The 144,179-nt window shown below is 37.9% G+C and overlaps 1 protein-coding gene across 8 annotated transcripts; it reads right to left on the bottom strand.

The window, feature by feature from the left end:
- Positions 1 to 33,451: 33,451 nt before the first annotated feature.
- On the bottom strand, positions 33,452 to 139,929 carry NAA16 (N-alpha-acetyltransferase 16, NatA auxiliary subunit). 8 transcript variants are annotated; one of them, XM_064270067.1, is made up of 22 exons: positions 139,647 to 139,928; positions 130,996 to 131,746; positions 127,572 to 127,656; positions 125,523 to 125,627; positions 124,126 to 124,283; positions 121,960 to 122,094; positions 104,615 to 104,768; positions 91,656 to 91,775; positions 90,575 to 90,601; positions 89,187 to 89,282; positions 84,043 to 84,149; positions 58,012 to 58,084; positions 53,163 to 53,332; positions 52,673 to 52,825; positions 47,491 to 47,619; positions 41,612 to 41,825; positions 40,559 to 40,752; positions 39,150 to 39,258; positions 38,629 to 38,727; positions 38,241 to 38,384; positions 35,381 to 35,478; positions 33,452 to 34,836 (listed from the first exon to the last, which is right to left on the bottom strand). In XM_064270067.1, exons 2-22 carry the CDS (start codon positions 131,101 to 131,103, stop codon positions 34,636 to 34,638), a joined length of 2,679 nt encoding a protein of 892 aa, XP_064126137.1. In that variant the 5' UTR covers positions 131,104 to 131,746; positions 139,647 to 139,928; the 3' UTR covers positions 33,452 to 34,635. The 8 variants fall into 8 exon arrangements, with proteins under 8 accessions (XP_064126137.1, XP_010590884.1, XP_023407015.1 ...); XM_010592582.3 differs by lacking the exon at positions 130,996 to 131,746; XM_023551247.2 differs by lacking the exon at positions 139,647 to 139,928 and having other exon boundaries at positions 131,090 to 139,587.
- Between the last annotated feature and the right edge of the window lie 4,250 nt (positions 139,930 to 144,179).

The following is a 144,179-nucleotide window of genomic DNA, read 5'->3' as shown; positions in this document are numbered from 1 at the left end:
ACTTCTAGATGAAAACGTCACACTAACTACAGTGAAATGCAGGTAAGGCAATGATATGTTTTGATAACAAAAAACAGATCAGCTACAGGGATTCCCAGGGCTGTGGAAGCAACAGCCCTCATTGCCCTGCCTCATTCTGCTCCAAGTTGGAGAGACAAACTCACTGTAACGCTACTCCCATCTCTCCCTCAACGGTGCTTTCATCCTCTTGAAATACTTGCCAAAACGATGACCTTTTAAGAAGAAAGTTTAGTCTAACTTAATAACTATTTTTTACCAGTAAATTTTCTTATGTGCTAAATATATAGATAACAAAATATTTGCCATTTCTACAATCTCCACATGTACAGGTCAGTGACATTAACACGTACAGTTCAGTGACACGTTCATTAAAGTTGTTCAACCACCACCCTTAACTGTTCCCAAATTTTCACATCATCCTTAACAGAAGCTTGGTGTCCCCTAAGCTTTGTGCCTTCCTTTCCCTCTCCCTCCACCCACTCCTGGTAACCAATCACAAACTTTAGTCTCTATACACTTGCCTGTTCTAGACATTTCATATAAGTGGGGTCATACAGTATTTGTCCTTTTGTGATTCAATTATTCCATTTGGTATGTTGTTTTCAAGGTTCATCCACGTTGTAGCACGTATCAGGATTTGATTTCCTTAATAAAGTTTTTAACATTAAGAATTTGGGTGACTTTGTATGAAAAAGAAACAAGGAGATTAAGCTCATATTGTCAGCATAGTAGAAAAGTTTATCGGTCAATAAAAGCTCATATTGTAAGTAAAGTAGGAAGAGTAATATAATATGTTACATGGAAAACAAATCAGTGTGAACACAGAAGCTTTAAGCTCTCTTATTAAACGTGGTCCAGCATTAGCAGCTGTTGTTTGGATCATCTCCAATACCTAGGAGTTTCACTAGCACTAGGATTTTGTTCTCTAATTTCACTGAATGGAAGAAGGACTCCTTGGAGGATATTGGATTGAATGTCTTAGAGAAGGGAAAAAAAATCATCTTCGAGTCTGGACTGCCCTGTTCTTCCCCAAAATCAAAGATGCTTTAAAAGATGTCTGGAGTAAAGTCCAACTCAGAATGGGCTCCCAAAGGCCTTGTAATGAAAATTTAAGTTCCACCATCGCAGTTACTGTTTAAATCAGTGGTGCCCAAACTTTAGTGAGCATCAGAGTAACCTGGAGGACTTGTTAAAACGCAGATCACTGGATCCCAACCCCAGGGCTTCTGATTCATTAGGTCTGGGCGACGGCTTGAAAGTCCACATTTCTAATGGGTTCCCAGGTGAGGCTGCTGCTGCCAGTCCAGAACCACACTCAGAGAACCATTGATATAAATCACTCTCTTAATTGGAACTCATTAAACCAAACCTCTGAGTCCATGGGTTCATTAATATACTCAAAAAAAGTCAATATAAAATGTACAAAAATGTAGTTGTAAAAATCATCATTACATTTATTAGTATGGATGAGCTTTTGTATCTCCTTTTAAGTACATGATGGTTTATAAAGCAGAGTTCTTTTAAAATCTGTTTGAACAGTAAAGAGTATACACACAAAAATATCACAGGTTAAAGAAAAAACTCCAGGAAAAGTAGGAACTGTACCAAAAGCAGGAAAAACTAACACCAGCTGTACACTTAACAACAAGGTAGAAAGGGGTCCAATTGTCAATCAGCACCAATGATGCATAATAAACAATCCAATCCATTGTGTTCCAAAATAATAAACTAGCCAAATGACCCAAAGAAGAGATTTAACTCAGTCCCTCATCTCCTAGAGGAGAAAACTTCTAAATGTTTCATTGTAATGAGATTCTCATCAGACAGAGATATGTTTTCAATTAAAATAGCAAACAAGGGCAATATATTATAATGGCAAGACAATGAGTTTGGCAGTATCAGCCACATGAAACCTAAGCCTACATAATTTTAAGGAAGACCCCAAGTTTCAACAAACTAAAATTCATGAGAAAATCAGAGACTTAAAATCTCCATTGATAAAACAAGGTGCAACTTTAGTATAAAAAGAGCTCAGCTCACAACTCCGGTTTGCATTACCTTGAACTATAAAGACAAACTGAGGTTTCAACCAAGAAGCAATCAGCTGATAACACAGATCTCGAAACCATGGGAGGTCTAAGTTTTTTATTTTTTTAATTAACCTTTAGAATCTAGTAAGACTAATGCAACTTAGAAAAAAGCAGAAATAGAAGAGGTCAAATTACTGTAACTAGATAGATTACTCTAAGAAGGTGAACAAATAAGAGTAAGAATGAGAACAGAATAACAATAAGAGCATGGATCCATACAAAGGCTAGTGTGTGAATGTTTATAGCAGTTTTATCCATAATAACTAAAAACTGGGAACTTACTAAATACTCATCAACAAGGAAATACACAAATTGTGGTCCATCCATCCTATGGAATACTCAGCAATACAAAGAAATGAAGTGTTGCTGCATAGATGAATCTCAAACATACTATGTTAAGTGAAAGAAGTCAGACATAAAAGAATACCCACTGAATGATCTTTGTGCTATTTGGTATGTGCTGAGCAGTTCTTCAGGTGCTTGAAACATTTATGAGCAGCTGGTCTATTAAGCTGGTGACATTAATCTAATGTTTAGAAAAATTTGATAAGGTTGTTTTTACTCAATGTTGAAATGCATGGGGGAATTTAATTTGTCAAAATTTTAAATGTTTTATTTAGTAGTTGTGTGAATCATCTGTAAATATTTAAAGGAATGTAAATTTTAGTGATTGAAGGGATGCTAACGGTTCAAAAGAACAATACATTGTTACACTAAATAAAGCATGATATAAGGGGGTGTTCCTCGCTCGCACAAAGCCTCTAGGCACTTAATAACGCATCAACATATATCATCATGCATGAGTACAAGCTCACCTGCAGTTTTCCTCAGCATAAGCACACGCATATGGCAGAGCTGTAGTCAGTGTGTGTAGACCATCTTCTGTTCTACATTTTCCACTTAACAATATTTCACATATACAACTTGACCTGTAGAAATAGCCCACACTGATAAGGTATTTATAACGTACCATAGTTTGGTGGGCTCTTCCTTCATTGTTGGGGCTTGTTATAGATTGAATTGTGTCCCCCCAAAATTTATGTAATTGAGAGTGTGAACTTGTTTGGAAGTAAGGTATTTGAAGATGTTATCAGTTAACATGAGATCATACTGGAGTAGAGTAGGGAGGGTCCTAATCCCATCTGAGTGGTGTCCTTTTTAAAAAAGGAGAAGGGGCATGGAGATGGAGGAAAACTCTGACGTGTCCATGAAATCATTCTGCATCTAAAAGCCAAGGAACACCTGGGCTACCAGAAGCTGGGAAAGAAAGGATTTCCCGAGGGCCTTTGGAAAAAACATGGCCCCACAGACACCCTGAATTCAGACCACTAGCTCCAGAAGTGTGTGACAATAAATCTCTGTTGTTCTACTGAGAAAAACAAGGTTATGGAAGCTCCATAGACACATCAAACTCCCTGAGGAACCAAATTACTGGGCTGAAGGCTGTGGGGACCATGGTCTCTGAGAACATCTACCTCAACTGGCATAACATAATTTATAAAGAAAATGTTCTACATTCTACTTTGGTGAGTGGCATGTGGGGTCTTAAAAACTTGTAACCAGCCATCTTAGATACCCCACTGGTGTCACCCCGTCTGAAGCAAGGGAGGATGAAGAAAACCAAAAACACAAGGGAAAGATTAGGCCAAAAGACTAATGGACCAGAACTACCACAGCCTCCACCAGACTGAGTCCAGCACATCTAGATGGTGCCAGGTTACCACCACTGACTGCCCTGACAGCGATCCCAATAGAGGGTCCCAGACAGAGCTGGAGAAAAATGTAGAACAAAATTCTAACTAAAAAAAAAAAAAGACCAGACTTACTTGTCTACCAGAGACTAGAGAAACATTGAGAGAATGGCCCCAGGACATCCTTTTAGCTCAGTAATAAAGTCACTCCTGAGGTTCACACTTCAGCCAAAGATTAGACAGGCCCATAAAACAAAAGACTAAATGCACACAATAGCCCAGGGGCAATGACAAGAAGGCAAGAGGGGGCAGGAAAGCTGCTAATGGGGAACCCAAGGTCGAGAAGGGGAGATTATTGACATGTCACGGTGTTGGCAACCAATGTAACAAAATAATATGTGTATTAATTGTTTAATGAGAAGCTAGGTTGCTCTGTGAACCTTTATCTAAAATACAATAAAAAAAATCTTGGGAAGTAAAAAAAAAAAAAAAAGGCTGTTATTTAAAGCCACCCACTTTGTGTCTCTTTGTCACAGAAGTCCTAAGAAACTAATATGGAGCTTAAATTAATAATCACTGGAGATTATTGTTGGAGTCCTGGTGGTGCAGTGGTTAAGCGCCTGGCTCCTAACCAAAAGGTCGCCAGTTCAAATCCACAAGCCACTCCTTGGAAATTGTATGAGGCAGTTCTACTCTGTCCTATAGGGCCACTATGAGATGGAATTGACTTGACGGCAATGGGTTTTTTTTTTTTTTGGTGGAGACCAGCGTTACCAACCATTTCTTTCTTACCATGTCAGTGAACATGGTATACTAGCAACACCCAGACTCAGAGAAGAATCCCAGCTCCACGCTCTGGTAGCCATGTGATCTTGAGCAAACCAACTTTTCTGTGTTTTGGATTCCTCACTTGACCCAGGGTTATAAATAAACAAAAAAACCCTTTGCCAGCAAGTCAATTCTGACTCATAGCGATCCTATAGGACAGAGTAGAACTGCCCCCACAGGGTTTCCAAAGCTATAAATCTTTACAGGAGCAGGCTGGTGGGTTCCAACAACTGACCATTTGGTTTGCAGCCAAGTGCTTAACCACTGCACCACTAGGTCTCCTCAGGGTTTTAAAAAAAAACAAACCAAATGCCCCATAGTCGACCCAATTCCAACTCAAAGGAGATGATTAAAATAAGATACACCTGCGGTGCCTGGCACATAGTTCCAGTTGCCATCAAGTCATTTCTGACTCATGGTGGTCTCATGTGTTACACAAAGTACAGCTGTGCTCCATATGGTTTTCATGGCAGAAAACGTGGCAGGTTTTTAAGGCAGTTTGCCAGGTGTCTCTTCAGAGGCACCCTAGATGTAATACATATTTTTCTGATGTCATTCACTCTCACTGATTATGTTATTTAGGGCATCTAAGCCTTTCAAGCTTTCGGTGTAATGTCAACAGATTTACCTTTTTTGGACCTGATAACTTTTTTCATATTGTAGATGTAATCACCACTAATTTTCTTCTTTGAGAGTTGACTCAAGCTTACATTCTTCACCCTTCCCAAACAGTATTTTCCCCAATTTTGTTACTCCTAGGCTTCATGTCTCTGCTGCTATCAAGGGTCTTCCTGCGGCCTTCTGATCATTTGTGCTGCCTTTTCTCTCCTCCAATTTGATATATGTCTTTACAATCTTTCGGCTTTGGCATACACTGGCGTATATATTTTAAATGGGCAGTCAAGAAATCAAATGACACATTGCATTGGGCAAATCTGCTGCAAAAAAAAAAAAGACCTCTTTAAAGAATTAAAAAGCAAAGATGTTATTTTGGGGACTAAGGTGCACCCAACCCAAGCCATGGTATTTTCAGTTGCCTCGTATGCACGCGAAAGCTGGACAATGAATAAGGAAGACTGAAGAAGAACTGACGCCTTTGGATTATGATGCTGATGAAGAATTTTGAATATACCGTGGACTGCCAGAAGAAGGAGCAAGTCTGTCTTAGAAGACATACAGCCAGAGTGCTCCTTGGAAGCGAAGATGGTGAGACTTTGTCTCACGTACTTTCGAAATGTTATTAGGAGGTACCAGTCCCTGGAGAAGGACATCATGCTTGCTGTCTTAGATATCTAGTGCTGCTGAAACAGAAATACCACAAGTAAATGGCTTCAACGAACAGAATTTGTTCTCTCACAGTCTAGGAGGCTAGAAGTCTGAGCCCAGAGCACTAGCTCCAAGGAAAGGCTCTCTCTCTCCATTGGCTCTGGAGGAAGGTCCCTGTCATCAATCTTCCTTTGGTCTAGGAGCTTCTCAACACAGGGACCCCAGGTCCAAAGCACGCATTCTGCTCCTGGTGCTACTTTCTTGGAGGTCCCCCATCCCTCTGCTCGCTTCCCTTTTTTATATCTCAAAAGAGATTGACTTAAGACAAAACCTAATCTTGTAGATTGAGTCCTGCATCATTATCATAACTGCTGCTAATCCCACCTCTTTAACATCACAGAGGTAGGACTTACAATACACAGGAAAATCACATCAGATGACAAAATGGTGGACAATCACATAATGCTGGGAATTATGGCCTAGCCAAGTTGACACATATTTTGGGAGACACAATTCAATCCATGACTTGGTAAGTAGAGGGTTAGTGAAAAAGGGGAAAAGATGTATTGACACAGTGGCTGCAACAATGGGCTCAAACATACCAATGACTGTGAGAATGGCGTAGGACCAGGCAAGTGTTTCATTCTGTTGTACATGGGGTCACTATGAGCTGAAGCCAACTGAACTCAAGGACACCTGACAGTAACAACATACCTTATAAACTGCTTGTTACCTGTAACTAAGGTCCCCAGGTGACCCGAACAATTTGCACTTGACTGATAACCTAAAGGAGGGCAGTTTGAGCCCCTTCCCAATCACACTGTGAAAGAAAAGCCCTGGCAACGTGCTCCCTTTAAGATCACAGACAAGAAAACCCTGTGGAGACAGTTCTACTCTGTAATACATGGGGCTGCGATAAGTCGAAATCGACTTGATGGCGACTAACAACAGTAGCAATAACTGTCACTATATAAAGTTTCCATGACTTTAAATATTCCTTCTTATCATTTTAATGAATGTATGGGTCAATGGCAATTTAATCAGTTTCCCATTTTTGAACTTTTAGATTGTCTTCATTTTTTCACTACTATAAACAATACTTTGAAGAATATTCTAAAAGCCGTATCTTTAGCCGTACCCATAATTGTTTCCTCAGAATAAATCCATAGATGTTAAATCACTGGGCCAGAGAAAACAAAAAATTCTAAGTCTTTTAATACGTAGTTTCAACATTACCTGCACACAGACTGTACCAAACTAAGACATAGCTTTCTGCAGAAACATAGGCAATATTATCACGTCAGTCAATTTTGTTTCGACGCTGTTCTATCAGCCCAAACTTCAGAAATATTAATATTGTAAACTGTTTTCCTAAATTGAAAAATTATAAATAAAAAGATACGAGCTCACGTTTTAGCAATCTGGTGCAGAAGAAGTAACCATTCTCTGGAATGTTACCTTCGTTAAACCAGGGCCCTCCCAGGGCAGCTTACAATGTGGTGCCTGTTTCCTAAGAGCACATTTGTTTGATTTTGAGATCAGAATGCACAGAGAGAGCTCCATGTGCCTAGGGGCATTCCCATCCTCTCCTGCGCTCTGATTTGCCATAGTAAGGCCGACAAAGCACTTTGTTTTCAGCTGCGAGGGTCTGGGCTCTGCATAGCTATACCATGCCTTTTAGATTAAATCTGATTTCTTCCTTCAAATAGGTGCTTTATTCTTATAGCCAACAGTGCACAGAGTTCAAAGAAAGAAGATCAGGTATTATAATGTTTATTAATGTTTTAAAAGTACGTGCCCATCTGTTCTGAGTCTGAAAGAAATCCAAGTAGGCTTCCAGAATGTCAGGCACAGTGAGTCAATCAATTAATTAACCATTGTTGAGTGCCAACAGTGAGTAAGGCAGTAGAAATAATCAAAATCAGGCAGGAATCAAAAATACCTTTGCAATTATTCTACTGCCCTGTAGTTTTGGCTGCTTTTCCTGGGATATTGGATGAATGTTTAAGCTTGCGTTTTATTTCCTAGAGGCTCATTTTCTTTTAACATGGAATAAGAAGACCACTATAGCTATTTTTTATAGCTATGTTTTTAAAGTATCCTGTTTTTCCTCAAAAGATGTGTTTTAAAACTGAGGAAATTGAGCATCTTACCATATGAGTATTGGCCTTATGCGTTTCCTCTTTTGTGAAATGTTGCTTTATACCTTTGCCTCATTTTCTGTATGGTTGTTGTCCTTTCCTTATTGGTTTGCAGAATTTCTTCAGGTATTCTCAATGCAGCGTTTTTGTTTGTTATCTGATCTATCTTCTTTCAGTATGTAGGCTACCTTTTCTCCTTCTGTAACATGTCTTTCCATGAACAGAAATTTTTAATCACACTTCTTTTTTGCAGAGGGCTTTTTTTTATGTTAAATGTTTAAGAAACATTCCCTACCCTCAATATCAGAAGAAATTCAACCAAATTATCTTCTGAAAGTTTTCAAGTTTTGCTTTCTACCTTTGAGACTTTAGTCCTTCTGGAGTTGATTTGCATGCCTGATGAGAGATAAGAAGCTGATTTACATTACATATGGATAATCCTTTTTTTCCAGCTCCATTTATTGAAGTCCTCATAAATAACCCAGGAAACGCAGATCAGGACCACAATGAGATATCAATTTACAGCCATTCAATTGGCAAAAATGAAGAAGTCTGGCAATACCAAGTGCTAGAGAGGACAGATCAATAAGCTGGCTTCTACATTGCTGGTGAGAGTATAAATTGCTACAACTGCTTTGAAAACAGTCTGACGTTGTCTTGCAAAGTCGAATATTCACACACCCTGTAAAGGACACAATAGCCCTGGTCGTGAAATGGTTAAGCACTTGGCTGCTAACCGAAAGGCGGGCAGTTCAAACCCACCAGCTGCTCCAAGGGAGAAAGATGTGGCACTCTGCTCCCGTACAGCCTTGGAAACCCTATGGAGCAGTTCTACTCTGTCCTATAGGTGCTTATGAGTTGGAATCAACTTGACAGCAATAGGTTTGGTAGTTTCCTTTTTTTTTTTTTTTACAAAGGACCCAGTAATTCCATTCCTAGGCCTATACTGAGGAAGATCCTGGCACATGCCCACCAAGGTGGAAAGCCATGTGTGACATGTCCATCATAGCACTCTTCAGTACAGCAAGAAATATAAAACCCTAAACACCAGCGTGCAGAAGGCCAGATCAAGAAATTAGGGTGTTAAAAAAAAAGAAATTATGTAGACATAGAATGGAATACTATACAGCGGTGAAAATGAATGAATCACAGCCACTGACAACAGTATGAATATCTCTCAGTAATAAAAAAAAAACTAAGTGGGGGAAAAATGTCCCAGGATGCTATATCCAGCATGATATCCTTTCTACGAAAGTCTTAAAAATTTAAAATTAAGCATTATATTGCTTACATGCATGATTTGTTGATGTTGTGTGCTGTCAAGTTGATTCTCACTCATTGCGACCCCCTGTGTTACAGAATAGAATTGCACCATAGGGTTTCTAGATTGTAATCTTTACGGGAGCAGATCATCAGGGCTTTCTCCTGTGGAGCTGCTGGGTGTATTCAAACGGCCACCTTTCGGCTAGCAGCCCAGCAGTTAACTGCTGTACCACCGGGGCTCCTTTACATGCATATATGTGTGTGTTAAAGCTATATTTGAAATCAACAAGGAGTAAAAACACAAAATTCTGGCAGGAGGATCAGGTGGAAGTAGGGTAGGGTAGGAACAATAGGTGTAAGTTACTTCTACTGTGTTAGTTTTCCAGTTGGTAGTGGGTTCACAGGTGCTCATTATATTGTTAATAAATAAGCACCTAAGTAGGTAAAATAAGAGAGCCAAGCATGGACCAATGACAAGAGTGGGACATGAACCGAGGATGAGGAAGACCACAACTCAGTGCATCTGAGGTCCACTGAAAATCAAGTTGGGGGAGAAAATCGGCACAGGTCCTTTGAGAACTGAGCTGTCCTAAGTGGGAGGAGGGAGCCCTGGTGGTGCAATAGTTAAGCACTCAGTTGCTAACCAAAAGGTTGGTGGGTCAAAATCACCAGCTGCTCCGTGGGAGGAAATGTGGCAATCTGCTCCCGTAAAGACTACTGCCTTGGAAACCCTAAGGGGTAGTTCTACTCTGTCTTTAGGGTTGCTATAAGCCGGAATTGACTCGATGGCAACAGGTTTGGTTTTGTTTTTGGAAGATCTGTCTGAGGTGATGATGCTTAAAAAACGAAGAGCAAAAAAGCTATTTGGCATAAGTCACAGGTATTAATAAATCAAAGCTCCCAACCTTAAAAATTTTTCACCAGATTCTGATTAGAAAGTGTAGTCAAGAAATATGCAGCCTACCTAAATTCTGGGTTCTTTCACGTCTGTTTGGATCATAGAAAAATAAAAAAATAAATTCTCTCGGGAGGGGCTGGATAGAAAGAGAAGGAAGCTGCTTAAGAACATCCTAAAGCCCGTTAGGGAGCATGGTAGTTCACTGGTAGAATTCTCGCCTTCCACGCAGGAGACCCAGAATTGATTACCAACCAATGCACCTCTTGCGTGGCCACCACCCATCTGTCACTGGAGGCTTGTGTGTTGCTATGATGCTGAACAGGTTTCAGTGAAGCTTCCAGACTAAGACAGAGTAAGAATAAAGGCCTGGCAAGCTACCTCTGAAAATCAACCAATGAAAACCCCATGGATCACAATGGTCCAATTCACAACTGATCATGGGGGTGGCACAGGACTGGGCAGCATTTCCTTCGGTTGTGCATGAGACCTCCATGAGTCAGGTGCCAACTCGACGGAAGCTAACAACAACATGGGATCTTTCATTACCATGAGGTCCCAGAGAAGCTCTGGGGAGCAGGGAGAAGGGATGCTAGTGAAGAATCAACAAAGAACTAGCAGACAGCCTCAAAATGCCAGCGTTTTTCCTAGTGGAGCTGGACTGGAGAACACAGTGGGGCCTCCTACTCTCACCCTACTCAGTTGAAAGCAAAGGCCCGTGGCAGCACTGAGAAGCTAGAGATGGTGTGCCTTTCCCCCAGGAGTCCCTTCCCTGGGGACCTATGACAAGAAGATTGGAAGCACAAGACCCATTACTCCAACACAGGCAGGTCCTACAGGAGACAGTTGAGTCATGCCATGGATGGCACGTGTGACTTTTGACACATCAACCCAGTGTTCTTCACCATCTCCCAGAGCTCCCCACTGGGACTGAGTCCCAGTTGTCCTCAGTGGTAACTTGCTCACTCATTAAGGCACTCTGAATTGCTTCCGTCCCTCCCATATTACTTCCCACTACCCTCCTGGTGCTTCACTTGCACTGAAATCTTTTTTTTTCTAACTGTGATTTAGGTGAAAATTTACATAGCAAATTAGTTTCTCATGAAACAGTTAATACACAAATTGCTTTGTGACACTGGTTGCCTACCCCACAATATGTCAACACTCTCCCCTTCTCCACCCCAAGTTTCCTGTTTCCATTTGTACAGTTTTCCTGTCTATTCCTGCCTTCTCGTCTTTGCTCTTGGGCTGGTGTGCCCATTGGTCTCATATACATGATTGAACCATGAACCACATCCCTCGTGTGTGTCATTGCTCTGCAGGCCTGTCTGATCTCTGGCTAAAGGGTGAACCTGAGTTAAAAGGGTGCCGGTGGCCATACTCTTGGGGGTTTCTCTAGTTTCTGTCTGACCAGCAAACCTGGCCTTGTGTGTATGTGTGTGAATTTGGATTTTGTTCTACATTTTTCTCCTGCTCTGTCTGAGACTCTCTACTGTGATCCCTGCCAGAGTAGTTGGTGGTGGTAACCAGGCACCATCCAGTACATGCAATCAAGTCTTGATCTTTGGCTCTGCTTCTCGGATAACCCAGCTATAGTAGGTCAAATTGTGGCCCCCCAAAAGTTATGTTCACATCCTGACCCGCAGAACTTGTGAATGTGGCTTATTTGGAAAAGGGGTCTTTACAGATGTAATTAAGGATCTGAAGATGAGATCATGCTGGATTATGAGGCAGGATGTTATATGATTCCATTTATATGAAATGTCCAGAATAGGCAAATCCATAGAGACCATTGAGTGTGCTCGACGTACTGCCAGCTCCAACCGCCTCTGCAGAATGTCATACGTAAAATGAGAAGAACATCAGGCTCTTTGTTCATAGATGGAAGCATTCAGAACATGAAATGTCATATAAACCTCCCTTATAACTTAAATCCCCTCCCTTCTTCCAGGCAGTGATCCAATGTGTATTCTCAATTCCTTCTTTAGCATTTGCCAGCGTCTCAACGTCTTATTGCATAAAAAAAAAAAAAAAAAGCCAATCTAAATTTTGCTCTTATATTTTTATTCAGGTTGAGTAATGCAGCTACCAGTATAGGCCAAAATTGGATTGACTATGAATAACACAGTAGAGAATAAAAAGCAAACATGTGCAGAAGGTTTGTCTCTGGAGAGAGAGGTACATGAGAACGTCAGGGTCTAATGCTGTGTTTCCCAGGGTTTCAGACATTTATGTACTCTCTTTATGAACTTTGTTGTATCCACTTACTATTTGTACTTTTTTAAAAAACAGCTTGAGGTATAACTTACCATACAGTTCACTCATTTAAGGTGTACAATTCAATGATTTTTAGTAGATTCATAGTTTTGCAGCTATCCCCGTAATCTAATTTTAGAAAAACTTTGTCCCTTCTCACAAAGAAACCCTTTACCTACTAGCAATTACTCCCTATTTCTCCCCAATCTGTCTTCTCTGAAACCCTAGGCAACCACTAATCTACTTTCTGTCCCTATGAATTTTCCTATTCCAGACATTTCTTATAAATGGAATACACAATATGTGGTCTTTTGTGACGGGCTCCTTACCATGTTTTCAAGGTTCATCTTTTTGTTGTAGCATGTATCAGTATGCCATTCTTTTTTTTGTTTTGTTTTTATATATTTTTTTATTTTATTTTTGTTGTTTTTGAAAATATAAGCAGCAAAAATATACACCAATTCAACAGTTTCTACATGTACCATTCAGTGACAGTGATGACATTCTTCAAGTTGTCCGGCCATTCTCACCTTCCTTTTCTGAGTTGTTCCTCTCACATTAACATAAATTCACTGCCCCCTAAGGTTCCTATTTAATCTTTCAAGTTGCTATTGTAAATTTGATCCCATATAGATGGTTCTTTAAAAAGCACAGCTCAAGGCAGACAGACGTTCTTTACTAATTAAGCTAAACTATTGCAAACATTTTTTTGATTTAGAGAAGGCTTCAGGGGATATTGTTGGTTTAAGGTTTAAAATGTTCTTTTTTATTGCTAAGTAATATTCCGTTGTATGAATATACTACTTGGTTTATATATGCTAAATCATTTTGCTTATCTCTTCATCAGCTGGACATTTGGGTTGTTTCCACTTTTTGATTCTTATGAATAATGCTGCTATGAAAATTTGTGTGCCAGTTTTTATGTGTGGTATGAGGAAGGAGTTCCGCTTCATTCTTTTGCATGATATTATCCAACTGTTCAGGCACCATTTACTGAACCTGTACTTTTATTTACCTAATTTTTGCCTATAATCAACTAACCTTTTCCTGTAAACAAATATTTTAAAAGAAAATTTTATGGTATTACCATAAACATAAAACCAGTATAATTTGCCATAAAAAGAGAACATAAATACAAGTACAAAGAAAACAAGACGACACTATCAGATTTCAGCTAGAGATACAGATGGCTGCTCAAGGCCTCTCTTCTTTGTTAAAGGGGGTGATTAGCAAGTACTAGGGAATTTCTGGAGCCCTGGTGGCACAGTGGTTAACAGCTCATCTGCTAACCAAAATGTCAACAGTTTGAATCCACCAGCCACTCCTTGGAAACCCTATGAGGCAGTTCTATCCTGTCCAAGAGCGTTGCTACGAGTCAGAACCTTCTCGAAGGCAACAAGTTCAGTGGGTTTAGGAAAGTCTTAGGGACATCCTGGCACCAAACTGAGATGCCATAATTGAAAAGATTAAAAGAGGGAACTAAAAAGGAAACACTCATCTGACTAAGCAATTTGATGTGATGATTTAGGGCTAGGTCCCTGTGTCACCTAAGCATGGATTCTGTACTTTGGGAAATCCTTCTCTGTATCATTAGCAACAACAGTAATGGAAAGAATCTGGGCTTGGGAGGGAAACCAACAAGAATTTGAATCGGGGTTCATCACTTACTGGCTGAATCCGGGCAAGCTACTCAGCCTCCCCGTAGGTATCAGAGTAGAACTGTGCTTGGTAGGGTTTTCAATGGCTGATTTTTCAGATGTAGATAGCCAGGCCTTTCTTCCAAAGAGCCTCTGTATGGACTTGAACCTCCAACCTTTCCTGTGTTGACCATTTGCACCACCCAGGGACAAAATTCTATACGGAGCTTAAAAAAATACCAACACCAGGCCCCACCCCAGACCAACTGAATCAGAGTATCTGAAAGGCGGCTCTGGGGATGGTATTTTTAAAAATCTCCTCTAGTCATTTTAATACACAGGCAGGGAGGAGAGTCCCTGTCCCAGAGCCAAACACAGGATTTCTCCACCAGAGTGACACATTACAAGCATCTAGGTGATATTTTTAAAAGAAATACCATTGTCCAGACGCCATCCGAGAATAAGTAAATACAAATTTCTGAGTATAATCTTTTAGTCTACGTTCCTCTGCAGTCTAATATAGGGTATTGATAGAATTGCTACATTTTGTAAACTTGTTTTCATTGACTTGTGGCGTATGTTCAGGCCATTCTTATGCAATGATAATTAAGAATAGAAGACTCTTGCTGTATGGATTTCTGAAGCTCCCCTGATAATGGCTCTGGGCCACTGGCTGGGAAGCCACCAATCACACGACTCAGCTGCCTCAGGGTAATGGAGCACTCAGGTCTCAGAAGCCCCAGGAGATGTTTTGGCACAAAGTTCCTTCTATTAAAAAAAAAAAAAATTAACAAAGGCACGCCGGAAAGCCATCTTGCTCTGTAGAACCCATCGAGAAGCCCAAATCCTGATAGAAAACTGGGGTCCTGTCTAGGTGTTGTGGGAGATACAAAAATAATAATAACAACAACAAACACTGATGGGGCACTGTAGGTAGCCACTATTCTAAGTGCATTGCGTATTGTGACAGTTAACTTCATGTGTCAACTTGGTGAGGATATATGATGTAATCATTTTAGATAATGTAATCTAATGTAATGCAATCAACTAGTCAGATGAAATAGTTCCTTAGGGTGTGTTTTGCCTTCGAACTATAAATATTTTGGTAAAACTCTCTCTTCTTCACTCTGCACTCATTCCATTACCTGACCTATGGATCCTGGGACACAGGCCTGCAGGAGTCTGCAGTCTGCCACCTGACCTACAGATTTTAGACTTGCCAGCCCCCACAGTCACATGAGCCAATTTTTCAGAGTAAATCTCTCCTCTCTCTTTCTCTCTCTCTCTCTCTCTATACACACACACGTATGTACTATACACGCACAAACATATATAACCCAAAAAAAAACCAAGCCCACTGCCATCAAGTTGATTCACATACCATATATGTATAATATTTGTGTATATGTATATATATACACAAATACATACATTTATACATACCATACCTGTATTTTATTGCCTATACAAAGGCATTTGACTGTGTGGATCATAACAAATTATGGATAACATTGCAAAGAATGGGAATTCCATAACACTTAATTGTCCTCACTCAGAATCTGTACATAGACCAAGAGGCAGTTGTTCGAAGAGAACAAGGAGATACGGCATGGTATAAAATCTGAAAAGGTGTGTTTCAGGGCTGTATCCTTTCACCATACTTATTCATTCTGTATGCTGAGCAAATAATCTAAGAAGCAGGACTATATGAAGAAGAATGGGGCATCAGGATTGGAGGAAGACTCATTAACAACCTGAGATATGCAAGTGACAGAACCTTGGTTACTGAAAGTGAAGACGACTTGAAGCACTTACGGATGAAGATCAAAGACTACACCCTTAGTGTGGATTACACTTCAACATAAAAGAAACAAAAATCCTCACGACTGGACCAATAAACAACATCATGATAAGTGGAGAAATACTGAAGTTGTCAAGGATTTCATTTTACTTGGATCCACAATCAATGCACGTAGAAGCATCAGTAAAGAAATTAAACAACGTGTTGCATTGGGCAAGTCTACTGCAAAAGACCTCTTTAAAGTGTTAAAAAGCAAAAAGTCACTTTGAGTACTATATGCACCTCACCCAACCCATGATATTTTCAATTATCTCATATGTATGTGAAAGCTGGAAAATTAATAAGGAAGACCAAAGAAGAATTGATACCTTTGAATTTTGATTTTGGTGAAGAATATTGAATATATCATAGGCTGCCAGAAGAACAAACAAATCTGTCTTGGAAGAAGTACAGCCAGAATGCTCCTTGGAAGTGAGGATGGCGAGACTTCATCTCATTTACGTTGGATATGTTATCAGGAGGGACCAGTCCCTGAAGAACGACATCATGCTTTTAAAGTAGAGGGTCAGCAAAAAAGAGGAAAACCTTCAATGAGATGGACTGATACAGTGGCTACAATGATGGGGTCAAACATAGCAACGATTGTGAGGGTGGCACAGGACTGGGCAGTGTTTCATTCTGTTGTGTTTAGGGTTGCTATGAGTCAGAACTGACTCAACGACATCTAACAACACAACTGTATATCTTTATCTATCTATCAATCCACATACACATACATACACACACATATTATGTATACACATATATCCATATACATTCTATATGTATGTAGGTGTACAGACATATACATATGTATGGCACATATATAGATATGCACCCACTCCTCACTTATCAACATGGTTAGGTTCCAAAGACCAGGTCATTACGTGAAAATCAGCATTATGCAAAAATGGAAGATGATCACATCAGATCACAAAATGGAGAATAACTACATCATTACATAACTGCCAAACCACTGAGAATCATGCCCCAGCCGAGCTGATACGTAACCTGAACCATCACAGCCAGCATCATTCTTGCCTCACACCTCAGCATATATGTCACCAATGTGCAAAACAGTCAGTAGATTTTTTACTATTGTCATAAATATGAAATGTCGGATAACAAGATAGTTGATAATTGAGAAGTAGGTGTATATGTGTACACCTCATTGGTTCTCTTTCTCTAAGATGCATATTAACTCATTTAACCCTTTTGTAGTGCTATAGGGTCGCTGTGAGTCAGAATCGACTCAACGGCACTGGGTTTGGTTTTTTGGTTTGGTAGTGCTATGAAGGTACTACTGTTTCATCTTATAGATGAAGAAATTGAGGCATAGAGAGATTAAAATACTTGTCAAAAATCAAATTGTTGGTAAATGGCAGAGTAGGCATTTAAGCCCAGGCACCAAGACTCATCTGTAGTCTCAAGGAGCTTACTATCTAGTAGTGGTGATGACACATGAACCCAAATAAGGCTCCAGCAACGTAGAATGTGAGGAGTGTGGTGTGATAAGTGCTGTAAAGAGGTTCGGTGTATATTTGGAGCTGATTAGCTTCATCAGAGAGGTACAGAGAACCCTTGAATTTGCAGCCAGCAGGTCAGAAGTGAGGGTGTCATACGGAATTGCTGATCTGAGGGCTGTGGGGACCATGGTCTCAGGGAACATCTAGCTCAATTGGCTTAACATGGTTTATAAAGAAAACGTTTTACGTTCTACTTTGGTGAGTAGCGTCTGGGGTCTTAAAAGCCTGTGAGCGGCCATCTAAGGTACTCTGCTGGTCTCATCTCGTCAGGAACAAGGGAGAATGAAGAAAACCAAAGACACAAGGGAAAGATTAGTCCACGGGACTAAGGGACCACAACTACCATGGCCTACACCAGACTGAGTCCACCACAACTAGATGGTGCCCGGCTACCACCACTAACTGTTCTGACAGGGATCACAATAGAAGGTCCTGGACAGAGCTGGTGAAAAATGTAGAACAAAATTCTAACTCACAAAAAAAGACCACACTTGCTGGCCTGACAGAGACTGGAGAAACCCCAAGAGTATGGCCCCTGAATACCCTCTTAGCTCAGTAATGAAGTCACTCCTAAGGTTCACCGTTCAGTCAAAGATTGGACAGGCCCACAAAATAAAACAAGACTAAAGGGGCACACCAGCCCACGGGCAAGGACTAGAAGGCAGGAGGGAACAGGAAAGCTGGTCAAGGTCAAGAAAGGAGAGTGCTGACATGTCGTTGGATTGTTAACCAATGTCATAAAACAATATGTATACTGTTTAATGAGAAACTAGAAAGCACAACCAAAAAAAAAAAAAAAAGAAGAGAGGGTGTCATGGGGACTCCCAAGCTTTGGGCTGGCATCTGAGGTCTTGGGCAGATGTGGCAGTCTGGAGGACTGTACCCTTTAATGTGTGAGCTCTGACCTGGCTCAGGGTCTTCATGGTCAGAGGAAGAAGTCCTACAGGCGCAGCTGGTGTCAGAACAGAAGTCAGACAGCAGGGAACAGAATTGATAATAAACTGATTTGGATTAGAGTCCCTGGATGGTATACACGGTTAAGCACTTAGCTGCTGTTATGGATTGAACTGTGTCCCCCCAAAATATGTGTTGTGAATCTTAACCCCTATACTGGTAGTTATAATCCCAATTGGGATTGGGTTTTCTTCATTAAAGACAATATTAGTGTAGGGTGTATCTTAAGTCAATCTCTTTTGTTCATTTTCAGATTTTCCAGTTACCCTAAACAGAATCTCAGTGTCCCCTAAGCTAAGCACTGAGTTCCCCTTTTGCCCTCTCTTCCTCTCACCCCTGGTAACCACTAATAAACTTTGGTCTCTATACGTTTGCCTATCCTAGATATTTCATATAAGTGGGATCACAGTGTTTTTCCCTTTGTGGCTTATTACATTCAGCATAATGTTTTCAAGATCCATCCATATCGTAGCATGAATCAGGACTTCATTTCTTTTTATGGCTGATTAATATTCCATGATATGTACGTGCCACATTTTATTTCTCCACTCATCCATTGACGAACGTTTAGGCTGTTTCCACCTTTTGGTGCATTTGAGATTTTTAATCTCTATTGTTGTTAGGTGCCGTCCAGTTGGTTCCAACTCATAGTGACCCCATGTACAACAGAATAAAACACTGCCCAGTCCTGTGCCATCCTCACAATCGTTGTTATGTTTGAGCCCATCGTTGAAGCCACTGTGTCAATTCTTAACATGTCCAAGTAAGTGAGAAGAATTCTTACCATCCTCCCTTCTAAGGAGCATTCTGGCTGTACTTCTTCCAAGACAGATTTGTTCGTTCTCCTGGCAGTGCATGGTGTATTCAATATTCTTCACCAACATCATAATTCAAAGGCATCAACTTTTCTTTGGTCTTCCTTATTCATTGTCCAGCTTTTGCATGCGTATGAGACGACTGAAAAAACCATATATCAGGACGTATTGAATCAGAAATTTCTATATGATACAAAGAGGAAATGAATACAGTTCCAACACATGGAAACAACCTAATTTTCCCAAAACAGTTAAAACACAGGAAACAACTCAGGCCAGCTTGTAATTTTTCTTCTAATTCTTAAGAAATCATAAAAATAAATAAATTTGAGTTGGAAAGCTTGCCCTCTAGTGGGGAAACAAGGAATTCGCCACACACTTCAAAGTTTCAGAAAAGCAGTTACTGCCCTGAACCACGTGCGCGTTGTCCAGAAACTAATGTGAGTGCCTGCTATGGGCTTAGCCTGGACACTGCCCTCAGGGCACTGACTCCACCAGCCCAGTGCAACAGAGTGAGATAGTACATGCTTGCAAGCAGGATGACAGAGAGGAAGGAGCACACAATTCAAAGTCGGAAGCAGCAGGTTTGAATCCTGCACTGCCACTGAGAAGCTGAGCAATGCTGGGGAAAACTTATATCCCATGAGCTTAAACCAAACCCATTGCTACTAAGTCGATTTCAACTCAGGGCAACTCCCTGTGTTACAGGGTAGAACTGCTGTGTAGGGTTTTCTTGGACTTTCTTCTGCAATGCTGCCAGGTGGGTTCAAACCACCAACATTTCAGGTGCGCCATCCAGGCGACCACCCATTAGCTTCGTGCCATATAAAATGGGGATGATAATGATGCCTCTCCCACAGGGCAAGAAAATAAAAAATAAACAAAAAACCCCATTGCCGTTGAGTCGATTCTGACTCATAGTAACCCTATAGGACGGAATAGAACTGCCCATAGGGTTTCCAAGGAGCAGCTGCTGGATTCAAACTGCTGACCTTTTGGTTAGTAGCCAAGCTCTTGACCCCTGTGCCACCAGGGTTCCCCATAGGGCAACTGTTAGGTCACATGAGAGTTTAGTGAAAATACTTAGTAACTGCGAGCATTTATCATTCAACAAATATTTAGAATACTTACTTTGTACAGAGCTCTGTGCTTGGTGTCAAAACAGACCAGGTCGGTGACCTTAGGGAGCTTAAAATCAAGCGAAATAAATGTATGTCATCAAGTGCCCGGAATAGCTCAGCTGCTAACAAAACGGTCGGCAGTTCACAATGTAGTGTATTAAGTCACCTCAGCTTTCTTACTTTCATCTTGTGTGTAGAATACGTAGATGTATATCTATATACATCCAGTAAACCAGTTGCTGTCAAGTTGGTCCAGCCTCACGGTGACTCCATGTGTGTCAGAGTGGAGCTGTGCTCCATAGGGTTTCAATGGCTGATTTTTCAGAAGTAGATTGCCAGGCCTTTCTTCTGGGGTACCTCAGGTAGACTAGAACCACCAACCTTTCAGTTAGCATATATATATATACATATGCAGTTCAGGCCCACCTGGAGGCGCCCCAGAGGAAAGGCCTGGTGATCTGCTTCCAAATGGTCATAGCCATGGGGACCCTGTGGAGTGCAGTTCTACCGTGCAACGTTGCCAGGAGTTGGAGTTGTCTTGGTGGTAACTAGAATACGTCTCATTTCATAGACGAACAGGCAGAGTGTGCGTGTGTGTATAAATACATACTATATGTGTGTGTCTATTATATACACTGTATATATATACACTCATACTGTCAGTAAAAGGATTGACTCTCCCACATTAGATAGATGTACAGTGTGTGTGTATAATGTATGTGTGTGTATATATATAGTCACTAAAGTGGGTTGAATCTCCCAGATTACCTTGACATGGTTTATCAAAACCTTAGAACCCTGCACGTACGGTGAGGATATTGTTATTCTTTTCTTCCTATGAGCTTAAAATTCTTGATCTAAGCCTCTTCTAAAGGATAAGCACCAGCAGCTTCAGAAATTTGTATTTTCTTAACAAAGTATCCCTTTATTGAAGACTTAGGATCAAAAGAAAAAAAATAACTTAAAGGATATAGGAAATTATACTCCATTTCAAAGAAAGAAATGTGAAAACACTACGGAGGCAATTTTGAGAAATCTGTTACCACCTTCTCTGTATTGTAACTGGTAATCTACATAAATTTAAGGTTAGAATTCAAGTTTTGTCTTTATATTACAGGTAATTCCCGACTTATGATGTATTTGAGTTATGATGAACCACACTGCCTTAATCATCAATTGCTGCTACAACAGAAATAACACAAATGGATGGCTTTAATGAAGTGAAATTTATTCTTTCACTGCCTAATAGGCTACAAGCTCAAATTCAAGGCATGAGCTACAGGGGATGGCTTTCCCTGTCTGCCAGCTCTGGAGGAAGGTCTTTCTCAGCAATCTTCCCCTGAACTAGGAGCTTCTCTGCCTAGGAACCCCAGGTCCAAAGGACACACTCTGCTCCCGATGTTGCTTTCTTGGTGGTATGAGGTCCCCAAATCTCTGCTTGCTTCCTTTTCCTTTCATTTCTTGAGAGATAATGGGTGGTACAGGCCACACCCCAGGGAAACTCCTTTACATTGGATGTGACCTGTTAAGGGTGTTACAATCCCACCCCAATCCTCTTTAACATAAAATTACAATCACAAAATGGAGGACAACCACAGAATACTGAGAATCATGGCCTAACCAAGTTGATACACACATTTTTAGGGGGAACACATTTCAATCTATGACACACACAACAGCCATCCATTTGTTGTTGCTGCAGTTTTTGTACATCTTATCGTTAGGAATATGTATGTATTAAAATATATCTGTAAGGTTATATGTAATGTGTAATGTTTTCAACCCCCAAAGACCAATAAAGATCAGATTTATAAGGATACTGATAATAAAAGGCAATAGTAAAGAAAACAAAAAAATAAATAAAAAATGAGGTACTCCACTCACATCAGAACTGACTTACAACAGAGTCGTGGGGCTGGGATCCTGTCATAATTCGGTGACTATCAGTAACTGATTTCAAGATCTATTTCCAACTGATCCTGCCACTGCAGCTCTCATCTGAGAAACAGCAAGCGGAAACTTGGGTCTCCATGCCTTTCCAGAATGTTTTCTGATCTTCTGCTGTTACAGGCGATGAAAGTCACCTAGCACATCATTGCTTTTTCAGTAGGAGCTAAAATCTACCGAATAAGGGGAAGTGTGACTAAAACAAGATTTTGTTAGGTTAGGAAATGGTAGCTGCTGAGAATAGTTACATTTTGAAGGAACTAAACTCTTGTACAAGACTGTACTTCCAATCTATTTGGAATACAAAATAGTAAGCCTTTCAAATAAACCATTATGCATATTTTACCATTACCTACTGTGATGGTTAGAAAGCAAAGATGTCACCTTGAAGACTAAGGTACGCCTGACCCAAGCCGTGGTGTTTTCTATCACCTCATATGCATGTGAAAGCTGAACAATGAATAAAGAAGATCGAAGAATAATTGATGCCTTTGAATTATGGTATTGGTGAAGAATAATAAATATACCATGGACTGCCAAAAGAACCAACAAATCTGTCTTAGAAGTACAGCCAGAATGCTCCTTAGAAGCAAAGGTGATGAGACTTAGTCTCACATACTTTGGACATGTTATCAGGAGGGACCAGTCCCTGGAGAAGGACATTATGCTTGGTAAAGTACTGGTTCAGCAAAAAAAGAGGAAGACCCTCAACAAGATGGATTGACACAGTCGTTGCGACAAGGGGCTCAAGCATAACAATTGTGAGGATGGCACAGGACTGGGCAGTATTTTGTTCTGTTGTATATGGGGTCGCTATGAGTCAGAAATGACTCGACAGCATCTAACAACAATCATTGTGATGGTTAATGTTGTGTGTCAACTTGGCTAGGCTATGATTCTCAGTGGTTTGGCAGACAGTATGTATCACCTCCCATTTTGTGACCTGACATAACCAGCTAATCAGTTGGAAGGGAGTTTCCTTGAGGTGTGGCCTGCATTCATGGTATAAACGAATGGTCTGGCAAAGCTTGCTCTCTCTCGATCCTGCATTCATCTCATCATCCTCTGACCTCTGATTCTTGGGACATATGAAGCCTTTAGCCTGCCGCCTGACCTGCCACCATGTGAGTCAGGAGAAGCCTCCAGCCTGCCACCTGACCCACAGATATGGGACTTGCCAGCCTCCACAATTGCGTGAGCCATTTTTTTGAAATAATTCTCTTTATACATATTTATACATAGGCTTCACTGGTTTTGCTCCTCTAGAGAACCAGCCTAAAACACCTACATAATCTATAACCTGAACTTTACAATTTACATGGAAGTAAAAATACTGTATCTGTTCTTTATATTATGTGTTATTAAGTATGAGTCAAAAAAAAAAGTAAAACCTCTCATCTAAAAAAAAAAAAAAGGTCAACGGTTCAAATCTACCAGCTGCTCCTTGGAAATCCTATGGGGCAGTTCTACTCTGTCCTACAAGGTCGCTAATGACTCAGAATCGACTTGATGGCAACAGGTTCGGTTTGGTTTTGGCTAACACACATAGCTCCTTTGCAAAACTTGAACAAGGCATCTCTCTGGGTGGACAAATTGCCAAAAGATGCCCCTACTGAGCAGAACTGAGACAGATTTCACTGTCTAACATGGCAGCCACTTGCCACCTGTGCCTATTTAAATTAATTAAAAATTTAATGAAATTTAAAATCCAGCTCCTAAGTCACACTAGCCACATTTCAAATGTTCAATATTCACACGTGGCTAGGGCTACCATATTAGATACTGCAGATTAAATAGACACATAGATAATATATAAATTGATAGATAGATACATAAATGCATAGAGAAAACTCTGAAGATATATTCACCAAATTGTTTTTTCTGGAAATAGAGGGAGGTAAAGGACAAGGGGATAATTTTTATTCTTTTGATATCTGTACTGACTGAGCTTTTTAAAGGAGGAATAGATGAAAGTACAATTAATAACATTTTAAAGATAATGAAGAGAAGAGTCAACACTGTCAAGTGTTGCCGAGAAAACAAAACAGGCAAGGACAGAAAACTTTCCTTTATACCTGGCAATATAGAGGCCATGGGTGACCTTTTCAAGAGTCGTTTCAGTCAGGGTGAACTAATGAGCAAGCCAACTTCTCTCTCAAGAAAAGGAGAGTATGGTGGTGGGTGAGGTGGAGTGGAGGGAGGATTCTGCTTGGTTCTAGTGGTAAAGTGGAAGTGATCTGGGCCATACATGCTGAAGGAAAGACTGGTTGGTAATGGGGTAAGGAGATGACAGACGAAGCCCAGTTTCCCAAGAAGGAGGAAGTTCTATCACTGAAAAAAAAAAAAAATATATATATATATTTTTTTTTTTCCAGTGGGACAAAGACAAATGGATAGGAGGTGGAGATGGAAGTTGAAGGAGCTCTTGATTAATGGTTTCTACTTTTAAGGGAGAATCAAGGTCCCATGCTCAGAGCAAAAACACTACTTTCTCCTCAGCTTTTCTCCTGACACTGTATGAAAAAAATAAATCTCTCAGGAGTTTTGTTCCACTCCTACTTTTTTTTTCACAAGCTGTGGCTGATTACAGAACTCATTGTTAGTTGTTTCAAATGGCTGGTTAAAAAACCAAACCCTTTGTCGCCAATTTCAACTCATGGCAACCCCATGTGTGCAGAGTAGAGCTGCTTCATAGGTTTTTCAAGTCTGTGACCTTTCAGAAGCAGATCACCAGGCCTGTCTTCCAGGTCACATCTACATGGGTTCAAATCAACTTTTCAGTTAGTAGTTGAGCACTTAGCTGTTTGCACCACCCAGGGACTCATACAATCGTGGATATCTCTCCTCCAAAGAATGCATTTCGTATACAGAAACTTCAAAGGGTTCTAAAGTATAAAACAATTATTATTATTATTTTATTATGATTATAAAAGTAATGGAAAGTAGGGAAAATGGCATAGTAGGGCACAGGTACCCATCACCTGGCTTGGACAATTATCAATACCTGGCCTATTTTGTTCAATCTACACTGGATTTTTTTTAAGGCAAATGCCACATGGCATATCATTTTTCCATTATACTTCACCGTATCTCTATTAAAGACTTCTGAAAAAGCATGACTTCAATTAACAAGTTTCTTAAAATTATCAAATACCGAATTTGAATTTCCCCCTGGTGGTGCAGGGCTTAAGAGCTAGGCTGCTAACCGGAAGGCTGGTTGTTGGAATCCACCAACTGCTTCTTGGGAACCCCCTGGGGCAGTTCTACTCTGTCCTGTAGGGTCACCATGAGTTGGAATGACTGGATGGTAATGGGTTTGGGTTTTTTTTTTTTTTGGTTTGTCCTTTTCTTGTTTGCTTGTTTTTAGTAATTGGTTTGTTCAAATCAGGATTCAAATGAAGTCCACACATTGCATTTGGTTACATCTCTTAAAGTTTTTCTTAATCTATATGTTCCCCTTCCCTTTGTTCCCTTCCTACTTTATTCATTCAGTTAACCAGGTCACTTCTCCTGTAGAATTTCCCATATTCTGGACCCTGCATATCATATCCCTATGACGTCGGTCAACATGTTTTCGCATCGCCTGTATTTCCTGTAAACTGGTAGTTAGATTTATCTAGGCTAGGGGCTTGTTCAGAGTCAGGTTTGATTTTCTTTTTTGGGGGAGGTGGCAAGATTTCATAGGAGGTCTTGTGTACATGCTGCATCCACCAGGAGGTACATAAAGTCTGGCTATCTCTCTCTTTGTGATAAGATTGATCAGTGAGCTCAGTTATTACCAGTGGGTTCAAGTGTTGGCTTTCCTTATGTGTTCCTGTATGATTTTTACCTAGTTGAGCCATTATTGTTATTGCTTAGCTCCGTTATTCTATTAAAAACCCATTGCCGTGGAATCAATTCTGACTCATAGCGACCCTGTAGGACAGAGTAGAACTGCCCCGTAGAGTTTCCAAGGAGTGCCTGGTGGATTCGAACTGCTAACCTTTTGGTTAGCAGCTGCAGCACTTAACCACTGTTTCCTTTAGGGGCTACAAATTGGTGGTGTTTTTAATTCTATCTTCCTTTTGTATTTATTAAATAGAATTCGTCTATAAAGAATCAAGTATTTGGTAACTGCGTTACAGTTCATACAGCATAAATGCTTAATTCTTTTCTTTTGTGAGTTTTCAGAATGTTTGTTCTCTAGCATAGGGGCTGCTCAAATATAGTTAAATGTCCATTAAGGAGGCGAGTAGACAAGAAAAAGTTAAGATGGTACAAGCCATGGAATCCCCAGCAAAGTAAGTACCCTAAGGAGGCCAGAGAGAATGGAATTCAGAACACAGAGAAAATGGCCCTTTTCAGGAAGAAGAAACACAGTGACAAAAGGGAAGGAAGAAATAATTTCTGTGGTTGAAAGTAAGTTTATAGATTCAGTAGAAGGAAGGTTGAGGATTCTCATCTGGTGGCTTCTATTTCCTCCGTTTAAGTGGGAAGTGCAATTACTTCTGTTGCTGCTGTAACAAACACAAATGTAGTGGCTTAAAACAACACAAAATTATTACCTTAGAGTTCTGGAGGCCAGAAGTCTGAAATGAGTCTCGTGGGACTAATATCAAGGTATTGGCAGGGCTGTTTTCTTCTAAAGGCTCCGGGGGAGAGTCTGTTTCTTGACTCTTCCAGCGCCTAGAAGCTACTGGCATCTCTGCTTCCACCCTTGTATCACCTCCTCCCCGATTGATCTGCTTACCTTCCTTTTATGAGGAACCTTTGTGATTACATTTAGGGACCATGCAGAGTAATTGTCCCATCTCAAGATCCTTAATTTTATCATGTCTACAAAGTCCCTTTTGCTATGTAAGTTAATATATCCACAGTTTTTGGGGATTGAGACATGGATATGGGGGGGGCATTATTCAGCCCTTCACACCTGCTAAAAACGAGGGAAGAAGGGTAGGCTGAAAAGTGAGTGCAGAACTTTTCAAATAGCTAACTAAGAGAAGCTTACTGGTAAACCAAGAATGGGCCCATTGAGGTTCAAGCTTATTTTACTTATCCATGCTGCTATAATAGAAATACCACAAGTGGGTGCCTTTAACAAACAGAAATTTATTTTCTCACAGTTTAGGAGGTTGTAAGTCTGAATTAAGGGTGCCAGTTCTAGGGGAAGCCTTTCTCTGTTGGCTGGGGCGGAGGATCCTTGTCGCTTCTGAGCTTCTGCTCCTGCTCCTGGGCTATCTTCATGTGGCTTGCCCCATCTCTCTGCTTCTCTCACTTGTTGGTTTAATCTTTTATATTTCAAAATGACTGATTTAAAACACACCTATACTAATCCTGTCTCATTAACAAAACAAAGACAACACATTTCCAAATGGGATTATAACCACGAATATAGGAGTTAGGATTTATAACACATATTTTTGGGGGGACACAATTCAATCCATAACAGAGTCCAATTGGGTAATGCTTGTTAGCAGCCTTAGGGTCATTAAAGAACAAATTAAACTCAATGAGAGTTGGGATTTTTTTTTCTTGGCATGTGGAATGGAATACAATGGAACAAGGAAGTTGTTGGCATTGTTACTAAATTGATGGACTATGAAACCAAAGGAGGAGACTGGGAAGAATTAAAGACTGGTGGTAAAAGCTAATTAGGGGAAAATCAATGGAAGACTGTGATGAGGTTAAACTGGTGTGGAAGGAATAACCAATGAGTAGGTTAAAAGGAAGAGTTCACAGTTACAGTGGCCCGGATGAGTTCAGTATTTCAGAAATGAAATAGTTCCCACTGATAGGTGAGGTGCAGCCACAGGATAGGATAGTTTGATTAGTACGGACATGAGTCACTGAAACTTGGGAGGTCAAGGAACTCTGAGAGGCCAGAGTGTTGAGTGGGTGCACCAAATAGTTGCTAAAACCACCCAGAATTTCATCATGATTGAAGAGGAAGCTGTGAGTCAGAGAGGTGTATAAATGACAGCAATAAGGGGGTTTTAGGATCATATAGGAAGTCCCCGGGTGGTGCAAACAGTTAATGTGCTCAGCTGCTAACCAAAAGATTGGCAGTTCAAGTCCACCTAGAGGTGCCTCTGAAGACAAGCCTGGTGATCTTCCAAAAAATCAGCCATTGAAAACCCTGTGGAGCATGGTTCTACTCTCACACATGATTCACCACGATTCAGAGTCACCTAGATGGCAACTGATTTTAGGACAGTACAGTACAATGGCATTAACTTCAAAGAAGCATGGAGTTTTACACTACAGTGGAAGAGCAAGTACGAAACAGTGGGCCCAGGAGTGAAGATACTATGGACCCTATCCAGAGAGATGGCGAGAGATAAACAGCCACCACTTGAAAGGGCTGCAACCTGGGTGGAGTTCTCAGTTATGGTTTTCACTTAAGGTAAAAAGGTAAAATGTTGAGGGAAGAAATTGAAGATATTAGCAATGGTAATAACTGTAATAACCACTGCATTGGGCAAAATTTGCTGCAGAAGACCTCTTTAAAGTGTTAAAAAGCAAAGATGTCACTTTAAGGACTAAGGACCACCTGACCAAACCATGGTGTTTTCAATCGCCTCATGTTGTTGCTATTAGGTGCCATCAAGTCGGCTCTGACTCATAGCGATCCTATGTACATCCTTACAATCGTTATGCTTGAGCTCATTGTTGCAGCCACTGTGTCAACCCACTTCGTTGAGGGTCTTCCTCTTTTCCGCTGACCCTGTACTCTGCCAAGCATGACGTCCTTCTCCAAGGACTCATCCCTCCTGACAACATGTCCAAAGTATGTAAGACGCAGTCTCGCCATCCTTGCTTCTAAGGAGCATTCCGGTTGTACTTCTAAGACAGATTTGTTCGTTCTTTTGGCAGTCCATGGTATATTCAATATTCTTCGCCAACACCACAATTCAAAGGCATCAATTCTTCTTGGGTCTTCCTTATTCATTGTCCAGCTTTCACATGCATATGACGCGATTGAAAATACTATGGCTTGGGTCAGGTGCACCTTAGTCTTCAAGGTGACATCTTTGCTCTTCAAAAGTTTAAAGGGGTCCTTTGCAGCAGATTTACCCAATGCAATGTGTCTTTTGATTTCTTGACTGCTGCTTCCATGGCTGTTGATTGTGGATCCCAGTAAAATGAAATCCTTGACAACTTCAATCTTTTCTCCATTTATCATGATGTTGCTCACTGGTCCAGTTGTGAGGATTTTTGTTTTCTTTATGTTGAGGTGTAGTCTATACTGAAGGCTGTGGTCTTTGATCTTCATTAGTAAGTGCTTCAAGTCCTTTTCACTTTCAGCAAGCAAGGTTGTGTCATTTGCATAATGCAGGTTGTTAATGAGTCTTCCTCCAATCCTGATGCCCCGTTCTTCTTCATATTGTCCAGCTTCTCAGATTATTTGTTCAGCATACAGATTAAATAGGTATGGTGAAAGAATACAACCCTGACGCACAACTTTCCTGACTTTAAACCAATCAGTATCCCCTTGTTCTGTCCGAACGACTGCCTCTTGGTCTATGTAAAGGTTCCTCATTAGCACAGTTAAGTGTTCTGGAATTCCCATTCTTTGCAATGTTATCCATAATTTGTTATGACCCATACAGTCAGTAAAACACAGGTAAACATCCTTCTGGTATTCTCTGCTTTCAGCCAGAATCCATCTGACATCAGCAATGATATCCCTGGTTCCGCATCCTCTTCTGAAAACCTGCCTGAATTTCTGGCAGTTCCCTGTCAATATACTGCTGCAGCCATTTTTGAATGATCTTCACCAAAATTTTGCTTGTGTGTGATATTAACGATATTGTCCTATAATTTCCACATTCGGTTGGATCACCTTTCTTGGGAATAGGCCTAAATATGGACCTCTTCCAGTTAGTTGCCCAGGAAGCTGTCTTCCACATTTCTTGGCATAGACGAGTGAGCACCTCCAGCGCTACATCTGTTTGTTGAAACATCACAATTGATATTCCATCCATTCCTGGAGCCTTGTTTTTCGCCAATACCTCCAGAGCAGCTTCATACTCATCTGAAAGCTGGACAATGAATAAGGTAGACTAAAGAAATGACATTTCTGAATTACGGTGCTGGCAAAGAATATTGAATATACCATGGACTGTTAAAAGAATGAATAAATCTATCTTGGAAGAAGTACAGCCAGAATGCTCCTTAGAAGCAAGGATGGCAAGACTTCTTCTCACATGCTTTGGACATGTTATCAGGAGGGACCAGTCCCTGGAGAAGGACATCATGTTTGGTAAAGGAGAAAAAGAGGAAGACCTTCAGTGAGATGGATTGACACAGTGGCTGCAACAATGGGCTCAAGCATAACAATGATCATGAGGACCTGGCAGTGTTTTGTTCTGTTGTCAGACCAACTCGAGGGCACCTAGCAAGCACAATAACCATGGAGTGGAATATTTCCAGAAAGTAAGTTGCCAAGAATAAAAGGAAAAGGCATAGACAGAGGCTGGGCTGAGGAAGAGAATAGAAGATAGGGCTGAGGAGATGGAAGAGGACAGCAAGGCAACAGGGCTTATGCTTTTAGTGGTGGGTGACTAAGAGATTGGCCACAGGTCTGCCAGGCGTATCAGTTCTGGAAGATCAGCACTGTGGTACTTCTAGCCCTTTCAGAATTCAGCGATGGTTCAAGTGAAATAAAAAGGCAGTCCTAGTCTCTGGTAGTTAGGAGCTCCAGCCACTCCTGAATACCCTGTGGGGTTGACAAATCAGATGGCTATGGGTTCACAGACTCCTAAGGGCTGGGATAGAGTCATATGCGACATAAAATCCAGCTCAGTTGCTATGAAGCTACATTAGCTATTTGGAGGTAAAGAATGTTGACTTATCACAACAGTTGCCCTAAAGGTACAAAGTCACAAAGTGCAGCTAAAATATTACCAGAAAGTTGTGTTCTGGAACTAACATGTACACATTCAGGGGGAAGGCGATAGGGCTAGAAGGCACGCCATTTGTGATTAAAACCATTTTCTTTAATACAGTGTTAAGAACCAAACCTATTAAGGAGACTATCTACAAGTCAGCTATTTCATAGATAAAAGCTTGTCGTATATTGTTAACCATGTTCTCAGAGGACAGTAGCCAGGAGGCACTGAAGCGCATTAAGTCTTACTCTAAGGTCTGAGTTTCTTAGATCTACACTTTCCAAATGTTTTTTTATCCTACAACATATTAAAAAACTTAGACACACTGCCACCCAGTCATCTATTAACAATTCTCAAGACCTTTGGCCTTGCTAGTTCTTCGGGAACGCTCTTCCTCCAAATATCTGATCTGCAAAGCGGGCTCCATTTAGGTGTCTGTTCGTCATCTCATCAGAAAGGCCTTCTTGGCCTATCCTATTTAAAAACAGCAAACCCTTTGCAATCACTCTATTTTATGTAGTTTTATACACACACACACTAGCCCAAGCTTACTGACTTTTCAGTAACTCTGCTTGGTTGTATTTTGTCTGCTTGACCTATCGGTTTTTGAGAGTGAGAGGAATGGGTTAAAATCTCCAACTATAATTGTTGATATTTCTATTTCTTCATTTTTGCTTGATAACGTTTTGCAGCTGTTAAGTATATATAAGTTAACCATGGATGTATCTTTTTATTTCTTTTAACCAATGTATAATAATGTCTCTGTCATTATGATGTATTTTCAATTAAATCCTATTTGGACTATCGTCCCAGCTTTATTCTGGTTTATCTTAGCCTGACATCTCTTTATTTCAATTTTTCTGTTTCCAAGTTTGTTTCCGTAGAGAACGTATTTTTAACCCAACCTAATAATCTGATTCTTCTGTTTAACTTAACCCATTTACATTTATTGTCTCCCTTCTTTTCCTGCTTCTCATTAGATAAACTGAGTTTACTTCTGATTTGAAAGTTTTATATTCTATTTGTGTCCTTATGGTGGTTTTTATGACCATACTCATGTTTGGTTACTCAGTGTTATGGACTGAACTGTGTCCCCCCAAAATGTGTGTCAACTTGGCAAGGCCACGATTCCTAGTATTGTGTGACTGTCCATCATTTTGCCATCTGACGTTTTTCCTGTGTGTTGTAAAACCTACCTTTATGATGTTAATAAGGCCGGTTTAGAGGCAGTTATGTTACTGAGGCAGGACTCCATCTACAAGATTAGGTCGTACCTTGAGTCAATGGGACTTCATACTACCAAGAAAGTAGTACCAGGAGCAGAGCATGTCCTTTGGACTCGGGGTCTTTGCACTGAGAAGCCCATAGTCCAGCAGTAGACGAGGACTTTCCTCTAGAGCCTACAGAGAGAGAAAGCCTTCTCCTGGGACTGGCACCCTGAATTCAGACTTCTATCCTAATAGACTGTGAGAGAATAAACTTCTGTTTGTTAAAGCCATCTACTTGTGGTCTTTCTGTTCTAGCAATACTAGATAACTAAGACGCTCAGTTTCTTGTACTTTTCAATATTTGCAACTTCCTCTTTTTTTCCTTAAATATATTATTGTTTTAGGTAGAAGTTTACATGGCAAATTAGGTTTCCATTTAACAATTATTATACAATATTGTACCATAATATTGGTCATAATTTTCACAATGTGTCAGCATTCTCATTATTTCTATTGTTTGTTCTGTTTCCATTGATCTAACTTCCCCTCCCTTCCTTGCCTTCTTATCTTTGCTTTTGGGTAAATGTTGACTGTTTGGTCTCCTATAATTGATTCTTCAGTGTAGGGTGTGAGCAGGAGGGAGACAAGATACAATCTCTATACACTGACTGATATAGCACCGAATTTATCTAACTTCGGTGTCACCAGGTATCCTCCATTTCGTATCTTTCACTGTATACCTTGAACCTAACTCCTCATATCTCCACTGTATCCCATAATGCTCAGAAACTCTAAATGACCCCAATGCAATACTTTTAAAAAGGCTGCTGCTGAAAGTAACACAATAAATCATATATTTACCAGGATATTTAGTGACAAAGTTGATTAAATCTAAAATCATTAAAACACTAAGAAGCAGCCAAGGCACTGTGGCACCAGAACATACTTGGCAGGCGGTTATGAGAATTACATATTTTTATAAACTTGAAAAGATTAGGATGTTTAAGCTTTTATTCCCTCAAAGAAAGAATATTTTGCAAAAGTGCTTTGATAAGCACAAAACACAAATACAAATAAGCAACTGTGTACAAAATAATTTATTACATTGTTATATAGGATGGCATTGTTTTACAGTGAGATTTCTCTTAATAATTATGAATCTAAATAGATTAGGGTGAAGGAAAATCATTTTAATTAGAATTTTTTGTCTAAATAGAATCTTTTTTGAATTTATATTTGCCATAAAGGGAAGCATTAATGTTACAGATGTATTTACATAGTTTTGAAAGAAACACAAACTGAATGATTCCATTACTTTCTTCTGTACAAGATAGAACAAAAAGGCTATCCCCCCGAAAAAAAATCATTGTTCAACAATACTATGTTTTAGTACTTAAACTAATAGTTTAAACTCTCATTTTGCTGGGGGATATAAAAATGCATTTAATACTTAATGCACAGCTATAAGAGTAAGACGTCTCATTATAAGTTATATTCTACCTATTCTGCTGCCTCGAAGCACATCCCTCAGATACAAACTACCTGCTAACACTCAAAGCAACTTAGTCAAGAAAGCATCATTCTTGCCTGCAAGTTGTTAAGACTGTTTAGAGATATGCAACAAATTTACCAGTGAAGTTCCATGATTGAGAGGTAAACCAATCCCCCCATTTTGAATCATCTACATAAAACTGGAGTACCCTTATTCAACCAGAAGGTGTCATTTTTATGGATATTACAAGGAAATGGTAAATTATGAAAAATTAAGGTAAAAAAAGGCAAATTAAATTTTAAATAAACCTCTGTATCTGTCAAGATGGGTTCCATATTCTTTTTAACATACAATTAACACCTTAAAACTAATGTACTTTAATTAAAAAGCAAGCAAGTAAACAGCAATAAAACAAACCAGTAAGACAAGGGATCAAATCATAAATCCTGAAACCAGGATCTAAAAAAAATAATATTGTGGCACTGTATATAACAGCTTAATAAGAAATTATCACATTTATAGAAGTGACAGCACCTACTGTAATGCTAATAATTTGGAAGTTTAAGAAAAACTGTACAAATATAAACAGGTAATTTTAACAGATTTTTACGTAAATTGGCAAAGTCAGATAAAGCATAAAATAAGCAAACAGAATACTCCATTTAAAAATTCTACCCAAATATTTCATTTTATATCTATAGTAGAATGCACCCTGGAATAGAAACCGACTTCAATTCAGCCTTGAGTCGAGAGGAGACAACTTTTTACGAGATTTCACATTTCATTTGCCAAAACATCGTAGTTAATAGCAGTGTGGTTTAGTGCTGCACTGTGACTGTCGACTTCGTGCACGGCAGGCAGGAAAGCAGACGTGAAAGGAAACAGTTTATGACAGGCTGTTCTGTATTCTTCATACTGGGAATTACAGTTCCCAAAGCTGCCATCAAGCAGGGCCTCAGAAACCTTTATTAAAATCTATTGAAACAAAGGGAAAATATAATTTTTTTTTAAAGGCTCAGTTAATAATCACTTCAATCAAAAGATGCAATTTGTTAATACAACCAATAGAAAGCCAACAAGGCTTCAGTCTAACTTCTTGCTGTCTACAGTAAGTAATCACCTCAGAAAAGGAACATTAAAATTCAACTTTACAAAGCCTTAAAAAAGGAGTAAAATTCTAATAGAAAACTGGCCTAAAAAAGTGAACCTCTGAAACTCTCATCAGTAAAAATGACAACGTCCTTTATTAATAACAACAGCTCACATTTCCTGAGTGCATACCCTGTGCCAGGCACTATGCGCTTCACAGTTTACTGTTTCAGTTAACTCTTACACCAACTCTCTGACTGGTGGCATTTTCATCGCCAGCTTATAAATGAGGAAAAGGAAGCTAAGAGAGGTTAACCTGCCTAAAGTCACACAGATAATAACTGGTGGAGCTAAGACTCTAATTCAGGCATAACTCTGAAGGCCCACTTATGAATTACGTTGTAAAGACGCATATTTTGTTAAATCTTACCTTTACGTTTTTATCTTTTATAGTTTCATCCAGTCTAGTGGCAATAGAAATTGCTTTCTCTTGCCTTGACTTATCCATAAAATACATCATTTTAGCACCTGAAATATCAAGATATTTAAAAATGAATAAACTCTGATGTCCTTACATTTCATCTGATTTATACTGAGGAGTGATGTAAATTATGCTTCCAAGTATTTAACCAGTGCTGGGCTGGAGCTAGCACCCACCAGCTCTCAAAGCCAACTGTGACTTCTCTTTCCAACTTCCTTTTCAGTGACATCCCACTGAAAGCTGCGGGCCACAATTAAAAAAACTAAAACAAAACTTATTGCCATTGAGTTGAATCCAACTCATAGCAACCCTACCCTATAGGACAGGGCAGAACTGTCCCACAGGGTTTCCAAGGCTGTCATCTTTATGGAAGCAGACTGCCACATCTTTACCCCGTGAAGCAGTTGCTGGGTTCAAACTGCCAACCTTTCGGTGAACAGTCGAGTGTTTTAACCACTGTCTCCAGGGCTCCCTAAGCAACAAACCCAACATGTTGTCTTTAAGTCAAGTGCTCCTTAGGGAGCCACAAGACCCCAAAAAACCAAACCCACTGCTGTTGAGTCGATTTCAACTCATAGCGACTCTAGAGGACAGAGTACAACTGCCCCATAAGGTTTCCAAGGAGCAGCTGGTAGATTCAAACTGCCAATCTTTTGGTTAGCAGCCATAGCTCTTAACCACTTTGCCAACAGGGTTTCCAGGGGGCCACAAGAGTACTTGTATCACAAAAAAACCTACAAATCAAGGCTTTTAGTATCAAAAGAGCTGACTGCTAAACATTTATCAGAAGACCGCTGATTCAGCAACCACCCTCCCCTTAGAAATGACATAACTCAAAATGTAAATATGGGCTGCTCTATGGCATCAATCAATACTCCAGTCAAAACCATAGAGAGAGAAAGATGAAGCTCTAAAATAAAACATCTAGGGAACAAATTATTGCCACATGGAGACAACAGTAAATGTTCACATATTCACAAAGCAAATAAGTAATTTTTAACTACTTTTAAATAAAATCTGGTTTATAGTTCTGTACATTACATGCCTCATATTCTATGCTCGTTTTTCTATTTTATTAATTTATAAGAGCTTGTGATGGTTAATGTTATGTGTCAACTTGGCTAGGCTATGATTCTCAGTGGTTTGGCAGACACCATGTAATCACCTTCCATTCTGTGATCTGATGTGAGGAGCCAATCAGTTAAAAGGGGAGTTTTCCTGGGGGTGTGGCCTGCCTCCAGTATATAAATAGATGTTCTGGCAAAGCTCGATTTCTTCTCAACCCTACCCCTTCTCATTGCCTGACCTCTGGGGTTCTACAGACTTAAGTCTGCAGAAGTCTCTGGCCTGCCGCCTGGCCTGCAGATTTTGGATTCCCCAACTCCAGTGGTGCTGTGAGCTAGCAGAGGCCTCCTGCTTGTCGCCTGACCTGCAAATTTTGAGTTCATCAGCTCCTGCAGCCACGTGAGCTGGGAGAAGTCTTCAGCCTGTTGCCTGACCCACAACTGTGTGAACTGTTTCCTTGAAGTAAATTTCTCTCTATATACACCTATATATGCTTCACTATGAGTTGGAATCGACTCAATGGCAATGGGTTTATGCTTCACTCACTGGTTTTGCTCCTCTAGAGAACCCAGAATAAGACAGAGCTCTATGTATTAGCTTTTTATCAAGTATATATCTGAAAATATTTTTTTTCTAGTTAGTGTTTTGACTTTATGTTGCTTTCATTTTTATATGGTGAAAATTACCTATCTTTTCCTTAGAATTTCATATAATGCTTAGGCATCTCTCACAATTATAATAAAAAAAGCTTTCTTCCATTTTTCTGTGTTTTTAAAGAGAAATTCTTATCTGCCCTCACTACCAAGAAGTTTCCCTTTAAAATAAGAAGGTTTAGGTTAAAATGTTTAAATATATGGCTTAAAGTTGGAGTGCCACTGTAATATATACTTCATTTTGTCCCCAAGTCCTTTCTACAATCTTTTGTCCAGTTTTAATTTATGTCATCTAGTCATTTTTATGAATTTGTATAAACTGCCTAAAATCTTTCCTGAACAAGGCAGGATACACATAAATCCTCAAGGTAAAAAATACATAAAGTAATAAAAATACAGAAAAAATAAGTAACTCATAACCACAACACCTAAAGGCAACCATTTAGGCTCTGGTAAATACTTCCTCCTTTCAGCCTTTTCCCCATGCATATTTTTACATAGTTGCGATTTTACTGCATATTTAATTCTGTATAAAAAATTTATCCCTGTTATTATAAGCCTTTTAAATAAACATCATTTTAAATGACTACCTGGTATTCCATCCTATGATCCTACCGCTGCTTCCCTTACTATTGCACAGACATTAAATCTGTTTCCTTTCTTTTCTTCCCATACTTACACACAGCATTTGAGTAAACATCCTTGCACTTAGTTATTTCACTGCTTTGGAGTAATTCCTTAAAATTATTTATGAAAGTGTGACTACTAAATCAAAAAACTCACGTAACGTAATGCTCTCGCTATGACCGACACACTGCTTTCCTAAGTGGCTGTGCCAATTTACACTTGAAGCAGCCAAACAGAAAAGTGCTTGTTCACCACATCCTTACAGGACTTTGGTCTCCTTTTTACAAACAACAACAACAACAACAAAAACCTCTGTTAATTTGAAAGATCAAAAATGGTATGGTTGGGATACATTTCCTTTTCTCCGATAATTAGTGAGGATGAATATCTTTTCAAACACTTGTTTCTCATCACATTTTAGCTTTTTTCCATAAGCATTTTAACCCTGGCAGCTAAATACTAACCTGAAAGTAGATGCTGAAGAGAGGTAGCATTATGTTTGAGAAAATCTTCATTAAAACTTTCCAAATCCTTGTTGAAAAATATTTTCTGCATTTCTTGAGAGAGAACTTTGCTCACGATGTCTGGAAGATTACTATGGTTAGATACTACAAAAAAGAAAACATTTGGGTTTTTTTGATCAGCCTTTTAAAAAAAAATTATTTGGAATAATACCTTTGTATTTATTATTAAGCTTCGTATACTTTACATAATAAAAACATTGCTGCACCTTCGGCATATCAATCATTCGAGTCTAAAAGCACACTAATCTCTAGCATTGCTTTACTAGCGTATTTAGCTTACAGCTATATCTTCATTTAAATGGTACAAAAATTATCTTTTTATACTCACCAGATTTAGAAAATTTAATTAAACATTCGTGTAACCATGGGTTATTACTATTTATGGCAAAAGCTCGTTTGACAGATTGCAGCATCAACAGAAACTTTCCTGGATCAGAAAAAAAGATAAAAATAATAGCATCGATATTTATGTACATGATTTTCTTCACTTTGTTAGCTTCACTTAAAATTCAGTAACAAAATGTTACCTCTTCTATAAAATTTGTAAGCAAAAGTCAAAGCTGACTTTTGTTATCAAAGGTAACTTTTACTTTCTAAAGAAAAGCTTGAAAAACCATGAGGGACTGCTTCAGGTAAATATTAATTTGTATGACTGTTCAGACTATTCTTAAAAGAGATTTAACTGTAGTAGTTCAATTTATTACCCAGCAAAGGAAAAAGGGTTTGACAGCTTTTGTGGAAGGCAACTGGACTCCAAGAAACAAAAACAAACCTAAGTAACAAAGATTACATTGAATCTCGTCACCAATATAATTAAGGATTAAAAACCAAACCCAAACTACTTATTACCTTTTCTAAAATATATTTCAAATGCTAATAGATGAGTGTCAATGTTATCAGCAACGAGGTTCTTAAGAGGTATTAGGAACTTGATTGCCTCTTCGAGTGGATTTTCTACCTGTTTTGAGACAGAAAGGAAAAAAAATTATTTTAAAAAGTTATACAATTAAAATTTCTTCTAAAATTTTATACTAACCGTCTATCTAACATAATTTAGCCAGTTTTCTTTATATAAACAAGCAGAAAAACTTATTTAAAAAATTTTTTTTTAATTTTAAAACTAATTTATAACGAAATTCAAAGTACATAGTGAACGATTTTCAAAATGGAAACAGCTTTTTTTTTCTGACTATAAAATCAATATAATTTTATAAAAACTCAAGAAAACACATAAAATTATTCCACATACTTAAGGAAACGATAGACCAAGTACTGACAGCCTCTTATACTACAAACGTCTAAAATAACAGGACAAATATAACAGTATCACACGCAAGGGAAAAAAAAGCAATGACGAATTTAAATACTCATACTTGATTAACAGTAAATTAACCAGAAAGGTAAATATTTCCCTAAATGTGACCCCTAAATAATCACTGACATGCTGAGAAAATTCTGGAGATGAGGTGCTACTGCTCTGTAGCGTAAAATGTATGTAGAGTCACCTTATAGCTCATACTATGAGTTGCAATCTACGGCACAGTACAACAACAACGGCTTACGAGCTATAAAATGCTTCTGTTTTTAACAGGCAATTCTAGTAGTTTTCTACTGCTGCTGTAACAAATCAGCGGCTTTAAGAAAACCACAAATTTAATATCTTTACAGTTCTGGAGGTTAAAAAATCTGACATGAGTCTCACTGGGTGAGACAATCAAGGTATTGGCAGGTCTTTGTTCCCTTCTGGAGGCTCTTGGGAAGACTCCGTTTCCCTGCCTTTTCCAGCTTCTCAAGGATGCCTGTACTCCCTGGCTTGTAACCCCCTCCTTCCATCTTCAGATCCAGCAGCGGCAGGTTGAGTACTTCTTACACGGCATCGTTCTGACCTCCTCTTCTGCTTCCCTCTTCCGCTTTTAATGGCCCCTGTGGTTGCACTGGGCCCATCTGGGTAAGATGGGATAATCTCCGATCACAAGGTCAGCTGAATTCCCTTCTGCCATGTAAAGCAATATATTCAAGGGTCCCAGGGTTAGAAGCTGGACATCTTCCTACTGATCACAACAAGAACTCTCCATATAAATTATATTACACAAAATCTGTATATTATCACACAAAGATAATTGATATTTATCATAATGACCCTGGAACACTGCAAATAGCTTCTGCTTTATAGATTTAAATAAATCTTATTTCTGGCCAGAAGTGAACCCAATAACATAAATTTTACCAAATAACATAAGACAGTAAATCCATCTTACCCTTTCTAATCTTTCAGGTATAAGTTCTTCCTTGAGACCACTGGCTTCCTCCTCTTCTTCCTCTCTTTTTTTCTTTTGATTTTTCTGTTGACGTTCCCTTTCTGCATGTTTTCTCTCTTCTTCTAATTTAGCCTTTTTCTGAGCTCTTCTCTGCTTGCTAAGCATTTTCTTCAATTCTTTGGCAGACAGGTTTTCTGTAAATATCCAAATGAACCAAAATTCTACTAAGGCAACATTTCCATTTTCCCCATATTCTTCTGCAATACATATGCTATTAGTACAGCTTTGTAGAGGGAGAGGAGAGGCAACTACACAAAAGCTTTCGATAAGTGTATTACCAGTGATTAGCAGAAAACCAGGCGTATAGAAGTCAATGAGTAAATGCTGCACTGGCTAAAATTAACCAATTGTAGCTCCAGCTCTGCCTGGGGCACGATACACAATTTAGGGAAATCACTCCGTCCCTCTCATCTCAAGTTCCAACCTGTCATGAGGGGCTGGTAACACCAACTACCCTATCAGAATATTTCAAGGGTAAGTGAGGTAACACATAAACACACTGTGGTCTCTAAACACTATGAAAATATCAGGGATGAAAGATGACAAATCTGCCTCCGTGCTACTGTTTCTCAAATATTCACTGACGTTAACATTTTAGTGAATTAAAGCTGTACAGATATTCTCACTGGCATTCTGATTTTCAATAAAGTAGGTACCAGAAGGTATACTTTCCCCTAAGGAGCTTGAAGCTATTTTCAGTTACAATTAAAAAAAAAAAAGAAACCCAGCCAAGTAGACATTTCTACTTTTCCTGAATTGGCCTTCCGGAATGTAAAAATAAAAGACCGCTCATCATTTCATCTGGGTGATTTAGAAGCATCAGCTACAGAACATTATCCCACGTTTTAAGTCTACCCCACTTTCTGGTTTTAGCAGATCAGTTATCTAACGTTGTCTTCACTTCCATCTGGCACTGGATTGTCTACGTTAATGATTCTGAAATCCGGTGTTTTCTTAAAAGATACATTTTTAAGCAAGTTTCTTTTCAGTTACCTGAATTTATTTCTTGTTGTTTGTTTTCGTTGGTTAAAGGATTATCATACAATTTCAAGTATATTTCAATTGCTGATCTAGCAGCCTTAAAATAGAAGGCATGTCTTCTGAGTACATCTTCTAATCTCAAAAGGTCAACGTAGGCACGAAGGGTCATTTTTCTCATGCAGTACGTATGGAAGTCAAACTGGTCATCAGTTATCTCAAAAAAATGCTTCAAAACAAAACCACAAAATTATTCCTTACATTTATGTTGATAATATCTACTTTTGAATAGAAAATCATAAATAGCCTGAAAAACAATTTAAACTGTCACAATATCACTTAGCTGCCCTCTCCGGTGCTGACACAGTAAAGGACATCAAGGTCTTCTTTGCATTCAACTTTGTTTCTCTTCCTACAATCTACGTCCATTCCCTATAAACCATGCTTTGTGATGACACTCAACTTCTACATAATAACTCAGATGATCGAGCTATTTTTAAAACCTGGAAATTAGTACATACCAACATTTTCATTTTAATGAAATTACTTTTCTTCAGTATTCCCTAAAAACTAGCATGGCAGAGTTTTTAAACAGAGCTCTGAATGAAAAGTAGATACGTCCAGGTTCACACTAAATGTTTAGCAGTCAGACGGCCCTCCCTCAACCATGAGCTCTTCAAGGACAACTCTGGCATCTCTGCCCCACTATCTGGCAAAGGACCTAACACTTGGCAGACATTCACTACGCACACTATTTGCCAAGCCAAAAGATCAGCTGTTTATGCAGCATGTGAACTTGGGCAGGTCTTTTAATTTCTTAGAGCCTCAATTATTAAATCTATATTAGGAATAAAAAAGTCTGTAAAACCACTTTCTAAGGCTGTTAAAAGATGAAAACAGAACACATGCCAGTGCACATTCTGAAGAGTAACCCGCTATACAGACGCGGACTGTTACGCTTTTCTCCAGTCAATAACCGCCCCACGCTCCATTTTAGCAGAGGTCCTTTAATCTGGAGTGATGGATAAAAACATAATAGCTTTTTTCTTCAGAGCGAGTTCAAAGTTCTCGTTTCATTTTCCAAGGGTCCATGACCCAAAAAAGATTAAGAATTTACATGGAAAAGAGAACACTGATCCCACCTCCCCCCATAAAGCAACTTTATATTTCCTCCCCTATCTCTCTCCTTTCTTCTCTCCTGCTTTAAGCATCTCCAAATACGAATGATTCAATAGACCAATACAAGTCAAGCTTCTACTACACTTCATCTTTCTTGGGTACTGGGGGCCTAACAACTCTCTATGCAGAGGACATATGAATAACTGTCCATAATCACTTGATAATTTTAGTTGCCCTGGTAAACAGAAGGAGTCCCTGGCTGATGCAAACAGTTAACGTACTCAGCAATTAGCCAAAAGATTAGAGGTGTGAGTCTACCCAAAGGCACCTGGGAAGAAATGCCTGGTGATCTACTTCCAAAATATCAGTCTTTGAAAACCCCAGAGCACAGCTGTTCTCTAACACACATGGTGTAGCCATAAGTCAAAAGTGACTCTGGCAGCTGGTACTCTGGTTATTAGAAACACACTATACTTAAAATCACATTAACTACCTGAGATTTTAAGAGAAATTCAAAGGTAAGAAGAACACAGAGTGTAGATGGAGAGAAATAGAGAATAAACATTTTAATTCGTTTATACTTATTACTTCAAAACTCATTTGAAGACTGCGTTCCTCCCCATGAATAAGTCAAATCAACTCACAAATAATATATAAACTTGGTTTTAAAAATCAAAGGATTATATATTTAATAAAGTTGTCAGTGGTTTTCCTTGATGTAAATACACTTGTATCTAGCACCATAATAATATCTTAAAATTCAATACAATTAGGAAAAATGGCAATGCTAAAAGTTATGGAACACATAATAAGATGAAAACATCTAAGAGTTTACAGGACTTTTCTAGGCTGAGAAACATTTATATGTGTAAAAAGCAGACACAAGCTTCAAGAAATACTCCCAGCAGCATTAGTACACGTAGATTTTAAGTCAAGCCTCTGATAGTCAAGATGGGAGGGAGCAGAATGGAACCACAGTTATGCCGCCTCTTTGTCAGTAACAGCCCACAGGCTGCCTCTCTCCAGTTAATGTCTTCCATAAATAGGGTGACCAACTCATCCAACTCATCCTGCTTTGCCCAAGGCTTTCCAAGTTTTACCACTGAAAGCTGTGTCCCGGGAACCCCCTCAGTCCCAGGCAAATTTGAATGGTTGATCGCCCTATAATAAGCTAAATGATGGTGAACAGAATATGGCTAGATTAATCTAGGGGGAAAAAAAGGTATGCAGTTATGGCTTATTAATACTCTTGCTTTTGGAAAAAAACGGTGTATTGTAGACCCCTACACAGAAACAACTAAATAATCTCAAGTTGATTTTTTTTTTAACATTTTATTTTGGAATAATTACAGATACAAAGGAAGTTACAAAGGTAGTACAGAGAGGTCCCATGTACCTTCCCCAGATCCCCCCAAAGGTTGCAGCCTATGTAACTATAGTATAAATCAAAACCAAGAAACTGGCACTGGCATAATGGTATGGTTCCGTGTGGTTTTACCACATGTGTAGATTCAGGTAACCAAGACTACAATCAAGATACATAACTCTTCTATCACCACAAAGATCTCCTTTGTACTATCATGGGTTGATTTTTTTTCCCAACCATATAAAATATGCTAGAGAACACATACAGAGAAAGTTAGTTTCCCTGCACTTTAGCCAAAATGAAGGGCATGAGACAGCTCACTGCAGAAAGCTGGGTACCCAAATCTTAACATACAGCCCATGTCATTAGCTCTTTTTCCGTATCTTAAACACCCATTCTGTTTTTTTTTTATGAAGGGAAGGGGGGGCGGGGGCAGTAATGCTGAGAGGAATTACTCAAGTGGTCAAAACTAGAGCTGAGTCAAAGTAAAACCAGTCTGCGAGATTTAAAAAAAGCCATCTACAGCTTAAGAGTGCCATTTTCTTTAGGAATCCTTTATTAGGCTCTCTCCTCTGACCAGATTCTCCAGGCCCACTACCTCTCAGAGTTCCTAAATGACATTACTAAAAAGAGTTCATACATAGAAACACACACACACACACACAAAATCTCTGGACTTATATAACTACATCAACCAGGGTAATATGGAACTCGATTTCCCTTATACAGAATCTGTCATCATAAAGCACGTATCAATCTGATAAAAATTAAGATGCAACCAAAAATAAACTTATGAACTTTCTATGGTTTTAATCTATCATAAATCCTAGATCTGATCAAAGAGTTTTAGAAATACATATTGGATATCCTGCATATAAATCAGAACACTAAAATGGTAAGAAACCAAACGCCTGAAGTCTGACTGTAAAAGAACATTCAATTCTTGAAAGATAAAAGCATTTAAAGATTATTCTGAACACAAGTTTATATGATATTTTGACAAAGACTCTCAATTTTTTAAATAAACTCAAGTTTCGAACATCAGATTGGACTGGACTATATAACCTTTACATATACTCCTAAAATCCTATGAGAATGGCAAGATGAGGACAGAGCAAAGTACTATGCTGAGTCATTCCAGAATTCTATTATGTCAAATTCAATTACTAAATACCCACAGCAATATGTTCCCTAGCTAAAATTGCCTTCAGTGAAAGAATTCCTGAAAGGATTCTTAGAGGCAAAAGACATAACCCTTACTTCTCTATTCACTATTTAGAAGCTAAAGTAAATAAACGTGAATCTAGTTTTATTTTTGAAAGGTATTCATTTCCTTACTAAAATATTTAAAATCCAGGCACAAAAGTAGCTAATGCAGGTACCTATTATAATAAATCTTTGAATTTTGTAATTACTCTCAAATCCTTCCAATTATTAAAATAAGGATTTCCTTTTAATTTATATTTATTTTATAAGGAATTAATTTCAGAAGCAACATTTAATGACCCTGTCTATATTAAGACTCATATATTTCTACATACAATTACCAAACGATTTAAGTCTTTTAGTATGAATTATTTCACTATAAAAAGACTAGCTTACAAGTGGTATAACAGTAAGAGCAGACTCTCTTCTTGCTTATCTGTTTCTAGTTCTTTCTATTCTTAAGCATCAACAGAAAATCTAAATATAGTTAAAGTTTCTAACAATAACTATGTAACATCAGAGGGTGATGATCTGTCATATTCTGATCTCTGATAGCCAATGATTTCCTGTAATTTTTTACTTCAAAAATGCTTTCTACTACTCATTTTAAGTCACTTTTTGAACTAGAAGTACTTTATCTGACACTACAGAACTTTACTCCATGCTACTCAACAAAAACCACAAAAAATTTAAGAGGTATAATCTAAATGAAATTTTGTAATGGGAGAGCTACTTATATACTGTAACTCTCAAAAAATATTTAAAAGGATAAAGTAATATGGTCATTACTGTCAGGAGGAATGGGATTTAAGTTCAAGAAGTTCCCAATTCTAATAATCCTATAGGGTCGCTATGAGACAGAATTGACTCAATGGTAAAGGTTTTTTTTTTTGTTTGCTTGTTTATGGACATGCAAATTTCACTTTCACAGAAAATTTGATAAATTTCCCCAGTATGGTCTTGATGGAATTACTGATTCCTAAGTGAGCAGCAGCCTCTTCATTATCAAGCAAACAATCTATTTCTCACTGAGAATGTCTTTCTTGAACAGTAAAAATGTATCTTGCCTTAATAAGGAGGATGCTATTAAAGTGATGTTCATCTAGGGCTTGTTGAAACAAGCTGGTGCTCTATGGTCTTATTACAGAAATATGAGCCTGATTTAAACTCAAGTGCTTGGATATTTCACATATCATCCACAGGCTTTTATTTTTCAAGGAGCAGATAAAGAGGGTTTTCCCTACAGATACAGCCATCAAGCCCAGGCTTAAAAAGGGAAATCAAAACAAAACAACAACTAGATTATTTCTAAAAGGGCTCAGGTAATCCTAGTTCCATTTCCCTTCAAACACCACCCCCTAAGATGCCTTTCCTTTGGGGAACCTTAGGAGTTTCACATGGGAAAAAGGCCAAAGTGACTGCCGTGGTGCAGACATCAGGCTCACCTGACTACGATGCCTGTGGTTTTATACTGCGGTCAGCATGGGAACAGTGGTGTCGACTGACCCCACAACTGAGGGCTGCTGAGGACTGCCTCAAGGGGTGCATGTGCGGCTCTTTTCCTCCTGTTGTCCATTTGGAAGGAGAGTGCTTCAGAGATGACAAAGAACAGGAAAACAAAAATTCACACAAAGGAAAAGAAAAGTCCCCTCACTAAACCTTTTTATAACATGGAACAGTAAGGCACATCGCATACATAACCCTAAAAGCAAATAATAGAATAAGCCTGCAAACTGGCTACAGATTGCTGTACAAAATACTGAATGTGAGAACAAATGTCCTGGGAAGACAAATTGGAGAGAGGCTGGCTGTAGACCAGATCCTGACGTAAAGAGGAAAGAGGCTGCTGTGAGCTTGTGTGTCCTTCTAGGCTAGTGAAGAAAATCAAATGATGGCCCAATCAGTGAAGAAAAAATTTTAATTTACATTAATACAATGGTTTAATAAATTAATCTTTTTCCTTTTTCTTTCAGACAAAAATATATAGACATATCAAAATAAAAACAAAAAACTGGAGGATCAAGAAAAGCAAACATTTGTTCACAACTTCTGAATGCCTGGAAGGCTAATAAGATCAAGAATTTTTTTCACAATGAAGCTTCCAAAGTAGTTACAAGAGGTGGATGATCTCCTGTGTAGAAATCTGCCTGCTTTTTTCGTCACCTTACAGGAAAAAACTAAAGTCAGTATTTTAACAACTTACCCTTTCTACTTCATGGCATTTTTTTAAGGCATCCCCGTATTTGCCCAAACGTTGATAAGCTGAAATACATTCTGTCTGAAACCACATACACTGCATTTCGTTTAGATTTTCCATGGCAGATGTGCCTTCCTGAAATGGAAGCAATCATAACTATAAAAAACAAACAAAACAGATCCTAAAAAGCTCATTTTCTCCTTTATAACTGTAGCTACAAGAACTATTATGCCAATAAATGGGGACTAACATATTAGAAAGTGTTTCTAAAGGCTCCTACTGGTTTCAGATTACATAATGCCTAATTTTACAGCCCTGACCAAGTATTCAACACTCTGCAATATAAAAAACTTCAAAACTTAATTTAAGCACCAATGCTTTTATTTAAATGATTTAAGCCAATAATCCTCTGGAGCATTTCATACTTAATGTCTTTTAAGCAAAAGCTACTTAACGTCTCCTTGCTGACTCAGGGTCACTACTGTATACGTCCATCACTGTCAAAGCTGTCAGTAACAGCACCCAGCCTGCTCTTCAGTTCCCCAGCCTTCTCCCTGCACGTTAGGCTATCAGTTGCCAACTTCTTTGTGCCAATGTGTCTGCTTCTAAGAGCATCTCCTGTGCCAGGCCAACTTTTGCAGTAGCTGACAAAACAAATAACCGAATTCCTTAGGAATATTTTAATACAGGCTCAATGAGAATTCTGAGAAAAGGTGACGAAGTACCTAGTTCTAGTAGTTTACTCCAGTAGTTTTGTCAAAGTTTACAAAACAGTTATTTTAAATATATTTTGTGTGTGACCCCAGGAAAGATGGCAAAGGTCCATTTGTATAAATAATTACAGTCTTCAGGTCTTTTTATCCCCTTTCATATTATCAATTCGATTTTCAGGATTCTCCTTAAAAGTCTAAAACCTGGCTCTCTCAGGATGAATGGGATTATGCATGCATTTTTTCTTTTTGAATTTATTCTTTATGCTTGCCTAAAATTTCCAATTTTCTGATGACCCATAAAAAAAAAAACATATTATTTTTAAAGTCTACATTATTTTCAGTTTCCAAAAGTTTACCAACAGACTACCCAACCTGCGCTGACGCTGTATAAAAATTTTAAACTGCAAAACGGAAGTATAAGCACTTAATTTATTCACTAGCCAGCAGACATGAAGTGATTATTATGGTCATTAGCAATTTCCCTCCTCTGGCTCACTATGCCATCCACTACACAGCACAGACGTCCCTGGCCAATGAACCAGTAGGGATACACTGAAGAAGCTCGCCCCATGCAGCACCAGGACTTGTCGAGAGCGGACAACCAGAGGCACTTAGGCTGAGCAAGCTGAGCCACAGATGTTGGTGACTACTCTCCTTAGTCAGCCAACTACTTTAATCCTTCTCATTCTATGCCTTTTTACAGCTTTTAGGCACATACCAGTTGTTTTGTTTTATGATTACTGGACTTGTTTAAGAAAGTTTCGTATAACCATTTTAAATTGTATTTCTAATCTTTACTTTGACCTTCCATGTAGTACTTTAAAAACACCACTGCTTTTATGTCTGTTCCTTATACTCCCTTCTCATCTTCAAAACTGTGATATAGTAGAAATGGCACTGGAGAGTTTGAGCCCTGGCACTACTTACAATGTGACCAAAGACGAGTCAATTAATTCTTCAGAGTCTCGATTACCTTGCAGTAAAAAATCAAAACCAGTTGCCTTTGAGTTAATTCTGATTCATGGCAACCCCATGTGCTGAAGAGAACTGTGCTCCATAGGGTTTTCATGGCTGTGACCTTTTGGAAGCAGATCACCAGGCCTTTCTTCCAAAGTGCCTCTGGGTGAGTTTGAACTACCTTTTAGTTAACAGCTGAGTACTTGACCATCTGTACCACCCAGGGATACCCCTTGTAGTAAAATGTCAAATAAATACCTACTTGATTAAGTGCTATGTGAATGTAAACAGTATCGCTATTTTCCTAATTTTATTTTTATCTCCTAAAAACTATTCCTGCTAATACTTTCCTCCAACATTACAACTGCCACTTTGCTTCTACTGTTAATTCTATAGCACCTGACTTTTCGAATCACTAGCCACTGTGGATTCTGTTTCTATCACACATTTTTAATTGGTTTAACACGAAGAACAAGGATTTGAGAGACACCGAGGCCGGACAGAATTCTGGCTGCAAATGAATAACTAGTTGGGTACCCTCTGGCCCAGTTCTTGACCTCTCTAAAAACATTTTCTTAACTGTTAATATGGGGGTAATAATATTACAGAGTTGCTAAGATTAAATGATATAATGTATATAAAACAACTAGCTCAGTGCTTAATGTGCTTTTCTATTTCCCCTTAACAAACGGTACACAAATTATTAGCATTACTCTAAATGCTGGGAAGTATAGGGTTGCTAAGAGTCAGAACCAACTCGATGGGTAATGGGAGGGGTCAGGCAGCTTCAGATGAGAAAGCCCTTTGTATGATGAAAAATAAGTAGCAAATGGTCTACAGTAGTGGCCTTTGATGAAAATTATATATATAGCACTGCTGTTGTTAGATGCCATCAAGTTGGTTCTGACTCAGAGTGGACGCCACATACAACAGAATGAAACACTTCCTGGTCCTGTGCCACTGTCACCATTTGTCAATACTCAGTAATGTCAGACTTTTAAATTTTTGCCAATTTAATGAGTACAAAATGCTATCTTATTGTTGTAATTCGCATTTCCCTGATTACTAATGAAGAAATCTTCTTTCACCATTCCATTTTCTACTTCTGTGGTCTAACTATTCGCATCCTTTGGCGACATACCTACAGGCAGTTCCCGGGTTACAAACGTCCGACTTATGTGCAATCCATAGTTATGAACCAACTCCCCACCATAAAGCCTATTATATTTAAAATTCAAGGTACATACAACGGTTCACAATAACAAACAGAAGCTACTTTGCCTTGTGCATCAGAACGTTATTATTTCTGTATTAGGGTAAAGATGTGTTAATGTACCTGGAAGTGTTTCTTTATAATGTTTTTTACGCATACCAAGGTACGCTATATACTATATACTAAGACAAACATTTTACTGACGTTAGATACGAACCATACCTAAGTGTTCTGACTTAACGTACAAATTCGAATTAAAGACACACTTAGGACTGGAACTCCTTCGTAATCCTGGGACTGCCTGTACTGTCTTCTTCTTATTGAATTTTTATTTCTGTGTTCTCATGTACCGTCCCTAGGTGGCGCAAATGGTTTGCGCTGGACTACTAACCTAAAGGTTGGCAGTATGAACCCACCCAGTGGCACCGCAGGCCTGGAGATCTACTTCAGTAAGGATTACAGGCAAGATATCCTATGAAGCAGTTCTACTCTGTAACACATGGAGTCACCATAAGTCAGAACTGACTTAAAGGCAATGGGTTTGGTTTTTTGGTTTGTGTTTACATGATTGCATCACATCATTCTTGCAAGTATTTAAATTTGCACAATAAAATTTCATGCTATTCTGTGGCTTCTGAATTATAAGTATGTTTCCACAAACATCCAGACCCAAAACAGTCTAGTTAGGATTTTAACGAAGGCAGTCTATTGGCATCACAGAGCATGGCAGTAACTTATTTTCATCTTAAATAACTTACTTGCAAACACCAGCACTAAAGCCCTTCATATATAATGTACACTTGGAGATAAAAATTTATTTGAAAGTATCCTAATTAAAACTTGGAAATCAAATTTGCAAACATGATTCCCTTATGTCTCAATGTCATTTTCAACGTGCATTATATAACCATTTCAGCGGATTCTTTGGCAATCTCTATAAATCCTTTTTTCATCCTATGAGTTGGAAATATCTTCTCTAGTTCTATGCTTATCTTTTTTATTTTTTGTTATATGTAAATAATATAGTCAAGTACATAAATTTTACTCTTTTTCAGTTTATGCTTTTGATGCCTTAAGAAATACTTTATACCAAGAGCCCTAAACATACACTCCTATATTTTCTTCTAAATTTTTGAAAGGTTTGCTTTCCATATTTAGATCTTTAATCCACTTGAAACTGATTTATGCATGGAGTTAGATAGGGATCTCATTTTTTTTCCAACACAAATAACTGACCCAGCAACAACATCTTCTCCTCTCTGATTTTTAAAGTACCTTTGGCTATACATCAAGTTCCTAAATATGTGTGAATCTGTTTTTCAGCTTTCTATTCTGTTCTATTAGTCTGTGTATATATTTAACCTTATTGTGTATTAATAATACAACAAAGTCTATGTGGAAAAGGATAGGACAGGAGGAAAAGAGAAGAAATAGATATTTTAATTCAACAACTTAAGAGAACTTGAAATTGATTCATGTGCAGTGTAAGACAGGGATCTCATTTTTTTTCCCCAACACAATTAATTGGTCCAGTAACATCTTTTCTTCTGATTCTAAAGTACCTCTGGCTGAATATCAGAGCCCTGGTGGCGCAGTGGTTAAGGGCTTGGCTGTTAACCAAAAGGTCAGCAGTTTGAATCCTTGGAAACCCTGTGGGGTGGTTCCACTCTACCCTTTAGGGTCCCTCTGAGTCGGCATCAACTCGACGGCAATGGGTTGGCTGTATATCAACTTCCTAACTTTGTGTGAATTTGTTTTTGAGCTTTCTATTCTGTTCTATTAATACCTAATACATGTATTAATTTAATAATATAGCAGAAAGTCTATGTGCAAAAGGATAGGAAAGGAAGGTAAGAAGGAAAAGAGAAGAAACATTTAGTTCACAGCTTAAAAGAAGTTAAATTCTAGAATGTCATAAAGAAACTAGTCCACAGAAGTTATTCTACACAGGAAGAACTCGGTGAGCAATTCTGAAATAAGACACTATAAAGGAAAAGCATTAAAAGCAGTCAAAAATTACTAGTGAGACAAAGAACTGATAATGCAAATAGAATTTTACACATAAGCTCTGAATTATGGCATACAGCTGGCTTTTTTGCTACTGCTACTGCTTTTTAATCAACCCCCACCAGAAATATACACACAGAATAAATTGTACTTAGGATATAAACTAAATGGGACTTTAAAAAATATAACAAACATTAATTCTTATGAACTTCAGTAGCAAGCTTCACAAATCATCACAAAACTTAAGTTTAATTTTACTAACTTAGACAACTACATGCTCACGTATGATATTTCCTACCCTTGTGAACTTGGAGCACATTTCCTCTGCTTCTTTTACCATATTTGCTCGAAGCATATATTTTGCACATTTAGAATTGATGAATCTATCAGCTGTGTCCAAAGACTGCGCTTCATCCATCCACTTTGCAGCTTCTTTTAGATTACCTATATGCTACAAGAGATGAAAGCATTAAAAGAAATCACAGTTTATGATCAAAAGAATATGCGTGCAATATAAGTGGAGGAAATTTATGAAGATGAATTAGAGATTTGGCAAGATTTCCGTTAAATTTATCTAGAAATCTCTTCATAAATTACAAATTATGTTCACCAACAGCCAAATCCAATGACCCACAATTATTACACCAATCATGTAACATAAAATTCCCTAGTATTATTAGAGTATTACGAACACATTATCTGGAAGCAATTTCTACAAAGAAAAATCTCCAAGCATTCTTCAACTGGCTGAATTCTCTATATATTTAAAAAACATTACTAAGATTTACCTTGTAAATTCTTGCTTTCATATAGAATAACTCTATTAGAGTTGGAGTACTAGCAATTGCAGCATTAATATAATCCAAAGCCAAAGAATACTGTCCAAGCTTATCAAAGTGCTGTGCCAGGAAATACCGAACCCAGAGTAGTGTTGTTGGGGGTTCCTTCTCCCCATTCTCTGTAATCAAACATAAAGTTATTATATGGAAGAAGGCAAAGTAAAGCAAATCACAGACTCCCCCCTCCATTTCATAATAAAATTAACAGCTATAATAATAATAAACAGTAAAAAAAAAAAACTAGTAAAAATAACCAATTTCAACAGAAAGGGTCTGACTTCCCGCCAAAAAGTTCAGAAAGCGGCAACCTAGCAAATAAACAAGATTCTGGTTTGACTAGGCTTCTAATCCTATCCTACTCCAAAGAAAACAGTGCTGGGGAAAGAACGTAAATCAATCTAGTTTTGTGAATTCTCAGGCTGAGACTATAACATAGCAGCCCAGCAAAAGTCAAGGAAAAAAACCTGGAGATACCTCTAACCACCACTGCGACATTTCAGCAGAGGCAAGAACTGCCAGAGCTTAGCATTTTCTAGGCCTCCACACTAAATTAAATTAACGACATTCAAAGCTGAAAGTTGAATTTTGAAATTCAAACTTCAAAGTTGACTCACAGGAAGAGGACACACCCCTGACTATGTGACAAAAATCTATGAAGAGAGAGGCCAGCCAGCCTAAGTCGTCTAACAAAAGATGTCACATACTATCAGCCGAGCTCCATCCTGCACCCCCATCCTCTACCCTCAAGCTAGAGCAGGCAAAGAAGTACCACGCCCTCGAAAAGGATTTAGAAGAGAAGACAAAGAGGTATCAGATAAGACGCAAAGGACATAAACAAGAATCTGCCCACCCTGCATTAGAACAGACAGTTTCCCCTGGACTGGCTGCTTCAACGGCACGACAACAATGCAAACACACTATAGCATAAATGAAAAAACATATAATATATAAATAAAAAGAGTTTATCCTGCTTCTCCTGTATAAACATATTTCAGGGGAACCAAATATTTGATGAGGGAAAGTTCTCTTTTTATAAGAATTCCAGCTAATAAATGCAGAAGAAATGACAACTAGAATGAAATAAAGGATCCAGGCAATGATCGCCAAGGTTGATAAAATCATTAGACGGAGAGACAAAAAAAAAACCAGTTGCTGTCAAGTCATTTCCAACTCATGGAAATCCCACGTGTGTAAGAGCAGAACTGTATTCTGTAGGGTCTTCAATGTTGATTTTTCAGAAGTAGATTGCCAGGCCTTTCTTCCAAGATGTGCCCAGATGAACTCAAACCTCCAAGCTTTCAGTTAGTAGCCACGCCTGTTAACTGCCTGCACCAACCAGGGACTTCAGAGAGGTTGATGAGTAACTTTTATAAAGGTAGGTCTGGCTGATGATGTCTGAACCCTGATCAATCTTAACATTCACAAGAAGAAAGACAACAATAACATCCTCTGCCTCTTGATGTGATGCAATAGGAAGTATAAAGAACCACCACTGGTGTTTAAATGAACCTGAATCTAATCAAGCCTACAAATCTAACTATAAGTTTACAAGATAATACGGATGTAGCGAAATATGTTAAACAATACCATGATAAAGCATTCAGTCAAATCCAGAATACGGGACATTCCACAAGACAAATGACCTTACAACAAATAAACAGCATAAAAAAAAAAAATTTTTTTTTTTTTTTTTTATAAAAGAGGGGAAGAAAGGGAGGTTACTGCTCTAGATCAAAAGGACCTAAGGCTGACAGAACAATCAAATGCAGTGTGGACCTTAACTGAATCCAGATTCAAATAAACCAATTATACAAGGACATTTTTTGAGATAACTGGGGAAATTTGCATGTAGAGTAGGCATTAGGAGATATTATGGTATTAGAGTTAATTTTGAGTAAGATTAACTTCTGAGTAAGCACTGTGACTATGTTTTCTTTTTAAGTGTTTTACACTGTTAGAGGTACATGCTAAGGAATTTACAACTGAAACAATATGTCTAGAATTTGCTTTAAAAATATTTCAGAAACAGTATGTCTAGAATTGGTTTTAAAAATATTCCAATTATCAATTGTTAATAGTATATGCTGGACGATGGGGAGGGACACAAGGGTTTGTTATAGTTCCTGCTGCGTACGTATATATATTTATATATATATTTTTCCAATCTAATTAAAATGAAAGGGCAGTGACATGTAGAAGAGACACACAGAACTCTGACTGAAGTTACCACCTGGGTGGTTGAAAACATTCTAGAGTGTTTCCTAAATCAACTTGCCTTGATTTACATATGCCCTTACAAATACATAAACAAAAGACCACACTATACAGGATTTAAAGGAAAAAAAAATAGTAGAAAAAGCAGAGGGGTTCAGAAAAAATAGTTATAGTTCTGCTAAAAATTGTATGATCTACAAACTAAAACCATAAAATTCTTACAAGAAAAAGCAGGGCGATGCTGTCAGGCCTAGCTTTCAACAATGTATTACCTAATATAATAACAAAAGCACAAACAACAAAAGACAAAACAAATAAACGGAACCTCATAAAAACTGAAAACTTTTGTTCATAAAAAGGCTTGCCAAAAATATGAAAAGGTAAGCTATCGACTGAGAGAATATCTTCGGAAACCATATATCCAACAAGAATCTAATAACCAAAATATATATAAAACTTCGACAACTTAACAACAAAAGGACAAATAAAGCAATCATAAAATGGGCAAAGGGCTTGAACAGACATTTCACCAAAGAGGACATCAAATGGCCACCAAACACACATGAAAAGACGGTCAGTGTCATTAGCTATTAGAGAGATGCAAATCAAAACCACAATGAGATACCATTTTAATAGGATGGAGCCGCAGTGGTGCAGTGGTTAAGAGCTGTGGCATGCTATGGCTGCTAACCAAAACGCTGGCAGTTTGAATTCACCAGCCACTCCTTGTAAACCCTGTGGGGCAGTTCTACTCTGTCCTATAAGATCACTGTGAGTCGGAATCAACTCAACAACAATGGGTTTGGTTTTCTTTTTCCCTTGGTTTTTAGGATGGCTAAGATAAAAAAAAAACTGAAAATAACAAATGTTGGCAAGGATGTGGGAATTTAGAACCCTTACCCATTGCTGGTGGGGATGCAAAGTGGTACAGCCATTGCGAAAAACTATGGCAGTTCCTTGAAAAACTAAAATATGACCCAACAATTTCACTCCTAGGTATATACCCAAAAAACTTGAAAACAAAAGAGACTTGCAAACCAATGTTCATTGCAACACTATTACACAATAGCCAAAAGGTGGAAACAACCTGAATGCCCATCAACAGACAAATGGATAAACAAAATGTGGTACAAACATGCAATGGACTACTACTCAGCTAGTAGGAGAAATGAAGTCTTGATACAAGTTACAATAAGGATGGAACTGAAAGATGATATGCTGAGGGAAATAAGCCAATCACAAAAGGACAAATATTGTATGACCTCACTTTTATAAAAAGACAAAAAAGGCAACTGTATAAAGAACAGAGTTTATTAGTGGTTACGAGGAGGCAAGGACAAAGGAGGGGTTAGTGGTGTGGAAATATCACATTGGGGTAGAGGTCCACAGCTGATTATTTTAACTGCTGTCAGTAAGCTGCACACCTGTCAAAAGTTGAACTGGTGAAACTAGTGTGATATACATATTTACAACAACAACAACAAAAAAAAGAGTAGCTGCTGAGGCTGCTTATGTATAACCAAAAGCCTCATGGGATTTGGTTTCTTCATTTGGAGATTTAGAGTCATGGTTTCATGGGACATCACAGTGAAGTGGCCTAATAACATGTTTAGTACCTCTGTTCTACCTCCTACTTTGATGAGTAATCCCTGGGGTCTTAAAAGCCTGTGAGTGGCCATCCAAGGCACAATAACTGGTTTCTATTCACTTGGAACAACAGAGGAAGGAGAGTCAGCACTAGGAGGAGAATACCGAGTGTGTGGCTAATTGCCTCCATGAACAATTGCCTCCTGTGCCGTGAGACCAGAAGAACTGGATGGTGCCCAGCTACCATCACTGAACATTTTGATCAAAGATTCCATAGAAGAAATCTGATCAAAGAGGGGAAAATGCAGAACAGAATTTCAAAATTTCATGGACTCCAGACTTCCTGGAGCCATAAAGGTTGGATTAACCCCTGAAACTAGTGTCCTAAGATAATCTTTAAACCTTAAGTTAAAAATATCCCCTGAAGACTTTTTAAAACCAAGTAGTTTAGCTTAACTAATAAAAAACATCTGCCTTGAGCACTGTGCTCTATATAACAACTATCTATATAGGATCAAATAGACCACAGCAACTTGGAAGATTAGATAGGAACCCTTAAGGAGCAGTTTAAGTTCATGTTCGTGGGGGCGGAACAACTCAGAAAAGGAGGGTGAGAATGCTTACAACTCACAGAATGTAATCAGTGTCACTAAATGGCACACATAGAAACTGCTGAATTGGTGTATGTTCTGCTGTGTATATTCTCAACAGTAACAACAAAATAAATAAAACTTTTAAAAACAAAAAAGTTGCATGATCTTGGGCCAAAACCTCAACCTCTCAAGTCTGTTTTCAGATGTTAAAACAGGATTAATTTTCACCCCACAAGTTATGAAAAATTTAAATTAAATAAAATTGAAAGGACTCTCATTTTACCAATTCAAACGCTGTTTAGTAAAAAGCTATCATGCATATAAAAAACAAAATATTACTGTAAGTGATTAGAAATAGATTTATATTAGAAATCAAGTTCCAATATTACCTAATTCAAACTTACCATAAGGGCTAAAAAAGTCACACATTTTAAGAGAGGTGTCATAATTAGTAACAAGTTCCTCGATTATTAAAACCTGTTTTAAAAAAAAAAGTTTATAAGTTTAAAATATTTTATTGAAGGTATTAATACTTATGGTAGGTAAAACATTTAGATTTGGAAACAGTATACAGCTTATTTCAGAACTATTAACTCAACTATTAAGGTCTCTGCTCTTTTTCCCCCCAATCTGAACATTTCCCTTTGTGGGGGAAAGTGAGATAACACACAGAAAATATACTACTATCTTTATCTAGAGTAAAACAGAACCTTACTAATTTTTTCGTTTCAATAAACAGTTTGAGATCTCTAAAAGACAAATTATCACTAATACTACAAAACTTCTTTGGCAGTAAACACATCAAAATAATTTGTCTTTTGCTTCCTGCTTTTATATTGTGAAGTCATAAGCCCTTACATAAATATTGATTTTTTCTAGGTAGACAGATAAGTACATGTATACTAAAATTTCCTAAAAAGTCACTCATTACAAAGAAGTTAAACGAAATTACCCAAATTACGTAGTAAGTGGATGAAAGATAACATGAGGTAAACTCCTAACTAGATATTTAAACTATCTTTGTTTTTAGTGGTCATTTTAATAAAACATATTTGCACTTCAATGCTGCATTCGAGTAGGACCGAAGTATTATAAACTAAAGTATAAACGTAGTATGCCCTTGAAAGTACCAAAGGAAACGTGATAAAAATTGGAAATGACAGAAGAAAAAAAAAAAAAAGTGGCTTACTTATACATAAAAAAAAATAAATTTTTTTTTTTAGATTTTATTTATTTTTTTTATCATGATTAGTTTTAAATGCCTAAGTTGGCAAATAAAAAAATCTTATTTGTGAACTTCTAAAAAATTTATTTATTGAAATGAAAAAGGTAAACAGTGAAGACAACCACTAGAACTTTCAACAGAAGTACCTGACAAATGCACATGTACCCACAGAGTAAAGTGATAATTATGAAAGCTTCTTAAGTTAAAAGAAAAAAAAAAAAAAAGGGATGCTGCTAATGCCAACAAGCAATAGGAACAAACCAAATCGATGAACAATAATGTGCTAATAACCATGGCAAATGCTTTATCTATACTACACAAATAACACACATACACACACAAAACCTACTGCCGTCAAGTTGGTTCTGACTCATTCCAACGGAGTAGAATTCCTCCACAGGGTTTCCAAGCAGCAACTGGGAGATTAGGACTGGTAGATATGAACTGCCAACCACTTGGTTAGCAGCCGAACACTTAACCATTGCGCCATCAGGGCTCCATGACAGTAATAATTATATAATAATCAAACACATATGGCACTTAACTATTCTAGGCACTGTTCTAAGTACTTTATTTGTATTAACTTATTTCAAACAACCTTATGAGGTGTGCATTAACTTCATTTTTCAGGCAATGGGAAAATAAAAATAAGTTGAAAAGTACACAGTGGGTAGCCAAAATTTAAACCCAAGCAACATGTCTCCAGAGTTCAGCTTTTAACTACTCAGCTATACGAGTCAGTGAATGGAACAATGGCACAATTATTACTAAAGTGCAACTCTTGCTCAAATCAGTTTTAGTACACAAGACACCAAGTGGTGTACAAATTAGTCCAGTCAGACCACGGAAAACATACTTTGCTGTTGTTAGCTGCCATCAAGTCAATTCTGACTCATGGTGGCTCCATGTGTGCAGAGGAAAACTGCTCCATAGGATTTTCAAAGCTGTGAACTTTCAGAAGCAGATCCCCAAGCCTATCATCTGATGTGCCTCTGGGTAGGTTTGAACCACCAACCTTTTGGCTAGTAGGCAAGTGCTTAACCATTGCCACCAACCGGGAACTCCTAGAAAATGTGCCAAGTACATCAAAATTGGGGAAGCATAACTGCCTTTAAAAAAGAACACCAAAATTGAGGTATGAGTTGGGGGAGGAAAAAAGTATGTAAGAAAGGAAAAAAAGTAAAGGCTTAGGATGGACAAAGTTTTATAACACCTTTATGAGGTATTAAAGAACATACTTACAAACACACACACATTCCCAAAGTGAATTCCCAAAGAATCTGAAGAGTTCTTGAAACTTACGGTAATTTTGTTTTGCTTTGCTTTTTGGGGGGGTGGGGGGCAGGAGTTGTATGATAAACAAGAAAAGCCAACCAATGTCTCCTCAAGAAGTCCTAAAACTATCTGTTTCAGGGCTCTTTCTGTATTATGACCTTTAATCTGTATCAAATGCTATAAACGAATTATACCATTAAATAAACTGTTACCTCCTTTTTGAATGCTTTTAGGCATTTGTTACAACACTATAAAAATAAACAAGCAAAATTAACAAAGAGGTCTTATTCAATTTATGAATCATTATGTTGCACTTCTATAAAAAATGAAAATGAAATGAAAAAAGTGTAAAATTTAAAATGACTACTTTTGCTTGTTACTGTTAACAGCCTTAGTAAATAAAAGGCAGAAAACTGGAATCTGTACTTAATACAGTTACAGGTTTCCCATGGGTTAATATAATCCATTATGTCTAATTTCTATGCTACCGATAATCAAGAACTAGCTTTTTAGGTCTCTTTTCCTAACAGCATAAATGAAATGTTTTAAAAAGAATACTACGAGACTTCATGTGCACTTATTCAAACTAAAACATGAAAATCAATATAAATTTTTAACCTCAAGACTCTAAGTAGTGTTTATATACACTTACAACAATTAAAAACAAACAAAAATCTGAATAGGACTCAACTATCCAAAATTCACTTAGCTACCAAAAAAAAAAAAAAATTTTTTTTTTTTTTTACCAACTATCAAAATTCAGGTTGAAATACTGTTTAATATTTTGTAAAATCTGGAACTTCAGGCATTTTCATTTTCAAAGTAACAATTACATTTACTTTTTTTCCCTCGGCTTCTTTACAAACAAATCTAAATTTATTATAGTTTCACTGCTTCCAAAGAGCAGGCCACGTATCACAAAGTCCTGAAGAGATTCTGGTATACATGATTATGAAAGAAAACTCCCCATTCATTCCACTTAATACAAGGTGGTAAGATTTAGCATTATTTTGAATTAAAATTAGAACCAACCCCACAAAGTTACAGGGGCTACTGTCCGGGAAGCCACTGGCAGTTATTACATCGATACTGGTCAAGGAAACAAAAACAAACAAAAAAGACCAAATTAAAACACTTCTCAGCTTACATTTCTGAAAAGATATTGCATCACTATGGCAACACTCTATAGTTACAGTAAAAAGGCAATGGAGAAAGTGGGGGAACTATACATTAACAGTGGGGAAAAATGTGTAAACAGAAAAAACAGTAGGTAAAAAAGACACAATATGACTACACTGAAACATATATCTAGGGGACAAAAACACGGTGAAATGGATTAGGGTAAAAGAAAACGGGTACATACTTTTTAGATTTAGCAATACAACAATAATGGCATACTATTTTAATAATTAACACTTAAAGGAAAGATTGTTTAATAATAGTAGTTCTGAAAATGTGATCTCCAGACAATTAACATCACCTAGGAACTTGTTAGAGATGCAAATTCTTGGGCCCTGCCCCAGACCAGCTATCTACCCCGGACCAGCAGACCAGCAGAATAAGAAACTCTGGAGCCAATCTGTTAAAAACAATCTGTTTTTAACAAGCCCTCTAGGTCACGCCGATGCACACTAAGGCTTCAGAACCGCTGATCTAAAATGTTATAGGAAGATTTTTCCTGTAAAGCAAAATTAAAGGTAATAGACTTTTTTTTTTAACTTACCATGACCAATACTACCACCACCGATCTCACTTAGAGTATTTTTTTTTAACTCACCATGACCAATACTACCACCACCGATCTCACTTAGAGTATCTGCCACTTGAACGATTTTTTCCAGGCTTGGAAATACAGTGTTTAGTTTCCTCAAAAAAAAAAAAAAAATTTTTTTTTTTTCATGAACTTAAAATGCCATCTGCTGGCAACTACAAAAAACTGCAGCTAGAGCAGTTTTTAAATAAGCCTTTATACCTCTTGGGTGAAACAGATTTTTAAAGAAATCAGTTTTATTTCCCCGAAGTTATACATAGCTCTTCAGAAAGGAGTAAAAACACTACTGGATAAAACAGATCTCTAGCTTCAGAACTTCAAAATAAGATTTGAACATCTGAAAATCAATATAGATTTTTTAACCTCAAGAGTCTAAATCAAGCTAAGATAATGGAAAGTTCAAATGAAATTTCTTAAAAAAAAAAAAACCATGAAGAACACTAGCCAGCCTTCCTGGTTCATAAGGCACACTTCCTGAATCTCAAAAACTTGTATTATAATCACCTCTAACTCAGTAAATGAGTAAATGACCTAATTCCCCAATGTTTATGAAAGTTAGTCTAAAGAGTTTTTACACAGGTAAAACAAGCACTCAAATGACTCAAGCTTATTAAATATTTACATCCCAATTAGAAAGTATATATGACTCCTTTCTTGTAAAACTTTAACATATAAGAGTTACTCTTCTTCTTAACAATATGCTACTGTTGCTTTAAAATCAAGAAAATCAATCCATTTAAGTTAGGTATCTAAGACAACTCTTAAAAATTTAAAGGCTCAAAATGGACAGCTTAAATTGTACAGCGAAAAATTTTTGCAAACTGAAAAATTTCCAACTTTAACCACTTTTTCCTGATTTACATATTTTCTTCTAACACAGTTATATTAATCGAGATTGAAGAAGCTTTATTTTCCTAACAATATCTAACCTGGTACAAATACTGTGAGTAGTACCAATCATTTCCTAAAGTACTGTCATTGGCCGGCTTTTCTTATTTAAGAGTTAAAAGAATTCTTTATTACCCTTAAAGACAAAGTTCTACAACACAGCATCTGATACACCATTTTTCACAATATGGACAAAATCACAGGTTTAAAACGTTACTGAAACATTAAGACCAGTGAAACTATCTTCTTTTTTCAACCAAATTAGAAAACTAAGCACAATAACTTATCAACAAGGAGAGAAATTGCTGGATTAACTTCCAATAAATGCACAATTCATAATAATTTTGGTTTCCAGGGGGCTAGTTACAGAGCTAAAGTTATCCAACGTCAGAGAAAGTGAGTCATAAACTTTTATCCTCCACTTGGTTTATGGGGTAAGTGGGGTATAGGTAGTGAGATAATAAGGTAATTACCATTTCTTGAACATCTTCCCTGAACTAGGTACATTATAAAGTTTATCATTTAATTTAAACACACATCAAACCATTATCTTCCCAGTCTTCAGGATCCAGAAATAGATTAAAGTAGTTGATCAAGCAAGGAAATGAGGATTCCAAACCAGGCTGATCCCAAAGCAACGTACTTTTCACTATGCCAGTATTTCCTAAAGTGTGTTCCATGGTGGAACAGGAGATGATTATAGTTAGCTCACCAAGTTGGTTTTTTTTTTAAGTTACATTTTTATTTAAATATTTTATAAAAATATACTAACACAAACCCATGATTCTCACTAAAAAAAAAAAAAGTAATCTAATTCAATGAAAAATATAAAGGTGGTACCTACATATGACAAAAATCATGAAGGGGATTAACAACTGAATGTTAGCAGACATTGTGCTATATACTGTCATACCTCCCTAGATAAGAAAAACACTTGAATTTTCTTTCCTCTCCCAAAATTTAAAACTTAAAAAAAAAAAAAACTATTTCATGCACATCATTATGATAAGCATTAATTGTTGATCAATGTCTCAATAAAACGACTGCTGTGGACTTCCGCTACAAATAATTATGGAATTTTTTAAGATAGGATTGCTGACTCATTCTTTTACTTTGAGTGAGAAGTCCAGGGTTCTCACAAAGAGTCTTAATGTAAGCCCTGCCCTTATTCTCTATTAGGGCATCTAAGAAAAAAATTCCTTTGTATTAGCCTGACAGACAAATCAACCTCTTGCTTTCCTTGATAACTATTTCCCTATTCCACCTTCTGAAATATAATTTTTCAAAAGTAAGTATGAAATGAAGCACTTTAACTTAGAATCATTTTGCGGGAACACAGCTGTGAAGGCAATTATTACAATGATCATTTGCCAGTTGCCATCCAGTCAATTCCAACTCATGGCACCCCATGTGTACCAGAGTAAAACTGTGCTCCACATGGTTTTCAATAGCTGATTTTGCAGAAGGAGATCGCCTGTTTTTTTTCCCAAGGCACCTCTGGGTGTACTTGAACCTCTAACCTTTCAGTTACCAGCTAAACACATTAACCGTCTGCACCATCCAGAGACTTAATAATGACAACAGTATTCTAATATTTTTATAATGCTATTCAGTTTCTTTTTTCCCTTTAACTTATTTTCACAATTGAAGTTAGACAGTAAACAGGTGTTAATTCAATTATAAAGCTGGCCTGAGTTAACAAAAGATAAACGAAGAACCATACAGATACATATACATTCCAGGATTGCCCCATCGACAAATGACAGGTTTTCTCAGGGGCCAACAGCCAAATAATTCAGTACTTTTGACAGACATATTCCAATGAAGTTCATGATAATTCTCTATTTCTTTACTAAACAAGAGGTCGTTTGTGTGACTTCTTGTGCCTACTGTCACCAGCTTCTAAAGGGCACATACTGAACCATGTGTTCTTTCACTAAATGAGGACCCTAGAATATTTTCATACTAAGGACAGACTGGACACAAGAAAGGTCTTCTGAGGAACAGCCCACCTTCCCTTCCGCTGTGGAGCCTTTTACTCTTTTTCAAGACATCTGATACCTCATCCAGTGTCTCACTCAAGACTCAATTTCCATGTAGTTTCAAGCTACTCATACTGAGCACATGTGCACTGATGTCCAGCTTCAATGGAATCAAATGCACCTGTGCCACAATCTACATAAACCTGGGTGCTGACTCACTCAAGGTCTATACTCAAGAGTCTGACACTCACAAATGAACGACTAGAGAGGAACACTAGGAAGTACTTTTCTCTGTTAAGTGAAAATACAGGATTCAAAATTAATTTGCATCTTTCCTTAGTCATAAAATATTTCCGTTTAAGACACTAAAAATATATATATAGTATCCCTGACAGGTAAACCAAAATTAAATAAAAACTGATTTCGCTACTTATCTTTCTGTGCAAATATAGATCTTCAGTCTTAAAAAAAAAAACCTATTTCTCTCATGGATAAAATCAGCAAAATAACAAGTATAGAACACTAAGAACATGTTTTAAAAAAAAGAGAGAGAAATAAACGCATCACACACCATCAATTTTTCTCTCCTAACAGTAGCTTTTCAGATAAATGGCTTTAGGAGTGCTGCAGCCATTAAAAAAAAAAAAGAATTCAAAAAAGATACTAAGTTTGCAAGCTACCAAATTACTGAACAATCATAACCAAGCTGTTAATAAAGAAACATATCATAAATATAACTTGGCTGAAAAGAAACTGACAATGTTTTTAACAGTACTATGATAAATGCAGTAAAGATAAAATGATATGCTGAATTTTAAAAACCTGACAACATTTAGCAAGCTATAGCTCCTTTCTAATGTGGCCATTCCCCAAAGAAAGATATTCTGAAACAGGATTTCAGCTTCTAGTATTGTGCTGTATGATTTAGTTTGACTATCACTGTTTCTACCACAGTTATTTTTCTCTAAATATAATATTAATAAAAGTGGAAAGTCATTTAAAGTGCAATCTGGGATTAAATATTTAGTTTCATAGCTTACTAGAGAAATCTTTAGGAAAATAATCTATTCATAGAAATGCTCCGTTAGTGTCGACATTTTCAGAAATAAAGGATATGGTATATAATCCATGATCTGAGATTACCTGATTTAGTTTGTTATCACCAGGGACATGTTCATATAGTTTTAGAGAGAAATACATTTTTACTTATTTGAGTACAAAAGTGCAATAAATAAGAATAACTAATTCATCTACCAATAATAAAATCAACACATAGTTGACAGGTTAATTACAACTTAAAAATAGTCCTTCAGTCTTAATCATACTAAGACATACTTGATAGATATCAGTAGGCTTCAAGAAATCAGGGCTAAATATAATCAATTCTGATTTAAAGATATATTTGTGTAGAGTTCAACTTCTTTCAATTTATGCAGACTGTTTAGTATTTTTAAATGCTCCCCAACATTAGTAATATGAAAGCAAGGCTCATTCAACATAAAATCACCTTTCGAAGAAAAATTATCTAGCAAATTGACTTAAGAAATTATTTGCCCTATGATCCCCAGAATATAGAAGACTCAGTTATTTTATATGTATTTACAGCATTTTATTACAATGCTGTTGAGACCAAAAATCACTAATAAAAATATGTAAGATAAAAAATTTTAAACATACCAGATTAACCTAGACTTTTGCATAAATTTGAGATTAAAAATCTTTACTATGTAAAAGTGAACCTATCTTTGAATTATGGAATATTTATAAGTATACAATAATTAGCTTAGAAATAAACAATTATTTTTAAATTAAAATACATATTTTTACAAAAAGAATCTGCCGGGTGCTCCTCGGAAACTCTATGGGACAGTTCTACTCTGTCCTATGGGGTCACCACGGGTCAGAATCGACTCAATGGCAGTGGGTGTTTTGGGTTTAGGTCAATGAAATTCTTAAAAGGTTTTCTAGCACACCAGAATTAAGGTGCTAGACATAATTTATACAAGTAAATAAGTATAAAGCACATAGTCATACTCCAACTTCTCAAAGAGGCTGGTAACCCCAAAACCTTAGGTTCTATTACATGATACCTTTCACTTAACACTGATGTCTATCAAATAACATCTAGTCAAGCCAGATAAATAGTATACGCAAGTGAATTTTTAGAGTAATCTGTTCAACAACACAAAAAAGGAAAACCTATCTCAACATCATCAAATCCACTTCTCACATGGCATGAAGTCCACCCCTCGCATCTATAGGGCATATAGAGAAGTTAACATTTAAACATAGAACAACATAAAAAATGCTTCTTCTAACAGCAAATTCACAGCATGTAAATCTGGAGGGTTATTTTCACCATTTTCTAACAGAATGGGCAAAGAAATATTTGCTGACTGTCCACTATATTAAAGGCTCGTTAAAGCAGTGCCATAAACTGTCATAACTGAAAGGGCAGTATGGGCACAAGAACAGATTCAGTCATTCATGCAATAACCACCTATGTCTCAGACTCTCATGCAGCTTATCATGCATTAGAACAAGCCGCTCCCAGAAGGTCCTGTTGTATACAGAAAAGAAACATGATAAAAGAGAAAATACCATCACCATCAAATCACCTACAGCACCATCACCACCACCACAGCTCCTTACTATGCACCAGGCAATATGTTAAAATACTTACAAGAATTACCTTGTTTAACCCTCATAATAACCCCATGAGATAGCTTCTTCTATTTATTCCTATCTTACATAAAAGTAATCACTAAATCACCAGTTAGGAAGCAGGAGAGAGTGGAGAATCAACTTCAGAGGCTAAGTTCTTAACCATTATACCACAGCGCTTCCCCATAATATTAAGGGGTAAATAAAAGATTATTTACCAATAAATCATTTTTAGATGACTGGCTGTATCAGGGAAGAAAAGACAGTTGAGATGTTCATCACCCTGGCCCTTAGTTGGCAAATATTTATCAAACCTTTAAGAGCAATGGTTCTCAACTGGGGGTAATTTTGCCCTGTGAGGGTTATTCGGCAATGTTTAGAGATATTCTTTGTTGAAAAAGTAGAGGATTACCAAAATGTATGGAATGCAGTTGAAGCAGAATGTAGAAGAAAATTTAGAGTTGTAAATGCCTACATTAAAAAAGAAAAAATCTCAAATGAATAACCTTATCTTCCATCTTAACATACCAGAAAAAGAGCAAAGTAAACCTAAAGGAAATAAATGGAAGAAAATAATAAATATTATAGCACAAATTAATGAAATAGGGGATTAAAATAATAGAATAAACTCAATAAAACCAAAACTTGGTTATCTGAACAGATAAATAAAATGGATAAACTGATAGCTAGACTGAACAAAAAATAAACAGAAGACTCAAATTACTAAAATCAAAAATGAAAGAGGGAGACATCACAAAAAAAAGTATAACAGACCATTATCTCTTATGAATTATAGATGTCAAAATCCCAAAAAAAAGACAACTCAATTTAAAAATGAGCAAAGGATCTGAAAAGACATATCTCCAAAGATAATATACAAATGGCCAATAAGCACATGAAAAGATGCTCAATTTCATTAATCATCAGGGAAATGCAAATCAAAACCTCAACAAGTTACCACTTCGAACCCACACTAGGATGTCTAGCGTGAAAAAGTCCAATAAGAAGTATTGGTGAGGATATGGAGAAACTGGAACCCTCATACACCGCTGTTGGGAATGTAAAATGGTACATCTGGAAGACAGTCTGGCAGTTCCTCAAAAAGATAAACATAGCATTACCATACAAAAAAAAAAAAAAAACCCAAACCTGTTGTGGTTGAGTTGATTCCAACTCATAGCCACCCTATAGCACAGAATAGAACTGCCCCATAGGGTTTCCACGGAACTACTGGTGAAGTCCTAGCAATTTCATTCTTAGGTATCTACTCAAGAAAACATATGCCCACACAAAAACACCAACGTTCATAGCAGCACTATTGACAACAGTCAAAAGGTAGAAACAGCCCAAATGTCTGATGAGAAACAGACATGGCATAGCCATACAATGGAATGTTATTCAGTCATAAAAAGGAATAAAGTTCTGACACATGCTACAGTGTGGATGTAACTTAAAAACACTGCTGTTGTTGTTAGGTGCTGTCGAGTCGGTTCCCACTCATAGCAACCCCGTGTACAACAGAAGGAAACACTGCCAGGTCCTGTGTCATCCTCATAATCATTGTTATGCTTGAGCTCACTGTGTCAATCCACCTTGTTGAGAGTCGTCTTCTTTTTCGCTAGCCCTCTAGTTTACCAGGCATGATGTCCTTCTCCAGTGACCGATCCCTCCTGATAACATGTCCAAAGTACGTGAGATGTAGTCTTGCCATCCTTGCTTCTAAGGAGCATTCTGGCTGTACTTCTTTCAAGAGAGGTTCGTTTGTTCTTCTGGCAGTCCATGGTATATTCGATATTCTTTGCCAACACCATAATTCAAAAGCGTCAATTTTTCTTTATGCATTGTCCAGCTTTCGCATGCATATAAGGCAATTAAAAACACCATGGCTGAGTCAGGCACACCTTAGTCCTTAAAGAGACATTTTTGCTTTTTAACACTTCAAAGAGGTAAAGAGAAGCGAGACAAAAAAGGTCACATATCATAGGATTCCATTTACATGAAATGTTCGCAATAGGCAAATCCATAGAGACAGAATGCAGACCTGTGGTTGCCTAGGTCTGGGACAAATGGGTGGATTGGGGGAGACAGCTAAAAAGTATGTGGTTTCTTTTGGGGGTAATGAAAATTTTCTAAAATTGATTGTTGTTGGGGAAAAGATAGTCTTTTTAACAAATGGTGCTGGCATAACTGGATATCCATTTGCAAAAAAATGAAACAGGACCCATACCTCACACCACGCACAAAAACTAACTCCAAGTGGATCAAAGACCTAAACATAAAGACTAAAACGATAAAGATCACAGAAGAAAAAATAGGGACAACCTTAGGAGCCCTAATACAACGCATAAACAGAATACAAAACATTACCAAAAATGACGAAGAGAAACCAGATAACTGGGAGCTCCTAAAAATCAAACACCTATGCTCATCTGAAGATTTCACCAAAAGAGTAAAAAGACCACGTACAGACTGGGAAAGAATTTTCAGCTATGACATCTCCGACCAGCGCCTGATCTCTAAAATCTATATGATTCTGTCAAAACTCAACCACAAAAAGACAAACAACCCAATCAAGAAGTGGGCAGAGGATATGAACACGCACTTCACTAAAGAAGATATTCAGGCAGCTAAGAGATACATGAGAAAATGCTCTCGATCATTAGCCATTAGAGAAATGCAAATTAAAACTACGATGAGATTCCATCTTACTTCAATAAGGCTGGCATTAATCCAAAAAACACAAAATAATAAATATTGGAGAGGCTGCAGAGAGACTGGAACTCTTAGACACTGCTGGTGGGAATGTAAAATGGTACAACCACTTTGGAAATCTATCTGGCATTATCTTAAACAGTTAGAAATAGAACTACCATACAACCCAGAAATCCCACTCCTCGGAATATACCCTAGAGAAATAAGAGCCTTCACACGAACAAATATATGCACACCCATGTTTATTGCAGCACTGTTTACAATAGCAAAAAGCTGGAAGCAACCAAGGTGTCCATCAACGGATGAATGGTTAAATAAATTGTGGTACAGTCACACAATGGAATACTACGCATCGATAAAGAACAGTGACGAATCTGTGAAACATTTCATAACATGGAGGGACCTGGAAGGCATTATGCTGAGCTAAATTAGTCAGAGGCAAAAGGACAAATATTGTATAAGACCACTATTATAAGATCTTGAGAAATAGTATAAACTGAGAAGAACACATACTTTTGTGGTTATGAGGCGGGGAGGGAGGGAGGGTGGGAGTGGGTTTTTTTACTGATTAATTAGTAGATAAGAACTGCTTTAGGTGAAGGGAAGGACCATACTCAATACATGGAAGGTCAGCTCAACTGGACTGGACCAAAAGCAAAGAAGCTTCCTGGATAAACTGAATGCTTCAAAGGTCAGCGGAGCAAGGGCGGGGGTTTGGGGAACATGGTTTAAGGGGACTTCTAAGTCTGTTGGCAAAATGATTCTATTATGAAAACATTCTGCATCCCACTTTGAAATCTGGCATCTGGGGTCTTAAATGCTAACAAGCGGCCATCTAAGATGCATCAATTGGTCTCAACCCACCTGGATCAAAGGAGAATGAAGAACACCAAGGTCACAAGTTAATTATAAGCCCAAGAGACAGAAAGGGCCACATGAACCAGAGACCTACATCATCCTGAGACCAGAAGAACTAGTTGGTGCACAGCCACAATCGATGACTGCCCTGACAGGGAGCACAACAGAGAACCCCTGAGGGAGCAGGAGATCAGTGGGATGCAGACCCCAAATTCTCACAAAAAGACCATACTTAATGGTCTGACTGAGACTAGAGGAATCCCGGCGGCCATGGTCCCCAGACCTTCTGTTGGCCCAGGACAGGAACCATTCCCGAAGACAACTCATCAGACATGAAAGGGACTGGACAGTGGGTGGGAGAGAGATGCTGATGAAAAGTGAGCTACTTGTATCAGGTGGATACTTGAGACTGTGTTGGCATCTCCTGTCTGGAGGGGGGATGGGAGGATAGAGAGAGTTGGAAGCTGGCAAAATTGTCACGAAAGGAGAGACTGTAAGGGCTGACTCATTAGGGAGAGAGCAGGTGGGAGTACGGAGTAAGGTGTATATAAACTTATATGTGACAGTCTGACTTGATTTGTAAACGTTCACTTGAAGCTCAATAAAAAAAAAATCGTTCTTAATGAAAAGAAAATTGTTGTGAGGGTTGCATAACTCTGTAAATAACTCTGTAAATATACTAAAAACTACTGAACTGTACACTTTAATTGGGTGAATTGTGTGGTATGTGAATTACCTCAATAAAGCTTTCAGGAAAAAAAAAAAAACTCGGGAGGATTCTACAAGCATCTAGTAGGTAGAGGCCAGGGATGCTGCTGAACATCCTACAGTGCACAAGATGGTGCCCTACAACACAGAATTATCTAGCCCAACATATCAACAGTGGAATACTTTGTTGTGGAAGGCTATCTTGTGTATTTTAAGCTATGTAGTAACATCCCCAGCCTCAACTCCTTAGATGTCTGTTGCATATCCCCAGTGATGACAATTAAGTACCTCCACACGTAACCAAATGTCTCCTAGGGGACAAAATCCTCCCCACTTCCCATTGAGAAGCATTACTCTAGGGGAAAAAAAAAGTTCCCAACTTAGAAACAATAGATGAATTTCCCCAAAAGAAATAAACATCAACAAATCCAGTTTAATTTTTAGCCTCTTCATGTTAAGAAAAATAAATCTCCATAGAAAGGCTAACAGATGAGAAAATCTTTAACAGTACCCAACCCTGGTGAGGGTACAGTGAACCTTTCACACACATTGCTAGTGGCAATATAAATCGGTCTACAAATTTATGGAAACCAATTCATCAGTTTGTCAACCCGTTGCCGTGGAGTCGATTCCAACTCATAGCAACCCTATAGGGCACAGAAGAACTGCCCCATAGGGTTTCCAGGGAGTAGCTGGTGGATTCAAACTGCCAACCTTTTGGTTAGTAGCCAAACTTTTAACCACAAAAATGTTGCTACCTTTTATCCATTCCCCATTTTGACAATTTATGAGAGGGAAACAGTAGTCAAAGCTCTGAGTACAAAGATATTTATAATATTTTTTAACACTGAAAACTTGGAAAAGTCCAACAATGGAGACATGGTTTTGATAGGAGGCTGTGCAGTCATTAAAAAGGAAGATGATGAAGACTATACAATACAGTATTCAACGCTTATGAAATTGCAAGAAAAAACAGAAAAACAAAATTTTATGGTCAAAATGACTACATATGGACCACAAATAAATTCACAGGAAAAACAAACACTGAAAGGATTTATACTAAAAACACTCTTAGAATGTGTATTTATGTGACAGTTTAGAATTGGGTTTTGTTTCTGTTTTCCCCATTTTTAGATCTTTCCTCTATATTCCAAATTTTTTATTTTATAGTGGCAGCATTTTTGTGATGAAAAATTGTCTTAAAATTTCTATACCAAATTGCCAAGCACTTTTACTATCTGAGATATCTGAAGCTGACAGGGCAATTCTACAAACCTATCTATACACATGCCAACAGAAAATGGAGAAGTGAGATGATAAAATTCCTTGTAAATACTACCAATCTGAAAAGTTAACAGGAGGGTAAGTCAAAAAGTATTGTTACTAGGGTTCCAGTTCATACACGCATGGGTTTATTTCAAACAAAACGTGCTTAAACACGTCTCTGCTATCTGCTGATGGCTGTAGACAAGCTCTCTCAGGAATACACTTGTCTTAGTCTCATTAGGGTGCCTTCAAAAAAAAAAAAAAAGGGATACTTTTTGCACCATGAAAAAAAAAATTTTTTTTGAGGTTAAGACTAATATCAAATTTTTTTAAAAATCAAAGGAGAATGAAGAACACCAAGGTCACACAATAACTATGAGCCCAAGAGACAGAAAGGGCCACATGAACTAGAGACTTACATCATCCTGAGACCAGAAGAACTAGATGTTGCCTGGCCACAACCAATGACTGCCCTGACAGAAGCACAACGGAGAATCCCTGAGGGAGCAAGAGAACAGTGGGACACAGACCCCAAATTCTCATAAAATAAGACATACTTAATGGTCTGACTGAGACTAGAGGAATCCCGGAGGTCATGGTCCCCAGACCTTCTATTGGCCCAGGACAGGAACCATTCCCGAAGACAACTCATCAGACATGGAAGGGACTGGGCAATGGGTTGGAGAGAGATGCTGACGAAGAGTGAGCTACTTGTATCAGATGGACACTTGAGACTGTGTTGGCATCTCCTGTCTGGAGGGGAGATGGGAGGGTAGAGAGGGTTAGAAACTGGCAAAACAGTCATAAAAGGAGGGACTGGAAGGAGGGAGCAGGCTGACTCATTAGGGGGAGAGTAAATAGGAGTATGTAGTAAGGTGTATATAAGTTTATATGAGACAGACTGACTTGATTTGTAAACTTTCACTTAAAGCACAATAAAAATTATTAAAAAAAAATTTTTTTTTAAAAAGCTCAAGTGGACACCTTCTCAAGTCACTGAAGCTGTGCAACAAGTTTATGGGAATGCTGCCCCACATAGAACAAAAGTTTTTAGATGGATCAATTGTTTTCAGGAAGGTTGGGAAGACCTCAAAGATGAGCCAGCCAATAAAGGGAAGACTGCTCAGAAGGTTATGGCAACTGTTTTTTGAGATTCCAAAGAGGTAATCTTGATAGATTTTCTCGTAGGACACAGGATGATCATGGCAGCTTATTATAAAGAAGTTTTAAGAAAACTGAAAATTGCATTGGTGAGAAAAAGGCCAGAAAAGTTGCGCCAAGGAATTTTTTTCCATCACAACGCACCTGCTTATTCTGTGAGGGTAGCAAGGGGGTTTTCATTGGGAAACCTTACCCCATCCACCCTACAGACCTGATTTTGCCCCTTCAGACTTCTTTTTGTTCCCAAAACTCAAAGAACATTGAAAAGGAACATGATTTGAGTCTCTCAAGGATGCCACAACTGCCGTTTTGACATGGTGGAAATCGCAGATTCTTTGGGGAAGGGTTACAGAAATGGAAACACTGCCTTCAGAAGTGTATAGACCTGGATGGAGGATATGTTACAAAGCTATAGCTTCACATTTTGATATTTTTGTTTAATAAAGGTTTTTATGATTTTGTAACAATATCTTCTGACTTATCCACAAACAGATGTGTGCCATATGAAACAGCTGGTCAAACATTTGGTTTGCTGCCCACTAGACAGTTTACCTATGAGCATTACAGAAATCATTTGTTGGAATTATGGTTTATAACACCACCGAGCTATCACGCATATAAAACCTTCCTCTCTTATGAAACTTCTAGAGATGCTGTGAATACAACATTGGTTGTCTGGTTCTTTCTAGTTTTGACTTAAGAAAGAAAATCTATAATCTTGATATGCCAAGTTCTGGAACAGACTATTTTAATATAAAAAATCCATCACTAAAACAGCAGGATCCTGAGACCAAGACCAATCTAAATGACTACTAGGTAAGGTTCTTTGTTTACTTAGAAGAAATGTGTATTTCATAAAACTGTGAACAAGTCAACAAGAGAATCAAAAGGATCTACCTGCAAAAAAGACTAATTTAACACAGTATGTAAGAGATTCAGTACAAGACAAATGACATCTCAGAAGAAAACATCTTCACACTTTAAGTGTAGCAGCCATTTTTTAAAAGTAGGGCTAGTCTTTTTTTTTTTTTTTTTAATTACTGACAAGAGGAAAAAAACAAATAAAAGACTGGAATATTTTAAGGTGATTTTTTTTAGTCTTTGTGGCTCCCACACAATGATTGGGTGAGACCATGTAATTAAGATGTGTGAAACCTTAACAAGGAGTGGTGGCTGGTGTTGTATGTCTGCTTGGCTAGCCCATGATCCTCCATATCCTCAATATTGGCTGTCCTCCATTTTGTGATCTAATGTAATTATTCTAAGTATCCTCCATTTTATATGTTATAAATCCTAACCTCAGTTGAAACTGATTCAACAGCAATGGGTAACAGGTATATGTTAATAAGGAATGATGACTGTAGGGTGTATCTTGAGTCACAGCCTTGTAGGAAGGTGTGACTCAAGTTCCACCCTTACTTAACTCATGCCCTTTGCTGGGGCGTGGCCTACATCTAATCTAAGTAGGTGTTCTGGTGGGGCTTTCTCTCTCTCTGCATCTGAAGCCTGTATCTGGCTCATCACTGTCTAACCTCAGATTCTTGGGACTTGAGCCAGCAGCCTGACATTTGACTTGCCTATTTTGAGATTTGCCAGCTTCCACAGGCCCGTTGGCCAGTAGCCTATCATCTGACCTGATTCACCAGGTACTGCAGTCTTGTGAGCCAAAAGCCTACCATTTGGCCTGCGGATTTGGTTCGTTGGCCTCTGTGGCCAGATGAGTCAGGAGAATCCCATATCTGACCCATGGATTTGGGACTTGCCAGCCTCCACAATCACATGCACCACTTCCCTGATATGGTTAGTGAGTTCTGTGAGACGCTGCAGCAAATTATGGAACCCAAAGATGGGAAGGAGAGTACTGATAGAGAAGGAGTAGTTGATGTTAGAGATGGAGTAGGACAGCAGTTTGGAAAAGTGGAACACTTGGGACATCTTTAACCTCTGCTTCACAGGAACCAGGTTTGTGCTAATTTTTATAAAAGAAATTATTCATTTAGAGGTGATATCCACATAAAATAAAGATATATACTTACCATTATCATCAGTAAAAATGATTTATTTCAGAAAAGCATGAAAGATCTTGGAATCCCTATGGTGTACAAAGCAGCCTGAACTGTTTAAAGACTTAAAATAGACTTTTAACTGCATAAAAAAATCTTTAGTTTTATTCTAGTTCTGTAATTAATAATTTTCTAATTTTCCTAAAACAAAAAATTGCTGAACAAAGGTGAGTGAAAAGAAATAGAAAAAATATTAAAAGAAAAAAAAAAACTATAAAGACCTATGACAGAAGGATAAAAACCTAAAAACAAGGACACAGAGTTGAAAGTTCAGAATCTAAATGAAAATTAATAAAAGGAACAAGTATTTTTATTATGCTATACCAAAAAAAAAAAAAAAATTTTTTTTTTTTTTATACCACAGCTGTCAATATTGTGATTTTCACATTTCTGAAACAAGTAATAGTTATGCACATACCCAAAATAAGATTTGTATTTTTTTCTTCTATATACTTTGGAAACTAACACAGAAGCTCCAATTTCTGAAACTCAATAGCAGCTATCATATTCGCCCAAATATAATAATCATATCGTGATTTTGTATACAAATGCAACATTAAGAGATAATTGGAAATACAAAACACTCAAGATTGGTTGAATTTTTTGAAAATACTAATCAGTACAAGCAGATGAATGCCATCTTAGCAAGTTACTGTAACATAACAGCAAGCCTATATTCAAACAAGTAATAACAAACAAAGCTCAATACTAACCTTAAGAAAAATACACTGCATTTTTACACAAATAATTCATGCCTTCTATGTATGTTTGCCAACTGCACCTTCCCCCCACAAGGTATTTTCATAAGCACTGCTATGCCAATTTTTTGTTTCTACACGACACTGTAAAAAAAAAAAGAAAATTAGCATAGTGTGCTTATGAAAATTCCTTACAGGGAGAGGGCACAGTTGGCAAACAAACATAGAAGCTATGTGCTATCTGCATAAAATATGGTAATTCAAATGAGCTATAAATATATTTTACAGAAATTTATTATAAAGCTTTATAAAATCAGAGAATATTTAATAGTATTCTCCTGTATAAGAAGACTATTTATGTAAACATCAGGAAAAAAACCAAAAAAAATTAACAAAATTGCTCCTTTAAAAACATACAAACTTAAAATTCCCTCAAAACTCACCAACAAAAGTAAAGTTATATCTACTTCAAATACCTATCTACCTAGATATGTTTTACTTAATATTGAAATTTAACTTGTTTCTCAATACTTCAAAATACCGTGTGGTGAAATTAGTTCCTTTATGTAGCCTTTCCTGTTGGTTCTTTGGAAAAACAGCTTGAGAGATTTTCCCTCTAACCCCTGAGGAGTTACCTTTGCCCTAATTTTCTATCCCAAACAGGTTGACTGACATTTGGGTAAAGTATAAACAACTTGGTTTGATACTTTTGTCTGGTCTTGGGCTGCAGCTTGCCCTGTGATTGGTACGCACCTTGCAGGGACTGGTCAACAGGCTATGCAAATGTGGTGAGTTGTACCCCAGTCATGCCTACCATGTAAATGAAGTGTCTCTGGCCTATCAACAAAGGAGCCTATCCTGAGGAGGCTGAGAGGAGCCTGTCCTCAAGGGACTGAGAGGAGCTAAAAGAGCTGTCCTACACTGAAGAAGGGAGACTCTGACTGCATGCTTCCTGATCCTGATTCCTGAGTTATACCCCGTTCCTTAATAAATCACTTAACTGTAAGTAGAGTTTGTGAGCTCTGTGAGATGTTGTAGCAAACCGCCAAACCCAAATCGGGGGGAAGAGAGTGGGAAGAGTGCGGAGGGGAGAGAATGATGGGTGTCAGAGATGAAGTGGTACAGCAGCTTGAACAATGTGGAAATCTGGGATATATCTAACCTCCACCTCATAAGAATTGGCTTTGTGCTGATTCTTATATTTTAAGTTATTCACACATACTCCAAGGTTTTTTTTAAAACCTTATTATGGAATTTATCTCACACTCACAGCTTTCCACTCTACCTCTCAGTTTGCCCCCACCAGAAAAAAAAAATGCTGGAAGCATTAAAAAAATTTTTTTTTTTTTTTACAATTGTACTATTTGCTGACTAACTTTAAAACATAATTCAGGAGGGGAAATAAGAGGGTGGAGGGGGTTGGAAGCTGGCGAAACGGACATGAAAAGAGAGTGGAAGGAGAGAGTGGCCTGTTTCATTAGGGGGAAAGTAACTGGGAGTGTGTAGCAAGGTGTACATGGGTTTTTGTGTAAGAGGCTGACTTGATTTGTAAACTTTCACTTAAAGCACAGTTATAAAAAAAAAAAATTCATTTTGATGCTATTCTCAAGATGAATTATTTTTAAGACCTGGAAGATCACAAAAACATTTTTTATCAGACTTAATCTCTTTAAACTCCTTCCTTGTGAACTGAAATGCAACCATTAGCTGAAAACAAGACTCACTGTTGGTTAGAAATATGCATATTTTAAAATGCCTTATGAGTAATCACAAATACATGTAGACAAAATTATTTGAAAAGCACCTCCCATTCTTGTACATTTTTTCTCACCACACTAAATTCTGATAGCATGAACTGTTTTCCACAGTTTAATTCATTTCTCAAAAGCACCTGGTGAATAAATATTCCTGTTGCTTGCTGAAAAATTAACACTAAAGTCAAAGATTCCTATTATAAACTATTGCATCTTCAGCGACTTCTTTAAAAAATGCAGTTTCCATGCTTTGTATCAGTACCAACAAACGCTTAACATTTTTATGATAGGTAATTATGGATCAATATCAGAATATAAAAAAAAGTCTATGCGCCTTAAGAAAACTGAGAAAGCTCAGTAATAGCCTGAGAGAACAAAATTCTTAATGACTACTATATCAGTTCTCGCTATGCGAGAATATTACAAAAGCAGTATTTTAATTCACATAGATAAGTGATTTATTATTTCTGACATTTCATCTTACCATTCATTCTCTGTCACCCCTGCTAAAAAGAAAAGAGGACAACCTACAAACTGGAAAAAAATCTTTGGAAACCATATAAACCCAGTGCCATCGAGTCGATTCCGACTCATGGAAACCATATAGCCAATAAAATTCTAATACTCAAAATATATATAAACTTCCACAGCTCAACAACAAAAAACCCAAGCAAAAACGGACAAAGGACATGAACAAATACTTCACTAAGGAGAATATTCAAGGGGCCAACAAACACATGAAAAGATGCTCGTTGTCATTAGCCATTAAACCAAACCCACTGCCAGAGTCAATTCCGACTCATAGTAATTCTACAGGACAGAGCAGAACTGCTCCACAGGGTTTCCAAGGAGCAGCTGGTAGATTTAAGCCGCCGACCTTTTGGTTAGCAGCCAAACTCATAACCACCATGCCACCAGAGCCCCTCATTAGAGAGATGCAAATCAAACTACAAGGAAAACTACCTCACTCCTACTAGAATAGCAATGATCAAAAAAAACAGAAAAAATGATGAATGTTGGCAAGGATATGGTGAGATCAAAAGCCTTATCCGTTGCTGGTGGGAGTATCACCATTTTGGAAAACATGGTGATTCCTCAAAAAACTAACAACATGGAGAGGTTGTGGAGACACTGGAACACTTATACGCTACTGGTGGGAATGTAAAATGGTACAACCACTTTGGAAACCAATTGTGCCCTTCCTTAAAAAGCTAGAAATAGAACTACCAAACGATCCAGCAATCCCACTCCTTGGAATATATCCTAGAGAAATAAGAGCCTTTATATGAACAGATATACACACACCCACGTTCACTGCAGCACTGTTTACAATAGCAAAAAGATGGAAGCAACCAAGCTGCCCATCAGCGGATGAATGGATAAATAAATTATGGTATATTCACACAATGGAGTACTACACATTGATAAAGAACCATGATGAATCCATGAAACATGGAGGAATCTGGAAGGCATTATGCTGAGTGAAATTAGTCAGCTGCAAAAGGACAAACATTGTATGAGACCACTATCGCAAGAACTCGAGAAATTAATTTAAACATGAGAAAATATTCTTTGATGGTTACAAGAGTGGGGAGAGAGGGAGGGAGGGAAAGGGGTACTCACCAATTAGATAGTAGACAAGAACTGTTTTAGGAGAAGGGAAAGACAATACACAATACAGGAGGCGTCAGCACAACTGGACTAAACTAAAAGCAAAGAAGTCTCCTGAATAAACTGAACGCTTTGAAGGCCAGCGCAGCAGAGGTGGGGGTTTGGGGACCATGGTTTCAGGGGACATCTAGGTCAACTGGCATAATAAAATCTATTAAAAAAACATTCTGTATCCCACTTTGGAGAGTGGCGCCTGGAGTCTTAAACGCTAGCAAGCGGCCATCTAAGATACATCAACTGGTCTCAACCCACCTGGAGCAAAGGAGAAAGAACACCACCAAAGACACAAGTAATTATTAGCCCAAGAAACAAAAAGGGCCACATAAACCAGAGACTACATCAGCCTGAGACTAGAATAACTAGATGGTGCCTGGATACAATCAATGACTGCCCTGACGGGGAACACAACAATGCACCCCTGAGGGAGCAGGAGAGCAGTGGGATGCAGACCTCAAATTCTCATAAAAAGACCAGACTTAATGGTCTGACTGAGACTAGAAGCACCCCATAGGTCATGGTCCCCAGACCTGCTGTTAGCCCAAGACAGGAACCATTCCCAAAGCCAACTCTTCAGACAGGGACTGGACTGGACTATGGGAAAGAAAATGATACTGGTAAGGAGTGAGCTTCTTGGATCAAGTAGACTCATGAGACTATGTGGGCAGCTCCTATTTGGAGGGGAGATGAGAGGGCAGAGGGGGTCAGAAGCTGGCCAAATGGACACAAAAACAGACAGTGGAGAGAAGGAGTGTGCTGTCTCATTTTGGGAAGAGCTACTAGTAGTATATAAGGTATATATAAATTCTCCTATTTGGAGGGGAGATGAGAGGGCAGAGGGGGTCAGAAGCTGGCCAAATGGACACAAAAATAGACACTGGAGAGAAGGAGTGTGCTGTCTCATTTTGGGAAGAGCTACTAGTAGTATATAAGGTATATATAAATTTTTGTATGAGAGACTGACTTGATTTGTAAACTTTTACTTAAAGCACAACAAAAAAAAGTAAAAACAAAAAACTAACAACAGAGCTACCATACGATCTAGTAATTCCATTCCAAGGTATTAAAAAAACACCAAACCAAACCCGCTGCCGTCGAGTTGATTCCAACTCATAGCGACCCCACAGAACAGAGTAGGACTGGCTCACAGAGTTTCCAAGGAGCGCCGGGCGAATTTTAAGCGTCGACCTCTTGGTTAGCAGCCATAGCACTTAACCACTATACCATCAGGGTTTCCATTCCAAGGTATATGTACCCTAAAATCGAAAACATCAAACTCATTGCCACTGAGTTGATTCCAACTCACAGCAACCCTATAGGACAGAGAACTGCCCTATAGGGTTTCCAAGGGGCAGCTAGTGGATTCAAACTGCCAATCTTTTGATTAGCAGCCATAGCTCTTAACTACTGTGACACCAAGGCTCCATATATATACCCTACGGACCTAAAAATAGCAACATGAACAGACACATGTACACCCGTGTTTACTGCAGCACTATTCATAATAGCAAAAAGATGGAAACAACTTAAATGCCCATTAATAGATGAATGGCTAAGTAAAATGTGGTACATACATACAGTGGAATACTACTCAGCTACAAAGAAAAAATGAAGTCCTGATACATGCTACAAATTGAATGAACCATAAAGACATCATACTGAGGGAAATAAGTCAATCACAAAAGGACAAACATTGTATTATCTCACTTATATAAAATGATAAGAATAAGTAAATACACAGAGACCAGTCGGTATTAGTGGTCATCAGGGGCAGGAAGAGGAGGGAGAAAATCACTCTGAGAAGCAGTAAGTTTCTGTCTATGGTGATGGGAAACTGACAACAGTTAAGGGCAAAAGTTATACAATTTGACTAACGTAGCTGGTATCACTAAGCAGTACACCAGAAAAAAAAAGCCCAAATGACAAATGTGTTACACATAACTTTACAGTGACAACAGAACAAAAAAATAAAAAAGTGCAACTGTTGATACTACTTACTTAGGTATAAACAAAAACCTCATGGGATTAGTTTACTTGGTTCGATGGGTTATGGTTTCATGGGACAGTCTAGTCAATAGGCCTGATATTGTTTTTAGAGTTTCTATTCTACCTCCTAGTTGGGTGAGTACTGCCTGGGGTCTTAAAAGCTTACAAGCAGCCATCCAACCTACAACAATTGGTTTCTATTCGCCTGGAGTAGCAGAGAAAGAAAGAGAGCCAGGAATCAGAGAAGGAACTGGACTGCAGATCTAACTGCCTCCATAACTACTGCCTCCTTTGCCATGATACCGGAAGAGCTAGATGGTGCCCGGCTACCATTACTGAACATTTTGATCAAGGACTCAATACATGGATCAAAAGGAGGAAAAACGTAGAAGAGAATTTCAAATTCATATGGAATCTAGATTTACCGGACCCACTGAGACTGGAAGAATCCCTGCATCTATTGCCCTGAAGTAAAGAGGGCACTGCACTCTTTTAACAAATTATCTACAGAAGATCAAATTGACAACAGTAACTCTAAAGCACAGATGAGAAATTTGAAGGTGAATGATGACATAATGTGAAGGGAAAAATGTAACCAGTGTCACTGAATTTTACATGTAGAAACTGTTGAATGGGTTTATGTTTTGCTATGCATATATTTTCACCAAGAATAACATTTAAAAAAACAAAGAATGAGACAGGGATTTTGCCATATACTAAATAACCTAGAGAAATTATTGGTAGACATGTTTTCATATAAATCACTATTTCTCAAAATATTAATAGCAGAACCATTAGAGTCCAATAAAGTATACTACAGACATTAAAGCAGTAATTGAAAAATTTTCATAAATTGTAATGCAACTTTATACTAATTGGGTACAGGATATTATCAGTTGTGTCTTTTAGTTTCTTTAGGAAACTTGCTACCACAGGGAGAAAAGTATCAGTTATATAAAATACTGTACTCAATATTTTATTATTCATAATTACCACTAATTTACACATTACTATTTTTTATGGGTCAAAGGTAACTAAACATAAAGTGATAGGAGGTTAATTTTAAAAATCTTGCCATTTCTAATAAAATTTTATCCACTAGTAAGTTTCAAACTCTGACCACACAAAAGAACACAAGATTTTAGACCTTAATGAATAGGAATCAATACTTGGAAATAGAAATACAACTTGTTTTCTATTACTTTTTAATTATCTTTCATATTTAAGATGAAGACTTAGGTATCCATTTTTTCTAATTAAAAAAAACAACGGTTTATTTAAAAGCTAACTATAGTAATTAAAATGTAACCTATTAGTTAAAATTAGTAATTAGTACTCTGTTGATCAAATGGCATTTTACTGTCATGCTAACTCAACTGTCCATGCTCTCACCATAAGAGTATGGATAACAAATTGAAATACCCATAATCACACTGTAAGATAATAGATAATTAATCACAGAATAGTCAAATTTTAAATCCCACTACAAAAATACACCCATAAAACAACCTTTACAATCACAGTGTTTACAAATTCTTTATTTTTCTGTAAATTTCATAGACTCATATTTCTTTTAATATTACATATACTACATGCACATAATTTTAGTTCCTCTATCATTACACTAAAAATAAGGTGAACAACATTACTGGAATAGAGAAAATTATTAAATCATAAAAAATTCTTTACATGGAAATCTTTCTATAATAATTTAGTAAAATAACTATATCAAAACTGAATAAATACCAAATTTTACCTTTTCTGTATTGTAATATAAAGATTTCAAAGTAGTAAACAAGGGTGGGCAGCCTTTACTGAAGTTAACCCTCAGGAACTTATCCATTAGTTCTCTAAATTTTTCACCTAGAAACAAAAGTGTACTTTGTTATACTTTGATCAACGCAAACAATTCTTAAAATGATTCTATAAATATAAATAAAACTTCCTCAGAAACAATTATTCTTTTATCCAATTTTTAAGCCCAAAAGGAAAGTCTGCATCATTTCTTGTTTGTTACCACGAAAAAGCGTAACACCAAATATCTCAGTTGGCAACTGTATTTCTTCCTAGATGGATGTTCAAACTATCTTCAAGAAATACTTCAAAAGATAGGTAAACAGAATGATCATACAGCTTTAAGTAGAGAACAAAAGCAGTCCACATTCTGAATAGCAAGTGTGTTTCATAATCTCTTATGAACTAGCAGAATTAGTCCTATTATCTATGACCCAAAACCCTGAGAACTAGAAAAGCACTATGCAAACTAGAAAAACATTCTACTGTAACCAGCACTACATTCAAGCAGTAACTGAAATATCTTTTTAAACACTACAATAGTGTTTACAAATGTTTTCCAAATAAAAAAATGATTTACTTAAATATTCATTCATTCCACAATCATGTATCAAGCATCAGGCATTGTTCTAGGTACTAGGGATATAGTAGTGATTAAAACAGATTTTTTTAAATCCTGTCCTCATGGAATTTAACATTCTAGTGGGTGAGATGGACAACAAATAAAATAAATGAATGTTAGATATTAGACTGAGCCCTGGGGCAACCTAACATTAGAGTTAAAATAATAAATACCCTATTTGCCACATCAAATAAATAATACTCCTATTATTGCTAAACCCTTACCAAAAATTTGGTGTCAGCTTTTGAGAGAAGAAAAAAATTCAAAGAGTATTTTAATACGAAGGTTTTTTTTTTAAAAGCTCAGATATATGAACTTTTTGACAATAAGAGTTAACGTATAAGAACACAGATTTACCTACTCATTTAAAAAAAAAAAAAAGATACATACATGCTACGAATGGTTTAGCCTAAAGTAAGACTATTTAAACGATCTCTTAAGGTTTCTTTATGGATCAGAACACTGCACAAAAGAAAATCAACAACACAAAGTGGTCATTTTTATTTGTTGTTACTGTGTTGAACAAAAACATGCATGTCATAAAATTTTCAAAGGAAAATTTAAACTCTATTAAGGGGAAGATATATCAAATATTTAAAAAAGGTACACTTATTAACTCAATTACTATGAAGATTGTTTTCGGATAACTTCTAATCTTTCATTAGCTCTTAAACAAAGCATAGGTCTTTTGAAAATCACAGACTGCTAAGACAACACAAAACGTTACTCTTGGTTAGCCATACATCATAACTTCCTTAAAAATCAAGAGCAGTTTCAGAGATGAAATCTTTCCAGCACTTCCTCAGGTATACTGCAAGGGTTAGTAATATTGTGGTGGATAGGAGATGCTGGTGCTTAGAGAAATGCCTATTCCCCTGCTTATTCTGTGTGTCACCATGGGCAAATAACCTGTCCACTCAAAAATTTCATTTCTGCCACCATAAAATGAGGACAGCAGTAACAGTACCACCAGTCAAGACAACACCTGCATGGCTTAAACAAGATGATGAGTTTATTGCACTAAATAAGCACAGTGTCCGGCACATAGTAACCACTCAATAAATACTGGTTACCGTTATCTGCCCTGACATCTGACAAATACTACATTGCTATAGTTAAGGTTCTGTTTTCCATGCTTTCTCTCATCCACTTAGAAAACAAGCATTTTATTTTTATGTCAGAGGTTACTCCAAGCTCCTTCCCTTGGTCAGTTTCCTCGGTCTATTTAGATTCTACTGGCAGATTTGATTTAAAAAACAATACACCCAATTTTCAATTACCCTAATACTCAAAAGGCCTCTCTCCCTTAAAAGTTATTGTGACTATGCAGCTATGAGAGAGAATGAGGAAGCTCTTTATGTGCTGGTGTAAGATTCATCTTCAAGATACCAAGTTAAGCGAAAAGTAAAACAAGGTAAAAGGCAATGTATGCTACTGCTTTGTTTAAAAAAAGGGGGAAGGAAGAGCTACATGCACACCTCACATACACATTCTGCTTAAATACATGCACAATGTATTTCTGGAAGAACACACAATCAACTGGTAATAATGGCTGTCCCTAGGAAAGTGAACCTGGTGGCCAGGGGCAGAGACAGGTGGAAAACTTCATTTATAAACCCTTTTTTACCCTTTTAATTCAGAATTGTATGAATGTATTACCTAAACAAAAAACCCAAACACAGCTATTCAATTGTTTAGTCACATACACCATATCCCACAATTATTATTTATTTATAGTCCATTTCTTAATCTTTTTCTTTAGGCATAAGGAAAACCCTTTTAGAAAAAACAAATTATCTCCCTCCTTCCAATTTATTTTTTTAAAGAATACTTTAGTATCCCACAGTCTTTAAGGGAAAGACAGACCATTGATCAATATGTGCCTGTTCAACATTACATCTCACAAAACAGGTTACCTGATTCACAGACTCTGTGCTTAATTGTTCTGCGGATTCACATGGAAACTGATGTCCTACTAACCACTGCTAAAACAGTCAACATAAATAGCAAGATCAAACTGTTTCTGACTCACTCCACATCTATTCTAAATAACGGAGCGAAATTTGATTAGCATTATTGTATTTAGTACTCTTACTCTGGATTATCCCCTTCCCTCCCACCAACCCTCAGCCAGCAAAGAATAATAGAACACGGACACATTAGTTATTTGAAAAGTTGCTTTATCCCTACATTATATTCACAGAACTTCATATTTTAGGGTGTTGGGAGTTTCCCCAGGACTTCTGCCGTATTCACTACTCTACAGATCTTAAGCCTTTTTATACCTAAAAATAGAAAGGCTTTTTCAAAACTTTTACCTTGCATTCTCAAGCTCCATCATAGTTCTTCCTTTTGAGAATGCTGAGATGCCATCTTTATTGCACACAAAAATATTTATAGATAGGCAAAAATATCTGGAGCCCTGGTGGCACAATGGTTAAGCATTCGGCTGCTAACCAAAAGGTTGGCAGTTCGAATCTACCAGCCGCTCCTTGGAAACCCTACAGGGCAGTTCTACTGTGTCCTTTAGGGTCACTGTGAGTCAGAATCAACTCAACAGCAATGGGTTTACCATGTACTGAGAGCTTTTAGTAAACTTTGTCGACTATGAAAATAAATTTAGGCAGTATAAATTTACAGTCCCATGTTTCATAATGAAAAAAGAGAACAAAGTCTTGTTTATAATCTTAAAGCTAAATGAGGTTTCTTTCTTTCCTGAGAGACAGGTGAATGCATGTAAAGCCCCAGATTAAGAGAAAATCCCTACCCATGCTGTGAAACATGAGACATGCTGTGAGACTGATAAAGACGGATTCAGGCATACTGTATGATACCAAAAAAGTTATATGAAATTCCCCAAACAGGCAAATCTACAGATACAGAAAGTAAATTCATGATTGCCAGGTGTTAAGGGGAATGGGGAGTGTAAGGGATATTGGGGCTTCTTTCTGGGTGATGAAAATTTTCTGAAATCAGACTGTGGTGATAGTTGCACAACTCTGTGAATATACTGAAAACCACTGTAAAAGGGTGAATTTTATGCTGTGTGAATTATATCTCAATAAAGTGTTTATTCGGACGGGAAAAAAAAAAAAAAAAAAGAGATGCAGAAATGGCAGCCTAAGCATCTGCCATTAAAAACTTCTACTACGGAAATGCTTCTCCCTGCACGGTACATCCCTACATTGAAAAATAACAGTGCATATATTAAAAATTCTGAGAAGTGCTGCAGCAAAGAAACCTGACTGCTGTAGTGCACCCAGTTTTCCAAACTTACTTGACTGAAAAACATTCCAGTGCACCATCACCCTTCCCGCCAAGCCTATTATCACTTGGACTCAGTGTTCCCTGGAAAACACTAGAAAATCTGCTCTCAGTATTTCATGAAGCCAAGACAAAAAAAAGAGCATTGGAAGAATACTATTCATCTGTGGGACTGCAATGCACTAGTGGAAAATTAATTTTTTAAGTGAATTTATATCTACTGTCTAATCTAATCTAAGAGGTATTTCACATACTTTTAAAGTGATTTAACGAAATCTTTTAGAATTCCATTAATCTTCTGATTAAAAATTAAAATTACAGTTAAACATTTCCATTAGAAAATACGCACTCTCACTTCCCCCAGAATAACCAAAAAAAAAAAACAAACCCCGTGCCGTCGAAATCGATTCCAACTCATAGCGACCCTACAGCGGCCCTAAAGAGACTTTAAAAATTATACGAGCTTTCTAGGGTCCGCCTTGTAGCAAAAGAAATGCTAGAAGCTATCAACAATATGTTAGTTATCTGAAGAGCTAATATAGTCTCTAGCTCCTATCCAACCCAAAGTGAATGAGTTCAGCTAAATACAACTTGGACCAAGGTCATGAACATAACTCGTGTAATAAAAGCAAATCACAGAATACATTTCACAGTAATCTACTTTACATGAAGTACTAAAGCAAGTTTTTGTTTGCTTCCTTTTTAGGGACAGAAAATACATAAAGCTCGGTAAAGAAAAGCAACTGCATAATAAAAAGCAAAATTCAGGTAAGTGGTTAACTCTGAGAGGGGGCCTTCCAAACAATGGTGATGTTCCTTATCTTAACCACTACGGTGGACACAAAGATCTCACCTCTTTCTTTGAAATTATGCTCTAAAAAGAAGATATAAAACTTCAAAATTTCTACCACCTAAATCATAACTTGTCATCAATTCTAGGAAGTATAATTTACTTTCTAAGCACATTTATTTTTAAGTTACATAAGACAGACAATCTTATTAAGATAATTTCTAAAACTCAAAACTAACATATAGCTACACACCAAAGAAGTATAACACACTTATTAACATGCATAATAAAATTAATAACTAATCACTCCCACCCTCAACACTGATAAAGATATAAGCTCTGTACCAGAAACAAGTTTTTAAAATATGATTGGCATTGAGTAATTTCAACAAATAAGTTATCAGCACTACAAATGTTATCCTAATATTACCTGGGACAAGATTCAAAGGTATTCTTCTAGGTGAAATTGCTCTGGGATGCTGCTTACTAATCTCTTCATAAATTTGAAGCCTCTCTTCTAAAGTGCCTATTATCAGTAAATATATGTGAGATACATAGAATGAAAACTCTATGATAAAACTAATAAATTTAAAATTATTAAATTGTAAATAAAAATTGCATTATCAATATTAAAGCTGCTCTCACTTATAAGAATGACATTAAAAGTTCTGCGGTGATAAAATACATAATCAGTAAATCACCTTTATTAATCAGTCTCCAGAGAAATCCAAAACTTCTTTCATATCAACAGATTCTACATCCAACTCAAGACACATACACACAAGACACACAACACAGACTCAAGACACACTGTACGTGTCTTATATTCCTTAGCACACAACCAAAATAAAGAATCCTTTGTAACAAATCTTACATAAATACTCTAAACCACTAAAGACTACACCTATCCCCACACAGCTACTGGCTTAACAAGCAACAATTTTAGGATCAAAACTGCAAACATTTTATCTGAAAGATGAACTAAATTTCTATGGTAGCTTTGATACTTAAAAATCTTCAATGAAACTTCATTATAAAGAACCCCATTAGTCCAGATTGCTTAAAGTGGCAAACATTTCTCCCCAATATTATAAAATATACTCTAATCAGAAATTTGTATCTTCCCTCCCAAGATCAACCTAATTTTATAGTACCCCACAGAGGATCTATATAAACACTATGTTACTACACAACAATAATTTGCAGCGTGAGATCTGGGTATAGTTTACTATTCTGAAGAAATATTCTGTATAATTTATCAACAGAGATTACATGCATTATATAAGCAATTAAACAGCTTACAGAAGAATTTTAAGAAAAAGCAAAATTGTGAAGTTTTAAGTAGATTTTAATTCAGACTATAGAGATAATTATCCTAAGAATAACTCCCTTGGTGCCAGCAATCAATCTCCATAGGAAATGTAGTACTTAGTATCAAGATTATAAACACTGCAGTTAAGTCTGATTCTGTTTAGACTCCTTCCTTCCCCCAATAATATGTTTTGGAGCTCCAATGTGGTTGGATTTGAAAAACTGGGATATGTGAAAAAATAATTTTCACATTGTGTTACGATTTGGAGACTTTATCAGTGATCCTTATACTAAAATTTACATGAAGGCTGTTGCACAATTAAAAAACAAAAAGCAGTCCTCGTATTTACATCTAATCATAAAGAATGACAAGCTTTAAGTACCAAAAAAATTTCTCCACTACCTCAAATATAACAAGTCCTATTAATGTGGTAAAAATGACATTAAGACAAAACCAAACCATTTCAATACCCTATTTGAAGTCACAATTGGAGCTCCAGAACTTACCATGGGGGAGAAAAGGTCCTAAGGAACCTAAAAAGATAAAGTAGTGTAATTAGTTTTATAATTAATAAATTATTACATTTCATAATAATCAAGGATACTGACAAATGGAACATTTCACATTCATTTTATTAAACATTAAATACCTTTATTATTAATTGTCAGTGCCAGCAGCTTAAAGGAAAATCAGTTATCTCATACTTCTAACCTTCAGGCATATTTTTTTTTTCTTTTTCTCAAATAGATAATTGACCTAATCAGTATTATAATTGTTACCGTTTTCTTATTCAAGGAAATACAAATTTTAACAATTTGCAATATTAAATTTTAAATAAAAGCAGAAAATTCGGATTAATTTATAAGTTATTAGGACACAACAAATAAGCTTTTCTCACAGCTCATAGTACTACAAATGTATATGGGTAACTATCCATTACCATACTTTTAATTTAAAACTTCTGCTGTTTCAACATTCTCAAGTTACAGTTTTATGATTATTTCCACCACATATTTATGCATAAGCAAATATAATTTTAGAAATATTAACTACTCTTAGCATTTAATTATAAAAGTGTTAGGGGAAATCTAAAGTAATAAAACTACATTTCTGAAAATGGTCAAGGCTGCCTAATTTCAAAAGAAACCATGTAACATTTTGCTCTATACAAATTAACCTGGTTTGAAAGTAAGAGAATAGTTTTCATATCAGGGCTATATACTTACATACTCTCAGCAAAATATCTTTGGCTCAATTCTTAGGTTTTGAGGTTGAAGGTAACAGACCTTTAATTCTTTAAAAATATTAAACAATTATGACATTTTCAGAAAAGGAATAGCCTTTTCCTCCCCATCTCTCTAGTTAGTCTAAATTGGAAACAGTTTAATGGGCCAAGGGACCTAAGCATTTAACACCTTAAATGTAAATACATAAATCCAATTCCACTTCCACGGTTAACCTGCTATTTTACTAAATGGAAAAACAAGTACTAATGCTAAAAATACCTATCTTCAAGTTACAGTTTTACATTTTATTATATTTCAAACACTAACTAAGAGAAGGTAGAAGAGAAAAACCTTTACATACTAAGTTGTAGAGCTTTTTCCAAGCCTTCATAATAACACCAGTTTTCTGCATTCCGATCGATCAAGTTTTTGAATACTTCACTGGCTTCTTTTAATCGTCCCAATTTCAACAGCATTTCCCCTAAAATTAAGTTTAAAGTCACATTCATTTTACTAAAACATTAAGTACCTTTCTGTTTCCATAAATTTCATTAGGCACTACTAGGGTATTAGATGTTTAAGAAAGACAGAACTCCATGTGCTTCCCTCTGGGACATTTTGCAGTTTATATAACTAATTCACAACTTGCCTTCAGATATGAACCTTTTTTTACATGTTTTTTAAACCCTGGTGGCATAGGGGTTAAGTGCTATGGCTGCTAACCAAAAGGTCAGCGGTTCGAACCCACCAGGCGCTCCTTGGAAACTCTATGGGGCAGTTCTACTCTGTCTTATAGGGTCACTGTGAGTCGAAATCGACTCAACAACAACAGGTTTGGTTTGGTTTTTGGTCACATATTTTACCAAATGAGAGATATCAGAGTAACTACCATCCGTTTTTGGCTTCCTCTGCACCCCAGACACACATGGAGCATATTAATTTGTTCATCAAAATCTTTGCATTACACACATTTTATGTACCCCTTAAGATAATTAAAGACTCCCTACACAACAAAGTTAGACTGGTAAATAATGAATATCCCTATCTCCCTACCATAAGATTTTAATTTCCTTTCATGATCAATTCATATATTTAAGAATTATCTACTCAATTACCTGTTTCCTTTCCGGGTCACTAAAATTAGAGAAGTCTAACTCAGTAAAATAGAGGCACTTAAACCACTCGATAGCAAGAAACGGCACAAATCATGTTAATGTGTGATTACCTTGAAGGTTCAACTTTCTGCCCCCAAGATTTCCCATTACTCAAATAATCTATTTCTAACAAAAACCTCTGAAAAGTCTTCAGTCACAGTATTTTAACTTTCATCATCCTGGAAGAGGCAGCACATTATATTGCTTATTATATACTATTAGTTATATCTAATTATTTACTATCTATTATTCAAAGAAGAAGAAGAAATTATTCAAAGCTCTAGAGTAAGACTGAACTAGATGTAATTACCAGCTCTACCATTTACTAGCTGAGTGACCTTCAAAAGCTCATTCTGTCTGTAAAATATCAACTACCTCAATCAGTGTTTGTGATAACAAAATAAGATAATTTACTTAAGGTGGTTAGCACTGAGAATGCATACAAACATTTGTTACTTAAAACTATAATCATGCCCCACTTGTCCACAATTATTTTCTGGCCAATCCAATTTTCCCCCTGCCTACCCTAGATATAATAGGCAAAAGCATATTTTTCATTCCAAAAACCCATGTTATCTGCTACCACCATGAGGTAAAGGTTATCACTGGAGGAATACTCAGAATAAACAATTATACTTGCATATCCATAAAATAAGTGAAAATATTTAACTCTTCTTAAAAAGTTTTTTAAAGGATCCTAATATGCTAAGGAAAGCGCCTTGGTGGACAGTTGTTACGCACTCAGCTGCTTACAGAAAGGTCAGGGGTTTGACCCCGCCAGCCCACCGCACCAAGAAGATATGGCAGTGTGCTTCTGTAAAGATGTACAGCCTTGGAAACCTATGGGGCAGTTCTATTCTGTCCTATAGAGCTGCTAGAGTCAGAACTGACTCAAGGGCAGTGGGTTTTTGGTGGGTAATACGCTAAGGAGTATAAAAGACATAAATGTGTGCATATCCAAGGTCTCTGGGCCTACAAAGTTCACTAAAAAAATTGGAAAAAAAAAAACAAAAACTATAATCTGTATACGTAAGTAATACAGATCATTGGCTACATAGTCAAATTAATGGCCCCCAAGTTACCCTCACTAGCAATATATGGATGACCGTGGCTTTGCTGCAACTTGTAGTTTTTTTTTTTTTTTTTTTAACTAGAATTGATCTTACTACGTACGTCATGTCTAGTTTTTAATTAACATGTTCCCTATTGATGCTAGAAAGAGCCCTAGTGGCGCAGTGGTTAAACACTGGCTGCTAATCGAAAGGTAGGCTGGTTCAAACCCACTAGCAGCTCCTCAGAAGAAAAGGCCTGGGATCTGCTCCCGAAAAGATTATAGCAGCTCTCCTCTGTCATATGGGTCACTATGAGTCACAATCAACTTGACAGTACACAAAACAACAACAACTGATGCTAGAGATCAAAAACAGAAAAACGGCAACATGAGAAAACTAAAATTTAATCATTAACAACAACAGTACATCAGGAAGAAAAAACAATTGCATTTTTTCTTTGCTGCCATCAATTACAGATAATAGAATGAGCAAGAGACAAAAAAAATTATTTGTTGTTCGGTGCCATCGAGTCGGTTGCAACTAATAGCGACCCTATGTACAACAGAATGAAACACTGCCGGGTCCTGCGCTGTTCTTATGGTTGTTGTTATGCTTGAGCCCGTTGTTGCAGCCACTGTGTCAATCCATCTCATTAAGGGTCTCCCTCTCTTTTACTGACCCTCTACTTTACCAAGCAGGATGCCCTTCTCCAGGGACTGGTCCCTCCTATTTTTAAATATTTATCCACAGTTTATCAATAGTTTGAAAAACAGTGCTGTCGTCAATATTGGTTATCATTAATCAAAATAAAAATTAAATTCATCAGGTGCTACACATGAACAAGTAAGAGTAAAATACAGCAATTAAAAGTATGGGGCTCTGACATCTGAAAGATGTGTTTAGAAACTAACTCTACTACCTAAAAGGCCAGATGATTTTGGGCAAGTCCTTATAATCAACTAAAGCCTCAGTTTCCTCAATTATAAAATGGAGATAATAGATAGTACCAATCTTAGATAGGCTAAAAAAATTAATGAAATCATGCAGATCGAGCAATTAGCATACTCTATGATACATTTTTTTTTATGATACATAGGGAGAGTAAATACATACCAGCTATTATTTTTATTAAAATTTAGAGGTTCTGCAACTGCATGAAACTTTGGTTTTAAACACATTATTTTATTTGAACATTATATTTACAGTAATTGATGAATACAGTATTGCTCAGGGAATGGACAACTGAGAACAAAGCTTTGTAAAAAAATCTACTTGATGTCTAGGGTCTTAAAAGCCCGTGAGCAGCCATCTAGGATACTCCATTGGTCTCACCCCTTCAGGAGCAAGGAAGAATGAAGAAAACTGAAGATACAAGGGAAAGATTAGTCCAAAGGACTAATGGACCACATCTACCACAGCCTCTATTCAGACTGAGTCCAGAACAACGAGATGGTGCCCGGCTACCACCACTGACTACTCTGACAGGAATCACAATAGAGGGTCCTGGACAGAGCTGGAGAGAAATCTAGAACAAAATTCTAACTCAAAAAGAAAGACCAGGCTTGCTAGCCCAACAGAGACGGGAGAAACCCTGCAAGTATGGCCCCCGGACAAGCTTTCAGCTCAGTAATGAGGCCACTCCTGTGGTTCACCCTTCAGCCAACGACTGAACAAGCCCATGGCACAAAACAAGACTGAAGAGGCACGCCAGCCCTGGGGCAGGGACTGGAAGGCAGGAGGAAACAGGAATGCTGGTAATAGGGAACTCCGGGTTGAGAGGAGTTGAGTTTTGACATGTCATGGGGTTGTTAACCAATGTTATACAACAATGTTGTGTAGTAACTGTTTAATAAGAAACTAGTCTCTTCTGTAAAACTTCATCTAAAGTACAATAAAAAAGTAAGCTCAAAACTTCTAAAATGAAAAGAAAATGGGAAGAGTGGAATTTCTACAAAATGAATATGAACCATGCAAAACTGTCATTTCCTAAGTAACACAACCTCTTATACTTGAATCTACATGAGATCCCCTCCCTCCTGTAAATACAATTCCCTCTTCCAGTGGCACAACTGTTTAAAATCTGGGTTAGAAAATTTGTAATTCACCTGTTAAGCTATAATTTATGCAATATTATAATGTTATTGCTATATATGAAATTTCCAGCATCACCTCTCGTCTTTATAAACCCTTTCACCTAACCTCCCATGTAAATGTATTCTATGTTTTCAATTTACTACAACTTGACAACTTCTTTATGGATGTGTTTTAAACTGAGAATGCATGCTCTACCAGAAAAAAAAAAAATCTGCTTGAGAGCTGGAGCCAAGATGGTGGCTTAGGCAGACACAACATGCTGTCCCTCTACAGCAAAGACCCAAGAAACCAAGTGAAACAGATACAGATCACAATCCTGGAACCCTAAGCATCAAATGGAAAGATAAAGAATTACACTGAACACCGAATGGAAGAAAAAGTGAACAAAAACAGCAAACGAAAGTTACAGAGCAAAGGTGCCCTGTCAGCCAGCCCGACACAGCATGGCCATCTTGACATAAAGCCAACAGTGATCCCAGGTAAGGAACACAGAACAGCAACTTGACAGAATTCCCAACAGAAGACAGAGAAACTGTGTAGACATACCTGGAGTGATGCAAGGTGAGAAGGAAACTGTGTAGACATACCTGGAGTGATGCAAGGTGAGAAGGACACGACCCAGAGCTACCGAGGAAAAATACAGGAAGTGGGGGGCAACAGCTCCAGGGATCCCAGCATCCACAGGGCAGGGAGGGAGCCAGGACCAGCAGTGGTCCTTAACCATCAGGGAAGGTGGTGCACACAGGGTATTAGATCCATAGAGTGTCAACAATGACCAGACTCTGGGCAGCCTATCCCTCCTCGTACTTGGTCAGGGCCAGGAGCCGAATGCTGGTTGTAGCCAATGTAAGTGCCCAGGAACCCTAACCCTCTGACCACAGGAGCATGCTCCCCGTCCCCCCACCCTCCTGGTTGTAAGTGGCATGAACCCCCCTCCACCCTGCCACTTTGACCACCAGGAACTATATAGTACAAGCCACGCCTTCCCTGCCCAGCCCCATCCACCACCCCCTCTGCCCATTCGGTGAGCAGCAGAGAGCAAGTGCTCTCCAGCAGCCTGCCCTGCCCTTCACCCACCAACCTGTTGTGCAGGCGAAGGGGGCAGGATTGTTCTCCCTACCGCCTGCCCTGCCCCTCGCCCCACTGAGCTAGGAGAGAGCACAGGACCCTATTCCCAGCCACCCGCCCCACCCTTCACCCTGCAAAGCGGGCAGAGAGCGCAGGACCATGCTCCCAGCCACATGTCCTGCCCCTCACCCCACCAAGCAAATTCAAAGACATATATGGAATCCTGAAAGAGATCAAGGAAAACACAGACAAAACTACAGAAGAATTCAGGAAAATAATACAAGAACAGTAGGACAAAATAAATAGACAATAAGAAACAATACAAAAACAACAACTAGAAATCCAACAGATTAACAATAAAATATCAGAAATAGATAATGTAATGGAAGGACATATAAGTAGAACAGAATCAATGCAAGAAAGAATCATGGAATAGAAGACAAATCCCATGATACTAACTTGTTTAGGAACAATCAGAAAAAGGAATGAGAAAGGATAAATAAAGCCTAAGAGTTATGCGGTACAAAATCCAGAGGAATAATTTACATGGGATAGGAATTCCAGAAAAAAAAAAAAAAAAGAAAAATACAAAGAGAATTACTAAAGATATATTGGCTGAAAACTTTCCAAACATCATGAAACAAAAGAAGGTTACCATCCAAGAAGCTGAACAAACCCCAAACAGGATAACCAAAAGCAAACCAAACCCACTGCTGTCAAGTCAATTCCAACTCACAGCGACCCTTTAGGACAGAGTAGAACTGCCCCATTGAGTTTCCAAGAAGCAGCTGGTGGGTTGGAACTGCCAACCTTTTGGTCAGCAACCAAACTCTTAACCACTGAGCCACCAGGGCTCTCCATAGAGTATAGACCCCAGGATAGACCCCCCCCAAAAATCACTAATATACATCACAATCAAACATTCCAAAATCAAATTCAGAGAAAAAAATTTGAAAGTAGCTCATGAAAAACAAAGTATCACCTAAAAATTGGCACCAACAAAACTAACCGCTGATTTCTCATCAGAAACCATCCAGGCAAGAAGTCAATGGGATGACATACAGAAAATCCTGAAGGAAAAGAATTGCCACAAAACAATCATATATGCAGCAAAACTGTCTTTCAAAAATGATAGCAAAACTAAGACATTCCCAGATGAGCAGAAACTAAGGGAATTCATAAAAATCAGACCAGCCTTACAAGAACTACAGGGAATCCCTCAGATAAAGAACCAATGACATCAGACTTGAGATAAAGACACAGGACAACATCACCCAGATACCAACCCACACAAAGACTTTACAAAAGCAAAATAAAGCTAAGAAACTGACCATAGGGAACCAGTGGAATTAAGCTGGCAACGATGACAATTTCAAAACAGAAAAGGGGAATAAAAGATGTAGTTATAGAATTTCCATATGGGGAGGAACGCAACATGATTTCAAGACATAATAGACTGTTTTCATTTTAAGAGGTCACTATGAGTTGGAATCGACTCAATGACAAGGGACTTTCTTTTTTTTTTTAAGGTAAACTTCAGGGTAACCACAAAGAAAAGCAATAAATCTACTCACCAATATAAAGAAAAAGAAAACCAAAAAGACTCAGTAAACATAAAAATAACAACAATTGACAGAAAAAGAAAAGCCATATACAAAAAAAACTCAGTACAGAAAATTAACAGGAACAAAGAAACCATTAACGCCACAAAAAAACGTATAACAAAATGACAGCAATGAATCCATATCTATAGGTAATCACACTGAATATAAATGGATTAAATGCATCAGTCAAGAGATAAGGAGTGGCAGGATAGATAAAAACACATGACCCATCAATATGTTGCCTACAAAAGACAGACCTTAGACACAAAGACATAAACAAGTTAAAAATTAAAGGATGGGGAAAAACCTATCAAGCAAACAAGTATCCAAAAGAGAGCAAGAGTTACAATATTAATTTTGGATAAAATAAACTTCAAATCAAAATCCATTATAAGAAACAAAGAAAGACGTTACTGAATGACTAATGGATCAATCCACCAATAAGACATAACAATAATAAATATCTATGTACCCAATGACAGAGCTTCAAAATACAAAAAACAAACTCTTAACAGAACCGAAAAAAGAAATAATTCTACTATAATAATGGGAGGCTTTAACATGCCACTTTCGACACTGGACAGAACAACTAGAAAGAAGCTCAGTAAAGACACAGAAGATCTAAATAACACAATCAACCAACTGGATCTCATAAACATATACAGAACACATGAGCCAACAGCAATACACACACATTCTTCTCCAATGCACATGAATCATTCTCCAGAATAGACCACATTCTAGGCCACAAAGCGAGTCTCAATAAATAGAAAACACTGACACAATACAAAGCATTTTCTCTGATCATAATACTATAAAACAAGAAATCAGTAACAGAAAATGCAAGGAAAAAAATTTAATACATGGAAACTGTATAACACCTTACTTAAAAACGACTGGGTCGTAGAAGAGATTAAAAATGAAATTGAAGAATTCTTAGAATAAAATGAAAATGAAGACACAACGTACCAAAACCTATGGGAAACAGCAAAAGCATGCTCAGAAGAAAATTCCCAGCAATAAATCCACACATTTAAAAAGAAGAAAGATCCAAAATCTATAACTTAACCCAACAACTTGAACAAACAGAAAGAAACAGCAAAAGAAATCCACAGTCATTAGAAGACAGAAGATAATAAAGATCAAAGTAGAAAAAAATGAAATAGAAAAAAAATCAACAAAACTAGAAGTTTGTTCTTTAAGAGGATCAATAAAATTGACAACTGGCAAAACTGACAAAGGAAAAAAATGAGAAGATGCAAATAAATAAGAAATGAAAAGGGCAACATTACAACAGAACTAAAATAAAGAAGATTATTACAGATTATGATGAAAAACTGTACCCTAACAAATTTGAAAACTTAGAAGAAATGGACAAATTTATAGAAACATATTATCAACCTAAACTAACACAAGCAGAGGTAGAAAACATAAATAGACCCATAACAAAACACTGAAGATGTCATAAAAAACTCCCAACAACAACAAAAAAAAGCACCCCAGACCAGATGGCTTCACTGGAGGGTCGTAACCAAACATTCAGAGAAGAGTTGACATCAATTCTACTCAAACTATTCCAGAATGTAGAATGGGAAGGGATACTCCGTAGTTGATTTTATGAAGCCAGCATCACCCTGTTACCAAAGCCAGACAAAGACATCACAAAAAAGAAAAATTACAGACCAATAGCCATCACGAATGCATACGCAAAAACTCTCCAAAAAAAAAAAAATCACGATCAGGTGGGATTCATACTAGAGATGCAAGGATGGTTCAACATTAGAAAATCAAAGTATTTTACCACATAAATAAAGGAAAAGAATCACAACATCATCTTGATACAGAAAAGGCATTTGATAAAATTCTAACACCCTTTCTTGATAAAAGCTCTCAGCAAAACAGGAATAGAAAGGAAATTCCTAAACATAATTAAAGGCATACATACAAAACCAACAGGAAATATTATTTTCAATGGAGAGGGACTGAAAGCATTCCCCTTGAAAACAGAACTAGAAAAGGATGCCCATCATCACTACTCCTACTCGATACTGTACTTGAAGTCCTAGTCAGAGCAATAAGGCAATGAAGGGAAATAAAGGCACCCAAATTGGTGAGGAAGAAGTAAAATTACCCCTATTCGCAGATGACACGATCCTATGTATAGCAATTTCCACAGACTCCAAAAGAAAGTTACTGGAACTAACAGAAGGGTTCAGCAAAGTGTCAGGGTACAAGGTCAACATACAAAAATCAATTGGATTCTTCTACACTAACAAGAACTATGAAAAGGAAATCAAGAAAACAATACCATTTACAATAGACCCAAAAGGATAAAATACCTAGGAATAAATCTAACCAGGGACGTAAAAGACTTTTACAAAGAAAAATACAAAACACTACTGCAAGAAATCAAAACAGACCTACATAAATGAAAAACATACTATGCTCATAAATTGGAAGACTTAGCATTGTGAAAATATCAAATCCCAACAACATTCTTTAACAAAATGGAAAAAACAACCTCCACCTTTATATGGAAAGGAAAGAGGTCCCAAACAGCCAAAGCATTATTTAAGAAGAACAAAAAATTAGGAGGCTTCATGCTCCCCACCTCAAAACTTTCTAGACAACAGAAGTCAAAACAGCCTGATACCAGTACAACGACAGACACATAGACCAATGGAACAGAACTGAGAACCCAGAAGTAAATTCACCCAGCTATGGGCAGCTCTTCTACAACAAAGGGTTGAAGTCCATTCAATGGTGAAGAGATAATTAACAAATGATGCTGACAAAGCTGAGTATCTATTTGCAGAAAAATAAAACAGAATCAATACCTCACACCATACACAAAAAGTTAACTCGAAACGGATCAAAGACCTAAATGTTAAACCTAAAACTTATAAAATTCCTGGCGGATAACATAGGGACAAAGCTAGGGGTCCTAATTTATGGCATAAATAAACTATCCAACACAACTAAAAATGCAGAAACAACAGAAGATAAGCTAAATAACTGGGACCTCCGAAAAATTAAATACTTAGTTTATCAAGACTTCATCAAAAGAGTAAAAAAAGAACCTGCAGAAAAAAACTGGCAACAACATATCTGACAAGGGTTTAATCTCTGAAATATGCAGAAAACTTTAACGCTTCAACAACAAAAAGACAAAAAATTCAATTAAAAAAATGGGTAAAGGCACTTTGAAATGTGGAGTTGGGGGTCTTAAATGCTAACATGCAGCCATCTAAGGTGCATCAATTGCTCTCAACCCACCTGGATCAAAGGAGAACGAAGAACACCAAGGTCACACAATAACTATGAGCCCAAGAGACAGAAAGGGCCACATGAACTAGAAACTTACATCATCCTGAGACCAGAAGAACTAGATGGTGCCTGGCCACAACCGATGACTGCCCTGACAGGGAGCACAACGGAGAACCCCTGAGGGAGCAGGAGATCAGTGGGATGCAGACCCCAAATTCTCATAAAAAGACCAGGCTTAATGGTCTGACTGAGACTAGAGGAATCCCGGAGGTCATGGTCCCCAGACCTTCTGTTGGCCCAGGACAGGAACCATTCTCGAAGACAACTCATCGGACATGGAAGGGACTGGACAATGGGTAGGAGAGAGATGCTGATGAAGAGTGAGCTACCTGTATCAGGTGGACACTTGAGACTGTGTTGGCATCTCCTGTCTGGAGGGGAGATGGGAGGGTAGAGAGGGTTAGAAACTGGCAAAATTGTCACGAAAGGAGAGACTGGAAGGGCTGACTCATTAGGGGGAGAGTAAGCGGGAGTATGTAGTAAGGTGTATATAAGCTTATATGTGACGGACTGACTTGATTTGTAAACGTTCACTTAAAGCTCAATAAAAATTATTTAAAAAAAAAAAATGGGTAAAGGACATGAACAGACACTTCACCAAAGAAGACATTCAGGAAGCTAACAAACACATGAAGAGATGCTCGCCATCATTAGCCATTAGGGAGATGCAAATCAAAACTACAATGAGATACCATTTCGCCCCAGCAAAAATGGCAGTAATCGAAAAAACAGAAAACAAATTCTGGTGAGGTTGTGGGGAGGCTGGAACTCCTACACATTGCTGGCGGGACTGTAGAATGGTACAACCACTATGGAAAACAGTATGGCACTTCCTCAAAAAGCTGGAAACAGAAATAGCATATGATCCAGCAATCCCCCATTAGGATATTTATACTAGAGAAATAAGAGCAGTGACACGAATAGACATATGCACACCCATGTTCACTGCAGCATTATTCACAGCAGCAAAAATCAAAACCTAAGTGTCTCTGAATGGATAAATGGATAAACAAATTGTGGTACCTACATACAATGGAATACTATGCAATGATAAAGAATAATGATGAGTCCATGAAACATCTTATAACATGAATGAATCTGGAGGATATTATGCTGAGTGAAATAAGTCAATCACAAAAGGACAAATACTGTATGACATCACTTTCATAAAAAGTTAACAGAAAGCAATATTCTTTGACGGGTACCAAGGATGGAAGGGAGAAGGAGGGGAATCACTTACTAGATAATAAAACCAAACCCAGTGCCGTCAAGTCAATTCCGACTCATAGCAACCCTGTAAGGCAGAGTAGAACTGCCCCATAGAGTTTCCAAGGAGCGTTAATTCTGATTGAGAGAAAGGCAACACACAATATGGGGGAAGTGAGCACAACGTGACCAAGGCAAATGAAGATACCGGGATGTATGCAATAAAAAAGGACAAATACAGTAATGACTATACCATATACAATTCTACAACAACAGTAATAACAACCAAAACTCTGTCAGCAGTTACACCGGTATATATGTATGCTAAATGGACACTGAAGGGTGCATGGGACTACATGAGCATGCATATATGGGTACAGTTGTGGGTAACTGCATATACATATTTGCATGTGCTGTGGTATATTCACAAGCATAATAGAGCACAAAGAAGGCACAGTTATGGAAACTTTCTAGACATAACCAAACATCTTGTGGGACTGAGTTACTGGGCTTGAAGGCTAAGGACCATAGTCTCAGGAGACATCTAAGTGAATTGGCATAACATAGTTCACAAACATGTTCTATATCCCAGTTTAGTGAGTGGCTTCTGAGGTCTTAAAAGCTTGCAAGCAGCCATCTAAGGTATAACTACTGGTCTCTTTCCATCTGGGGCAAAGGAGAATGAAGGAAATCTAAGACTCAAGGAAAAAATTAGTCCAAAAAACTAATGGCCTACACAAACCACAGCCTTCTCCGGCCAGAGACCAGAACTAGATGGTGCCTGGCTACCACTACCACCCATTCTCACCAGCAACATAACAGAAGATCCCAGTTAGTATGAAAAAAAAAAATGTAGAACAAAACTCAAATTCATAAAAAAAAAGACCAGACCTACTGGAATGACAGACACTGAAAGAACCCCCGAAATTATTGCCCTAACACCCTTTTAGCCTGAAACTGAAACCACTCACGGAGGTTAACTTTCAGCCAAATAAAAGATCTGTCGATAAAATAAACAATAACACCCACAAGGCATGTGCTCCTTAGAACAACCAAATGAACGAGACCAAATGGGCAACATTTGCCCAAAAGCAAATATGAAAAGGCCAAGAAGAGCAGGGAAAGTGGAGGGATGGAAATGAGGAAGGCAGGGTGGAAACGGGGAGAGTGCTGACACACTGCAGGGATAGCAACAAATGTCACGGAACAATCTGCGTGTGAACTGTTGAATGGGAAACTAATGCACTCTGTAAACATTCACCTAAAGCAAAAAAGAGAAAAAAAAAATCTTCTTGATCTTTTACTGATAAACATTGTTAAAAATATTTATGGGGATCCAGCCTTCATCAAAAAAACTCAGTGCCGTTGAGGCCTTCATAATTAGCCCATAATGAAAATAAAAGAATTTTGCTTTAATGATTGATCCTAGTGTCATCATTTACTACTAGTCTCACAATATTTTACTATATATGGACATATGTGATATGAAAGCTGTAGAACATGCTTTTTAAGAGAATGGAATCTGAAGTCAAAGTGCCTGGACTCAAATCCCAGCTCTACCCAGCATACTTAGTTATGTGACTTTAAGAAAGTCACTTAACATCGCTATTCCTCAGTCCTCTCATCACTAAAATGGATATTATAGTAACTATATCATAGGGTTACTGTGACAATTAAGTTAATAATGACTTAATAATAAAGTGCTTAGAATACTGCCTGATAAAGAGCAAGTGTTATTTAAGTGCTAGGAAAGAATAAAGTACATAGTTTGATTTTGTAATCGAAGCCATTTAAAAAAAAGGCAAGCCAACTTACCTTTAATTTCTTCCACCAAAAGTTTATCACATATTTGTTTCTCATATGTTTCTATATGTTCCAAGGATTCCTGAAATAGATCTGCCTCTCGCATCACTTGATTCTGGTATAATATAAGTTCACTATACTCATAGTCTATTTTGTTGGGAGGAACCTGGAAAAAAAAAAAATGACCAAATGATCTATTTGATTTATAATTACATAAAGTAGATATAAATCCTTAATTAAAGAGCCTTCTCAGGAGAGAAGTCATGATCAGACTTCAAAAAAACAACCACAAGCAGTTACAATTAGACGAGTGATTAAGAGCACAGACGATTAATACAACCTTTAAAACAAATAAGGGGGTGGGACTTCTGTCTATGGCAAAGTGAAGAGGTCAGCAAATTCCATCCCCAAAAAGCAAGTATAAAAGTGGTTATAATTCTAAGGAATTTACAAAAAATACTAGTAGAACAAATAAACAAGTTTAGCAAGGTCACAGGATGCAAGATCAATATAAGACAACTGATTGTATTTTTACATACTAGCAACAAACCCCAAAAACAAATTATGAAAACCATTTCATAATAGCATCAAAAATATTTAGGAATAAATTTGGTGGAAACAACAGCTGTATACAGAAAACTACACTGTCTAGAGAAATGACAAATCTAAATAAACGAAGAGATACCCATTCCATGTTCACAGATCAGAAGACACAATATTCTTACAATTGCTATTTTCCCCAATGTGATCTGTAGATTCTACAATTTGTCAACTGTCAGCAAACCTTTCTGCAGACACTGATCCTAAAATATTTAAATAGAAATGCAAAGGACATAGGATAGCCAAAATAATTTTGAAAAAATAAGGACAAAGTTGGAGGAAATATTTTTCCAATTTCAGAACTTACTATAAAGCTACAGTAATCAAGACAGTGTGGTGCTGGCATACAGACAGACATATAGATCAATGGAATGGGATATAAGGTCCAAAAATAAACCCTCACATTATAGGTCAATTGATTTTTGACAAAGGTACCAAGGCAGCTCAATGGGAAAAGGATAGTCTTTTCAACAAATGATGCTGCAACAATTAAGTATCCATATTTCTGGAAAATGTAAAGCAAAAAAATAACCTTAGACACATACTTAATATCTTATATAAAAATTAACCCAAAATGGGTCACACACCTAAATGTGAGCACTAAAAGTATAAAAGAAGTTTTAAAAGAATAGGAGAAAATCTTTGTAACCTTAGATTAGGCAAAGATTTCTTAGCTATGAAAACAATCATGATTGACAATAGAAAAAAATAATAAACTGGACTTCATCAGAATGAAAAAACCATTCTCTTGAAAAGATATCATCAAAAAACATGAAAATACAAGTCACAAACTGGAAGAAGTTATCTGCAAAATCATATATCTGAAAAGGAACTTGTATCCAGAATATATAAAGAACTTTTACAATTCAGTTTTAAGACAAATAACACAATTAAAAAATGTGCAAAAGATTTATGGACATCTCACCCAAGAAGAAATACAAATGTCCAATAAGCACAAAAAGAATGCTCAACATCATTAGTGGTTAGGGAAATGCAAATTAATACAATGAGATGCCACTACACATCCACTAAGATGGCTACCAAAAAAAAAAAAAAAATGGATAATAACAACTGTTGGTGAGGATCTGCGGAAACTGGAATCTTCACACACTGCTGGTGGGAACGTAAAATGGTTCAGCCATTTTGGAAAATAATTGGGCAGTTCCTCAAAAAGTTAAACACAGACTTACCATGATATCCTGAAAATCCATTCCTAGCATCTACCAAAGAAAAATGAAAACAGGTCCACTGAAAAACCTTATTGTACACAAATGTTCATAGCAGTATTATTCATAAGAGCCAAAAAACTGGAAACGATCCATGTGTGCATCAACTTGTAAATGGATAACCCTCAAGTGCAGCATACCCATATAATGGGACACTGTTCCGCACTGAAAAATAATGAACTACTGATACCTGGTCTACTACGGATGAATCTCAGAAACGTTATGCTAAGTGAAAGAATCAGAGAGAAAAGACTATATTATGATTCCACTTATTTGAAAATCCCAGAAAAGGCAAATCTACAGAGATAGAACGCAGATGTGCGATTGCCTTGGGCAATGGGTAGAAGTGAGAACTGACTATAAATGGGCACAAGAAGACTTCTGGAGTGACAAAATGTTCAAAAACTGGATTGTGGTGATGGTTACATAATGTTATAAATTTACTAAGAGAAAAAAATCACTGATGAACACATAGTGGGTAAATTTTTCAATAAAGCTCTTTAAAAACATACACACACAAAAATTTCATCACCAAATTGTAGCAATTTTGTGTTTAAAGGAAAAATATTTTATGAAGCTCACTACATGTGATATGGTACACTCTTTTTTGAGTAGGAGTTCATTCCTAAATAAAGACAAAGAACTACTCTCAACAGAGAATTCTCTAGTTTGAGGTAAAGAGCTAAGAATTTAAGTAAAGATGGTGGATTTATCTCCTCACTTATGAGAATAAACAAAAATAGTAGACTAAAAAATATGAACACATAAAAACAAACAGAACACCTGGATAGAATGGAGAAAAATGTAGAACAAAATTCAAATTCCTAAAAAAGGCTAGACCTACTGGGCCAACAGAGACTAGAGGAACCCCTGAAACTATCGCCCTAAGACACCCTTTGAACGTGGCACTGACGCTATTCCTGGAGGTCACCTTTCAGCCAAATAATAGGTTGGCTTATAAAATAAACAATATCACCCCTGAGTAATGCGCTCCCTTAAATAATCAACTGTATAAGACCAAACAGTCAACACAAAAGCAAGGATGAGAGGACAAGGAGGGGAAGAGACGCTAGATCAACAGAAACAGAACAAACAAAATGGAAATAATGAGAATACTGACACATTATGAAAATTGTAACCAATGTCATGGAACAATTTGTATAAAAATTATTAAATGGAAACCTAATTCGCTATGTAAACTTTCACTTAAAACACAATAAAATATTAAAAGAAAAAAAGGACATAAACGATTTCAACAAATCTCTGGAAGATGAAAAGCAAATGAAGAATAACTAATGAAGTAGGAAGGAGGAAGCGCAAGCCTAGAGTTTCTATAACCCTTTAAAGGATGAATTATTATTAATATTTTGGGGGGGCTATTTTGGTGATGCCATGTTTTTTCACGAACGGAATGGATGCTGAATCATTGTTTGATGATAGTTTTTTATTACTGGAAAAATGGGGTGCCAGTTGTAAGTGAGCCAAATCAGCCCCAAGTTCCATGAAGCACATCTCACACATACGGTACTTGTTGGTCCCATGGCCCAGGAAGTGCATTATGAACTGTTTCCACTCCAAAAGTAACTCATTTACTTGAATATTTCCAAATGCCAGCAACCGTACCTTCCCAATAACACAAAGGAAATTATGAACATGCTTGCAAGCCTTATCTTCTTTACAGAAGCCCCAAACCAAACCCATTGCTGTCAAGTTTACTCTGACTCACAGCGACCCTACAGGACAGAACAGAATTGCCCCACAGGGTTTCCAAAAAGCAACTGGTGGATTCAAACTGCCGACCTTTTGGTTAGCAGACAAGCTCTTAACAGAAACCAAAAGTGTCACACAATCACTCTTCCGGAAAGAATCTCCTCATATGAATGGCTCTCAACACTCAAATGTGGCACAGACCAACTTCCTTGTTTTTTAGGCAGTTGCACCAGTAACTGCCACAACACCAGAACATACTAAAGTAGCTCAAACACCCACCAATAAACCTCCAAGAGCAGAAAATGTAACTGGAACATGTATGTGCCATCATCTATTATCAGAGTTCCTATAAAGAGGAAAGCATTGGGGAGGGTGCCCTGCTGCCCTGGAAAGCCCCAGATAGGCTCAGAATTCTGAAACGCCAGGTAAACAGAAGGGGTAGGAATGAGTCATTGGGTTCAAGGTTGGGAAGTTAACTGAAAGTCAAATATATAAAATATATGACTCCCCCCATATCCCATCTCCATTAACTCTGCAGCCAATCCCATGTCTAGAATGTTCTGCAGCCAAGCATCAATCCAATTGGGAAAAGTAGAGAGCTCTGCTCCAAAGAAAGTTAATAGCCCCAGAGAACTGGATGCTATGAAAAAGGAGGTAAGACAAAATTACAAACATGACTGTAAATATTTCACATAAAAATTTCAATAAAAACATTAGGAAGCAAAGTTTTGGTGATGATTATAGGAAACTATATACATGTTAAAATTCATAGAATTATACACCAAAAAAGATCAGCTTTAATGTATGGTAATTTTAGAAATAAATTTTCTTGAAAGAAGTTAAATTTTCCAGAAAGCAGGATAAAAAGAAAAAAAGATTGACAAAAGAGAGAAAAAGGAGTCATCTAGAGTGCATTATCAGACTAGCAGATATTCCAAACAGAGGAAATAAAATAATTCAAAAGAAATGATCTTTAACCATTAGAGAAATGCAAATTAAAACTACTGTGAGATTCCATCTCACTCCAATAAGGCTGGCATTAATCCAAAAAACACAAAATAATAAATGTTGGAGAGGCTGCGGAGAGATCGGAACTCTTATACACTGCTGGTGGAATGTAAAATGGTACAACCACTTTGGAAATCTATCTGGCGTTTTCTTAAAAAGTTAGAAATAGAACTACCATACAACCCAGAAATCCCACTCCTCGGAATAAACCCTAGAGAAATAAGACCCTTTACACGAACAGATATATGCACGCCCATGTTTACTGCAGCAATGTTTACAATAGCAAAAAGCTGGAAGCAACCAAGGTGTCCATCAATAGATGAATGGTTAAATAAATTATGGTATATTCACACAACGGAATACTACGCATCGATAAAGAACAGTGACGAATCTGTGAAACATTTCATAACATGAAGGAACCTGGGAGGCATTATGCTGAGTGAAATCAGTCAGATGCAAAAGGACAAATACTGTATAAAACCACTATTATGAGATCTTGAGAAATAGTATAAACTGAGAACACACTCTTTTGTGGTTACAAGAGGGGGGAGGGAGGGAGGGAGGGAGGGTGGGAGAGGGTTATTTACTGATTAGTTAGTAGGTAAGAACTACTTTAGGTGAAGGGAAGGACAATACTCAATACAGCGAAGGTCAGCTCAACGGGACTGGACCAAAAGCAAAGAAGTTTCCTGGATAAACTGAATGCTTCGAAGGTCAGCGGAGCAAGGGCGGGGGTTTGAGGACTACCGTTTAAGGGGACTTCTAAGTCAACTGGCAAAATAAATTCTATTAAGAAAACATTCTGCCTCCCACTTTGAAGTGTGGCGTCTGGGGTCTTAAATGCTAACAAGCCGCCATCTAAGATGCATCAACTGCTCTCAACCCACCTGGATCAAAAGAGAATGAAGAACACCAAAGTCACACAATAACTATGAGCCCAAGAGACAGAAAGGGCCACATGAACTAGAAACTTACATCATCCTGAGACCAGAAGAACTAGATGGTGCCTGGCCACAACCGATGACTGCCCTGACAGGGAGCACAACGGAGAATCCCTGAGGGAGCAAGAGAACAGTGGGATGGAGACCCCAAATTCTCATAAAATAAGACCATACTTAATGGTCTGACTGAGACTAGAGGAATTCCGGAGGTCATGGTCCCCAAACCTTCTGTTGGCCCAGGACAGGAACCATTCTCGAAGACAACTCATCGGACGTGGAAGGAACTGGACAACAGGTTGGAGAGAGATGCTGATGAAGAGTGAGCTACCTAAGAAACAACCCAAGATAAAGTCTGAGAACTCAAGAGCATATTTCTTTGGCTGAGTAGATTTTTCTGGCTAAATAAGCCCACTTAAGTGCTGAGCACAATGATTTAAAAATTAAGATCAACACCTAAAAACATATGCTAGTAAGTTTCTGAACACCAAGAATAAAGAAGATCGTTCTGGAGGGGGAAAAAAAAAAAGACCACTTAAAAGAATAACAATCAGGCATCAGACTGCTCATCTACAAAACTGAACACCTCCAGAGTTCTATGGGAAAACGATTCCTAGAATTCCGTAACAACTAATGATCAGATGTACAAACAGAATAAAGACATTTACAGATGCTCAAAGGCTCAGAAATATATCTCCCACAAAGTTTCTTAGAAAGTTACCTAAGGATGTATTTTAGCAAAACAAGATAAATGAAGAAGACATGAATTCCAGGAAATAATGAAACCAATTGACTTCTGGAGAAAAAAGATATGCAGGAAAAAATATTTGATACAATATCTAATATCATGAAAAACTGAAAACTTCATCAACTATAATAAAGGTACAAATTGTATAAGAATAAAGAAAAACAATTAAAAACAGCAGGATAATCTAAACATTGTGCTGAGTTTCAGTATCAAAAATCAAACTAGAGAACAAACTATTGATACAACAACTTGGGTGAATCTCAAGAGTATTATGACGAGTGAAAAACAGCCAATCTCAAAAGGTTACATACTGTATGACTCCATTTATATAATAACGTTGATGTGACTATTATATTACCCGATTAGTGACTGCCAGAGGTTTGGGTTAAGGGAAGAGTACAACTACTAAGAGGTAATACGAGAGAGTTTCTTGTTGAGATGGAACATTTCTCTATCTTGGCTGTGGAGTTGGTTACTCAAATCTACACGTGATAAAATTTCATAAAGCTATACACCAAAAAAAAGTACATAGAAAAACATCAATTTCCTGGTTTTGACAAAGCACTATGGTTTTATTAGGTATTATCATTAGAGAAAACTGGGAGACGGTATCTCACTGTACTATTTTTGCAACTTCTTATGAATGGTAAACTATTTTAAAATAAAAATGTTTTTAAAAATTCAACCTATAGCAAAGAATATAACACTTCACTGTTGCTTACAAAACTGACTCTAAATCTTACCAACGTTAGCAATGTAGATGTAAAAACAGAGATGACAGAAGTTGCAAAACAGAAAAAAAGAAAGGGAGCTAAAAGGATAGATACCTCGATACCCTCATCTTACAAAGTGGGGAGCAAACAAATACTGCATATAGTTGATGGCATGAGATATAAAGGTGGAAACATATTCTCTGAAGTCACAAAGGTAACTACTTAAGGAAACAAAATACTATTAGAAGGATGAGGAAGAAAAGACGAGGCAATTAAGAGAGCTAAATACTTCTATGTCATAGTAAAAGTTGGTAGAGAGTGTCTGAAATAGATTAAAAAAAAAAAGTACATGCATTATTTAGACATATGGCCTATAATCTCCCATATGTCTCCTTTAAAGCAGCTTCTGCGGAGCAAGGCAGAGATACACCAGTAGAGACTGTCATTATACATCCTCTGTATTGAGTATTACTCGATAACGGAAAGGAAAAAAGTCCACCCTCTACCAACTAAAATTCGTTTGGCAATTAAGCCAAAAAAAAAAAAAAAAAAAGGCAATGCCTAGCCTTTAGAATAGTCTATAAAAGAAAAAGTTTTCTTCAAGAAGATAGAACTGGAGCATGATGTCAGCAAAAGTGGCAGAGTAAAGACCTCTGGTAATCAGCCCCTCCATAAAAGCAAGAAAAGAAGGGGAAAAAACTGTCAGAATCAACTTTTTCAGAAGTCTCGAAATGGTTAAACAAAAGCTAGCAGCAACCGGGTAGCGTTCATTCAAGAAAAACTGCTTCATTTTGGTAATAACAATAAGATCTGTGATGTCTGAATTTGTCCTAGTCATATCCCACACCCTTCAGCGACAATAGCTTTTAAAAATAATAGCCCATACTCTCAAATAAGCTTGGTAGCCACTGGAGGAAATAGAACCAAATTGGAGTGTTTCTGAAGCCTCATTTCCAAAGAACTGTAATTATCTGACCTGTCTGGTGGTAAGATCACACTTACAAAGCTAATTCAGAGTGCACCCAGTGCTAAAAGCCTTCTCCCCAGCAGAGGAATAGTGAGGAGGTAAAAGAGAAAGTGGAGAGTGAGGGGACTCAGTGGGATGGTGGAGTTGTCAAAAACAATTACAGGCAAGTAATTCAACTTTGCAGCTGCCTGATGGATAACAGCTGGATCAAACACAACAGACTAACCAAAAAGCTTAAAAACGAAAACTAGAGAATAAGATATCCATGGGGACTTTGAAAAGCTCCAAAATATTTCTGAGAATCTAGAAGTCCACATGCATGTGTAGGGCTGTGTGTATACTCAAGAATGGCCAGAGAAAGCCCTAAGCTCTCATTTCTGGTAAGAAAGCAGGAAGTGAAAGCTAAGGCAAAGTTACATACTGCCTGGGTGAGTGTTAAAGGTGTGCCTTAAAATGAACACAGAGTGCCTTGGGAAAGGCTGGGAGATTCACTGGTTCCAAGAGATTTACTGGTTCTAAGTGTTACAAGAAATCTAAGTCCAATCCTAAGCTGACCAGCAAACTAAGTAGAGATTTCAGGAGCCACACACAACAAAGAATACAGACTAAACAAACAAGCAACAACAACCACAAGCAGCACAACAAGCCCTAGTGAGAAGAATATGATTTCCAGAGTTGTCATATTATGTTACTAGTCATAAAATGTCCAGGTTTTAACAAAAAACTAAGTGACATGAAAGAAAATAACAAGTATGGCCCATACAAGGGAACAAAAGCAATCAACAGAAATTGGATGCAAAGAAGTTCAGACACTGGATTTACTAGACAAATATTTTAAATTAACTATTTTAAATATGTTTAAAGAGCCAAAGGACTCTGTGAAGAAAGAACTAAAGTATGAGAATGATGTATCACCAAATAAAGAATATGAATAAAAAGAAAGAAATTATGAAAAGGTATCAAATATAATTTCTAACGTTGAAAGATTCACTAGATGGACTCAATGCCAAATTTGAACTGGCCAAAGAAAGACTCAGCAATTTGAAGACAAGTCAACTGAACAACAAAAAAAGAAAAATGAAGTCTCAGAGACCTATGGTACACAACTGAACATAAAACGTACACACAGTAGTAGTCTCAGGACAGAGAGAAAAAGCAGAAAAAATATCTGAAGAATTTAAACCTTGAGCCAAAACTATCCCTTGATGTCATCTTTAAACTATAGTTGAGCTAAATTTGTAAAAAACGTTCACCTTGAGCACTGCACTCTTTTAAAGAATTATCTATATGAGATCAAATTGACAACAGTAACTCCAGAGCACAGATGAGAAGTTTAAGCGGCGGTTTAAGTCTAAGGCAATGGTGACGAAACAACAAGGGTAGAGACAGCGAGAATGGTGACACAACATGAAGAATGTAACCAATGTCATTCTTGTCCTGGAGACAAGGATGCATAAAATATTCAACGGGTATATGTTTTGCTGTATATATTTTCACCAAAAATAAAATATACATTTAAAAATATATATCTGAAGAAGTAATGGTGAGAAACTTTCCAAATTAGCATTAATGTGAAGCTCAACAAACTCCAAGCAGGATAAATTCAAGAAGATCAACAGCTAGATATACTATAATCAAACTTTTGAAAGCTGAAGACAAGAGAATCTTGAAAGCAGAAAAGAGAAAAGCAACTTATCACATACAAGGATCCTGTATAGGCTAAGAGTTGACTTCTCATAAAAAACAAGAGAGACCAGAAAGCAGTGAAATGACATAATCAAAGGGCTGAAAAAAAAGACTGTGCACCCTGTTTACAATAGCAAAAACATGGAAGCAACCAAGGTGCCCATCAACAGATGAGTGGTGTCTGTGGTCTTAAACACTAGCAAGTTGCCATCTAAAATGCATCAATTAGTCGCAACCCAGCTGGAGCAAAAGAGAATGAAGAACACCAAAACAAACCAAAGCAAACCCACTGCTGTCGAGTCGATTCCGACTCAGAGCGACCCTATAGAACAGACTAGAACTGCCCCAAAGTTTCCAAGGAGTGCCTGGCGGATTCGAACTTTTGGTTAGCAGCTGTAGCACTTAACCACTACGCCACCAGGGTTTCCATGAAGAACACCAAAAACACAAGATAATTATGAGCCCAAGAGAAAGAAAGGGCCACATAAACCAGAGACTACATCAGCCTGAGACCAGAAGAACTAGATGGTGCCTGCTACAACCGATGACTGCCCTGAGAGGGAACACAACAGAGAACGCCTGAGGGATCAGGGGAACAGTGGACGCCAACCTCAAATTCTCATAAAAAGACCAGACTTAATCATCAGACTGAGACAAAAGGGACCCTGGAGGTCATGGTCCCCAGACCTTCTGTTGGCTCAAGACTGAACCATCCCCAAAGACAACTCGTCAGACAAGGATTCAACTGGACTATGGGATAGAAGATGATGCTGGTGAGGAGTGGGCTTATAGGATCAAGTAGACACATGAGACTGTGTTGGCGGCTCCTGTCCGGATGGAAGATGAGAAGGCGGAGGGGTCAGAAGCTGGCCAAATGGACATGAAAATAGAGACTGAAAAGGAGGCGTGGGCTGTCTCACACGAGGGAGAGCAGCTAGGAGCATATGGCAAGGTGTGTATAAATTTTTTTACGAGAGACTGACTTGATTTGTAGACCTTCACTTAAAGCACAATAAAAATTAAAAAAAAAAAAAATGTGCACCAAGAATTCTATATGCAGAAAACTATCCTTCAAAAAGGAGAAGTTATGACAATCCTAGACAAACAAAAACTAAGGGAACATCGCAACCACACCTGCCCACTAAAAGTATTAAAACAGTATCTGTGGTGAAATGAGTTCCTTTATGTGGCTTTTTTTCTTGGTTCTTTGGAAAACCAGTTTGAGAGATTTTTCCCTTAATCTCTGAGAAGTTACCTTTGTCTTAAATTTTCTACCCCAGAGTATTTGTTACTTTTATCCAGTTTAACTGACATTTCCTGGGCAAGCTGTAAACAAACGTGACTTTTTGCCTGGCCCTGGGCAACAGCCTGCCCTGTGATTGATATGCACGTTGCAGGTACTGGTAAATACAATGCCAATTAAGTGACTACAGACTATTTAAATGAGGTGACTAGAGCCTACTATACAGCTGAAGTGTCTGTGACCTACTGAGAAGAGATTGGTGAGTTTGTCACCCCCACTGGGAGGGGCCATGCCTTGAAATTGGCAAGGTTGGAGAGTGGAGATAGGTCTGACTTCTACCTTATATGGATAAGCTTTACATTGCTCCTGGTCACTATCCCAAGGTTCTGACGCTACTACTACTAACACTTTACAATATCCTCCAGGAAAAATTAAGAAGACGGTAAACCGTAACTTGAATTCACATGGAGAAACTAAGAGCACCTGTAAAGCCAATCCTCAAATTCACATGGAACTGCCAAGGGTTCCAAATAGCCAAAACAGTCTAAAAAAAGAAGAATAAACTAGAAGGACTCACACCCTTGATTTCAAACTATACTAAGCAGCTACAGTAATCAAAACAGTGTGAAACTGGTATATGGACAGACATATAGATCAATGGTATAGAACTGAGAGCGCAGAAATAAACCTATACAAACACCAATGATCAACTGATTTTCGACAAGGGTGCTAAGTCCGTTCATTAGGGGAAAGAAGAGTCTTATCAACAAATGCTGGTGGGACAAATGAAATCTCCACATGCAAAAGAATAAAATTGGACCCATATCTCACACTATACATGAAAATTAACTCAAAATAAATCAATGACCTAAATATAAGACCTAAAACCATAAACCTCTTAGAAGAAAACAGAGGGGTAAAACTTCAAAACTTTGCTTTGACAATGGATTCTTAGATATGACAACAAAAAGCACAAAAGTAACAAAAGACAAAGTAGGTAAACTGAACTTCATCAAAATTAAAAACTTGTGCAAAATGACTTTATCAACGAACTGAAGAGACAACCTTCAGAATGGGAGAAAATATTTAGAAATCACTTATCTGATAAGGGTTTAAAGTCCAGAATATAACCACTTCTGGATATAACCACTTCTGGGTATGGTTAGGTTCCAAAGACCAGGTCAGAATGCAAAAATTGTGTTAAGTGAAAATGGAGATGACCACATCAGATCATAAAATGGAAGATGACTACATCATTATATAACTGCCAAATTACATCATAACTGTCAAATTATATCATTACATAACCGCCAAACCACTGAGAATCACAGCCCAGCCAAGCTGACACATAACCTTAACCATCACAGCCAGCCTAATTCTGACATCAGACCCTGGCATTCATTACTGCCAGATGTACATCGTTAATGCGCAAAATAGTCGGAGAGTAGATTTTTTACATTGTCACAAATGCAAAATGTCAGATAACAAAACAGTTGATAAATAAGCAGTAGGTGTATATATAAAACTCTTAAGGCTCAACCAAAAAAAAGGAAACACCTGATTAAAAAATGGGCAAAGGACGAACAGACATTTCGCCAAAGAAGATATACAAATGGCCAATAATCACATGAAAAACTGATCAACACATTCATCATTAGGGAAATGCAAATCAAAGCTACAATGAAATACCACTTTACCCCCATTAGGATTACTACTTCCAAAATAAATAAATAACAAGTGTTGCTGAGAATGCAGTGAAATTAGAAACCTCTCATCTACCGCTAGTAGGACTGTAAAACAACGCAGCTACTATGAAAACAGTTTGGCAGTTCCTCACTATCATATGACTCAACAATTCCATTCCTAGGTATAAACCCAAAAGACCTGAATGCAGGAACTCAAAGAGACACTTGTATACCAATGTTCACTGAGACACTAGTCACAGTACACAAAAGTAAAAACAATCCAGCGTCCATCAACAGATAAATGGATAAAACAGAATATGGTATATAAATACTATGTAATATTACTCACAGTAAAGTTTTATAATGACATGTGCAAAGACCTAGAGATACAAAACCAAAAGGGAAGGACACACTAGGCATTTCTCAAGCTAAAAAAACTAAAGAAAAATTCAAGCCTCTAGTTGCAATACTGAAGGATTCTATACCAAAAATATTAAACAACACAGAAGCATCAAAAGAAGATGGAAGGAAAAAAAAAGAAGATGGGAGGAATACACAGTTACCATACAAAAAAGAACTGGTCGACGCCCAACCGTTTCAGGAGGTAGCATATAATCAGGAACCAATGGTACTGAAGGAAGAGGTCCAAGCTGCACTGAAGGCACTGGTGAAAAACAAGGCTCTAGGAATTGACTGAATACCAACTGAGATGTTTCAACAAACCAATGCAGCACTGGGAAGTGCTCACTCGTCTATGCCAAGAAATCTGGAAGACAGCTACCCGGCCAATTGACTGGAAGGGATCCATATTTATGCCTATTCCCAAGGAAGGTGATCGAACCAAACGTGGAAATCATTGCACAATATCATTAATATTATAGAGAAAAAGTAATACACAAGTAAAATTTTGATGTAGACCGTCAAAAGCGGCTGCAGCAGTGTATCAACAGGGAACTGCCAGAAATTCAGACCAGATTCAGAAGAGGACGTGGAACCAGGGCTATCATTGCTGATGTCAGACGGATCCTAGCTGAAAGCAGAGAGTACCAGAAAGATGTTACCTGTGTTTTATTTACTACGCAAAGTCATTCAACATTGTGGGTCATAACAAATTATGGATAACACTGTGAAGAATGGGAATGCCAGAACATTTATTTGTACTCTTGAGGAACCTATACATAAATCACGAGGCAGTCGTTTTAACAGAACAAGGGGGCGCCATGTGGTTTAAAGTCAGGAAAGCAGTGTGTCAGGGCTGTATCCTTTGATCACACTTATTCAATCTGTATGCTGAGCAAAAAATCTGAGAAGCTGGGCTATGTGAAGAACGTGGCATCAGGACGGTACAAAGATTCCTTAACAACCTGCATTATATAGATGATGCAACCTTGCTTACCGAAAGTGAAAAGGACTTGAAGCACTTACTGATGATGAAGATCAACAACCACAGCCTTTAGTATGGATTACACGTCAACATAAGAAAACAAAAATCCTCACAACTGGACCGATAAGCAACATCATGATAAACGGAGAAAAGATTGAAGTTGTCAAGGATTTCATTTCACCTGGATCCACAATCAACATCCATGGAAGCAGGAGTCAAGAAATCAAACAACACACTGCATTGGGCAAATCAGCTGCAAAAGACCTCTTTAAAGTGTTAAAAAGCAAAGATGTCACCTTGAAGACTAAGGTGCACCTGACCCAAGTCATGGTGTTTTTAATCGCCTAACATGCATGCAAAAACTGGACAATCAATAAGGAAGACAGAAGAATTGATGCCTTTGAATTATGGTGTTGGGGAAGAATACTGAATATACCAGGGACTGCCAGAAAAACAAACTAATCTGTCTTAGAAGTACAACTACAATGATCCTTAGAAACAAGGATGGTGAGACTACATCTCACATACATTGGACATGTTATCAGTAGGGATCAGTCCCTGGAGAAGGATATCATGCTTGGTCAGTGAAAAAGAGGAAGACCCTCAACGAGATGGATTGACACAGGGGCTAAAACAATGGGCTCAGCTGTAACAACGATTGTCAGGATGGCACAGGATCAGGACAGTGTTTCATTCTGTTGTACACAGGGTCAGTATGAGTTGGAACCAACAACACAACTACTCAGCCATGAAGACGGATGAAGTTCTGATACATGCTATGACATAGATGAACCCTGAAAGCATTATGCTGGTGAAACAAGTCACAAACAAAAGAATATTGTATGACTCCACTTATATGAAATATCTAAAATCGGTTAATTCAAGAGAAACCAAAGTTTATTAGTGGTTACCAGGGACAGGTGGGAGGGGGGAAGGTAGAGTTATTTATTAAGGGGCACTGAGTTTCTGATAAGAGTGATGAAAACATTTGTAAACGAGTACTGGCAATGGTTGCAAAATAGGATGAATATAATTAATGTCACTGAATTATATATGTAAAAATAGCCAACGATTCTGTTATATATATTTTACCACACTAAAAAAACCTGGGAGGGGAATCTATTAGTGGTTACCAGGGGCTGGGGCACGGGAGGAATGCAGAGCTATTGCTTAAGGGGGCTGAGTTTCTATTTGGGGTGACAAAAATGTTTTGGAAATTGACAGTGGTGATGGTGGCACAACATGATGACTGTAATTAATGTTACTGAACTGTATGTGTAAAAATGGGTGAAATGGCAAAGTTTCTGTTAAATGTATTTCACTACAATAAAAAGAATTAAAAAAAATTATATCTCAAAAACAAAGAAAACCCCCCCCAAAAAAACTAAAAGGTTTTTTACCCTTATGATGAGGTAGAAAACTTTCTCATCCAAACAGTTCTCCAATTACATGTTTTCTAGTCCATTTAAGCAAGTTTCTCACTCTAATCCAATTCATATACTAATAATCTGAAATAAACACAACTTTAGATCTCTAATACTATGAAACGTTGTAACACTTAGAAGTTCAACAAAATAACCCTCTTTACTTCCCTTCTCCTCATAAGCAGAAATTAAAGATCTAATGTTCAAGATACCTACAATTCCTATTAACAAAAGATTATTATCTAGAATATATCAAAAAGAAAAACTTCCCACAAATCAATAAGCTAAGCAGGCAGTATGAGCAAAAGGTATCATCAGGCAATTCAGAGAAAACACCAACAGTCAATAAATATGTGAAAAGATATTTGTGCTAATAATCAAGGAAACACAAATTAAAAGAAAATGAGATAAACCTCTTCACATCCATAAAATTGGCAAAAACTAATAAATCTGACACCAAGTGTCAAAGATGCGGACAATCAAGAACTGTAAAACTCTGCTGGTGCAAGTATAAATCAGTACAACCACTTCAGAGAATAATATGACACCTAATAAAGGTGAAGTGACATGAACAAAGCTACAATTGCAATTCCATTTTCAGGTACACATTCAAGACAAATGTGGCCAACGGAACAACAAACAAGACTACTCATTAAGTAGAAAATAAAGATATCTGATTTATACACAGTATAAACATGACAGCTCTATTTGTAATAAGGACAAAGTAGAATGGATAAACTATGGCTTATTGACATAATGGTACACTTATGTATTGAACTGTGTCCTCTCCAAAATAAATTGTGTTGCAAATACTAACCCATGTATCTATGATCATAATCCCATTTGGGAATCAGTTCTTGTTATGTTAATGAGACAGGATTAGTGTGGGGTATTTTTTTTTTTTTTATATCTTTAGTCAATCTCTTTTGAGATATATAAGAGACTAAGCAAGCAAGCAAAAGAAGCAGAGATGGGGGAAGGAAGATGCCAAGCCACATGTAAGACTGCCCAGGAGCAGAAGCTCAGAGACAGGGACCTGCCTCTAGAGCTGAGAGACAGAGAAGGCTTTCCCCTAGAGCCAGTACCCTGAATCTGGACTTCTAGCTTCCAAAACTGTGAGGAAATAAATTTGTTTGTTAGTCACCCATTTGTGGTATTTCTGTTACAGCAGTATTAGAAACCTAGACAAAAACCAAACAGTTAAAAATGGATAAACTAGCCCTGCAAGTATCAACATGGATATATATATTTTTTGAAGTGTCGAATAAAAAAAACTGCTTAACATTCAGTAAATTTTTAAGTACACAAAATAACAGTGTGTGTCTTTTGAGGATTTATACACAATGTAAACATGACTGGAAACGATCTACACCGACTTGAGGATGCTGGTTACCTCTGGAGACCCACATGGCAGGCCTTCAGCTATCTCTATATCATTTTGTTTCTCTGAAAAAGAAGAAGATCTGGAGCAATTAAAGCAAAATGTTAGCATCTATTTAATCTCTCTGGTGGTACATAAACCAAAAAACCAAAATCAAACCAAGTGCCATCAAGTCGATTCCGACTCATAGCAACCCTACAGGACAGAGTAGAACTGCCCCATAGAGTTTCCAAGGAGCGCATGACAGATTCCAACTGCCGACCATTTGGTTAGCAGCCATAGCACTTCACCACTACACCACCAGGGTTTCCTGGTGGTACATAAGTGTATATATATTAAAAACATATATTTCCATAAAATATAAGCTGTATATTAAAGAAAATATTCCCACAGCCCCAAAGATATTTTCTTTTTTATATTTTTCTTTCTTTATCCAAATACTGTTGAAATCACAGTGTACAGAGATTTTTATAATATTTATTTTGTATTCAGAGGTCTAGGTCTAAACTTGTTCCAATTCAAAAATTTTTTTCAAGTTTTTCCATAAGTTTCAAAAACTTGAATCCATATATGGGGGTGGAGAGGCAATTTAGAAGTCAACTGTTTTAGTTCGTAAAAATACAAGAAAATGTTAAAGTTCTTACTTGCTGCGTTTGTCTAAATTCTTCTAATAGTTTTAATGCCATATCATAATCTTTTAGCAAATGGTATGCAATAGCATATCCAATCCAGGAAGCACGCTGTGTTGGACGCAACTGAAGAAGCTGGTACCTTGTCTCCTTCAAAAAAGAATTTTTTAATTTTCAAAAGGTGTTTAACGTTCTCAAAACATATTTCGTCAGTTTTAAGAAAACAATTATATTTAATACCACAGTAATAAATTCAATCAAGTATCAGTTCTAGAATAAAATAGAAATACACCTTAGAGTCCTTATCTTAAATATTACTTAAGTTCTAGAACACCCTGTAATGCTCACTGTAAGGCTGTACTAAAGCTGTCCTTGGAGCCCACATTTTTGGGCTGTCTTATAAAAAATTACCTCTATGCAATGAGATTTCTTCTGGTAATTAAACATCTTGGAACAGAGACAAAGACAGCTGTTTAAACTGAAATTGTTATTTATAAAATTGTTATGGGAAATTACAATGTATTTATATTGTCACAACGGATCCCATAGCTTGAATGCTTCACAGCTAGGAATAAAAGCAGACAGGGTAGACAAAGCCAGGGAAACACCCAAACACACAACGGGACTCCTGTAGCAGAAACACTACTGCTGCCACTGCTAAGACAAATCATCACCTATGACACTGGGGACAAACCACCAGAAACTCCACCATGGCTGCCTAAGAAGAATTCAGATACCTTCGCCAAAAAAAAAAGCCCATCCTCCCTACACAGCCTCCGCATTTCATAACTCATTACCACTTCCAAATTTTAGGAAAGTATAACTGCTTGGAGGAACAAGATCTCATGAAGAATCCTAACTGCATATGACATTAACCACTACCACCCGTTATTTTCACCATTGCTTCTGTCACTCCCCCTCCTTCCTTCAAATTATAGTCTTTGGCACCTGGCTTTCTTCTCTCTCAAATCCTGCCATTATCCTGGGTAAACACAATACTAACGTGGATCACTCATCCAACAACCTATCTCTTCAGGGGCCCACTCTCACAACCACATCCTGGACTTTATCGCCACCCAGAAATCATAAATTAAGACATCTCACTCTCTGACCACAGCTCCTACGCTTTCGACAACACTCTGGCCTGGTGACATTCCTTCATTTGTTCTTTGACATTGCCAGGACTTCTAGTTCCTTGGGTTCTTCACATCTCACCACCAGTTTTCTTTTATCTTCATTTGTTTCACTACCCAGCTTAGCAACCACTCTCTCGCCAATATTTTTAATTTCCTCACCTTATTCCTAAAGGTAACTTATTTTAATTCCCACAACACAGAGACTGATGAGCACTGCTGAAGAAAATCACACAATCTTAAAGAATAATGCTATTACTAAACTCAGAAGAGCCCTTGAAGCTGCTTCAATAATCTAGACATGGGGTAAAAGATTTCTATGGCAGTATAAGGCAAAGTAAGAAAAACATGAAAGATTTACTTAAGAAAACTATTAAGAGTTGGTGACTGTCTTTACATAAGAAAGTGAGAATTACATTTTGGACGTACTGAATTCACGACACTAAGTGGAATAAGAGTAAGCACACGGAGATGCCAAGAAAAGAGTTGAAGATGCAAGTCGGAAGGGGTTTGAACTACAGAAAGACCAATTTATGGCAATCGTTCTCACATTGTTTTATATTTACTAACCCAAAATAAAAAAAGTGAATTAATGTTTACTGTGTTTTTATTTCAGGTGTCCCTGGGTGGAACAAACGGTTAAGCACTGGGCTACTAACCAAAACGCTGGCAGTTCAAACCCACCTAGAGGCACTGTGAAACAAAGGCCTGGTGATCTGCTTCTAAAAGGTCACAGCTCTGAAAACCCTATGAAGTGCAGCTCTACTCTGAAATACACAGGGCTGCCATCAGTCAAAGTCAACTCGACAGCAACTGGTTTGTTTTACTCTGTTTGGTGTTTATATTTCAATTATAAAAGTTCTATTGGTTTGACCAAACTTGTAAAATGTCAAACCCACAAAGAATCTAGTACACAGCAATGTGCACAACAAACTGTAATGAGCAATCAAATCTACATGATCTCAGCCTATGTTCACCTCATTCTAAATTCACATGCTTTAATACTGTATCTTATAAAAACATACATATTTAAGGCTAAAGTACTTACTCGGTAACCTTCAAGGTCTCGCATTTGGATCTGCAACAGAGAGAGATCCCTCAGAATTTGTAGATTGTCTTTATCTAATTTGAGGGCATTTCGGTAACACTTAATAGCTTCATCATACTTCTTATCAGAACGCTGCAAGAGTCCATATACATGCCAACCTAATAAGTTAAGGAAAAAGAGACATTCACAGATACTAGAATATACTATGCTACACAACTAATACAAAACTTACCTTAACAAAATGGTACTTTGTCTGGGATTTGCTTCAGAATGATCTGGGATATAGAGGGGGGCAGTGAAGGGGTGGTTAAAGGTGAAACAAACAGCCGTGGTCGACAACTGTTACAGTGTTGAAGTGGAAGATGGGCACACGGGATTTCATTATTTTATTCTCCCTACTTCTGTATGTGTTTGAGATTTTTCATCACACATTTAACCTTAGAAAATCTTGGTAAAAATTCTTTACATTCCCCACCGTCTATTCCTTCACTTTACTACCCACCCCAGCAACCTCAATAATTACTTGTCCCTCATCACTATATATGAATAAAATATTGTACAAAAATTACAATTATCTTTTAAAACAGTAACTTTTCATCCACCCAACCCTAAAATAACATGTAACCCTAATTAATTGATTAATAATACTGAAAAAGATCACAAAAACTAAGTTTTATTGTAAATTAAAGTCTTAGCATATCTTGAAGCAAAACAAACAAAAACTGACATACTTATATGCCCTGTCTCTTCATTCTGGTGTACACACTGGGACAAAGAAATGAGTATTTCGTATTTTGAAGGACCCCTAAGCTAAATATGTAAAAATACTACTAAGACCATTTCTAAGTGTCCAGTGAAGTAACAGCTATACCCCAGTGCAACAGAAACCAAGCTGAAGAACCAATATAATGTCATAAACCAAATAAAAAAATACTAAACAAAATCCGTTTTAAAATAAGTTTCTTCCAAATTTTTCCTCTAAAATTTCTAAAAGAAAGTTTAAGGGCTCAAATCTTACTATACTGGTAAATAACTAGGTCAGTATTTGGAACAATAGCAAAGTTTCACTTAGTTCATGGATGTGCAACAAAACAATGAGTTCAGTTCATATATAGTTATTAAAGTAACTATTCGCTCACACTAAGCACAACTGCAGTAAACACACACATGCTGTATAGGGATTTTCTTTAAAAAACTCAAACAAAGGGAAAGGGAATAGATGAAACAGATATTATAAAATGTTGATAATCACTGAATTGAATAACAGGTACAGAGTTCATTAAACTCTTTCATGTACGTTCTAAATTTTTCATAGTAAAGTTTTTTATTTGAATTACCAAAAATTAATTTCATATATTTTCCATTTACTGAACTATTCAACTACTATAAAAGGATACAGACATGACTCTTGACATCATTGCGCAGTCCTTTACGAACAAATTCGTAGGCTTCTTCTTTCCTTCCTAAACAATTCAGTGTTAACCCTTTCATAGCCAAAGTCTCTGAAAAATAATTTTAACCTCTATTTACACAAGACTCTAATTTTTCTCTTTAATTTTAATATTTGAGATCTGAAGGATTATTACTGCTCCAATGCTTTATTATTCGTTTTTATTATGGTTAAAATATATGTAAGAAAACATCTGCCATCTGAACCATTTTTACATGTCCAATTCAGTGACATTAATTACATTCACCATATCGTGCAATCATTACCACTATCCAATCTCAAATTTTCTCATCACCCTTAACAGAAACTCAGTACCCCTTAAGCAGTAACTCCCCACTTCCCTCTTCCACCATTATTCATCTTTTTAATCCCATAGTTACAAGAACTTCTCTCCAAGTACAACAAGTGAAACTATACATAAATATTTGCTTAAAACGTAGCCCGAGCTCTTTCTGAAATTCCTTAGTTTGGGACTAAGCTGCTAAAATGCTGTCTGTCCTTGAGAAAACTTTATTAGAGTCAAAATTATTCTACCAAAAAAACAGCAGGCACGTGAGTCTTTGTTGAATTAAGTCTATTTTAGCAGTCCCACAGCTTTCACCTGAGATCAATTCTCATTAAATCATCATCTGATTTACCCTCTACAAAAGCAATCAATCTCTCTTAAAGACTCAAAACCCGTTGCCGTGAAGTCAATTCCGACTCACAGCAACCCTACAGGACAGAGCAGAACTGCCCCATAGTTTCCAAGGAACACCTGGTAGATTCGAACTGCCAAGCTTTTGGTTAGCAGCCGTAGCTCTTAACCACTACGCCACCAGGGTTTCCCCTTAAAGATCTATACACAATTTAAAGACATATTTAATATTGGAACAGATTTCAGTTTTGACAGGAGGTTTTTATTCCAGCTAATTAACATCAGTTTGTATTTCAAGAATACAAGACTGAACTATGGAAGCGATAATGCAAAAATATGTTCAAATGATAATGAAAGATGGCTTAGGATGAAATAATTCTCTAAATAATCCAGAAGAAAGGAATTGGGCAAGATCAGTGGTTTTCAAATTGAGCTCTGTGGACTCTTGTGGTTGCCTTCGAAAAGTGGTGATCAAGCAGCCCAGGCTCCTACAATCAAGCATCTTTTATCTGTTTAGATACTGAACTTCCCCACAAGCTCACATCTGGACAAGGGTCCTGTAACTAAAAAGTTTCAGAGACCCCAGTTAACTTTGCTTTGCTATAGGACCATTACTTGCGTTCTAACCTAATTCATCCTTTTAACAAACATTGGCCACCAGTGAGAAAGGATGACAAAAAACCCAGACCGAGTGCCGTCGAGTCGATTCTGACTCATAGTGACCCTATAGGACAGAGCAGAACTGCCCCACAGTTTCCAAGGAGCACCTGGTGGATTCGAACTGCCAACCCTTTGGTTAGCAGCCGTAGCACCAGGGTTTCCGAAAGGATGACACAAATATGTACTACCACCACCAGTACTAGAAAAACAACTCAAGATACACCATCTAACAGTAGAGCAGTAGTATCTTATTTATATATTAAGGTCAGTAAATACATAAAAAGCACACACCTAACAAAGGATAAAATGTTCTGAATGTATCTTCATACTGCAACTTCACTGTTGAAAATACTGTTCTCATTTATACACTAGAAACTGCCGTATAAACGTAAATACTATTCAAAGTGACACAGGAAATTCAGGTCTATAAGAACAGTGGTATATACCTCGTCCACTTTTTAACTCCATACATCAACCAACCACTTCTCATCTAAAAGACATTGCATGTATACCTGGGCATAAGTAAATTAATCTAGAGTAAGACACATGAAACATAGGTCAAAATATTGAACATGGATGTGCTCTCATAGAGAGCTTCAAGGCCAAGTCATTCTTCTTTCACTGTTACACATCCCATCTGTCTGATTTTGGAATTACATTTCCCCAGGACAATTTTATCTCTCACAAATGAGACAATACCTCCATGTTCAGCAAATTTTGGGTTCGAAAGTATCATCTTGCAAAACTTGAGGCCATTTTTGTACTGCTTCTGTTCATAACACTTCTGTAAAGAAATATTAACCATGTTATTTTATAAAATGAATATACATGGAGCAACTTTTCATTATAAATTCTAAATTCAAGATCCAAACGAATTCAAAAAAATGTGATGGAAAATTTTTTATGTTGTTTTATGATCAGTTATAACATGAAGTGTAGTGCTTCTGTCCCATATTCCTCACCAAATTGTCCTAGAAGCTAAGAATATTTTGACTTTTCTAGACTATAACAACAAAAAAAGACATCTAAAAAACAGGGAATTAAACTGTCAACCAACACTGCTAAAAATTTTTTTAATTCAAAAGCAAAACTATATGGGATAACAATTCATAAAAACTTAGAAACTGCATTAAAAGCTTTTGCTCCTATAAGAATGGAACCAAGGCACACAAAATACTGCCATTTACTAAGCAGCTACTATGTGCCTGTATAAAACTTTTTATATCATATTTAATCCTCAAAGCCAATTCCTTAAGGTACATTACCTTCACTTTATAGATGTGGAAACTGAAACTTAGAGTTCATAAAACTTGTCTGGAAGCATCTCACCTTAACTGCCAAGACCATGACTCCAAAGACCATGGTCTCTCCATCATTAGTCTAACGCAAACATAAGCGACACCTTTATTCCCAAATAAATGATAACAGCCAGGTTAAGAAATCAATGCCTGTTCTCAGCAGCCATTGATCACAAAAGACTACCTTATCTTCTTCAAGAGAACACCCCACTTTCTTCCACTCTTCCCCTCACATGTGTTGTCCAGCCCAACTGTGTGTTCTTTCCATTCCTCAACATGCCAAGTTTATTCCCATCTCAGGGCCTTTGCACTTTTGTTCTTTCTATCTGGTCTTCCCTAGGTCTTCTGATGGCGATTCCTTATCATCTGAGCCTCACATGTCACTTGACCACTGTATCTAATACTGTCAGTCTCTTATCACCCATACACACACACTCTCTACTTTTTTATCTTCACAGTGCTATCATGACCTGAAATTCTTATCTGATTACTTGTTTACTGTCTGCATCCTCAACCAGAAGGCAAACTCCATGAGAACAGGGCTTCTACCTTTCAACATCCATACATCCCCAGGGCCTAGACAAATAAAAGCTGCTCAAAAAATACAGCCTACTAAGTTCTGGCAAAATGTACCAGCAATGAAGGAGGAAGTAATTAATCCTTGGAGCAAGGGTGGGAAGAAAGGGAGCATTAGAAAAGACTTCATAAAAACAATTGTTTAATTTGAGACATATTGATTGCCTATGGGGAAAGGAAATGGGTGGTTAGGAGGAAAGGACCAGGAGAAACCTGAATTTTGAACCATGTGAGTGTATTGCTGTCTTAGTTATCTAGTGCTGCTATAACAGAAATACCACAAGTGGATGGCTTTACCAAAGAGAAATTTATTTCCTCAAAGTAGGCTAAAAGTCCAAATTCAGGGTGTCAGCTTCAAGGGAAGGCTTTTTCTCTCTGTCGGCTCTAGAGGAAGGTCCTCGTCCCTAATCTTCCCCTGGTTGAGGAGCTTCTCAGGCGCAGGGACTTCGAGTCCAAAGGACGCACTCTTCTCTTGATGCAGCTTTTTTGGTGGCATGAGGTCCCCAACTCTCTGCTTGCTTCTCTTTCTTTTAATCTCTTGAGAGAGAAAAGGTGGTGCAGGCCACACCTCAGGGAAACTCCCTTTAGACTCAATCAGGGAGGTGACCAGAGTAAGGGTGATGTTACTATCCCACCCTAATCCTCTTAACATAAAATTACAATCGCAATATGGAGGACAACCACATAATACTGGGAATCATGGCCTAAGTAAGCTGAAACATTTTTGGGGGGACATAAGTCAATCCATGACAACTACCTATCCCGAAAAGATTAAAAAACAATGAAAAGTAACCATGCGAGTTTTGACAACAGGTGTTCATATGACAAATGACAAGAGGAAAAACAGCAAAAGAAACTGTCGGAGCACAGGAGGAGAAATACTGTATTGTTTTCTGACTTTTCAAGTAGTCTGGAAGCAGTACTAATCATTGTAATACTAGTAACAGTAAATGTTTTTGTTGTTTTTAGCTGCTGTCAAGGCGGTTCCAACTAACAGTGACCCTATGTACAACAAAACGAAATGCTACCCAGTCCTGTGCCAATCCCACAGCTGTTGCTATGTTTGAGCCCATTGTTGCAGCCACTGTGTCAATCTATCTTGTTGAGGGTCTTCCTCTTTTTCACTGACCCTCTACTTGACCAAGCATGATGTCCCTCTCCAGGGACCGGGCCCTTCTGATAACATGTCCAAAGCACAAGAGACAATTCTCGCCATCCTCACTTTTTTTTGTATTTTAACATTTATTTATATATTTTTTATCGTTGCTTTAGATGAAGGTTTACAAAACAAACTAGTTTCTCATCAAACAATACACACATTGTTCTATGACACTGGTTAACAACCCCATGACATGTCAACACTTTCACTTTTCAACCTTGGGTTCTCTATTACCAGTTTTCCTGTTCCCTCCTGTCTTCCTATCCCTGCCTCAGGGCTGGTGCACCCCTTTAGTCTTGTTTTGTTCCATGGGCCTTTTCAATCTTTGGCTGAAGGATAAACCTCAGGAATGGCCTCACTGCTGCGCTGAAATGGTGTCCGGGGGCCATACTCTCAGGGTTTCTCCGGTATCTGTCAGGCGTGCAAGTCTGGTCTGTCTTTCTAAGTTAGAATTTTGTTCTACATTTTTCTCCAGCTCTGTCCAGGGCCCTCTATTGTGATCCCTGTCAGAGCAGTCAGTGGTCGTAGCCAGGCACCATCTCGTACTGGACTCAGTCTGGTGGAGGCTGTGATAGATGTGGCCCATTAGTCCTCTGGACTAATCTTTTCCTTGTATCTTTAGTTTTCTTCATTATTCCTTGCTCCCAAAGGGGTGACGCCAGTGGAGTATCCCAGATGGCTGCTCACAGGCTTTTAAGACCCCAGACGCTACTCACAGAGGTAGAATGTAGAACATATTCTTTATAAAATATGTTATGCTACCACTTGAGCTAGATATTCCCGGAGATCATGGTCCCCACAGCCCTCAGCCCAGCAATTCAATCCCTCAGGGAGTTTGGATATGTCTATGGAGCTACCACGACCTTGCCTTGCACAGGTTGTGATGGTTTCCCCAGTACTGTGTACTCTTTTACCTTTCACCAAATTTACCACTTACCTATTGTCTATTAAGTGTTTTTCCATTCCCACCTCTTCCCTCCCTCCTCACCATCAAAGATTGTTTCTTTTTGTGTGTAAATCTTTCCATGAGTATTTACAGTAGTGGTCTCATACAATGTTTGTCCCTTTGTGATTGACTTATTTCACTCACCATAATGCCCTCCAGATTCACCCGTGTTAACAGATGCGTCACAGATTTATAGTTGTTCTTTAACGCTGCGTAATATTTCATTGTGTGTACGTACCAAAGTTTATCCATTCATCTGCTGATGGGCATCTAGGTTGTTTCCATCTTTTTGCTACTGTGAGCAATGCTGCAACGAACATGGGTGTACATATGATGCCATCCTCACTTCTAAAGAGCATTTTGATCATACTTCTTCCAAGACAGATTTGTTTATTCCTCTGGCAGTCCACTGTACATTCAATATTCTTTGCCAACAGCATAATTCAAAGGCATCAATTCTTCTTCTGTTTCCTTATTCACTGTCCAGCTTTTGAATGCACATAAGGCAACCGAAAATACCATGGCTTGGGTCAGGTGCACCTTAGCTCTCAAAATGACATCTTTGCTTTTTAACACTTTAAAGAGATCTTTTGCAGCAGATTTGTCTAGTGCAACATATTGTTCGATTTTGTGACTGCTGCTTCCATGGGTGTTAACTATGGATCCCAGTAAAATAAAATCCTTGACAATTTCGATATTTTCTCCATTTATCATGATGTTGCTTTTTAGTCCTGTTATGAGGATTTCTGTTTTCTTTATGTTGACCTGTAATCCAGACTGAAAGCTGTGTTGTTTGATCTTCATCAACAAGTGCTTCAAGTTCTCTTCACTTTCAGTAACAGTTAACACTTACTGGAGCCATTTACTTTATGGCAGGCACTCTTCTCATTTAATCCTGGAAAGCATATGAGATACTATTATTTCCATTTTAGATGGAAAAACTGAGGCACACAGTTACTGGGGTTATCCAGTTAGTACAGTGGGAGTCTTGACATGACTGCCTTGTTTTTCTGGGTCTCACAAGTTTTCCACCTTTGACGGGGTGCAGTCTTACCACTCTTCTATCACTCGTTTTAGTGGAAAATACTGGTTTTCTTTCTCTGACAGGTTTATGCCTTACACAGGTTCCGGCTTTCACAGATATTACCATATCATAGTCAAAATTCAAACCCAGGTAGTCTGCCTACAAAGTTCAAGTACTCTGGTTAAAGAAAATTCAAAGTTCAGTAAGGAAACATGGTAGTCAGCAAAAAGATAAAAGATTCTAGTCAACTTTGCTACTAATCAAACTAAGAACCTTGGACACTGAAGTCATTTATAACTCCTGAGTTTGATTTTTCCCATCTATAAGAGAGCACAGAGTACCTCCAAAATACAAAAAATTTTAATGCTATTGGCTAGTTTAAAGAATCCACCATGTGTCTGTCAGTTTGTTGTACTGTGCTGGCTTCCATGTTGCTGTGATTCTGGAAGCTTTGCCACCAGTATTTCAAATACCAGCAGGGTTTTACTGAAACTTCCAGACTAACACAGACTAGGAAGAAAGACCTGGCAGCCTACTTCTGTAAAAACTGGCATGTGAAAACCTGGTGAATAGCAGCGGAACTCTGTCTGATATACTGCTGGAGGGTGAGCCCTTCAAGTTGGAAGGCACTCAAAATACAGATGGATCATGGCTTAAAGCACATCATGACAGAAAGATGTTTAACCTGTGTTTTATTGACTATGCAAAGGCATTCAATTGTGTGGATCATTATAAGTTAAAAAAAAAATTTTTTTTTTTTTATCATTGGGAAGAATGGGAATTCCAGAACCCTTAATTGTGCTCATAAGGAACCTGTACTTAGACCGGGCAGCACGTGTTCAGACAGAAGAAGGGCATACTGCGTGGTTTAAAATAAGGAAAGGCGTGTGTCAGGCTTATATTCTTTTATCACACTTATTCAATCTGTATGCTGAACAAATAATCTGAGAAGCTGGATTACATGAACAAAAATGAGGCAACAAGATTGGAAGAAGACTCATTAACAACCTACGATATGCAGATGACACAACCTTCCTTGCTAAAAGTAAAGACAATCTGAAGCACTTACTGATGAAGATCAAAGCCCAGAGGCTTTGGTATGGATTACACTTCAACATAAAGAAAACAAAAATCCTCACAACTGGACCAATAAGCAACACCATAATGAACAGAGAAAACACTGAAGTTGTCGAGGATTTCATTTTACTTGGATCCACAATCAAAGCCCTTGAAAGCAGCAGTCAAGAAATCAAACGAATAATCCCTCTCCCTCCCTCCTTACCCTCCTAACCAGGAACTAGATAGAAGGTAAGAATTAGGTGAAGAGAAGGACAACACACAATACAGGGGAAGTCAGCACAACCTGACTAAACCAAAAGCTAAGAAGTTTCCTGAATACAACCAAACACTCTGAGGAACAGAGTAGCAGGGGTAGGGGTCTGGGGACCATGGTTTCAGGGGACATCTAGGTCAACTGGCATAACAAAGTTTAGGAAAATGTTCTGCGTCCCATTTTGATGAGTGGCATCTGGGGTCTTAAGCACTAGTGAGCGGCCATCTAAGATACATCAATTGGTCCCAATCCACCTGGAGCAAAGTAAAATGAAGAACACCAAAGACACAAGGAAAATATTAGCCCAAGAGACAGAAAGGGCCACATAAATCAGAGACTCCACCAGCCTGAGACCGGAAGAACTAGATGGTGCTCAGCTACCACCAATGACAGCCCTGACAGGGAACACAATAGAGAGTCCCTGATGGAGCAAGAGAAAAGCGAGGTGCAGAACTCAAATTCTAGTAAAAAGACCAGAATTAATGGTCTGAGACTGGAGGGACCCCAAGAGACATGGCCCCAGACTCTCTGTTAGCCCAGAACAGAAACCATTCCCAAAGCCAACTCTTCAGAAAAAGATTAGACTAGACTATAAGACATAAAATGATCCTTGTGAAGAGAGTGCTTCTTAGCTCAAGAATATACGTGAGACTAAGTGGGCCGCTCCTGTCCGGAGGCAAGATGAGAAGACAAAAAGGGACAGGAGATGGTTGAATGGACACAAGAAATCCGGGGTGGAAAGGAGGAGTGTGCTGTCACACTACAGGGAGAGCAACTAGGGTCACATAATACTGTATGTATAAATTTTTGTATGAAAAACTAACTTGAACTGTAAACTTTCACTTAAAAGCACACAAAAAAAAATTTTTTTTTAAAGAAATCAAATGACACATTGCACTGGGGGAAAACTGCTGCAAAGACCTCTTTAAAGTATTGAAAAGATGTCACTTTAAGGACTAAGGAGTGCCTGATCCAAGCCATGGTATTTTCAATTGCCTCACATACATATGAAGGCTAGACAATGAATAAAAAAGACCAAAGAAGAATTGATGCCCTTGAATTATGGTGTTGGCAAAGAATATTGAATATGCCACGGACTGCCAGAAGAACAAACAGATCTATATTGAAAGAAGCACAGCCATAACACTCATTAGAAGCAAGGATGGCGAGACCTTATCTCACATACTTTGGACATGTTATCAAGAGGGGCCAGAGTCCCTGGAGAAGGACATCATGCTACATCTAGTACAGGATCAGCGAAAAAGAGGGAGACCCTCAACGAGAGGGACTGAGACAGTAGCTGCAAAAATGCGCTCAAGCGTAACAACAATTATGAGGATGGCATAGGACCGGGCAGTGTCTTGCTCTGTTGTACACAGTGTTGCCGTGAGTCAGAACTGACTGGACAGCACCTAACAACAGTTTAAAGAATCAGACAGACAAGTGTACGCCATGCAGAGTATGCAACAGATGGCTGGTGAATTCGTGTGAGTGTGTTTCATTACCTTGACAATTGAAAAAAACCTTATTCTTGGTAGCAACGCATTTTGGTCTACCAATCAAACTTAAAAAAATAATTTTAAGTGAAAACACAACATACAGCACAGCAAAAGCAGTGCTCAGAGGTCAATTTACAGCAATAAACATACATCAAAAACAAATGACCGAGCAAAATCAAAATGTTAGCCCTACAACTCAAACAAATACGAAAGAACAGCAAAAGAAGCCCACAGGCACCAGAAGAAAGGAAATAATAAAGATTAGAACAGAAATAATTGGACTACAGAAAAACAAAAGAAAAAATTAAGACCAAAAGTTGGTTCCTTTAAAAGATCAACAAATCAGTAGACAAACTGACAAGAGAAAAACAGCAGAGGAAGCAAATAACCCAAATAAGAAATGGGGTGAGAGAAATACAACAGACCTAGCTGAAATAAAAAGAATCATAACAGAACACTACAAAAAATTGCACTCGAACAAATTTGAAAACCTAGAAACACACTACCTACCCAAACTAACACAAACTGAGATCAAAAATCTGAACAGACTCATAACAAGAGACTAAAGAGGGAATTAAAAAAAAAAAAAAAAACCTTGGCCTGAATGGATTCACTGGCAAATTCTACCAAATATTCAGAGAAAAATCTCACACCAGTACTACTCAAACTACTCCAAAGCATAAAAAAGGAAGTAATACTCCTGAATTCATTCTATGAAGCCAGCATAACCCTGATACCAAAGCCAGGCAATGACACCACAAATAAATAAGTAAATAAATAAAATTACATACTAGTATCTCTCATGAATACAGATGCAAAAATTCTCAACAAAATTCTGGCCAAGAGAATTCAGCCTCGTAGCAAAAAAAGAATACAAAACAATCAAGTGGAATTCATACCAGGTATTCAAGAATGGTTCAACATTAGAAAATCAATCAATGTAATCTGCCACATAAATAGAACAAAAGAATCACATAACCATCTCAAATGACACAGAAAAGGCATCTGATAAAGTCCAAGACCCGTTACTGATAAAAATTCTCAATAAAATTGGAATAGAAAGGAAATTGCGCAAGATAATATCTATACAAAACCAACAACCAACATCATTCTCAATGGAGAAAGGCTGAAAGCATTCCCCCTGAGAACAGAGACAAGAATGTCCTCTATCATCACTCCTATTTAACACAGCGCTAGAAGGCCCAGCTGGAGCATTAAGACAAAAAAAGAAGAAATAACAGGCATCCAAATTGGAAAAAAAGAAGTAAAACTATTCCTACTTGCAAATGATATGATCCTATACGTAGAGAACCCCAAAGACTCCACCAGAAAGCTGCTGGAACTAACAGGTGCAGCAGAGTTGCAGGATACATCATAAACATACAAAAATCAGTTGGATTCCTAAACACCAACAAAGAGAACTTCAAAAAGGAAATCAGGAAAACCACACCATTTATAACAGCCCCTAAAAAGATAAAATACTTAGGAATAAATCTAACCAGGGACATAAAAGACCTATACAAAAGAGAATTACAAAACACTATTGCAAGGAACCAAAAAGAGATCTACATAAATGGAAATGCATACCATGTTCATGGACAAGAAGACTCAACACTGTGAAAATGTCAATTCTACCCAAAGCGATCTACAGATACGATGCAATCCCAATCCAAATATCATCAGTATTCTTTAACAAGATGGAAAAATGAATCACCAACTTTATATGGAAAGGAAAGAGACCTCGGAGAAGCAAAGCATTATTGAAGAAAAAAACAAAGTAGGAGGCCTCACACTACCTGATATCAGAACCTATTACACGGCCACAGTAGTCAAAACAGCCTAGTACTGGTACAACAACAGACACATAGACCAATGAAACAGAATCGAGAACCCAGATGTAAACCCATCCACCTTTAGTCAGCTGATCTTTGACAAAGTACCAAAGTCCATTAAATGGGGAAAAGACAGTCTTTTTACAAATGGTGCTGGTAAAACTGGATGTCCACCTGTGGGGGTGGGGGGGGGGGGCAGGACCCATACCTCACACCATACACAAAAACTAACTCAAAATGGATCAAAGACCTAAATATAAAACTTAAAACGATAAAGATCATGGAAGAAAAAACAGGGACAATTTATGCCCTAATAATGGCATAAATTCAATACAAACCGTAACTAACGATACACAAACACCAGAAGATAAAGTAGGTAACTGGGAGCTCCTAAAAAACACTTACGCTCATCAAAAGACTTCACCAAAAGAGTGAAAAAAAAAAAAACCTACAGACTGAGAAAAATTTTCTGGCTACAACATATCCAATAAGGGTCTAATCTCTAAAATACATACAAAGCTTCGACACCTCAACAACAAAAAGACAAATAATCCAATTTAAAAACGGGCAAAGGATGTGAACAGACACTCCACCAGAGAAGACATTTAGGCAGCTAACACTTGAGGAAATCCTCGAGATCATTGGCCATTAGAGAAATGCAAAGCAAAACTACAAGGTCAGTGTCATCTCACACTGATGTTACTAGCACCAATTAACAAAACAGAAAATAACAAACGTTGGAGAGATTGCACTGTAAACTTTCACCTAAAGCACAACAAAATCTAAAAATGTACATATTTTGTAAAATAATTTTATTATAGAGATTCCAGTTTGCCATGCAATTTGCTCTAGCAAATTTTTACCCACATTTACTCCAACTGTGAGACGATAAAATTATTCACTTTTACAGAAACCAAAAATGAAATCTGTTGCCAAGGAGTCAATTCCAACTCATAGTGACCCTATAGGACAGTAGGACTGCCCCCATAAAATTTCCTTTATGGAAACTGACTGGCACATCTTGCTCCCGTAGAAAGGCTGGTGGATTCCAATAGTCAGTGGTTAGCGGCCCAGCGCTTAACCACTGCGCCACCAGGGTTCCTTACTTTGTAGAACAGCTCCTAAATTCATGCAACCTAATAATAAACATTACATACTGAGATAAAATGTTTAGTATTTCCCAGTCTACTCAGGGATAAAGTAACTTAAAAGTAGCTTCAACTTTTTCGTAACTTAAATCAAGTGTTTTTCTTTATGCCATTTATACATTATTCGAACTAGAAAACATCATTACCAAGAGAAAATAAACGTTTCACCATCTTTTATGTACAATTTTAGATATAATGTCCTGCAATCCAGCTAACAATTTATAGATAATTTTTCATTAACAATGTTTCAGATCCCCCAGACCAAAAACTAAAAAACACAAAACAAAATGACGGCATAAAAAAATTCACTTCTCCCCATTTCATGCTGTGAAAAATATTGAGGGTATGAGAAAACGAGGGTAAGCTACAAACTGAAAAATACAAAGCCCAATTTTTACACTTTTCTATTATTTGTTCGACATTACCCAAAAAACCAAACCTACTGCCATCATTTGATTCCAACTCACAGCAACCCTATAGTGCAGAGTGGAACTGCTCCATAGGGTTTCCAGGTCCGTAAATCTTTTTCCTGAAGCTGATTGCCAAGTCTTTCTCCTGCAGAGTAGTTCCTCGGTTCCAAACGCTCACCTTACAGTTAGCGGCTGAGCGCTTTAACCACTGTGCCACCAGGGCTCCATGTCCGACATTAAGCACCGTATAAAAGTGAGACAAATTTTTCATCCCATTTATGATGTATCTATTTTAATATTCTGAAGACTAAGTGTGAAGTTTCCATTTGTTTGAGACAAAACAGATACCATTAATTTTTATTTGTCACCGATAACACTTAAAACTATTCTAAAACTAGTGTTTCATTTACAGTGAAGTTAATCAGTGGCTAATAATATAATCAAAATAAGCTCTAAATAAATAAATTCATCCTTAAAATCTAAAGGCCTGTTTTCAGACGAAAGGAGCAACTAGAGAAGTCAGAGATGTATTAGCAAAACTAGTTTAAGATCTGCGGTTCCCAGTGGACACAGAAAAGCAGAGGCATGTTGCCTCTCCTCTCCGGAAGAACAGAACCAGAAAAACCACGAAGGCACCAGGGACGCTGGCACACAATTCACTGAAACCTCCCCGCTGGGCAAGGCATCATCATCAAAGCTGCCCCGGTGGCCCAGTGGTTAAGAGCCTGGCTGCTAACCAAAAAGTCGGCAGTTCGAATCCAACAGCCGCTTGGACATTTGTCAGGTTTCTGCTCGGAAACACAATAAATGCTCATCTCAGCTGCAAAATTAGCAAGTGCACGCGGCTTCAATCAGTCAAGGCAAGGTCAGTGCGAGTTAAAATATCCAAAGAGCTATGTTTGAGTAACTTAGAAATGCAGTTCAAGTCACTTATCATTCCCCAAAGAGGTAACTACTCTACTCTGAAAACCTGCAAAACTCGCTCCCAGAGGGACGTGGTGCCAGTCTTGCCTTCCTAGGGTTCCCTGTTTTATTTTCCCGTAACCAGTATAAAACGGGGCTCCACCCTGCCACTGCATCGCTCCCACTTTTAATAGGTATCAGGGTGCGCTATGCAACTAACTAAACACAGAGCAATGAATAATGACACCGGCAAAAGAAATACGGGGATTGGGGGAAGAGGTTGCGAATCCGGCCGCAAGGCGCCGCAGAGGGCAAGGGATCCACGACCGGGCCAAAACGGCTCTGCCCAGGGTGACTGCGGAGGCAGGCGTGAAGTTTCTGGAAAGGGCGCGGCGGGAGCCGGGTGGGCCGCTGCAGAGGGAGAAAGTGCGCGGAAGAAAGGCTCGGGTAACCCCTCTCGGCTGGTCGGGGACGCAGGCGGCCACGCGGGGCCGGGCCGAGGCGAGGCAGTCGGGTCCTGCGGTCCTGCGGGCTCAGACACAAACAAAGAAGTGGAGTCGAGGCTCGCGGAGGCGCCTCCGCCAGACCGCTCGTGGCGCCCGGCCCGGTCGACCGAGAGTCCACAGCGCGGCCTCCGGCGACTCACCAAAATACGTTTGAAGAGATTACTCTCCTTGGGCGGCAGCTGCACGTTCGGCATCGCGGCCGGCGGGGAGGCAGTGTGCCCGGGCGCTCCGTGTCGCTGACGGGTGGGCACCGGGATGAGGCGGGCCGAGGGCGATGGGTCAGTTCATTGGCCTAGAGTTGGGACTGGGCAGCCAGAGGAGGGCTGACGAGAGGAAGACGAGGCGGTCTAAGCAGGACGCTATCGCCCTAACCCCGCTTTTCGGGGAGTGGCGGCTGCGGTGACGGCCGCGCGCTGCAAAATGGCAGCCGGGCCCGCCCCCCACGAGCTGGGCAGTGTGCGCATGCGCGGGGGCGCCACGGCGTGGGAAGGGGGCGAGGGACGGTGTCGGTGTTAGGTTTCCGGGCGCGAACGGTCCCCAGAGCCTCGGGGTCCCGTGGATCTCAAGCCCCGCGTCCTTTCTTGTGACTTTCACTTTTATTGTGCTCTGGTTATTAGGCTTGTGGCCCAAGATAATGTTCGTTATTTCAGAGTACTGAATGATTATTTTTGCATTTCTCCCCACTCAGAAACTCACACAGTGCTCAACTCAAAGTAAACACTATGATGTAGGACTTTTCTACTTAATCCCCTCGCTTTGGACTGCAAGCGAAGCCTTATCTTTTCAGCGCAGACGAAAGAAATATTCACAACGTATGTGAGGCCTTTGGGCTAGTCTTGGAACGAGCTAACTGATGGTATGAAAGCATGTTTTGAATGTCAGGAAAAATTATCCCCAGCAGTTTGAAACACCTAACATTTTCTCTGGAAATTAGGGTGGTTTTAAGGGGCCATTGATCCTCCAAGTCTACCTACTCTTTCCTCAATGATTTCCATTTGTAGAAGGCGTATAATAATTGCAGAAACGAGATTCACACCCAAGAGTTGCCAGCTCTGAGACTCGGTCCACTATGCGTATGTAGAGGACAGCGAAGTGATACATAACGTGAGTCTGGAGAGCTTCGGTTACATGTAGGTGACAAGAATAACCACACATATAATAGGGGTTAATATTAAACCTGTTACCATCAAGTGGATTCTGACTCATAGTGCCCCTATAGGACAGGGTAAAACTGTCCCATGCGGTTTCTAAGACTAATTTTTTTTTTAATAATTTTTATTGTGCTTTAAGTGAAAGTTTACGAATCGTCAGTCCCTCACACACAAATCCACATACACCTTACTACATACTCCCGTTTACTCTCCCCCTAATGAGTCTTTGTAACCCTCTCTGCTGTCCCATCTTCCCTCCAGACAGGAGATGCCAACACAGTCTCAAGTGTCCACCTGATAAAAGTAGCTCATTCTTCATCAGCATCTCCCTCCAACCCATTGTCCAGTCCCTTCCCTGTGTGTTGAGTTGTCTTTGGGAATGGTTCCGGTCCTGGGCCAACAGAAGGTTTGGGGACCGTGACCACCGGGATTCTTCTAGTCTCAGTCAGACCATTAACTCTGGTCTTTTTATGAAAATTTGGGGTCTGCATCCCACTGATCTCCTGCTCCCTCAGGGGTTCTCTGTTGTGCTCCCTGTCAGGGCAGTCATCGGTTGTGGCCAGGCACCATCTAGTTCTTCTGGTCTCAGGATGATGTAAGTCTCTAGTTCATGTGGCCCTTTCTGTCTCTTGGGCTTATGATTAACTTGTGACCTTGGTGTTCTTCATTCTCCTTTGATCCAGGTGGGTTGAGACCAATTGATGCATCTTAGATGGCCGCTTGTTAGCATTTAAGACCCCAGACGCCACACTTCGAAGTGGGATGCAGAATGTTTTCTTAATAGAATTTGTTTTGCCAATTGACTTAGATGTCCCATGAAGCCATAGTCCCCAAACCCCTGCCCTTGCTCCACTGACCTTCAAAGCATTCAGTTTATCCGGGAAACTTCTGTGCTTTTGGTCCAGTCCAGTTGAGCTGACATTCCCTGTATTGAGCATTGTCCTTCCCTTCACCTAAAGTAGTTCTTACCTACTATCTAGTCAGTAAATAACCCTCTCCACCCTCCCCCCCATAACCACAAAAGAATGTGTTCTTCTCAGTTTAAACTGTTTCTCAAGATTTTATAATATTGGTCTTATACAATATTTGTCCTTTTGCATCTGTCTAATTTCACTCAGCATAATGTCTTCCAGGTTCCTCCATGTTATGAAATGTTGCGCAGATTCATCACTGTTCTTTATCGATGTGTGGTATTCCATTGTGTGAATATACCATAATTTATTTACCCATTCATCCGTTGATGGACACCTTGGTTGCTTCCAGCTTTTTGCTATTGTAAACAGTGCTGCAATAAACATGGGTGTGCGTATATCTGTTGGTGTAAAGGCTCTTATTTCTCTTGGATATATTCTGAGGAGTGGGATTTCTGGGTTGTATGGTAGTTCCATTTCTAACTTTTTAAGGAAACGCCAGATAGATTTCCAGAGCAGTTGTACCATTTTACATTCCCACTAGCAGTGTATAAGAGTTCCAATCTCTCCGCAGCCTCTCCAACATTTATTATTTTGTGTTTTTTGGATTAATGCCAGCCTTGTTGGAGTGAGATGGAATCTCATAGTAGTTTTAATTTGCATTTCTCTAATGGCTAATGATCAAGAGCATTTTCTTATGTATCTGTTATAAAAAAAAATCTGTTAGCCACCTGAATATCTTCTTTAGTGAAGTGCATGTTCATATAGTTTGCCCAATTTTTAATTGGGTTGTTTGTCTTTTTGTGGTTGAGTTTTGACAGAATCATGTAGATTTTAGAGATCAGGCGCTGGTCGGAGATGTAGCTGAAAATTTTTTCCCAATCTGTAAGTGGTCTTTTTACTCTTTTGGTGAAGTCTTTAGATGAGCATAGGTGTTTGAGTTTTAGGAGCTCCCAGTTATCTGGTTTCTCTTCGTCATTTTTAGTAATGTTTTGTATTCTGTTTATGCCTTGTATTAGGGCTCCTAATGTTGTCCGTATTTTTTCTTCCATGATCTTTATCGTTTTAGTCTTTATGTTTAGGTCTTTGATCCACTTGGAGTTAGTTTTTGTGTATGGTGTGAGGTATGGGTCCTGTTTCATTTTTTTGCAAATGGATATCCAGTTATGCCAGCACCGTTTGTTAAAAAGACTATCCTTTCCCCAATTAACTGACACTGGGCCTTTGTCAAATATCAGCTGCTCATATGTGGATGGATTTATATCTGGGTTCAAGACTAATTTTTATGGAAGCAGACTGCCACATCTTTCTTCCATGGGGTTAATATTAAGGTGTATATAAATATTAGACACACAAATTTATTTATACATGGTCTGGATCTGGAAACCCTGATGGTGTAGTGGTTAAGTGCTACGGCTGCTAACCGAAAGGTTGGCAGTTCGAATCTGCCAGCCGCTTCTTGGAAACTCTGTGGGGCAGTTCTACTCTGTCGTATAGGGTTGCTATGAGTCAGAATCGACTCAACGGCACTGGGTTTGTTTCTTTTGGTTTTGGTCTGGATCTTAATTTGTGCATATGAGACTGTAAGGGTAATTGATGTATAATTAAATTTAACTGGCTATAACCAGAATTGGAGCCCTGGTGGAATCACTGGTGGCACAGTGACTCTTAACCACTCAACTGCTAACCAAAACGTTGGCAGTTGGAATCCACCAGCTTCTCCTTGGAAGCCTTAGGGGCAGTTCTACTCTGTACTATAGGGTCGATTCCATGACTACGTGTTAGGCGATAATCAGAACTGGATTGGGGCTTCATTGATTTTCTTCCCCTATGAATTGGAATTGACTCCAGGCAACAGGTTTGGTTTTTTTTAATAGCATGAGTTGGTTGGAAATGGGAGAAAGCACCATAAGAGTCTTTTAAAATAGGGAAGGGACTTATTAAAAGGGGTGAAGCTACAGGTAATCTATTTATGCTAGAAGAGGGGTGAGGGGAGGAGCCCTAGCAGCACTAGGGTTAAGAGCTTGGCTGCTAACCTAAAGGTTCAAAGGTCAACAGCAAACCCACCCAGGGGCTCCGCAGGAGAAAAGACCTGGCGATCTGCTCCCGTAAAAATTAGAACCTGGGGAAACCTATGGGGCAGTTCTACTCTGTCATAGAAAAAAAAAGAGGATTGCTATAATTCGTACTGGACTTGATCGCACACAACAATAAGTAAAGGATGAGTGGAGAGATAGGAAATTGAAAGCAATTCCAATTGTATTGCTGATAGTTCTTATTCTGAACCTTACAGTGTATAAAAGATGTAATGTATGTGCAATCAGAAAGCCAGGATTAGCTAGTGGCTATATAATTTTATTACTAACTTCCTGTTTAGTCTGGAGCAGATTTTATTTCCACCTTGCAACAGAAAATGGGGTTATAATAACATTATTGTAATCTGTTTCATAGCAGAGTTATGTGAATTTAATGCGTAGTCATTTTGAAGCCCTTAAGAAAAAACAAGTACTCTGTAAATCTGAGCTCATTTCTCCCTCCAACGGCTTTCTCTAACTGTGGTGAAAACTGCCTCTCAGAAAAGGTGCTGAAGCCTCTTGGGAGGCCTGGCGGG

The sequence above is a fragment of the Loxodonta africana genome, chromosome 17, assembly GCF_030014295.1.
Source record: "Loxodonta africana isolate mLoxAfr1 chromosome 17, mLoxAfr1.hap2, whole genome shotgun sequence".
NCBI lineage: Eukaryota > Metazoa > Chordata > Mammalia > Proboscidea > Elephantidae > Loxodonta > Loxodonta africana.
This window is presented reverse-complemented; position numbering and strand designations above follow the sequence as displayed.

Coding starts and splice junctions, on each gene's coding strand:
- NAA16 (XM_064270067.1), bottom strand. CDS start 131,103: ATGGATAAACTTTGGTACGTACACACAATGAAATATTACGCAGCGTTA. Junction 39,259..40,558: donor TACCTGAAAGATTAGAAAGG/GTAAGATGGATT, acceptor GTCTCAAAACAG/GTAGAAAATCCACTCGAAGA. Junction 35,479..38,240: donor TCTTCAGCATCTACTTTCAG/GTTAGTATTTAG, acceptor TTGATATTTCAG/GTGCTAAAATGATGTATTTT.